The following is a 129932-nucleotide window of genomic DNA, read 5'->3' on the forward strand; positions in this document are numbered from 1 at the left end:
AAACATATTTCTGCCTGCATGCATTGTAATACAATTGTATCTTTGCTGAAGTCCCTTGGTGTAAGCTGTAAATTTGATGTTATGTGTGCTACATAAACTGTATACTGAAAATGGATGAAATGTGAATCCAGTGCACAAATGCCTCCAAACTAAATTCTTTCTGACAGCCAGCAGCGGGCAACTCATTTGGTGGGAAAGAAGTCTGGTTGTATGGGGGTCCACAGGAAAATAGCTGTTTTCTGGATCCTCAGTTTTTTGACCCTCAATTAAAGCTCCTTAATGAAATATGAAATGTATCCTAATTAAGTCTAAATGTGGTTTAAACTCTTGAAACAGATAACAAGAATAAATTAAGAGCTACATATAATTATATAGTAATATGTAATAATAGTGTAATAAGCGTAAGATTAGCCCCAACCTCGACTCACTTTTTTAGATAGTTTCCTTCAAAATATCCCGAAGCTACCTTGTTTTTTCTCCCACATTTTAATTATGATTATGAACCGGTATGTAGTGAAAAATACACCAGGACTTTTTGTTTTAAAACACAACGCTACGAATAAAAGGATTCGTGTTTGGATGCAGTCACGCGGCGTTAAACCCGCACAGTGGACCCTTAAAGGAACCCTTTATTTCCCGTGTGTGCTATAGACAGCCGTGAGCGCGCATCTTAACGGTGAGTGGAGCCCCCATTCTCAAATGAGGGCTGCGCACTCCCGCCGTAAGAGGAGTGAACGCGCTCGAGGGGCTGCGGTCCCATTGACTGTTTCGTCTCCCTGACAGCAGCATCAGCGGCGGCGCTGGAAAACAAGAAGTCGCCGCCTCGCCCCGCAGCCAAACAGCCGGCCCCGGCTCACCGAGCGAAGACCTGAGCCGCCTTTGGGGGACCCCCACCCCCCCGCTCCCCCCTCCTCCTCCACCTCCTCCTCCTCTCTGCCCGGCCTGAAGGAAGGAAAAGAGGTCCTCCTCCCGCGAGTCATCATCCCGAGCGAGCGAGCGAGCGACCGCCGGAGACATGGGCTCCCCGTGAAACGGAGGCGGTGGAGGGGAGAGGCGGGCGGGCGGGCGGTGGGAGGGGGGAGAAGACAGCGGAGCAGCAAGAGGGAGAAGGAGCGCCTAAAACCGGGAACCAAAGCGCCACATCCACCGCTACCACCACCACCACCTCTACTACTACTACTACTACTACCGCAGCTAGCGCCGAGCCCGCTGCCGCCGCCGCCCTGGGTGCCCCCCGCCACCGTCATGGGAACACCGCATCAGATGCTCCAACCGCCGCTTTGTCCGTGGGCCATGTCGTGATCCGTGGGCTCCGCCAGCGGGTTTTCTATCCGTGATCCCGACAGAGGCTAGGAGGGAAGAGGAGGAGGAAGAGGAGGAGGTGGGAGAGAGGGAAGAGGAAGGGGGCAAGGTGGTGGTGGTGGTGGCGGCGGCGGCGGGGAAGATGTTTGCCTCGGTGGGCCCTCGGGGCGGCCCGCGCCCACCCGTCGCCCCGGCCATCCCGGAGCCGGACCTCAGTCACCTGACGGAGGACGAGAGGAAGATCATCATGGCTGTGCTGGCTCGGCAGCGGGAGGAAGAGGCGAAAGAGGAGGCCATGTTAAAGTAAGAGAGGGAAAGCAAAAAGATAGTGAGTGTGTGTGTGTGTGTGTGTGTGTGTGTGTGTGAGAGAGAGAGAGAGAGAGAGAGAGAGAGAGAGAGGAAGACTAGACCTGGGCAGTTTCCATTCTGAAGTCCATGAAAGTCTGCTCTGTATGGACACAATGTGACAGCTGCAGGACCCGTGCTGCAGGACTCCACTGTATGTGATCATGTATGCATGTGTGTATGTGTGTGTGTACATCCTGCAGGTCCCTCCACACACTCACTCACAGGCTCTGTGCCGGAGGAACCTCATAGGCTTTAGTCCATGCATGTCCAGTTCACAGATTTGGAACGCTCCTGTGGGCAGGCCCGTTGGATGTGAGGGCTCAGGTGTAACTTGTTAGGGGAGGGAAGAAGAAGAAGGGAAGGGGTGTGTCACCCAGCAGCAGCAGCAGCATCCTCCCAGATGAATCATACACATTTCTCTTCTGCACTTCTTTCCTTGAGATTGTCATCGTCACCCAACGCCACTGCCCGAGTCAGGTGGAAAGTATTTGTACTTCCCCTGAAATATTTCAGCAGGAAATTGCAGGAGGCTCAGTGAAGCCTGGCGCTGAGAATAGTAAAGCCCTCCCTGTTGGCTTTTATCTGTGCAGCATCCATCTCAACAGCTGCTGTTCTCAGCTCTGGGGTGCGGTTGAGCCTTTCCCAGCCTTATGCACTGTATGTAGGCCAGTGCTCTTGCAGCAGACATCACACAGGCTGTTAAAGAAACAGTGGGCCTCTAGCAGGGAAGGAAAAGGTGCCTGTGTCATGTTATTTTGAATCAAGAGTGACTTACATCGCTGTGTGTATCCTACCTCTTCTCTCCCACATTAAATGGAGAAAAGTCTGCTCCAGTTTGTTGCAGCAATCGGCGCAGGAACGAACCTATATGTTCACCCCCCCTCCACCATCCCCCACACTCCTTACCCCCCACCCCCAGGACCAGAAAATGCATCAAGTTTAAGCGACGCCTTTTCTCATGTTTTCTGCACGTTATGCACGGGAGCCGCACGCATGCATGTACAAAGAAAGGCAGAACGACCCACCTAAGAGAGGCGCTCCTCAAGCTTTACGTCCCTGTTCTATTTTAAGCCCTCTGTGCAGAACGATGGCCCAGCACTGGAACGGAAGATCGATTCATTGCTTCTAAAGAAGGAAATGTCCAGTATATAGCTGCGGCCCTAAGTGGTTATGCATCATTTTCAGTGATGTATTAAAGAGCTGTGGATTCACTCATGTCATAGTGAGGAAGCTGCGGATAAGGCTGTCAGCACACACATGTCCAAGCCTATATAGGCTTCAGCACTGTTTCCTCTCACCAGTGTTTGGATTGAGTTAGCAAAGCAGTGTGTATGTGTGTGTGTGTGTGTGTGTGTTTGTGTGTGTATGTTCGTACGAATGGGTCTGCACTGAAAAGCTGCACTGGTTGGTTGACTAATACATGTGTGCTAAGTGTACCAGGAGTAGGGAAGTGTGGGCTGTAATGAACAGAGGCAGAGAATACGCTCCACTTACGAGCTGTTTAAGATATACTCACATCAGTTTACTTTCTATTAATGCGCATATGTTCACAGTGCATGCGTGCAAACCTCACTTTAAAGCCACAGCAATAATGGGCATGATTTGTATTCTGCTTTCAATGATCTGAGGTAGAAAAATGGAAATCGAAAGCAATAATAATTTCAATAATCGATGAGTGGTGTCTCTGGCCACACTCTGGTTTAAATTCAATATAAAGGCATGTCATAATAGTACAAATGTGTGCATTTTATCCAGTGTTAAGCAGAAACTCCATGGCCATTACCCATTAAAACGGGGTTGCTGCTGGTGACCCGTCTAGGTGTAGAGTTATTGTTGGCTTCAAAGCCACATGCTGAATTGTACAAAGTCTCATACTTCCATTTTGGTATTACAGTTTTTCTTCTAGAAGCTTTTTCATTTCACTGTTCCATCCATCCATTTTCTCAAACATTGTCCAATTCAGAGTTGCCAGTTCTAGCTGTGATTGGGCAAGACCTGGGGTACACTCCTGACAAGTCACCAGACTATGGGAGGACTTTGGCTGCTCCAAACAGAAAAAAACATCAACTTAACTCAAATCCTAGAACCATTGCCTGATGGGTGTACAATGTTGAAGTACTGTATGATAAAGGTTCCTCAAATTGATAACTTATTTTTCTATTTTTATAGAGGGTTCCATGTGTTACTTGTCTCACCTTGAAGACAAAACACAGAGGAAATACCAGAAGCTCAAATAGATAAAGAATCTTTTGTACTATACATATGTGATATGTGCTCAAATTTGACTGCTGACCTGGTTAGAGTTAGTTAGACAAGCACCTCTTATGGAATTTCTGCTTGTCTGGCATATGTACGCCTTTAACAGAGGAACCGTGCATATATGAGAGTTTATTTGAACTGTAACACCTTCTAGAAACACATCTTCTAGCTTCTGAAGATGTGCTTGTTTAGCCTGTGCCTAAGATACAGCTTAGTAGTTCTAACCGTCATGTAGGCTATGAGGATGCTGAACTTTGCCTTTTGTATGATTGACAAATAAGTTGTAGTTTCATATAATATTGAATCTATTACTGTACCAAATATTAGGCTGTGATTTTACGCTAACACAGTGGAATCTTTAACATGAAATATTCAGCCTTGATGCTTGCTATGATGAATTACACAACCCAAGGATGTTTCGCTATGAGTTTTGTACCACGTACAAAGTAAAACAGTACTTTTTTTTACCCCCTTTTTTGAAAGAATTGTCATATTATACATCGGGGTAACCCAAGGTTCTCGAAGCTACCTTTACTGTCAGTGTATAAGCACTTAAACTGTCAGTAGAAGAGATATCTCGATTCCTGATGTGCCAAAAATGTCTCATAATGAACGAGCAGGGTACCCACGGTATTGACAATAAAAAGAAACGTCTTCTGTTTTAGACAGCGTGGGTGTTGGCGGGGAATTCTCTCTTGAGTTCCCTCTGTGATCAGACTGATCAGAGCCTGCTGTTCATGTTTATGGATGAGATGGTTTTGAATCACACTGTGGATGTGTCAGTGGACATACTGAAAGCATGTCAGTGTTGTCTAAGGCCCGTCATCGATGCCTAGCGGTATCCCGATTGTTCCCAAGATAAAAAGTGTTGATTCGAACCTGTTTCAAGCAGATTTCTGCTAAAACTGAACAAGTAAAATTGAAAAAATAAAATTGAATAAGGGACAGCACGGTGGCACGGTGGTTAGCACTGTTGCCGCACAGCAAGAAGGTCCTGAGTTCAGTTCCGCCATCAGGCCGGGGTCTTTCTGTGTGGAGTTTGCATGTTCTCCCCATGTTTGCGTGGGTTCCCTCCAGGTACTCCAGCTTCCTCCCACAGTCCAAAGACATGCAGTTTGTGGGGATAGGTTAATTGGTTAATCCAAATTGCCCATAGGTGTGAGTGTGAACGCGAATGGTTTTCTGCGACAGACTGGCGACCTGTCCAGGGTATACCCCGCCTCTCGTCCTATGACAGCTGGGATAGGCTCCAGAAAAGGATAAGTGGAAGCGGATGGATGAAAATTGAATAAGGACTGAGAAAACAATGCCAGGACACAAAGTTTTATGTAGATAACAAGATAATTATTGACATTACAAGCTAGCATGTAATGTACCAAAATGAACCAATATGTAACTGAATTCTGGACTAATTGTTATGCTTAGATGTTTCAGCTTATAGGAGAGAAACATTAAGACAGGTCTGCCCTGCTTTGTCAGACAGTAGGATTCAGGGCAGATGCCTTGTAGAAGTTATAAAGGGATAGACGTGAACTTAACCCTAGCCTTTACCCCAAGGCTGTCACTGGTGACTTGTTCAATGTTAGAAGGACGAAGCACATAAATCAAACAAAATCATAGCAAAACGCTGGACTAACTGCACTTTTCTAACTTTGTGTTTTTCAGAGAAGAAAAGCCTATCCAAGCCAGAACAGTGAACCTGGTTGGACAGAAGAAACCCCCGCAGCAAAACGACGTCCGGTGAGTGCCAACAGCTACTCTTTAACCACCAGGTCAATACCACCCCATCGATGCGGAACTGGCCCTAAGTTGCTAAAAATGCGAGCTAATATTTGCTTTTGCGTCACTTTAGCATCAAGTCGCCTTTCTGGCCTCAATCTCCAATCGAGACGGTGTTTCTCATGTTTGTTGTGAAATTCAGTTTTACACCTCAGATGAATCAGCGGTATTAAAGATAAACACGCACGATGGTGATTATTTTTTGCAAGTGTGACTCAAGCCATTATTATGCAATTTGCATAATACCTTAAGTGGAACAGAAATACACGGCACGTCATTTAGACGTTTAGATTTATTTTCTATGTTTATTAAACTTTTATTTTAGCATTCTGTGTCTCTAAGACACACACAAACAGACCAATTGCTGTCTGTCATCTGTCAGGCGGCAACCTACAGAGCTTCCGCTGTAAAGAAGGACATGGTTGGTCTGATGAGTCCAGTCCAGAGCCTGAGTCATTAGAGACTAGCTGATGTTATCTTCCTCCTCCGTAGAGTGGCTGGTTAAAGGCTGGATTCAGATGCTCTGTGTGTCTCACAATTTGCTCGTCTCTTCTGCCAAAACTGCTCGTCTGGAGGAATGACTTCTATCATGCGGTTGTGTGACTTTCGCGTCATCTTCCTCTCACATGTTCGAACAGATTTATGCAACATGAGGCATCATTTTCCTTTAGAAAAAACCCACCTAAGATCCTTAAATCCAAGTTTCAAAAGCAAATGGGATTTATGTTTCGTTTTCTTGCCTTCTAAAATCAGATGCAATGTAACAATTTTTTTGATTTTGATGCAGATTTCTGAATTTATACAATCTTTGGCATTTCAAACTTAATGATGGCAGAAAAAAACTTCCGGTTTCATTAGAAAAACCTGAAGATTGTCAGGGAGAGTATAGTGATTTGATTTCGTCCATATCTTAAATGCTTAGTAATCCTCTTGTTGTTTTAGCTGATATAATCTCTGCTGTCTAGTAACCTGTTCAGTCTTTTTTATGGACTTGTCAGCTAGCTGTGATCCCTGTACTCTTCTGTTGAGCTGTGACGTTGAGGTCACAAAGCGCTGGGGGTTATGGGAAATGATGCCTCCTAAAGACTGCTAAAAAGCTGAATTAGCAGCAATGTCTCACCTGAAAGGCTTTATCGTTTCCTTTAGAATGAATGGAAATGTCAGTGGAGTATCTAAACTAGGTTTTGTTCTAGTCATATTTACTCACTAGCTTTGTTGGTGGAAGCTGGTGCTGTACACAAACTTTTAGGATGGATGCATGCTTCTGAAGACACATAAAACAGTTTTAGGTAGAGATGAAGAATGAAAAGAAGAAACTGTTATGCTCACCTACTATGTAACATAGAGAAGGTAAGCACTGTCCCTTAGCTAGCATAATGCAGCTTTCTACCTGGAAAACATTCTCCCTATATACAGTCAAGCTAACTGGCTGTTAGCTGTTTGGTGGCTGCTTGCTAAGTGAAAATGAGGTCTCTTCCAGTTAGTTATTTTTTTCTTTTAACTCTGTTTTATATTTCATTCACTGTAAAAGAGGATACAGCAATCTAATAATACCTTCTTCTATAATAATCAGTCTCTCTTCTCTGTCAAAGGTTAGCATGATCATATATTGCACTAAAACTAAACTTCAAACCAAAGATCTTTATCACACTTGCACTTTAATTTAGTATTCATAATTATTATAGTAATATATTATTAGTATTCAATCACTTGTAACTACGAATCACTATATTTTTGTTAGCTTAGATTTATAGTTTGGCTCATACTAGATTTATTGGGCTGATGTCTAGACCCATTTTTTGGGAATTAAGATTTCTGATTAAGATACATATCTATAGAGATCAGCCTGTATTCTTTACATAATACACCATATGGACAACAGCTTGGGAAACCTACACATTAGTCCTGCAGGAGCCATGGAAACCCATGCCACGAGGCTTCTGGTGCACAGTTTTTATGCTAACCTTAACACAGGAGGTTTGTACCTGTGCAGGTATAGGAGCTGATCGCTGGTTTCCTTTATGCACTGTGGGCCTTAGCACTCAGTGACCCCGCTCTGTGATGTTACGTGAGTTCATGGCTGAGTGGTTGTGGTTCTAAAATGTTTTCACTTTGTAAAAATACCACTTACATCAAGGAAACATCATGGGATCATGGACTCTCTATTATGGGGAAAGAAATTTCACAAACTGACTTGTTGCAGGAATGGTATTCTATTACAGTACCATGCTCGAATTCAGTTTTTTAGATGTTGTCCAATACTTTTGTCTATCTTTTACGTATGCAGTTTCAGCATAGTGTACATATAAAAGAAAAAAACACTTGAACTAGACTGAAAGAATCCAGTGTCATGTTACTGTGTGGGACATTTTGCTGACATGGTTTGGGTCCATTTGTCCCCTTAGAGGAGGGATGTCAAACTCATTTTACATTGTGGGCCACGTACAGCCCACTTTGATCTCTAGTGGGCTGGATCAGTGAAACTCCCCCTTTCGATAAGTGTAAAGAAGTATAACTACACACTTAATCATAATGTATACTTTATTGATCCCCGTTGGGAAATTCCTCTCTGCATTTAGCCCGAGGAGCAGTGTGTACGGATGGTACCTTGCTTAGCTGTAATCAAACCCCCGACCTTTCGATCATGGGGCCACCACTATACCACTATACCTACTGAGCTATCCCTGACCCGATACCTGAGACATCTTAATATTATTATACAGAAAAAGTTCTAGTAGTGCATTGGCCAGAATAACCTATTATTATTATTAAATAGAAACATTTTGTTAATTCACTAAAAATTCATTTTTTCTATGTGGCCCCATTGTAAAAAACTGAAATTTCTATAGTAGATAGTGAAAAACAGGAACTTTCCTGTCATTTCAGTGTTAAGCTATTACTTATTTACTTTTGTGTCATACAAATGGTCATGGGGAAGGTCTTTATTAGTAGCAAAAGCTGTTCCACCTTTAAAAATACAGTTAAAAGTCCAAAACGTATGCCCTCTTTCAAAATCTAATCTAGTGGGCCAGATTTGGGGTCTTTGCCGGGCTGATTTTGGCCCCCGGGCCCTATGTTTGATACCCCAGCTTTAGGGGAAAAAGCCACTGCAAATCAAAATAAAGTTTTTTGGGGTGATCACCGTTATCCTATGACAATAAGACATTTTTATCCCAATGGAGTGGTCTCCTAGAATAACACTACACCCATTTTTTAGGTATATGGGTCACTGAATGGTTTGATTAGTGTCAAAATCATCAGATCTCAATCCAGTGTATAATGATTGGAGATTTTAGATAGACATGTCAAAAGATATGTAAGCTGTCTTCCTGTTCTATAGATATATAACCAGAATACAATTTGAGCCCATTAAGACAGTTGAGTCGAGTCTCCTTGAGTCACACTCATTGGCCAAGGCTCATTCAGACTCGATTCAATATACTGTAAGTTTACTCACCCAGCGTTATCTCAGGATGGTGGTGGATTAGATGAGACCTCTTACTCATAGCATTCCCACAGTATTTTGATTTATTTAATAAAATATCAATATTTGGTGTCCCTGTATTGCTGCAGAAATTATTGTGAGATATACAGTACCGATTGTTTCTTCCACCCCTTGTGTCAGGTTTTAATTAACGGACTCAGGCGCAGACCGGGACTCTTTACAGGGTTTACAAATTTATTTACACAACGACACCAGGTGATGCTATTTACAACGTGCTGGAGGGAGGGGAGGGGGGTCCAGGGTTCCGGGGTATGTGAGGGGAAAGACGGGAAGCTGACGCCCTCCAAAGGCTCTCTGTCTCTTCACTCCCCACACTGGGTAAACACAATCCACTCACTCGTCCACGGGATGACAGGCAGGCAGGGAAAGGTCCGGGAAAGATCTGTACACAGAAATTTCAGTTAGAGGCGAACAGACGGAACGATCTCACAGATTCAGATTCACAAACTACTGAGCGACTGACGCTGATAGCTCAACGATCCAGCGACGAGTGACACAGTGCTGCTGTCTTAAATCGGCCTTGTGATCATCCCGATAGGCAGCAGGTGCGTGGGCCAGGGGCGGGAGCCCAAAATGAGCACCGCCCCGGCAGGTGAGAGAGAGAGAGAGAGAGAGAGAGAGAAAACACATGTTGCCTAATACAGGATCAGCTGGTGAGGCACAGGGACCATGACACCTTGTCAGTACTTTTCAATAGAAATGATATATTGTCAGGCTGAGCTTTCATCTATAGGGTGAAGGTCCTTTTGTTCAGTATATCATTAAATGTTTTCATGGCATACCTACAAACAGTGCTTATCAGTAAAGTTACTTCTTCCTGCCGTCTTTATTCCAACTTTGGAATAAAGTACTGCAAATTATTTTGTCGTAGTATTTTGTTGGTTTCTTAAGGAAGTGAAAGTCAAAACTCAACATTAACCAGTAGAATAATGTTCAGCTTTTCAATAGGCATCCTTTAGTTAAAACAGTACAAAGTTATGAAAAACTGAACACAATCTATTATTAAAAAAGTCAATTATGAGTTTGATCCAGGATTGTATGAAGGAACGTCTGTTTTCTGAGCTTGTGCAGTCGTTTGTTGGCGAATATGATAATAAGGCAATCCAAGTACGCCAGAACCTTGAACCTTGATCATAATACTCGTATCAATCAATTATCTAGGAAACTCCAATGGTTCTGTATTGACTAACGTTGCAAAAATGAAACTTTCATGTGTAGATTTATTGTGTGAAATATACTTTGGGCTTTAGCGTTGCCAGCAAAGCCTATTTACTTCTACATACTTGTAAATTGAACACTCCAGTTCATTAGCAAGCTTTCCAGCAAACATCCTACTGAGAGTGCAGGTGGTTAGAGGTTAGCTTTCTCCGAAATAACCCTTCCCATCTCATCTCCAATTAGTGGGAATTGGATGCTTGATGGGTTGGTCAGAAACAATTCTTTATAATGGAACTGCTCAGTGATCATCTTTCCACCGCTGCGTGTGTGTCTGTGTGTGTGTGTTTTAAAGTCTGCTTATTTGATCAATAGTCGTTAATACAGACCTGAATTGCCAGTGCTGCTTTAAAAACACTCTTTGATGTCATACAAGGACCCCCGTCTTCGTTGGCTTATTTGTGGACTGAAAACCGGGTTTCCATGCATTCCTGTTTGCAGTGACGTCTGCAGCCAGAAATTGTTTGTTTTTTTGCCACACAATGATCAAAGGATAAAGCTTGTTTATGTGCTATTTGCACTGTATGTGTGTTGGAGTGTGTGTGAGTGTGTCGCTGGATCAGAAAGTGAGGTGGGATTACAGAGTAAGTCAGCTGGAGCACATCTGCTTTTCTGAGGAATCCCACAATATGACCCTCATTTTTAACATTATACAATCTGCGCTTATCTGGTTAGTGTTCCCAACGCAATTCCTGTGAACACCAGACGTTACAGTCACTTTTCCTTCAGCCTTTCATGGGGCACTGAACTGGGATAGAGACAATATCATGTCTGTAAAGCAACCACTGGAATAACTGCTGAGCTACTATAAGCATACATGTAATTTCTGAGATTTGGTTAAATTTAAATAAAAATGCATTGGGCAGACACCACCTAGCAGCGTCTGGGCTACAAAAATGAACAAAATGTGAAAATGTCAAAAACTTCACTTCCTAGATTGGCCACTTGAGGCACCTTAGAGTTAAAATACCAACAAAAACAACAATTACGTTACACCCTGGTATGAGTAAATGATACTTTCATCTTTCATAACAACTTTAGGTTGTTGGATTATTTTTTAACCCGTCCACCTGGATAGTGGTAAGACTTAAACTCAGAGCTGTGCTTTCATTTACAGGTGTGGTGATGGAGCTGTGGCCAATCACTGTATGTCTCAGCTTTTAATCTTTACTGTGATCGATAATCTCTCCTTAGCTGTAACTGGCTTGTGATAGGATAAAGTTTTTAATTCCTATCCAAACACTAGGCTGCACTTGGGTTGAATTTATAGTAGTAGTATAGCTTAACATTACTTAAAAATTATCTTTTCCAAAACAGATCAATAGTTTTGCATTTTCCTCTTTGCTAACATAGTGTCAGTAATATTTAGCTGTAGCTAAATAGCTACAGCAAGAGAAATTAAAAGAGTGCGTCTAGCACAGTCAGTCTAAAGACCCTAGATAACATGGTACCTGGTTTGAGATGAGATGAGATGGGATAGCCTTTATTTGTCAGTTGCAGGTCTTTTGCCCACAACCGAGATGACAGACCTTACCGACCGTACATACAATACACAAACATCACATTGGGGAGACAGGTCAGGCTAGGTAGCGAGGACAAAAAACATTGAAATGTGTAACACAGAAGGATAATACAGGAATGCACAGATATCAACACACCATAGCACAATAAACACAGACAGCAACATGGGAAAGTGTTCCAGTGTGTACATCTGATCTGGGACCGCTGCAATCTTTTGACTGCACCTCCAACTGACCCGATGTCCACATCAGAGGGGAGGTAAGCGTTGGAGGTGGCGTTGGATCCGGGGTAGGGAGGGTGATGCGTCAGTGAGTGCTTATCAGTATCAGTATATGTTAGAGCTGGGCGATAGAACGATAACGATATGTATCGCGATATAACTTTTACTCGATAGAGAAATTAAACTATCGCGATAGACTTCGCCGCTCTTGTCCTCTTAAAAAAAAAAAAAAAAAAAAGGTCAGCCAATCCAAATTAAGTAGCGCAGAGCCGAACCAATCACAGCCGCAGCGTCACGTCGCGTGACTTGTTACGTACAGCACAAGTGCCAAGCCGCACGTGTGTTTGTTTGGGAAGCAGCCAGCCACCGTACCGCCCGGGTAATGGAGGAAATGAGTGTGCCGACTAGAAAAATCAACCGAGCGTGACCAAAGAGAAAACAGATGATGGTTCCAATGCCGGAGAGATTGTCGAACGGAAGAGCCATAGAAGTTCCGTAGTGTGAAGGTATTTCGGCTATTTCAAGTCTGACAAAAAACAGAGTAGCGTGCACTGTAAATTGTGCCGAAAGCAAGTCTGGAAATACAATAAACTGGTGCATGCGTCACACTGCGCCACGTTATTGTTTCGGTGAAATGAATTTCTACAATACTGTTAATTCTACTCTCTGCAGTGTTTAAATGCTTACATATACACACAGTTACTGTCCGTCCACACATACGACTCGGTTCTGCTTCTATGCCCCAGCTTTGTTTACTTTTTCCCACCGAGGCTTCTAGACTTCTGATTGGCCAACATTTCTGCACGGTTAGGAATCTAGCGCCACCTGCTGCTTTGGCATGTTCATAGCAGCGTTTTCCTTCATTTCTGCCTTTATGTGTGGACGGGATTATTTTTTAAAACGAAAACGGAAAATCTCCGTTTTCAAAGATACCCGTGTACGTGTGGACGTAGCCTCAGTCTCTGACTGGAAGCGCTAATTCGTCATTCGGCTTTTGTCAGACTAAAGTAACTGTTAAAACTGTTTGAAAAGCTCAGCTATACAACAAGGAGAGATTGAGAATTTCCTTTTAGTTCTCAGTTTATTTGATATTGACAAAAGTTAGTCAGTTTTGTCTGTTCTTCTGTAAAACAAACTAAGATTTATTTTTAGAATTAATATTTTGTTTCTAAGTGGAATTGACAATTTAGTCTGTTTCGTTTGTTCTATTTTGAAACTTAAACGCTTTAGCGGCTGCCTTTTGTGTAGTTTGCAATATTTGCCTTTATTTATCTGAAAAAGTCTCATGTTCCTTAAGTACATCTACCCTGTTGAACTTATTATGGGAAATAAATATTTAAATAAAAACAAGCTGCTGATTATTTCACATTTTACTTGTGAGCAACGACACATTTAAATCTTACAAATATAGTTATTTGGCTTATATTGTGATAGATATCGTTATCGCCTGAAATGAAAAAAACATATCATGATATGAAAAAATCTCATATCGCCCAGCTCTAGTATATGTATGTGTGTACGTGTCCATAGTTCAGCTGAGACAGTGTCCTTCGCCCCGCCAGGCTAAGTAAACAGTCTTCCAGCCAACCCAGGTGGCCTTGCATGGAATGGGAAGGAACAGACTCAACACAGTTGTTATCAGGGAGTTTTTGTTCGGCTCCGGCCTTGAGCCCACAGCTGGCGCCGAAGGGGTAGCTGGATTATGATGGTAATTTTTCTTTTGCGACAACTCATGAGAATTTCAAAGCTGTTCTTTAACACTCCGACACTGGTCAATCAAAAGTTTGTAACCTTTGAAGTCTTTTTAGCTTATTGTACCTTATCATAGTGGCTAATAAGCTGGTCACCTACTGACCAAGTTGAGCTAGCATTGTTAGCCAGAAAGATAAAATCTTATGAACAGCATCTATTGCCAATTAGCAGCATATAAGGTGTCTCAGCTGTGGAATCTTGTTGGCTGTTAGGTAAATATGTGTCTGGTGAAGTTGGCAGAAAATGATTGTTTAATTAATTAACATTATGGTATGGTGCTCCATTCTTTTGATCAACTCGATATGAGCTGATCAACTAGTTATTAAGTACACCTCAGTGTAATGTTTACTCACTGAGAATGGTAATTCTTAAGAATTTAGAGATTGTGATTCTCTTATCGATTCTCATTGGCTTATTTGCATTGCAAAGTGTGTGCATGTTGGAGGAATTCCCCCTTTTTGTTGTGATCAGAGTGGAGTGGATGTATTACACATATTACACAGAACACTTTCCTTAAAAGTAATTTAGTTTGTTACTCCCAGGAGACAGTAATTCATTACACTACTCAATACATTACTTTTGCATTTCTTTATAAAATGACCTGAAACACATTGTTTTATAATTAGCATTTAACAATTTAAGCCAACAGGCTAGAGGCCTACACTAACACAAATCCCTATCCTAATGAGGACATATGATCTTTCTGTTAGCATTTAGTTTTGAATACAAAGCAAAGATGGAAACCAGCACAAAGAGACTTTAAAGCCATCGCCACGGTGATTTACTATAGAAAAATGAGCAGGTAGAAATGGAGGCTACAGTCTGACTGCTCATCCATTTGTTACCTGTTGAAGTTCAGGGTCTGACTGCTGGGCTGGGGTCAGCATTCACTCAGCTTTAACATCACTCTGGGTTCCTGGCTAGTTTAGCCTTAGCATGCTGTCTGTGCAGGTGCCGAACTATAATCAGCTGATTGTAGCTCAAGTACAAGTGAAACCGATAAGCGGAATCGTTAGGCAAACAGACTACTGGGAAGTGTTTCTATACAAGAACCGCTTCTGGATTGACATCCCTATAACTCACAGAAATATTGTAAAAACCGTAGGGAGCAAACCTGGCTCGTGATTGTCAGTTTATGCCAAACGTTTGTCAGGTTGATTAGCTCAGTAGTCACAGCAATAGACTTCTGGTGAGCTGCTGGTTGAGCTGCTGGTAATCTGGAAGCTTTGTGAGAAAAAACATTTTATTCTAGACTTGAATACTGTCCACTTTTTCAGTTAATCTCATGGCTTCGTTTTCAATCTATAAAAAAAAAAACCCTTAAAAAATAAAACCAGGAGTTGTAGCGTTTTCTCTGTCTGTATGGGAACAAGTAACCCTTCATCTGTAGTTAATCACCATATGCAGGGCTTTCATCCAGTTATCTTACTATTGTCACAATGTACGTCAGTAAAGAACTTGTGTTATTTTCAATGAGTATGTTTTGTTTTATTAATATTTTATCATATTTTGCGCAGTGACCTGTGTTTATTAGAATACTAATTTGCCAAAATTAATTATCTTAATAATTACTCAGGCTTTTATGAAATTGAATTTCAACCTTTTTTTGTGTAAAGTTATTGAAATAATTACATGACATTTGGAAGTATAGCCTTCATAATATTGATTGATTATTGTCTCTGTTTAGGGTTGACACTTTTTTGGACTGTTCCCATAGTCCAAAAATCTTCATCGCTCCCCCAGAGCTAATGTCGAGGCAGCATGGATGTACTGCGGTGTAAGGATGTTTACACCTCACATCAACAAATGCAGTTGGCCAGGTGTCCCCTGATGGCAGGGTACCATGGCAATGGCCCAGCAGCCCCATAGTAACCTCGGTGAGCCCTGGGATTGGCGAGGAGTCACTTCCTTACTCCCTACAGGGATTGGCAGTTATCCTGGTCTTCCCGCAAGTCTCTGCTTCAGCGGGGATCTGGAAGGGACCTGACACACGCTCACATTTCTGTACGTGTGAGAGGTTTCCATGCGTACTGAATAAGACTCACAGTGAGCATCAGATACGTGAATGGTTTTGACTGGAGGTTGCTATACAGACATCAGCAGAAAGGATTGAAATGATATGATATGATTAGCGTGACTCAAACAAAGATGTTCAAGCGTGTAGCTTAGTGTTGCACTAAAGAACGTTTTTTGTCATGAACACAAATATGAACCCTTTTTCTAAAACATCACGCATGGACCATGCACATGTGCTTTTTGGAGGGTCCATTCGTGGTTTTCAAGGGGACTAAACTTCATTGTTTTTCAGTCAACTTATTTGCCCTTAAACCAGTCGCCACCTGTAAGACGTAAAAAAGCAGCAGAGAAATTTAGTGAAGAAACAGCTAGAAAAATCACAATGCAAAGGGAAGAGAAGCTTCTGGAGGCAGCAAAATAACTTGCGTTGTGCAAGGGTGCTGGGTCAAAATTTCTCTGAATTGTTACTGGAGGAATAAGGCTTGTACAGATCAGTTCTGAATCTGTTTGAGATTTAAATATACCCTACCCTTGGACGCCACAGCGACTCATCTGCCTCCACCTCACCGTATTCTCTGTGCGCCTCTGTCACGCCAACCCTCTGTATATCCTCCTTCACTACATCCATGATTCTCCTCTGTAGTCTTTTCATCCTGCCCAGCAGCTCCTTATTCAACATCCTTTTCTAATATATCCACTAGTTTCTGTTTTAGTGTGTTTGGTATTTAGTTTTACTTCGTGTCCCTCCCAGCTACATAATTCACCAAACTTAAAAGTCAAAACTCAAAAGGCTAGCTCAAAGACTCAAAGACAAATTTTCTCATTCCTTCCAGTTTTCAACCAGCCGCCCAGCCCCTCCCTCAAAAAAGTTTACGAATCAAAACCATCGCCCAAAAACCAAGATATAAAAGAACCTGCATCCTGTCACTTTTGTACACCACGACAAATATTTGCACACTGTTGTCCTTTTATATTTATATGTATATGCATATTTATACCTTTATCCCTATATTTGTCTATTTATCTTAATATTTATCTATCAATATCTCTTTTTCTACACTCATTTTATATAAGTGCTTGATGTTTGTTGTATATTTGCTGCTATGACAACTTAATTTCCCTCTGGGGTTAATAAAGTTTCTCTAATTCTGATACTGAAACTGCGGTTTCAGAGAATGATTGCACCCTCAGAAGCAGGGTTTCCAACTCTAAAGACAATCCAACAACCACCTTAATTGGGAAAGACCAAAATAGATTAAAAAAATAATAATTTAGGGTCAGGGGTAGGGTCACAGATGATGGTTTAGACCTTAGAAGATCTCAGAAGATCCAATTCCTAAGTATTACTTTATTATTCTACATGCAGCGATATGTACCGGTATTCTGAACATAAAATCAAAGTAGTAACTATAAACTGAAGGGCTGCAAAGTTTGCTGGTCACTTTATCTCACCCTCTGCTCTTTCTGTCAGGTAACTGGGCAAAATCTACCTTCCTGTTTTCTGCTACGTGTTGTGTTGGCAAATTTTATAGGACTTACTAAAACTGCGTTAGAAGCCATCTTTTTTTTCTTCTTCTTTGGGCTGCTACCTTCGCCACAGCCGCCTCTTTCCAGGCCTGGACCAATCAGGTATGGAATCACTGTGATCTCCATATCATACCGTTCACTGTAATACCGGTATAATGTTGGGCAACGATAAGAAAATGAAATATCGCGATAAAATTTGGGTAAAACACACATGCGCAGTGCCTTTGTTTTCATACACACATGGTGGAAAAAGCATGGCAGCGACGAAGAATGAGGGCGAAAGCGTATTGCTGAATGAAACGGATGAACCAGAATTGGTTTGTAAAAATGTGAAAACTTCAGTGTGGAACTGGTTTAGCTTTCGTCCGTCAGATACACAACAAAGCACTATTTTTGGTAGAGCATGCTAGCGGGCCGTCGTTATTACCGTGTTTTTTGGAAAATACACTTAAAATCAATCCTTTGACTTTTCTGAAAATCGACAGAGCCCCTTATAATCTCGTGTGCCTTATGTATGAGTTCTGGTTGTGTTTACTGACCTCGAAACGATTTTATGTACACGGCGCTCGAAAATCTGTCAAATGTTTTAGTACGACTTTGCTGAGCTACGACGCCGCACCGCTTGATGGATTGTCGGAGCATTACGGCTATCGTAGGCAGGAGCCTCGCGGAGTGATACGTACTGTGCTTCAACATAATATTACCGTATTGTGTGTGTATAACTTCTTTTAAGTTTTGTGGATATTATACATGGTTATGCTGAGGATATGTCGGCCAGTTTCCACTGGAAATGCCTTTTGGTTAAACTGTCAACAAGAAATTTTGCACTGTTACATTTTTATATAACTTTAATGCACATAAAAACAGCTGCTTGTTCAAGTGAAAATACATTGATGGGGTTTTTTTTTGCACTAATAAAGTTGTGGAGTTGTAAAGTAATTTGTCTAGTGTCAATTATATCATCGGTTATATCGTTATCGCAAATTTTCAAATATATATCGTGATAAATATTTTTGGTCACATCGCCCTGGTCTATCTCCATGTTTGGACTGCCAAACCTTTTACACAGGATGCCCTTCCTGGCACGACCCTCCAAATTTTTCAATGCTTGGGAGCAACACAACGATTACGCAGGCTCATGTATTGGCTTATGGGCAGCAGCCGCAGCATTGGACGAATATCTGAGAGCGACGATTTAAAAAAGAAAAAAACGTTTCTTGTCACGTCTTGGCTCAAAATCACACGAACAAATGTTGTACATACTGAATTCGGTGAACAGACAACTGAAGGCTGCACAAAACTGCTCTCCTTCCCCTTCACGCAGTAAAATATAAATCTGTCCAGCTGGACAAATCTCTGCTGCCGCTAACCTAAATTTTTTGTGCTTACAGTAAATTTGGTGCCTTCAAACACCAAATATCAACACATCAAACGTGATGGTTTAGTATTCTTTAAAAGAGCGGCTGGAGTCGCATCGCTCCTCAGACTGAACTCTGTACATGTGTGGGTACATGGTAATGTGTCAATATGCACTACGTGTGTGAATTTGATTGTTTGTGCGGGGAGTGTTTGGGTACTTGTGTGTGTCTGAGTGCAGTGTGTATGCATGTGTTTGTGCTGCCTGGCTGTGTATGGCATTGCCAGGCCATATGGAGCGCTGTCTGGGGAGCACACTACCCACTTAGCTCCACCGTTGGCTCTGGTGCTCTCTCCATCTGTCCTGCCTCGCTCTCCTTCGCTCTCTCCTTAAATTTATCTTTTGTTCTGTGTTTTATTTTTTTAATTTTCTCTTACAGCTTGGCTTCATTTCACTCACTCTCCTTCACTGTTCTACACTCGGTGCTTTATCTCATCTTAAAAATAATCCCCTCCCCCCAAAAAAGTCATCCCTTGGTATTTGTCTATTTATAAGTGTGTGTTTGTATGTTAGCGTGTGTGAGCCTGAGTAATTAAGTCTACATGACAGAGCCAGAGTTTCTTCTCACTCCTCTCCTCACATTTTTTCCTTTTTAGCCATTTTCTCGCTGCTTCTGTGCTTTTCGAGCAGCCCCCCGGAAGAGAACTGGGATGAGGCACAGACCTTGATTAACAACATCGAGAGAAAGCCCCTCACATTGTAATGGAGATTTATAGGGTGCTATAAATGCTTTAAAAGTAACGAAAGTAATGTTGGCAGAGAATTTCAAACATGTCCGAGTTTGTCACAAGTATGTCCATCTTTTCTGTACAGTTAATTTGCCCTTTGTCTTGTTTGATTGGAAACAAAGACTGCTCATAAAAAAAGACAAAACATTGCCTGACTGTTGTTGAATGCAGTTTAAAAGCAGGGTTTCTTACTTCTACTGAGATAAACCAAGGAGTGAAAGTAGTTTGAGTGCACAGGCATTCCCTGCAGCAGAGGCCTTCGTGAGCGAGAGCTGCTTGCTTCAGACGGTGACAAACCAGTGATGAAATTTGTCGGAAGAGTCAAGATACATTTTTATTTCCAGAGATGCGTTTCACGATTGCAAGATGAGCATCATTTCAACAGAATGAGGAAGGCACATTAGAGTGGTAAAGAAAAGGAGAGGCAAGAAGTGAGAAAGAGCGAGGATGAGGAGAGAGTGGGTGGAAAAGCAGTCAGAGAAGTATATGAGGAGAAGGAGCAGGAACGGGAGGTGAGAAAAGTAGAGGAAGAAATGACGAGAAAGAGAAAATCATTTAGCGAGCTGAGAAGCAGTGCATACTGTACCCTCATCATGATGCGTACTAAATTACCACTGTCAGTTTTGGAATAATCCCCCCTCCCTCCTCCCTTTGGCGGGGTTTCCCAAAACTATAATCTGTTCTTTTTCTATAAGATTTCAAACCTTCAAACCCAGCTTAAAAAAAAAAAAGTTATGATTTCCATCAGAAACTGTAGGGGCATAGGAGAGAGAGTGATATAAGGAAAGGATGGGAGCATAGATAGATGGAGGGAGTGGGGGAGGTGAGAGTACACCCAGGCAGCTCAGCATGGTGAGTTCTCTGACGGAAGAGAGGGAGGGGAAGGGATGGAGGAGGAACAGCAGAGCTTGGCACACAGAGAGAAAACTAGAGAGCAAGAGATTCTCCGTGTCCCTGCTGCCATATGGTGAGCAGCCATGCCACAGCACAGCACATACATGCTCTAATGGAGAGGCAGGCACAGAAGAAGGTTGGTGTTATTGAAAAAAAAGGATCTTTAACTATATAAAATGTTCCTTAGGGTATTCTAATAAGGGGAAAACCATGACACCAACCAGATCGCTGGCTAGCTGGTGGATATTAACAAGTTATTTAAAAAAACAGGTTTTAAGGGAAAATATTAATATAAGACTCTGGATGTCTTCAACTGTCCAACCAGTTCTAAGGAGCCAGACCCAGTCTGGGACCAGCTTGGGTAATTTTGTTTTACTGGGTCTGTGTGTCAATGTGTACACCACCCGTGTAAATCCCTTTAAGAATAAAATTGGAAAATCTGAATTTCACTCTAAGTTTGTCTCTGAACAATATAAAGAGATTTTCTTTGGCTTCTGCTTCTTCTTCCTCTCTAACTAATGGCTTGATAGTGGCTCGTGCTATAGCATTGTCTGGGTCCCTGGTGGACTAGATCTCACTCTCTCATTTTTTGAAAATTCATTTGTGCACACTGCGTTCAAGTAGTTTATTTTCCCCCAACAAGTCTGTTCCTATCTTTTATGAGCTCCACACCACACCCATGGCATAATGGAGAGCTGACGGTAATCCCTCCTCCTGCCGAAAACTGCCTATGATTTGATCTCTTCCAAGTGTGCATGTAGATTTACTTTCAGTTCTTTGTTCTATTCACCCACAAATAAATACAAGGCTGGACCAAGGCTAAAAATGCTAATAGTAGTGTCCCATGGCCCCAAGGCCCCACACATTTACCACGGTACAGTTTTTGGTGCCTCAAAGCAGCCCCTTCAATTTGACTAATTTTAAAGCCCTGTCTTCTACAAAGGTCAAAGTTGGGATAGCCTTTATTTTGCTTATGGGGCGCTCTAATGAAAATGCTTATTGAAGACGTGGGATTCACCAGACACATCGCGATGTTATCACAATACTTTACCCATAGTACCAGTACTTTAGTCAAGATATGTGTATATGTAACTATAACATTTGCACTCAAGAACCTTCCTGTTCTACAGAATACAACCGGCTGGCATCCAGCTGAGTAGAGTCCGCTCGAGTTGTGCTGCTGTCTGCATCATACTTTTGATAGCAATTATTTACAAACCTTCAAAAATGTTTCTGAGAGCGACTGCAGTCAGTACAAGTCAAACTGCAGCTGTTCGCCTCCTATCAGGTCAAACGAGCCTGATAGGAGGCGACATGTTTATAATTATCACAGTACTGTGCTGTATCTGTTTTTTTCCTCCACTCTTATAAATATCAGTGTAGGTGGTAGCCTGCAGGCCACCACCTTTGAGTCACAGATAAGACTGTGATACAAACCCAACAAATTAATGAATAATTGAAAGCCTAGCTGGTTTTGAACTTCTTTGAGCTTGCTTTGCTGGAGGGTTGAACACTTGAATTGTTTAGTATTGTTTACTATGTGACATTCAAGCTCAATGTGAATGAAGTGGTTGGTTTATATTTAATGTGCCAAATTCCTTGTAGGACATAGTTTTGCAACTGGGGAGCCGTCTGGAAACACCTATTCACTTTTTTAAAAATCGAAAAAATCCTTTGAGTTCAATGGTCACCTCGACCTGATTAACTGCCCAAACTTCCCTCAAAAACAAGTTCTTTAAAAGTGTTTTCCCTTGTTAATGTCCACAGATTTCCATTTGTTGTGTGTCTGTCTCTTCTAATGTCTCTGACTGTGCATACTAGAAGTTCTGGAATAACTTGTTAGTTTAGATGGCTAACTTTACCTGGATCCTACACGTCTTTTTTATATGTAGATTATAATACACCGTAGTTTTGACTCATTTTGTCATTTGTTTCTTACATGCATTTCATGATTGCCTAATAACTGCAGTGTGCGTGTGACTAGTTTCACAATTTGAAGCCTGCAAAGGTGATAAAGTATTTTCTGCAAAGAATAAGGTGTTAAAGGGAGAGGAGGAGGATTTTTTTCCTTTTGTCTACCAATAAATGCCTTTTGTGTATCCACATTACACACATACAGACACACACACAGGCACACACGGCTGCTGCAAACAGGAAACTCGTCTTTAATTTTGGCATGCACTTTACCTTCTATTCAATCTCACAAATAGCATGGAGGAGGAGGAAAGTTTTTTAATACTCATCTATTATAGGACACCAAATGAGTTTCAATCAGTCTTGTAGATGACTACAGTAAAAGTGTGTGTGTGTGTGTGTGTGTGTGTGTGTGTGTGTGTGTGTGTGTGTGTGTGTGTGTGTGTGTGTGTGGAATAGATTGAAGACAGCAGAGAGAGGGAAGGAAGGAAAAGAGGATGGTGACAGCGAGACAAGTTTGAGAATTGGAGAGAGTGAAACATCTCACAACAGAATGGAGTAACAAGAGTCTGAAGTCAGTTAAAAATGCTTTTCAAAAAGTGTTAGAAAGAAAATGAGACGAGGAAAAGTTGGAGCGGTTAATTTCTAAATGGCCATGAGGTGGTTTTCTCTGACACTGACTCATTGTTATTTGATTCATGTCTCCCTGCTTTTTTGAATATCGATCCCGGAACTGGAGGAGTGACTCATACGCTGCCGTAGAGGCCTGAGTCACTACAGGAAACGAGTTGAAGCTGGCACCCATTCCCAACCTGATGCCCTCCCAAACCCATCCCTCCTCCCCAACCCCCACTCTTTGTGAACGCCCAGGACGAGTGAATGCGGTGCCAGCGTTTGGCTTAGAAGTGGTAATGACGCTCAAGGACTGTAAGACTCAGCTGTTTTATCAGCCTTATTTTTGGACACATCGACTGTCATGTCAAGGCTGGGGTCTTTAACTTTTTTGGAGTTGTTTAAGTGTAACTTTAAGCTTTGAATGAGGTGCCAGGCTCTGAGAGAGACAAAGCCAGAACCATTTTTGGAAGCATTTTTGGGGAAATTGAAAGGCAGAGAGGACACACTGTAACAACTGTGGTTAAAATTTAAGAAAATCTTCATTAAAACTGCATCGTTGCTTAGTATGTTTTAACTTAGCCTGTACAGACTGGCATATTTCTGTGTAAAAGTTCAACAAAGCTGTGCAGCATTTCTGATTTCCCATTCTAAATTCTTATTTAAAAAAACATGAAACACATTAGTAATTAAAGTTCCTAAAACGGCTGGTTGCTTTAGATTCAACTGATATAAATCAAAAAGACAGTGTTGGTGAAGAATTGGTGCATTTGTTTGCTGGTAATAAGGTTATATGGGCAACTTCATCAGGTCCCAAAAAGCCTCTCGTTCACTCTCTGGCAATTAGCCTGAAGATTAATTGTTGTTTTTGCAGTGAACTCAAGAACCCTATGTGCAATTCTAGGAATAGATGTGATACACACCTAACATTGACCACAATAAAACTTGCATAGTTATGTTTAAGTAACGTTTGTGCCACTAAAAAAGCTCTGATCCATCAAAGCGTGAACAAGGGCCCTGTAGGGGAGGCCTGTGGTGTCTGCCACTTGCCCCTGTCCACTGACACTGTTAGTGGATCCTTTAGATCAGGGGTGTCAAACTCCAGTCCTCGAGGGCTGGAGTTCAGAAACTTTTAAATGTGCCCCTGCTGTAACACACCTGAATAAAATTTAGTAGGTCATTAGCAAGAGATGAACCTGACAAGATGCTGAGGTGGCAACCCCTAACCTCACGCTTGTACGTTGTTGAAGCATATGTGGATCAAGCTTCTTTGGAAACCATAAGTTGAAGTGCTCTAGGATAAGATACCCAAGAACATTTCAAAAGCAATTAAAGGCATGGAATAACACGTTGTGTGCTCCCAGCTTGTAGTAAAGAGCACTTTGAGTGCTCTGAGTAGAAAAGTGCTATATACATACCAGTTCATTTACACTGTAGGGAATGTAGCTGCCATCAGTGAGTGCTGTTGCCATGGCATGTGGTTTTGTTTAGGTCCAGGAAGCAAGATTTTTGCACCATATCATTGCATTATAATGAGATGATCAATGTTAACTGTGTCACTCATCAGTAACATTAAAATTGTATTCTTCAAATGATTATATGTTTATGCTAAAACCATGAATTGCTTGACGTACAGCTCAAATTTTATTGTATTTAGTTATAGTTGGTGTGTTCTGCTAACATAGCTGGTATTCCCATTAGGGCACCTTTAATGAAGCTAGCCTTAGCACCATATTAAACATCAAGTACAAACAAACACATTGACTTTGGATGAAAGTCTGCAATCTTCAAAATTCTGACACTGAACTCAATTACATGATGGGCTATATTCTTACTGTAAGTCTTCTTCTTGTTTGCAGAGACACAGCTCAACTAATCCATGATGACAAGGCAGGGAAAGTAAAACGAAATACAAAACACAAGAGACAAGAGACTATCAAAATAAAACAGGAAATCCAAAACATGAGAATTCTTAAATCAGAGATGACAACATGACAAAGGAAAAATGGAAGAGGAAGGATGAACTGAAATAAGAAATTGAATCTAAACTATAACCATTAACAAAACCTAGATAACTAAACTAGAATTAAGATGACCTGAGAATATAAACATAAAGAAACCAACCAGGAACTATCTGCTGAAAATAAGATTGCAAAACTCAAGATGTCCATCCGTCCATCCATCCATCCATTGGATTTCCTCCAGGTTCTTATTTGGTTTCATGTCACAGGGGCAGCAGTCTAAGCAGAGATAACCAGACCTCCCTCTTCTTAGCCACCTCCTTCAGCTCATTGGAGGTGTTTGGCGTGGCCCAAGCCAGCATTATATTAATATTTTAAAACATTGCAGCTGAAATAAAAGCATTGAGCACTGTGGGACATAATAAACTGTTAATATCTACAGGAGAATTTTAAATGCTGATTAAAAATTAAAATGGTGTTATAGCAAAACAGGTGGTTGAACTTCATACATTCATTTAACCCACTGTTTTTCTAGATGCTAATTTGAAAATGCTGGTGGAGCCTACATCTGTTCGATTTGGCTGTGGCAGAAGTTGACATCCCCTCTCCATCATCAAGGCTTTCTTTGCCTTGTATTGTATTATTAAAAGTTATTAAAAACTTCTCACTTTGCTCTAAGTTCTCTAAATCATGGTCAGTAAGAGTAAACATATATCTTATGACAATGAAAGACAGAAGTTAATTTACTAGCTAATGGTAGTAAAAGGTGGAGAAACTGATCTCAGAGCAGTGATAACAGAGCCAGCGGTACCTTCATAGCACAGTGGTTTCTAGCAATCTCCCATGAAAGAATATAGATTTGTCCACATTGTGCATGTGCATATAACCAGAAGAAAGTTGCTGGCCTCATAGTAGAGCTGGGCGATATGAGATTTTTTCATATCACGATATGTTTTTTTCATTTCAGGCGATAACGATATCTATCACGATATAAGCCAAATAACTATATATGTAAGATTTAAATGTGCCGTTGCTCACAAGTAAAATGTGAAATAATCAGCAGCTTGTTTTGATTGAAATATTTATTTCCCATAATAAGTTCAACAGGGGAGATGTACTTAAGGAACATGAGACTTTTTCAGATAAATAAAGGCAAATATTGCAAACTACACAAAAGGCAGCCGCTAAAGCGTTTAAGTCTCAAAATAGAACAAACAAAACAGACTAAATTGTCAATTCCACTTAGAAACAAAATATTAATTCTAAAAATAAATCTTAGTAAATTGACTAACTTTTGTCAATATCAAATAAACTGAGAACTAAAAGGAAATTCTCAATCTCTCCTTGTTGTATAGCTGAGCTTTTCAAACAGTTTTAACAGTTACTTTAGTCTGACAAAAGCCGAATGACGAATTAGCGCTTCCAGTCAGAGACTGAGCATGCACCGGTTTATTGTATTTCCAGACTTGCTTTCAGCACAATTTACAGTGCGCGCTACTCTGTTTGACTTGAAATAGCCGAAATACCTTCACACTACGGAACTTCTATGGCTCTTCTGTTCGACAATCTCTCCGGCGTTGGAACCATCATCTGTTTTATCTTCGGTAACCTTTGGTTATGCTCTTGGTTGATTTTTCTCTAGTCGGCACACTCATTTCCTCCAATACCCGGGCGGCACAGCGGCTGGCTGCTTCCCAAAACAAATACACATGTGCGGCTTGGCACTTGTGCTGTACGTAACAAGTCACGTGACGTGACGCTGCAGCTGTGATTGGTTCGGCTCTGCACTACTTAATTTGGATTGGCTGTTCTTTTTTTTTTTTTAAGAGGACAAGAGCGGTGAGGCCTATCGCAATAGTTTAATTTTTCTATTGAGAAAAAGTTATTTCGCAATACATATCGTTATCGTTCTATCGCCCAGCTCTACCTCATAGGTTGAGAAGCTCAGTCCATTGTTAGTGAGACACAAACATACCCATAAAACTGAGCGATGCTATGGGTTTCAGTAGAATCAAATATCGACATAACGATATATAAACGTCTATCGTTTCATTTTACGCTATTGTTTGTTTTGTGGTGTCGCAAAATAAACTGTTTACGGCAATATTTTTTCATCATTTTGATGGTCACTGAAGTGGCTATATTAATTTCTTAAAGTTCTCTCTTTCTCTTATATTTAATATAACCACACTACAGACGGACAAGCACCTGTTTTTATGCGTTGTCGTTAGCAACAATGACGGTAAAACCATCGCGTGTCCGCTTGTTTATTTTCCATATAAACCTTTCACAATAAAGGTCAAGATCCTGTTGAGACTTTTCAAAATAAACTGAATCACGTGAAAGAGTATGCATGCTGTAACACTAGGTGAGAAACTCCAAACTGTACTTTATTTTGACTCATTCCCACATATACCATCCTGCCTCTGTAAATGGGCGACTACTAAATGTGTATTTATCCACAGAAGAAAATAGTCCCACACCACGTCGTGCTGCATCTCCATCTGCTCATGTTGGAGATGTGTTTTACAGGAAAGATAAAACTCAGGCACAGGCTAAAATGCACTGGAGGTTTTCTGTATTACTTGGAAAAAGCCTTACATCATTTAAATATGAAACATTTCTGAAAATGTTCCTATTTAGCATTATGCTTTAAGAAAGAAAAAACACACACACACACACACACACACACACACACACACACACACACACACACACACACACACACACACACACACACTACCCTCAATCCTAACCCTAGAAAGGTCACTGGCAGATGTTAAGAGGTTAAACAAAATAATGCAGGTTTGGGATTGTTCTTCTTTGGGTACAAGTGAAACACCCCAAAACAGGATTTTTCCATCTCAGTACCTGACTAAATGAGGAGTCCTTTTTTTGTAGTCTGTATCTGGTATGTGTATGCGATCCAAATCATTTCAGATTCTCACGGACAAAACTTTGGTTTTCCTTCATGCAAAGAGTCAGAGAGCAGAGCTTGTTAGTACTGCTCAGCTTAATTATGAGACACTTTATGTTAATGCTGTTTTCTGCTTTGAATCATGGATCCTTTGTTTAAAATATTTATATATGCGCCCACCACACACACACACACACACACACACACACACACACACACACGGTTTATTGTTTTAGTTGTTCAGCAGTGAGCTCCATCGAATGTTGTGATGGGAAAGTGAGGCAAGTTTGTTAGAAGCATGTGTGTGTTTGCAGAAGAAAGTGAAGAAATTACTCTCACTTTGCTTTAACCTTGTGTCTCACTACATTTGAATATGGATATTTTTCTTAATGAGCTTGCCATCCGTGTTTCCGTCGCTCTGTACGTTTCCCTCTGATCTTTTCGTTCACTGCCTCTCTTTCCCTCCCTCCACTCTCTGTCCTCTCACTCTCTTGCTCTCATTAAATCTACTACCATCCATGTCTGCATTTTCCAGGGCTGTTATTTGACGGAGATGGGTTTTTTTCTCACCTGTGACAGAGGATTTAATAACTTGATTTTCTAGATTTGTAGCAAAAACACACAGAAACAAGAGCACATTACTGTTCCTGCTGCCTAGTTTCTGTTGATATTAGATGAGACATCAACCGTGTTATGTGTATTGACATTGCATAGTTTGACCACCAGAGGGCAGTCTACAGTTTTTACATAACACGTGACAGCTAGCTAATCTGAGTAGAGTCTGGCTCATGGTGACTGTGGATGAATTTGGATGAATTAAATGAATTAAAATCTTTTCCTTTTCTTGCTTGCGCAAAATTCCTCTAGTGGCTGTTTGGGGACTTTGGGGGAACTTTGAGAACCCTTGCTCTATGGGCTTACGCAAGCTGGGATGTCATGTGATCAAAATCCTTTGACCCATAACTGTAAATCACAGATAAAAAAAAACATTTCAGGTTGGCTGTGGCCTTTGTGTATATACTGTATGTTCCTACTCCACGTGTTTTCTCAATGTTCTCTGGGTGATCTTGTCGTCCCTTCCTGCTCCCATATCAGCTGGGCTGAGCTCCATCCCCCCTGTGATCCTCTTCAGCAGCCATTCCCAAAGCCAAGAGTCCCGCGGCCACCTAAAAAAACAGAAAATCCCATTCGGCCCAGCCAATCTGAAATCTTCACTTTACTCAAAGTATAAGAGAAAGTGATGAATTTTCTTGAAATTTTTATTTAAGAAATGCAAACAACACAGGCTGTTAACTATAAATTGCTACTCTGTTGCTACCACCTACCACTGGCACACAAACTTTAATACAAGAGCAGTAGATTTAGGTCAGAGTAATGAGTAACATTAGAAACTAACCACCTCCTATCACCAGTTTTCATCTATTTTTTATACAAATACATTTATATAAATATGTAACCTTACATACTTAATTTCAAAGTTACTGTAGCCCACCAACAGTTCCTTCACGGCCCACCAGGGGGCATCGACCCACACTTTGGAAATGACTACTTTCAGAATAGAAGGCAAATAGCAGCATGGATGTAGGCTTGGATTTAGCATTTGGGATGAAAAAAACAATTTAAATACTGTTTTATACATTCTGCTGAAGTTTTATGCACCAGTTTAGACCCAACCTGTTTTTCTCTCAAGGAAAACATAATGTTTGGTACCAGCTGACAATTCAACATGACACAGTGAGGCTCTCTGTATCTCTGTCTTTACAATAACTACTCTTATCTTTTCTAAATCAAATCTAGCTGGATGTGTAGCTGTGGATCATATATTTGGTAACTGAACGGAAAAAAAAAATCACATTTTGTAAATATATCCAACCGTACGACTGGCCCCAAATGGGTGAGTTCACAGTGGCTACTTCCATCTTTTAAATACAGCCTGTGAGATGGAAATAATAGAAAAATAACAGACAAAGGTAAAATGTGTCAAAATGTGTGGAAAGGTAGAAGTTAAATGTTTGGGGGCAAAAATGAAAGAACTCACTGAACCCCCAACAAAGAATGATCTTGAGGATGGAGGAAAATGAGATGTAATAAGGATGAGCAAATGCCCCGATCACCTTCTGTGCATTTAATACTCGGAATACTTACTTCCAGCCAACATGGATTTATTAGACCTAATACCAATAGAAGCTATTTTGGACTGCAGCCATGCGTCATCAACAGTAACACCTCTGAAATAACAAATAAGATGCTGATAATCGTCATAAAAAGCTAAACGTAAATCCCTCTCGTGCTGAACCTGAACAGCAACATCTTATTCAGTTCGGGTTGAAGGCTTCCCCACGGACAACTGGTGTCATATTGATCAGATCGACAATACGCATAACCAACCACGCAGGCTCCATAAATCAAGTCCGTACTGGATACTGGTCTAAATCTATTAGCAGCTGACAGGAGCCGTGGGTTAGGACGGGCTCAGTGAGAGCCACGGATCAGGAAGTAAATCCTGCAGCGCTGCAGCAGCAGGTGACCTCTCTGTGCCCTTTGGCTGTTACTCCCAGGAAGTGTGTGTGTGTGTGTGTGTTTGAGCAGGTGCTAACATTTACAGAGGTAAAGCTTGTATTTCACCTACTGGGCCCTGACATCTCTGAAGGCTGTATTTAGAGGCAACGGTTTGTCTTGTTGCACCCAAAGGAGCAATGGCCAAATCTCAAGCAAACAACTAGTTGGTGGACTTTGATTACTCGGGCCTCAGCTGCTGGAACTTGTAGTTTTTTTTACCGCCTGAGCCGATGGGGGAGCATCCTGCACCGCTGAGCCCCGGTCTGTAAGTAGTGCTGCAGAAAATCGTGTTCTGTTGCGTTTAGCAGCTACAGTCGATGTTGTTCCTAAAGCATCTGAGGTAACGTTGCGCCAGGATGGAGAAGTTATGTTGTGACTGTTCACATGGGAACAGTCACACAGTACAAGTATCTTGTCTTCTGTTATCTGCTGATACAGATATCAGATGGGAGCAGGCCTGTCTGACAGACAGTGCTGTAACAGGGTTGGTGCTGTTATACGTAACCAGAACTGCCCAAAGTGTGATGGAGAGATAAGAATACATTTAAACTGAGAGCAATAAATCTAAAAACAATAACGGAGCATTAATATCTGGAGTGTCCTGTGTGTGATCCATTCCTCCGCCACAACCTCATCTCTGTATGCACTTTTGCTACCAGGCTGCCACAAAGGCATGGATTTCTGTTCGATGATTGTGATAAGGAGCAGTTTGTCTTTATGACAGTGCGATTAAACAGTTGGTGTTTCTTATATACTCCACTTCCCTGCTTCTCTTTTGTCCCTCCATTCTTTCACTTTTTCACTTTTCACTTTTCATCTCTTCATTTCCTCTTCCATCTTCCTCTGCTTTGCCTCTTCTTCTTCTTCCCTTTCACTTTCTCCTCTTCGCATTTCTTTTCCCCACTTCTGTTCTTCAGTCTCTCTTAGTTCTCCTCCCCCCACCATTCCACCTTGTTTCCTTTCCTCATTTCCCCTCCCTTTCTCCTGTCTTTTTAATCTTCATGTCCCCTTTTCCTTCTTTTGATTTCTTCATAGATCCTCTCTGTCTCTGTGACTTGTTGGTTTGTTTTCCTCTCCTCCCCTTTTTTCTTTTCTTGCCACCTCTTCTTTCGTTTCATCCTCATCTCTCCTCCCCTCGCTTTCCGCCCTCACTTCACCTCTTTGTTTTTCCCTTTCTTTCTCCCTACTGTATGTCCTCTCCTGTCGTCTTTCTTCTCATCCATCCTCCTTCCTTTCTTCTAATTTTACTACAACTTAATTTTTTGGGTCTTTTCTCCTTTTTCCCGGTTATTCCCCTTTTCTTCTATTCTTCTAATTATCTACTTTCTCTTCCTGTAAGGTCTCTTCCCACCTCTTCTTTGACGACTTGCTCCTTTCCTCTTTCTTTTCCCTCTCTAACACATCATAAATATTAATGTCACACCATCCCTAAGCTCACTGCCGTATTATTTCATTACTAGCAAAAAGCTGCTCTATGAGCACTTTTTTGCCAGGCCTGTGGCATTTAAGGGACACAGCACATGCACCGATTTCTTTGGTCAATAATTTAAGATTCCAGTTGTAAAACCTTAAATTGTACCCTACTCAGTTCACATCTAAATTTATCTGCAGGCTGATCATTAAACCACAGATTGTTGCATTTATAGTAATTTGCTTATATTTTAAATAAATATCTCTGTATAAATCTCTATATCTCTATTTTGTTTTCATGTCATTTAGCAGTACTTGTCACAGGGTTCACTCAGTCCTGATGGTCATCAAAAAATGTCTTGAGCTTTACCTCAATGAACTATTAAGCTGCTCTATATGTCCGTGATATTAAAGGACTTTATGTCTCATTCTTCATTCCATATTTAGCAGTGAGTTGAAAGAAATTCCCTCGCAGATACACATGTATGTGAGACTTCAGTATGGTTTGTCCACCCGTCGCTTGGCAAATTCAGTATCATGAGACCAAGACGAGGAAATGCTCAACCTGCTTCCTGTGGTGAAACAGTGAATGGACTAACAGTCAACCCGCTTTCATCTGCAGGTCATCACATACTGACGTTTGGTCAGGAGCACATGTGTGGATGTGCGGATTCACATTATGACCCGCTGGATGTTTTCTTCTGAAACATGCAGGGCAGGCAGAATTTTATAGGAGTTCTTTAATGTCTGAAATGGAAGGCGTGAAGTTTTTGGCAAAAGATGGTGTTGTCATGATGAGTCTAACCATGATCGCCAAAGAAACCTTCTGCAGATAGACAACATGTGCCATATTTGAACCTAAACTTTTTCATTTTAGTTTTTTTATTTAACGTCAAGTCAAAACAGAAAAAACTGGTCCCAGTCTGCCTTGAGGTGACTGTTGTTGTGATTTGGCGCTATATAAATAAAATTGAATTGAATTGAATAGATAGCACTGAAACACCTGCCTTCTGCCTGCCTCCCAACGTGCACTTTTTAAAGGTTTTTGTTCATAAACACATTGGTACAGGGGGGTATTGTGTGTTAAAAGATGACGAGAAGGGGCTCTGGACCATGGTTGTCCTACTTTTGTCTCCTTGTCTGTAAGTTTGCATTTGTTGCTGTTTTTTATATCGCGTGCTCTTCCAGGCTTTTAAAATTAAATCACAGTGTCTTTATATTATGATTGTAATAATAATAATAATAATGGATTGGATTTATATAGCGCTTTTCAAGGCACCCAAAGCGCTTTTACAATGCCACTATTCATTCACTCTCGCATTCACACACTGGTGGAGGCAGCTACAGTTGTAGCCACAGCTGCCCTGGGGCAGACTGACAGAAGCGAGGCTGCCATATCGCGCCATCGGCCCCTCTGGCCAACACCAGTTGGCCCCTCTGGCCAACTGGTGTTGCGTGCTCTTCCAGGCTTTTAAAATTAAATCACAGTGTCTTTATATTATGATTGTAGTCATTTAACTCAATGTAGTTTTTAATTATGTGTAATTTGGCTGGTCTTCTTCAGCTCTAATAAATGCCTGTAGCCTAGTACATGTTATCCCATATGGAAAAGATGTATATAAGTCTTATAAAGTTTGTATCTGTCTTGTGTGAAACTTGTATGAAAAGCATACAAGAGTGAAAACAGATATAAGATCCCTAGAAAAATTATATAAATGAAACTTGTATGTTTTGGATACTTACTAAAACAATATACGAAAGTGGCCACTTTCATGAGTAAGTCATATAAGCCTTCGCTATATGAAGTAGGCCATCTTATGCAAGCCTTTTATAAGTTTTTACTATTTCTTTTCCATATGGGAATGCCGAGTAGTGTTTGGAAGTGAAACATAAAGAAGTACATCCTCTGTCCTCACCTTATTCATCAGCTCTTCTCCTCTTTGGTCTGTTTCCCCTCTATTTGCTCTCTCCTCAATCTCCACAGTGTGAAATCCAATTAATCAGCATACTGTAATGCCTTTGATAAAACCAATACTCTTCCCCTCTCTTTCTCATATCGATTCGAAGAGTTTCTTGTGTTGGCAAAGCAGCCTGAAACAAAAGCACACACACAAAAAGAGTTGACTGCACCAAAACACAGAGAGTGTGGAGAGTGGCTGATATCGACTGAACTTAATGCAACAACTGTCTCCTTCATACTGTGGTTTCAGTTCATTTCTCCTCCCCTTTCTTTATTATTTATCCAGTAAAACAATCATTCTTTTGTAATTTCTTATTGTATCTTTCTGTCCTTTAACTTTTTGCGTTTGCAGTGATCCACAGTGTGTGGAATTACTGTGGAAGGCTTAAACCTAGTGGATCAAAGCAGTAGTATTCTGTGGATTTATGATTTTTCCATAACATTTGTTTTTGTTTTTGTTTTGTTTTTTTTACAGATGCAGCAGGATCTTTATTTCATTCTGTTTTTTTGCCACATTAAACATTACAGCGATCAGACATAACATTATGACCACTGACATGGGAAGTGAATAACACTGATTATGTCTTCATCATGCCACCTGTTAGTGGGTGGGATATATCAGGGATCAAGTGAGTATTTTATCCTCAAAGTTGATGTTAGAAGCAGGGAAAATGGGAAAGTGTGAGATTTTGAGTGAGTTTAACAAGGTTCAAACTGTGATGGCCAGATGACTGGGCCAGCTTTGGGCATCTCCAAATCTCCAGCTCTTGTGGGATGTTCCCAGTCTGCAGTGGTCAGAACAGGGGTGAACCATTAACAGGGTCATGAAAGCCAAGGCTCACTGATGCACATGGGGAGTGAAGGCCGGCTGTGAGGTCCGCTCCAACAGACGAGCTACTGTAGCTCAAATTATAGAAAAAGTTACGGCTGGTTCTGGTAGAAAGGTGTCAGAATACACAGAACATCACAGTTTGTTGTGCATGGGGCAGCAGAGTTGCAGACCAGTCAGGGTGGCCATGCTGACCCCTGTCCAAAAGCAATAACAATGTGCACATGAGACCTGGACAACAGAGCAATGGAAGAAAGTGATCAATCATTTTTTTTTCTTCACATGGATGGCTGGGTGCATTTGTGTCCCTGACCTGGGGAACACCTGGCAGCAGGATGCTCTTCTGCATGAGGACTAAACCAGCAGAGGCAGTGTTATACTTTGAGTATTAGCCAGTTAGATTAACCAGCCTCAAGTGGTTGTTAGAGAAACTACAGTTTAAGGCAGTGGTGTTGCTGCAAAGCAGTTCTTTTTTACTTAGGTTTATAAAACAAATCTTCTTGGTTAAGTTTATGAAAAGCTAACGGTTTAGATTAAAATATGCATGCTGGACTCTTTCTTGGTTTTTAATGTGGGTAGAACCGCAAACTTGTACTTTACCTCCCAGTCCACAGAGTGGGATGAGTGCACATTTAATAAATTAACCTTCATAATGACGCTGTGGATGCTAGCATTAAAAAAAGTTATACTCTTGTTCTAATTAGTAAATTGTAGCATTGGTGACACATAAATCCACAGCTCAAACCATTGCTGTGTTTAGCATTACAGAGACGCGCATTGTTGCTGAGGATGGTGAAATAGAAAGTAAAACATGTCCTCACAAACTAAAACGGTAAAGAGCTCGATTACGACACAGTAAGGAGTAAAATACGCTTGGACTGAAGTGAAAAAAACACCAGTGAAATTCAAGAGAGCTTGGGTGACATTTGACACATCCTTTCCTTCAAGTGTATTAGCACATTTCGTTTTTGAAATGTATCCTGAGATGGTAACTTATAACGTGGCCTCCTTTCAAAAATGCAGAAGTCTTCATGCTTCTGTTTGATTTTATTTTTGCAGAGGTATCCAGCAGCAGTTATCCAGCTACAGAGAGACTGTGATCCGACAGGCCACGGCAGCGGCAGGCTCGGCCGTTCACCGCGACGACGCGCCGACCTGTGGCATCTGCCACAAGACCAAGTTCGCAGATGGCTGTGGGAACCCGTGCTCGTACTGCCAGACCAAGTTCTGCGCTCGCTGTGGGGGGCGTGTGTCCCTGCGATCCAACACGGTGAGGGAAGGCTACACTTTCTCAGCACAAAAACACATATTTTTATCCTTGTGAAGTAGCACACAGCAATATAGCAAATATTAAACCTGCCCTCACAAAAGTGTGATGCAGTATCCTCCACACGTTTCAGTGTGAAGGGCAAAAAGAATAGAGGACAAAAGATAATACTTTGATCGTTATTAAAGGTTGAATTGAAACTCATTCTCCTAAACAGCAATATGCATCAGTTCCCGGACAGAGCTGCAGCTGTCTGGAAGAAATACAGCACTGTCACATTTGAAGAGTTTGGATATTAAAAAGTATCACAAGTATAATATCGAGTGATGTACACGCTCTTTAATTTTTATATCTTCAATATGCATTCTTTTCTGTATTGTAAAAAAGAACATGATCACAATCCTACAACCCAAACTGCTTTATACGTTAGTAAAATGAACAGTATACAGATACAATAATACAGAATTAAATAGGTTAATGTAAAAAACACAGTAATGTATATTAGGGCTGCCACGATTAGTCGACTAGTCACGATTACGTCGACTATCAAAATCGTCGACGACTGATTTAATAGTCGACGCGTCGTTTGAAGCTTTGTAAGATCCCAAAAGACACAGGAATAATAGCAGGATTTAAGAGTGTAATAACGGACTGAAACAGAAGATGGCAGCACTGCATGTACAAGGATGCCAGCTGCCCTTAAACCCCGAAGAAGAAGAAGCTGTGTCCCAGAATTCATAGCGCCCGGCTCAGTTTCCAACAATGGCGGCAGCTAGTTAGTTTTAATATTACTCTTATTATTCTTTCTGGGTCACAAAATAAACGTTTAACATATTTTCAGGCGAGAATGTAGCTGTGTAAACCTCAAATATCTGCTGAGTTTATCAAGACACCACATATTTTCAAAAGCGCTCCGACGTTTTCGGAGACGTCTGTTACCCGCTAGCTCGATAGCTAACTGGGGGCAAGGCTAACTAGAGCCGTGAGAACACCGGACTCCCGGCCGTCACGTAGATAACTTTAAAATGTTATTGTTTGGCTTTTTTTTTAGTATTTTATTTGTTCCTGAGTAAATCGGTTTGGCTGAGATTAAAGTTATAGTTTTTACACAGCTGAATAAACGTCAAACAGACAGCTGATCATCAGAAGTGTGAGATGCTCCAGAATTTACTCCGGTGTCCTGTTATATTTTAGATAGCAAGGAGTTTATTAAACTTCACCGAAACAATCTGCAAGTTTAATTAAAATTTAATAAACTACCATCTTGTCTTTATTTTTAGTTAGCACCTTAAACACTTAAAGCTGTAAGCTAATGATAGTTAGATAAGAGCAGATGCTGCTGGTGCAACCTACAGCTTGTAGGTTTTACGTCCAATGGGTGATGATCTGATTAGTCGACTAATCGCAAAAATAATCGGTGACTAGTCGACTATCAGAATAATCGTTTGTGGCAGCCCTAATATATATATAAACACAGAAGTATTTTCCTTTTATTAAATTTGTGTACACTATACTGAACTAAGAGATATGCAGAGTTTTATTCCTAGGCGTCCACTGACCCACTTTCGAGCCTTTTTTTCAGACATGGCAACGTTAGAACAGGAATATTTCAAAGATAAAAGCCTGACATTTTCACTGATCTTTCTCAACATCAAAATGAACCACAATCTGTCATTTGGGACAGATTCCCCAAAAGTATTGGCTACTAATAATATGAAAAAATAAAACTCCAGCAGTCCTGCAAAATCCCATATTTGAGCACACCTTAATACGAATATTGAAAAAGACAGTCAGTGACCATTTCTGATTGGCATATAGTTTAATGTAAAATAAAGCACGCGCAATACTTTTTAACATAAATTTCTTAGTTGCAAAAATGACTCCAGCATGAATCGACTTGTTGTATTTGCTGGATTGAGCAAGTACGACAAGTTGTGCCACTAAAGCAAAAATCAGCATGTCGTCTTGTTCAGCAGGAACAAAATACCGGAGATTCCAGATGGCGCTCTAATCACAAGTCAGAAAATAAGTTATTTAAATATGTGCATACATTTCATTAAAGACCTGGGTCACTAAAATCTCAAATCATCACATTTTTACAATAGTTTCTGCTCAGCCATCTCTGATTTGCATTAAAACTGAACGACCCAAAGTTTGGACATGTATAATGATTGCTAGGAAATTTGAGACGGTTGAGCAGCAGGAATGTTTGATTTTAGATGGACTGATGCTGTTTGTGCCCAACCTACGCATGTTCGCTTTCCTGCTGAGTTTATGCTGTTATCCTCAAGATTCAAGTCTTATTTGATGCAATATGTTTTTTTTTTCTAAATTATGGTAACGTTGTAAACACGAATAAGTAATTGAAATTAAATCTACACTCAGTATACTTCCTACAAGCAGCTGGTGATAAAAGCACGCACTGAACATCACATCAGGCCTCAGGTGTTGGAACTCAGATGGAGCTGATGAGCCGTGGGTCGTACTGTATGTGCTCTCGAAATGTACTGTATCTGAGCTCTGTGTGTGTTACCATGTATGTGTGTGTGTGAGAGACCTGGTAAAGGTTAATTGGGCATTAGACTGAGCAGTGGATGGGAGAGGGGGGTGTCTCTCACTCTGTCTCGCTCTGCCAGGGGTCCGGAGGTGCCCTATACACACACAGTGGGGTGTATGTGCGTGTGTGGTGATGCTGGGAGGCAAGTCTTCCTCTGAAATAAGTGACATCCCGTCTTACCCCCCAATCCCCACATCCCCTCCCCTGAATTGTCGCTGTGGCATTTAATGACCTCACACACGCAAACACACAAATGCTCAAAAGTACATCCTAATTAGTTAGTGGCTAACGTGGGGAGAGTTCAGCAGGGGGGTGGGGGGTGGGGCGTTACATTTAGTGGAAACTTTTTGAAAGGTACATTGACAGGTACGCACACATACACACAAGCAGACTCACAACACTGTTTATTAATGTTTGTTTGACTTTCTGTTTAATTATACTTTGTTAACTTTGCTCAGTGTGAACAGAAAACATGCGTTACGACTCAGGGAAGACATGAAATTACTCAAGAATACCGGCTTGAGTTTTACCACCACTGGACATTTACTCAAATAACTAAAGGAATACAATCATTTATACAGAAGCAAATCTTTTTCAGTTTCCTTAACGAGACAGTCAAACAGAAAAATTAGTAATATTCAGTTGTTCAGTGCCCATTAAGATACAAATCTGTGTCTTTCTAAATCTACATCTTTTGGAGACACAGAATTGATGATTATTTTTCATTCAGTGATTGCCAAAACTTTGGAGAACAATTAAAAAATACACATTTTGACAGCACACAGCTCAAGTTCACCAAAGATAGTCATCACCGAAACCTAGGACAGGGTTTTAAAATAAAGTTCTGCTTTAACTGTTATAGTTTCTGTTGCAGAATCGGAGCCTTGTGTCTTTTATCATGTCTCTTTCTCTAGAGCCAGATTCATTAGCGGATTAGCTTAGGTTTGTTTAAAGGTTGTAGATTGATCACACTTAGCCTAACGCTAATTTAAGTATATGCCTACCTCTAAAACTCAATATTAAACTAAGTGTTGGTTTAATCTGTACACAAACAGCACAGTTTTGATTTTAGATGGAGTCAGCTGTGACCAGAGATTGCTACTACTTGTTGCTAATGTTTGTGGACAGTCTGTAGTCTGTTAATCACTTGGGTTGCCTCAGTGGCTTAAAGATTCATTTTAGGTTGAGAAGAAGCTGTTACATTACTATATTGTTATTGTTACTATCTAGTGAACTCGAAATGAGCTGGTAGGTAGGCCTTTGGACAGAGTAAAGAGCTTTCCTATGGCAAGCTAAGCTGTCTGCTTTAGCTCTATATGCTTTTAAACAATGAAATAGATTATGTTCATATTTGTGAACTGAGGATAGAGCGGATAGATTTTTGTATTCTTCTTTCAGCTTGAAGTTGGTTTATAGTTTTGCTTTAACCTCATTTTCATAAATCAGAAACATTCCGTTTTAATTTAGGGAGGCTATAACCATGCACGAATCTTTTCATGTGCTGTTGTAGGCCAGCAACTGTTAGGTATTTGTGTTTGTGGTGGATGTAAATGAGGAATTTTAAAGGGCAATGCATTTTCATTCATCTTCAGTGATGGGAATATTATTGGAAACTGAAATATCTGCGTATGACAGTGTTTGTGACTTGCAGGCTTGCACAGTAGGATCATTGCCATGCTTTCAGATACCATTTTTTTGTTCACATTCTTTCTGTCTTTCTTTTCATTATACATGGATGGCTGACTGGGCTGCAGGAGGACAAAGTGGTGAGTGATGCATCTTTTCTTCTCTCTTTTCTGGAGCACATAACTCTGACCAAAACCTTTAAGAAAATACATGTACATAAAACAGACCCTGTCTTCTGTCTTCACGCGTCTATTAGTTCTATTGTGAAAATATTACCTTATAAATACAGCACAATTACAATTTAATTTATGGCATGATAACGAGACTAAAACAAAACACTCATCTGCTTTGATGATATTCTTGCAGTCAGATGCACGCTGCCACCTCAGAGGTAGATGATGCACACAGACCAATACACTGTATGGACAACTTTAGATTTGCAAATGAAAACATGTGGGAGGAAGTGGCAGCAGTCCTAGGCAAACATAGGGAGATTACAAGGCCCAGAAAAGAAACATACTCATCATCTTGACATTTAAGATGTGTAATATTGTCAGTGTGGGACAGAGCTTAGTTATTATACATCTTTTTAGAAAGGGATTTAGTAGTTAACTGGAAGCATCTTCACAAGTAGTTAACAAAATCCTAATTCTTGCAAGAAATGGATATTGTGTTTACGTATTAATAGCTGGTGTGTCTGTTGTTGTTTACCTATCCTTGGTCATCTCTCATTTGTTGATTGTGACATGTTTGCTTTGTAGCTAGCTTATGGTGTCTTTTTAAAGCAGGATTTGTCTTTTTTGGGAACACCTGTCAACATATTCAGCATATATTCACTAGCTATCTAGCTATAGTACTGATTTACAATAATTTCAGAAAGCAAAAACTGTATCTGATTTATGTTTGTCTGTTAACCCTTTGGTGTTGTCTCCTAAGCTGTCGGGCAACCACGTTTCTAAATCTAGCTTTAATTGCCCAGTTTTTGCAAATGTTGACCTGTTGGACACTAAAACTGACCCAAAGAACCCACAACTAACTTTTGTACATGCAAGCATATCAAAACGTGCAGCCTAGCTTAATTAACACCTTACTGGCTGTCATATGTGGCTTGTATGTTGGGATTACTGACCCACGAGTGTTTCGGTGCATTGGTCCCTACTGTAAACTTCCTCATTGTCATTAAGCCTGGTTGTTCAACATGATACTGCATGACAGGCGTACCTGGCAGAGATGCCTTTAACATCTTCCCCTACTTGTGTAGTTGTGTGTGGGTTTAGAATTTTTCTTGGCCTTGGCTGACTGTCCTTAGGGCAGCTGCCAAACCAGCACTTTGATCTTTATTGGCTGGGCTGGATTGCCACGAGTGTCCATCAGTGCTTTGGTGTGCTGTACATAGTGGTCCCACTCCCTGCTAAAGCTTGGTACGCGAGGCACTGGCTCTAAAGAGGAAAGTTTTGGCTGAATGGAGGCCTTATGTAGCCGGATACTAGACCAGGTTTGAATTACTCTTGACATGGATTCATTTAATTACTTTAATTTTGGCTGGCACAGTGAACCAAAAGTTACTCCCTGCTTTGTCCACTCCACTCAAATATAACACTCAAAGTTAAATTGAAGCACTGGCAAGTATAATTCTTGCTGTGAGTGATATAATGATATGTATTATGTAGTATACTATAAATGTTTTTAATAGTGTTTCTAAACAGGGTCATGTTTGGTCTATGAAGTCGCACACACTTGAATTTATTTCAGTTCACAGAAAACAATGACTGGTTAGCAATTCAAGATAATGACAAAAAATCTGAAAAAACTATAAGAGAGCAAAGGTGACAATTGGCAGTGCATATTATTATATAATGCATTTTGTACCGTTGTCATTGTTATTATTAATCTTTCATGCCATGGATGTAATACAGTTTTATATGAAATGCCCCCCCAGCAGGAGTGGCAGGCTCGTGAGGGCTCATGACGGCCGCTCTCAGGGGCAGAAGCAGTATTAGTTGTTGGCAAATCACATGATGAAGTGCTAGTTGTTGTCATGATGGTTTCCTGAAGATGTAGGTGGCAGAATGTTTCCTTGTCCTTACCCTTGTGGAATTTTGGTCAAACAGAAAATTGTTCATTCGATACCTTGGCTGATTGGGACCCACACCCATTTTCGCACCTTGGCTTGTGTGATTAGGCAGAGGATCAATAGGGGGTACATGACCCTCTTGGGGGACACTCCCATAGGGCTTAAAAATCTGGGACTCTCCACGATTTGACCTTAGAACTCAAGAAGCTGAAGAAGCTTCTCAGGTGAGAGGTGAAACGTCTTCAAGAAACTTAAAGAAGTCCAGACACTTTTCTTTCCAAGCTCCTTAGACTACAATGATCTGGATGACTGATGACCTTCCCAGTCCATCAGTTTAGTCAATCAGAACTACGCTATAGGGTGTAGTTTAGAATGAACTAGATCTTTCATGTTAGTTGAATTTTGCAGTTTCTTTGGACCAGGACGTGTCCTCACAATGACCTCACCAGCCCAGTGCAGTTCGTGGGAACACAAAGACCTCAATTACAGTTTAAGTGTCTGTGATTCCACGCATAAACCTCGTCTTCACACGGTGAGCATGAGGATCCATTTGGACATCTGCATGCTTGCCAATTTTTTGTGATTGTGCAAACTGAGCTGTAGAGATTTTACAATGCACCAACTGCGCATGCACCCCAGGCAGTGGACAAGTCAACAAGTATAACAGGCATGAATGCAAGTCTGCCATCTTAGATTTTAACTGGCATACATTTAAAAAGTTTTAATGTGTTTTTTTTTAAATACTTTCTCACTTTTTTAGTTTCTATAATTTATTTTTTTCACCATTATTTGGTATTCAGGTCTAGTAACAGGGTTTTCGTTAGTAAACACAACTCATTGTATTTCTGCATAGATTTTATCAGCCTTTCTAAAACAGTTTGACATTTTTCCATTGTTTAACTACAGCATTTGCTTATTTGCTGTTAAAATCATACCCAATTGATTTTGCAATCATTAAGCTAGCTAGCATACAACAATCTTTAACTTTTATGTTTTGCGCTCCTTCAAATTTGGAATTGCTAGGATGTTGAATATGGAGCTGTCAGGCAGAAGGAAAAGAGGAAGAACACAGAGACGTTCATGGGTGTAGTGAAGGAGGACGTTAGCGTGACAGAAGAAGATGCTAGGTATATGGTGTGATGAAGGCGCAGCCAACGGAAGGACATTTAAAATATAGAATATAATTTTTGTTTCCATAACCACTCAGCAATATGACCAGAATCTAATATTCTGACATAAGACATTTATCGTCTCAACAACGATATACATCACAAAATTTTACATTTTCTGAAAATTCTCTGAATCTCGGGCAACTTGATTTGCGTGAAGTCTTTTTTTTTTTTTAGCTGGTCGTGTACCTGAAGTCAAGTGTTTTGACCGATGCATGAAACTATACATTTTTAGACATTTTCTTTGTGGGTATTTATTACATGGTGTGCTCCGGGGAAAAGCCCGCTCTAATGTTTGAATCTAGGGTCTATTTTTTAGCACCTCTTTTTTGCTTCTCATCCGTGCACACTCTGCTTACTCTTTCACGTGATTCAGTTTATTTTGAAAACTCTCAACAGGATCTTCAGCTTTATTGTGAAAGGTTTATGTGTAAATAAGCGGACAGTGGAGCACGCAATGGTTTTACCTTCGTTGTTGCTAATGACAACGCATAAAAACAGGCACTTGTCCTTCCGTAGTGTGGCTATATTAAAAATAAGAGAAAGAGAGAACTTTAAGAAATTAACACTACAGTGACCATCAAATTGATAAAAAATATTTCCGTAAACAGTTTATTTTGCGACACCACGGAACAAATGATAGCGTAAAATGAAATGATAGACGTTTTCATATCGTCATCCGATATATATCGTTATATTGAACAGCCCTATCACTCAGGATGTTTTTGTATCATTTTTTCTTTACAACTCTTAATTCTCCTCTCGTAACAGCTTTAACACCACTTTGCCATTTTTGTATTACATTGGCTACAATCATGTTTGAACTGGCAGCGCTTACCGCACAAAGTTGTTGGTGTTTCATAACAGCAACCAAAAATACTAATGCTTTTAAAAATGAACACTTTCAATAAGTCATTGTTAAAAAAAAGAACACTTTTTTCATTAAACAGTCCAAAGTAATATAAAGCAGGAAACTGAAAAAAACACTAATAGTCACTATATTTTTCCCTGTCATTCTCACATGTGTCTGCTTAATTCGTTGTGTTATGAAGTGTGGTAGATGGATGGATACAACGATAAATAAAGTTTTAATAGGCACAGGGATGTGAAGCGTGTGGTGCACGCAGGCTAGCGTGTTGTGCTAATGATATTCAGTGCTCATTATCTGCAGTGATACCTGTGCTCTAGTGGAGAGATGAGTGCGTGTTGTTGTACTGAAGCCAAGTGTTTCTCACAGAGAGGGCCATTTTTGAAGTCTTGATTCTTCCTCTCATGGGGAACTACAGAAGAGCTGTTTGTGTTACTTCACTGTCACACATGCACAAATACACAAACACCTCTTTTCCCTCTCTTCGCTTTCATTGTAATGTCCAGGGCTGTATTTCTGTTGGGGGGGTGGGTTTTATGTGACTGTAACTCAGCTCGGTGCTGGTAGATTGCTGTTTTTAGACCAGTTCTCATTCAGAATTACTGGCAGGGATGTTTACAGACTATAGATGCTGTTAATTTTTAGAAATACAAAACTTTCAGAACTCTAAAGGCAAATCGAGAGAATGCAGACATTACATCTTCCTTTTTCCTAATAATACATTTAGGAGTTAAATTATTATGAATTATTATGAAGTTAATGACCATTAACATTAATTGTTTCTGATTGCTTAAGGTTAGGGTCAGCTGCTTTAGTATTACTGAAATATACAACAGGTGCAACAATGAGACAACCCCCAATCTCCCTCCTCGTCATTTCTGACTGTTTTTCATTAGTTTTGTATTTGGCTAGGGATCATGATACCTGGACCTACAGAGGCTGAAGAGGTAGTTCAGCTCCTCCAGGATGGCATATCAATACGTACCATTGCCATAAGGTTTGCTGTGTCTCACAGCACAGTCTCAAGAATGTGGTGAAGATTCTACTCTCGGAGAGCTGGACAGGGCTGCGGAAACCCATCATCAGGACCGGTATCTGCTCCTTTATGCAAGGAGGAACAGAATGCACACTGCCAGCGCTACAACATGACCTCCAGCAGGCCTCCACCTGCGCCCTGTGGGTCTGGAGAACTCATGGAGAATGTTATACTGTCTATAACTTCAGTATGGTCACTTTGGTAGTGGGTCAGTGATGTTCTGGGCAGTCATATCTATTAAGGTATCGGGATGAAATCTTTGGACGCTATTGCAGTGGGACTTGGTTCCTCCTGGCACACAACAATGCCTGAACTCATGTGGCAAGAGTATGCAGGGAGTTCCTGGAGGATCAAGGAACTGTAGAACCAGTAGAACACCTCGGTGAAATCATGTTTTATTCCATCCAGCCACCAGGTTTTACCTCAGACTGTCCAGGATCTCAGTATTCCCCTGGTCCAGATCTGGGAGGAGATTTTCCTGGACAGATCCACGGTCCATACAAACTACGGAGAACCTGCTGTGTGAATTTTTCTCATGTTGATTTACAGGGTGTCTTTGAATTCAGCCCTCTGTAGGTTGATCACTTTCATTTCCATCAAACCAAGTGGCATCCTTTCATTCCTAACACATGACCCAGACCTTGTTGGTATAGATATCCAGCATGTTTTCTTTTTGTTTCCATTTAGATCTGATGTGCTTTTTAAAGTGTTGCTTTAATCTTTTTCAGCAGTGTATTTCCCCTCCCTTCAAGCCTCCTCCAATGCCTTATCTTTAAGACTGATAGCATGTACATTCATCACCTCAGTTTATCTTGCCCTCATGATAATGTAACACTTATCTTTTCCTGAGGGTGGTGTTTATGAGCTCACAGACACGCTTGTGTCATGCTTGTGTTGATTTAATTGAAGCATCACGGTGTTTGTGAAGTGGCCAGCATGTAGCTAACTCTACTTCTATTTGCTGGCCACTAGGGCAAAAAGTTAGTCTTATCCTATGAAATAAAATCAAATCCAAGATACTTCAAAATATAGTATGTGCCTCACACTTGTGCAAATGTATATCTATTGATCTAGGCTTGCAAGGAATTATGGCTCTGTGCTGCTTTGTGTCGGTGTGCAGTGCAGTAGAAAAAGCCGGAGCGATGTGTCATCCGCTGTAAACGCCACAGCGCCTCATGATTACTATTGATCGCCAGTCTTGCTAACTGCGTCCGTCTCCGCGTCCGTCTCTCATTGACTGGCCTTAAGGGGGCCATCTCTCTCCTGGTTGGTGTGGCACACACTCTTAAGAGCAAACACTCACACATACACAGACACCTTGTACTTGAGGAAGGCACATTATTCATAGAAATTAATGTAAAAAATTATTCATATAAAAATCATATATGGACAGTTCATGCTGCTTTTAGTGTCTGTATCTTTCGTCAGTTCAGTAAAGTTAGGGAATGAGTAATTACTTATTACTCATTCTTTTAACTTTCTCTCAAGTCTCAGTCATCACTGGTGAAAGCTGTAACCCTACCCTAACTATATTTTAAAGAAAAGCACAATTGATGCACTTCTGTTAGAATGATTGTTTTCAATGTTCCATGATTGCCAAGACTTGGTAAATCATTATTAAAATAACAAATATGACATAATGTGATTACCAAGAGCCAGAGTTTGGGGTTTAGGGTTGGCGTCAGTGGTGTCTTAGATCTTGGAGGATTAATTTGTTACCATCCATCAGATTTTACAGTAGGTGATTTATTTAGTTGTGGAACTAGGGTTTATTTAGTAGTTTTAGTCTCCTGCTAATCAAACACATTTTAAGAAACAGCAGTGGCAAGCAGTTGATATTTTTGTCTGAAGCATGTCTGAAGCATGTCTGAAGCATGCACGCTGGCCTAGAAGTTAGTCTTTCATAAGCTTTTCGTTTTGGTTATGGCAAGTAGGCATGAATCCTGTAGCTTGAGGCTAATCTTTTAACATCCATTTGAACCCTGCCCATTGAAGGTTAGGGGTAGCATTTGGGTTAGTGGTTACCCCTTTATGTAGAATTCTTAGTTTTGTGAAATAGCACACGATCTGATATCCCCATGTTAGTATCATTCCTGAATCATAATAATGTTGGTCCTTTATTTATGCAGGTAGTCCCATTGAGACCCAATGTCTCATTTGCAAAAATATAAAAGTATGGTAAGTGTGGCTCACTGGGTCCACTCACTGGGCTTAGTGCTCAAGGGGGAAAAAAAACAGTTTTTCAGCGTGGCTGTCCTGCTTTTGAAACATTTGTACCTCCCACCAGAGGGCACGAGGTCAAATAGGTGCTGTCCAGGGAGGGGTGAGTTGATTTTCATAGGTTCACAGCACAGATTTCATAGATTCTCAAGCGCAAGTCTTTAATGTGTTTTCAGTGAACAGGGCTGAATAGTACATCTCAAGATTTTTTTAAAGTCCTAGTTTATAATGTAGGTTTTTTGTCTTATTATTTATGATTTAAACTGTGGACGTCTTTTTCTCTCACTTTATTTCCTCCATCCGTCCACTTGTTCTTATCAGGGTCGCAGGGGGTTGGAGCCTATCCCAGCTATCATAAGGCAAGAGGCGGGGTACAGGTCGGCAGTCTGTCAGGGCTAACACAGAGAGACAGACAACCATTCACACTCAGGCTCTGGGTTTGAACTTGTTGCTTCACTATGTCCTTTCTGTGCCTGTGTGGGTTTTCTGTGACTGACTGCCTGTTCAGGGTGCACTGCGGTTCCTGCCAAATATCGGCTGAGAAAGGCTTCGACCCCAACGCAAATCTGTTTGGATAATGGGTTAAGAAAATGGCTACTCATTTTCTGATGTAAGCAAACCTTCTTTAACAGGTGTTGATTAGAGATTAGATTAGAAACGTACCTTTTTTATACAGTGGTAAGAAAGGTAAGCACAGCATCATCACTAAACTCACCTGCAGTACTACAACTCAGTGTGTGAGTGGAAACTGTGTTGGTGACTGGAGACAAAGTGTTCCAACGTGCAGTCAAACATTAACTGCCACAATAAGGCACGGTGTCCTTAATCATTTTCTCACTTTAGTGGAACCCCAATATTTCTAGGTTGGAGACAGAGACGAGGTGCAGGTAAAGCCGGCTCCTGTATCTAAACCTGTGCTGTACTAGTGCGTGCAGCCTCTCATGCTCTGTGCTTGCTTGTGAGACCACTGTTTCATGGGTTACAGTACAAACACAATATACTCGGGTGCCTGCAAGTGCATTTATTAGTGTGTGAGCTTTCCGTGTATGGAGATGTGTGTAATGTATGTCTGTATGTGTTGCTGCGGGTGCCGGGTTGTGCTGATATAGTGCCTCATTAGCTGCTGTGGACACTAATCTCCTTTGTGGCAGTCTTTCATCCTTACCGCAGGATTTATGGACGCCCTCGCGTGCTGCCAGTGCAATACGTCAAGCTGTCATTGGTTGATCTTACTTCCTGGTTACCTCCCCTCCTCCCCCTTCCCTCCCTGGATGTTAATGTGCTATTTGTTTCACCTGTTAAGCAGCAGGCATTGGAAGATGTTAGTAGAATAGTGGCTGGCAGGGGTAACATGACAGTGAGTCATGTTTTTAGTAAACTGGATGGAAATAAACTGGAGGATGACCAGAATATTACAGCTCCTGGTTCACTCAAATCTGACTTAAACTATGTTGACTGGCTCAGGTAGCCTCTCTTTCTTTTTTTACCAGGTCACCAGAGACCTGTTTACGGTTGGGTTTAAAAGTTTACATCTGCTCCTTATAGAATTTTCACTTATCATATCCAGATGGAATTTTAATAATTGAAGGTGAAATGTTTGTGAAAGAGTTGAAATGTTTCAAGTTTCTGATCATGTGGCAGGCTTGTAACATACCTAAGGCTACGTCCACACTAACGCATCGTTTTCTCTCCGTTTTGGCCTCCCGTCCACACTGAGACGGCGTTTTCCTCAAGTAAAAACGCAGCGTTTTGAAAACGCTCTCGAAAACGCATACATTTCAAAACAGAGCTGTCCAGCTGCAGTGTGGACACTCGAAAACGCAGACTTTCTAAAATGATGACGCGTTTCAGTCATGTGATGCAGTCATGTGACCAATTAAACAAAGATAGAGGACATTATACAGCAGTTCTTTTGATTGCTCTCAATTTTGACAGCCCTAAAAAAGATTAAGATCCGTTTGTACATGCTCCAGACAGCTTTTCTTCAAATACTTAATTCTCACAGGACTGGAACGTGAGCGGTTTTGGCCGTTTTAATGTGGATGCACATTCTGTGAAAACGACTGAAAACGCTAGTGTGGACGCAGAGCGATTTCAGACGAAAACGACGTTTTCAAATCTATCCGGGCTAGTGTGGACGTAGCCTAAATCTGTGCTGAAGAGGTCTGCCAGTGACCTGGGGGATGCTTCCTTTCTTCATGAAACAAACAATCAGCATTCCAACTTCAAGGTTCCATCACTGGATTATTCACTGTTATCCAAACGCATATATATAGACACACACATGTGTGCGAGTAAAGATGACAGGAGCAAACACATTGGCGCAGATGGCCACGCACAAACACGTTCAGATGCAGCAGGACGCAAAACAAACACACAGGAGTTTGGTGTCCTAGTTTCCATCTGTGGAGGGGCTGTTCTCCTGCTCTTGCTCATTCCTTCACTCACAAACTCATCTCAAGGGGGAAAGGGGGGGGGGGGGGGGGTGTGTTAGTGGTGGTCTCATTGTGGTCACATGACGTGTTGCTGCTGTTGTTGCAATTTGTGTGTGTGTGAAAAAGAGAAGACGTTTGGATCTGCATGTTTGCATCACTGCTCTTGTGAGGAGCCGGTTATATATATTTTCTTTGTGTGTGTAAGAGTCTCCCTGCCAACAGTTCCTCCTTCTTCTCTGATTGTTTCTCCATCAGAGTGTGATCTAATACAGGGATTACTCTGGGATTAAGTGACTCTCTCATAAAAGAACACCTCACCAGCTCCATATCTCCACAAGACTAGCCATTTGTTATGGAGTATCATCATGTGGAGAACATCTCATAGGAGTGAAAACCGCTCCAGACAGGAGTCAAGTGTTCGTAAGAGAGGAAGTACACCGGCAGAGAAGATGTCCAGCCTCAGAAACTAACCCAAAACATGTTTTTCTTAAAGCCAACCAGCAAATTTAACTCCATGGTTTAATTTTTCGCACACACATACACACACATACACACACATTTATCATTCATACAGTTTATGACAAAGTCTATTTTTGGAAAACTGGCCAGAAACACTGACTGTGTTAAGTTAGTAAGTTATTACTGCTCTGCCATTAAGAAACAGGGAGGTCTTACTTGAGTTACAGTTGTGTACGTGGTGCTTTGATACTTTGTTATGGTGTGGAAGAAAGTTTCAGTGGTAGTTCAGTGTTTTTCAGTGGGCGCTCTGCGACTGTGAAAGAGTCTGAGAGTAAGTAAGGAAAAAAGTAAAAAACAAGTGGTAAATAGGCTTACTTGTAAATTAGAAATAATGTCAAGCACAAGGATTGGGTGACCTGTTCTGTGATTATTTAACTATAGAAAGGTATATAAAAGAATATATATATATATATATCTCATTTCTACAATAAGTTGTTAGAACTAAGGAACCCTTTCAGATGAGAGGTGAAATGTCTTCAAGAACCTAAAAAAAGTGCACTTGCCTTCAACTCAACCACTTACAACTGCCGTGAGGTGGATGACTGTGAACCTACAAAGCTGTGTATACTCTCATACTATCTGTGTATCGAGGTGTCCATGGGTTCTTCCTGGAATGTTGATGGTGTTTTCCAGAGAACTGATTGGTCAACAGTCGGTGGTTTTGTACCTGTTGATTTCCTGGGATCTTGGCTTGAGTTTTTGCTGGAAATGAGAGGTGCTGCATGTTGTGCTGAACCCACAGAGAAGGGTTTGGTTCGTTCTCCCATAGCACAAATAAAACCACGCTCCTGATCTGCTCCAAATGACAGCTTGGAAAGTAAGTAAGGGGATGGTGAACACAGTGGAGAATTAAACTCTTTAGCGAAGAACCGTCTTATTTCTTTGTAGATTTTAGATACCAGGCAAGATCTAAAAATCCATTATGGCTCTTAATTTCATCAAGACCTGCTGGGTAGGACAAGGTTCCCTAAATTTTAGTCAGTGATGACATGTTATAACCTGATGAGTATTGAATACAGATTACAAGTCAGGCCACCATTGTCAGACTATAACACAGACAACATTATGCATTGCTTTTCACTCTGAATCCTCTTGGTAATCATAATGTGATTACCAAGAGCCAGAGTTTGGGGGTTAGGGTTGGGGTCAGGGGGTCATTCTGAATACTGTGCTCTGAAAACATGTCATTCCCACATAATGATGTAGATGTAGAAACATGCCAACTGTGGCTTGGTTTACAATGAAAATGATCTGTTTTGTTTGCAGCGTGGCTCTGTTTCACATGTTTTACTTTATAATGAAAATTGTGTTTGTGTCAGTCAACTGTCTTCTAAAGAGATAATTCAGTCAGTATTCAGTCAAAAGGGGAAAAGAATTGTAGTTATTATTTAAATATATAGTATCAGTAATAGCTGACATGGAACGCTATACTTTAGGAGGACTAAAGTATAGCGTTTTGCATACACATTTTGCATCTTGGTCATGTGAACATCTATTTCGATGTCAACATTCATTATCTCTGTTTTATATGGTTATATTGTTTCTGCGTTCCTTCTGGCAGTTCATTGTATCCTTTGAATTTGTACAACACTAATTAGCATATTTCTATTTGTACTTGAAATAATAAACAAAAAAACAAAACGTAGCAGCTATCCGGTTGTTCAGTGATGACGCGACAAATCCTACTTCCGGGTCTAAAGTAGTCTGCGTTTAATATGGCTTTTGTGTTGTTAACATGTTTAATGTTATGTATTTTCTTCTATTTGATCTCAAAAAGCTCCTAAAACAGTCAGCGATCACTGTTGACCTCCCTCGGCTTTTATTACCACTAATCATTTATTTAAGCTCAGTTTTTAAAACCTTAGGATGTAACTGCAGCCCAGCCCATGCAGCAGTATATGAATGACTAACCTCGTATTGTGGATGGATTATCTCAGTTGTTCTCCTGGCTGAAGTTTGGTCCTTTTACAGCATCCTGCCATGCGATTACATTTGTTCCTGACCACCGAGAACACTCACGTTAACTTTTATCGAGTGGAAAAAAAAGTTAGCTTGTTTATATTAAGCTAACATAGCTGTGTCGCTAGCGGTCACGTAGCACATCATTATATACCAGGTAGCTCAACTTCAGTAACCCTACAAACGTCACTGCTGTTTAGTTTTCTGTCTTCATTTATGCTGGAAGTGATAACAGAGCTGTACGTTTTAATTTGTTTCCAAAACCCCGCAGTCAGGACATGCTATATTGTATTTAGATAGAAGCTAGCGAGCTAACTCCCTGCTAACTTCTAACTCCGTTAAATGTCATAAATTCCGTTTTCATGGATGCCTGGATGTTAAACTCAATTGTTACACCTGGTAGAGCAGAACGCTGATCATTTTATTAAAGATGAAAGACTTTAGACAGTTTTTCAACTCTCAGTAATGCCACAGTGATCGTTTGATATATGGACCTGCAGCGGAGTTTAGACCCAGACACGGCTAGTGACGTCAGACTGAACAATCGGATACTGAATTCAAGGACGATGCCAGGCAGGTACGTCAGGATGGTTGTCGATATGAAACCCACGTGGGAGGAATGCTACGGTTTCCACGCTACAAACCTGCAGTATTCTGATGACGCCGACATGTAGCAGTGTGACTGATAAGGAATGAGCTCATTGTTTAGTGTCTGCTCAACTTTAGTTATTAGTAGAGGTAGCTGGTTAGCTAGCTGGTTAGCTATGTGTAGACATAGTTAACGAGGTAGCTGGTTAGTAGGGTTGCCAACTCCCTGAAAAATAAATAAGGGACACCCAGTTGTCTTCACCCTTCCCAGTGTGGTAGCTCTTTTTTTTGTGTGTGAAATTATTTTTTAACCATTTGACTTGAATTTGATTTAAGCAGATGCATATTCTTTGTGATATGACCATATAGGAAACAAATGATCATTTAGCCATTTATTTTTAGCTCAAAATGACAACATTAACACAGTAAAACAGGTCTCTTTCTTAAACAGAAGCCTGTCATGCTTAACTTTTGAGAATATAAGTAAATCTTTCTTTAAAAGAACTCTGTCCTGCTTAACTTAAAATTATATAAATTAATAGAAAGCAATAGAACGAAAAATATTCTTGTAACAGTGCACATTTAGTGCATTTAGTACAATTGGCTTCAGTTGAGGTATTATTTCAGCTTTTCTAATGCTAATCAGCTGCTCCTGTTTGTAAACCCACTTGTTCCCATGATTACGCATCTTAACTCATCATCATTATTAATCTATGTATTACTTTTATGTATTAGTCATCTATTTGTTATAATCATCTATCCTTGCAGTCGTTTATTACACAAAATAAATTATATTATCACACTTCTGGCCACATAGCACTGATATTCACTGCACATGCCCATATTAACCTTAACCAGAGGGTTTAAAAACAACAAACCAATGTTTACATACCATATCTGCTTCTGCCGTGGCCTGGTGGACAAGAAATTGGTTAAGGGTTCCCCGAGCTTTCACGCCCCTCATGTTCTTCATGTGCCCACCACTAGAAGCATGCCTATGGAAAAAGTGCGCCGGCACACAGTGCAGTGCGCTTTATAGGTGTTATCGTGCACTTTTCCAGCCAGGTGTTTTCCTTTTCCCATTCCTCCCCGTACTTTTGCAGCCTTTTTTCTTTTCTTTCTCTGAGCAACAAACATTGCTGCTCTGATGCTGGGCTCACACTGTGCGATTTTTGGCCCATTTTGAGAAGATTTTTGAGTCGTGCGACCGATTTGGTGATCGGCCCGATTTTGGCCTTCATCGTGCATCGTGTAGTATACGTGGGGTAACGAGAAGCGATTAACACCTCACGACCAGCTCCCGATCATCAATCGCTCGTGAGGGTGTCACCACAGGCGCTCACACTGCTCACGCGCAAACACGTAAACGTCGGTAAAAAAGAACGAGCAGCACGGCTGTGCAGCGTGTGATCTGGACACAAGCGATGGAGGCACAACTTGTAGAACTTTGGAAAGCTCATCCGAGCCTTTTCCATGTGGCATCACAAAATTATCACGACCACAACAACCGTGAAAATAGTTGGATCTACACTGCTGCTTAATCACAGCTGCCTGATCAATGTTTTTCATAAGCAATTTAGCAAAGTTGATGGTGGTGGCGTGTCTGTGTGAGTGAAAGACAGAGAGAGCGAGCGAGCGACAGATTTTCTGTTATAACCTTCATTTTATGGACGCACAGTGTGAGCACTCAGGTCGCATCAGAGCATCGGGCGGTATAGTGTGAGACCTGCATCGTGACCTACCAACTTCTAACCCCTGCGAGTCAATTGTGCAGTTTGAGCAGGAGCTGAATAACGTGACTGAAAAAATCACACAGTGTTTGCCCAGCTTTAGGTGTACTGTTGTCCGAGACTTGCACCGCAGTGACGGCGTTTGTTTCCCTGTTGGCCATGCTTCTTGTTGTGGTCATCTGTTGTCTTCCGGTATTTTCTCCGCAAGCGACCTTTCCTCGACCAATGAGATGAGCGGTAATCTGAATTGTCATACTCGAATTGTCATAAGTGTGCTGTCAGCTCATTGGTCACAAAGCAGGAGAGGGGCTGGGAATTATGTTTTCAAACAAAGTGTTAATTCCATTAAAAGTTATAGACTACTTTTGATTCTCACTGTATTACGGGACAAAGTGCGTCCCTTATTAGCTCAATACGGGACGTGTACTTTTGTTTCTAAATACGGGACGATTCCGTTTTTTAAGGGACGGTTGGCAACCCTACTGGTTAGCTAGCTGGTTAGCTATGTGTAAACATAGCTCCTTGCTATCTAAAGTATAACTGGACGCTGGCGTAAATTCTTGACTATCTCACACTTCTGTTTAATCAGTTTTCTGTTTGACGTTTATTCAGCTGTGTGAGGAACCCTCCCGAGGGATTAATAACGTTTTATTTAATCTAATCTAATCGAATAACTTTAATCTCAGCCAAACCGATTTACTCACGAAAAAATAATACACTGAAAAAAGCCAAACAATAACATGTTTAAGTTATTTCAGTGACTTATATATCATGTTTAGCTTGAGTAGCGAAAGACCGCTGGGGTTTGAAAACGATGTGCCGGGAGTTTGCTGTTCTCACCGGCTCAGATATTTGAAGTTTACACAGCTACATTCTCGCCTGAAAATATGTTAAAAGTTTATTTTGCAAACCAGAAAGAGTAATAAGAGTAATATTAAAACTAAGTAGCTGCATTAGCCATTGATGGAAACTGGAATTGGCTGGGCCAATCTGGGATATGGTTTTTCAATTTTGTTGTCCGTGTGGAAAATCGGGAGAAATTTGGGAGTGACTCCAGGAGATTTTCAAGAGGGGCACTGAAATTCGGGATTCGCCTGGAAAAATCGGGAGAATTGGCATGTGTGGTCTGTGGCAATGACTGTAAAGTACAGTACAGTCATTTTACAGTCATTGGTTCGTGGGCTTATGGTGACATTGTGTCAGTACTTAGCTTGTGGAAGGCTAGCTAGCTAGAAGGTGAACATTAAATTTCTTGCTAACAAGAAAATTCAACTATATATTAAACAGCTAAATGTTAGAGTAACCAGAAGTATTTGATCTGTAAAGCTTTATAAAGTGAGTTGTGTTTGCCACTCTTCATGATATATAAGGTCTTATTAGAGAAAAAAAATGTGAATGAAGAAGAGAAGCTATTTTTTGGGTTGAGGGGTCTCTTTTAGGGCTGCCACGATTAGTCGACTAGTCACGATTATGTCGACTATTAAAATCGTGGACGACTAATTTAATAGTCGACGCATCGTTTGAAGCTTTGTAAGATCACAAAGGACGCAGGAATGAGTAGTAGGATTTAAGAGTGTAATAACGGACTGAAACAGAAGATGGCAGCACTGCATGTACAAGGATGCCAGCTGCCGTTAAACCCCGAAGAAGAAGAAGCTGTGTCCCAGAATTCATAGCGCAGCCCAGCGCAGTTGTCAACAATGGTGGCAGCTAGTAGTTTTAACTTTACTCTTATTATTCTTTCTGGGTCACAAAATAAACGTTTAACATATTTTCAGGCGAGAATGTAGCTGTGTAAACCTCAAATATCTGCTCAGTTTATCAAGACACCGCATATTTTCAAAAGCGCTCCGACGTTTTCGGAGACGTCTGTTACCCACTAGCTCGTTAGCTAGGCGGGGGCTAGGCTAATTAAAGCTGTGAGAACACCGGACTCCCGGCAAATCGTTTTCAAACCCACCGCCGTCTTTCGCTAGTCAGGTTAAACATATATATAAGTCACTTAGATAACTTAAAAATGTTATTGTTTGGCTTTCTTTAGTATTTTATTTGTTCCTGAGTAAATCGGTTTGGCTGAGATTAAAGTTATAGTTTTTGCACAGCTAAAACTGTCAAGCAGACAGCTGATTATCAGAAGTGTGAGACGCTGGAGAATATACTCCGGTGTCCTGTTATATTTTAGAAAGCAAGGAGTTTATTAAACTTCACCGAAACAATCTGCAAATTTCATTAAAAATTAATAAACTACCATCTTGTCTTTATTTTTAGTTAGCACAAACACTTCAAGCTGTAAGCTAATGATAGTTATATAAGACCAGATGCTGCTGGTGCAATAAGCTGTACGCTGTACGTCCAATGGATGATGATCTGATTAGTCGACTAATCGCAAAAATAATCGGTGACTAGTCGACTATCAAAATAATCGTTTGTGGCAGCCCTAGTCTCTTTTGTAGCTCAGTCAAATCTACAGGACAAAAAACAAATACAAAAGCTACAAAAGATCTACAGTAAAGTACAGTATATATGACAGAAACTGAGTTTGTATAGTTTGGTATAATTTGAGCTTGAAAGTCAATATTTGCTATGGCTGCCTTTATTCTTTAACACAGCTTGAATAGTGTTCTTGTATTTTCTTTAAGTGGTCTTCAGGAATAGTTTCCAGGTTGCTTGGAGGATAGCAAAAGCACGTATTTGGACGTTTGCTGCCTTTTGTTCTGTCAAAATGATCCCACAGTGCTTCTTTAATGTTGAGGTCCAGGTTCTGGGGAGGCTAATAATTCAGGAGATATGGAAGTAGCCGTACACAGCTAGTTTGAGTCCAGCCATTCAAACCTTGTCTTTCTGTTTGCGTAGTTTGACTCTAGAGAAACAGGGTGCTGTGATGTCAGAGGATGATGCCTGGTGGCTTTCTGCTCCTCCCCCCTTCCCTTTGGAACTGCTTCCACCATCAAGTGCTTCGCTTCCATTTCAAGAAGTGTCAGTGTCGCTGCACCATCAGACTCCCAAGGACCAGGTCTGTCACCCCAACAGAGCTCAGAGTCCGCAGAGCTACTGCGTCAAAACCTTGGAGAGGATATAATGCATCTAGGGAGCTTGTTTATTTAGGATACAGGCATACTGCTGCTGCTGCTGCTGCCGAAGAAGATACAGAGCAAGAAGATATGTAACAATGCGGTACTGGCCTAGAAGATACATATCAAGGGATTCAGGCCAAGGAGATGCAAGTCAAGATACCTTCCTGTAACCACTGAGCCTACCAAGTGGTACTAGGCTGTTGGGAATATGCGGTGCAGCTACTGTAATCTACAAATTATGTGTTACGTCTAACTAGTCTCAAAGTGTTAATGCTAGCTTAATGGTAGCTTTTTTTAAATAAGCATTGTCATATGCAACACTAGGGTGGCACTGGGGGTGGCAAGAGATTATTTTAGGGGGCCACATGTAGATCCGCCTGATGTTTTGTTAGCAGTATTATGCAGTTGTTCCTGTCCTTGATGCAGTTTGCACTTCACCATCACACTCTTATGGTTTAGTGCAGACAAAATTTAAGTGTCCATATCTCCACACCCTTAAAAAACTGCAGAGTATGTCACAAGTTTCTTCTTCCCTGCACACAAACTGTAATCACCTAAAATATATAAGTAGGAAGAAAACGGCATGTGTGATGGTTTTTTTTTCCTATCTGCCAGTCATGCAGACCATTTAAGAACTTTCGTAACACTAGCTACAACAAAACTGAAACTGTGACGTGATTACTCAAGTGACAACAGTAATGCGTTATGTTGTTGTTTCATGCACTACACCTAAAATTGCCACTAACACATGCAAGCTTTTACCAAGAGGCTGCGCCGCTGAAATGTTTTTAACTGTTGGTATATGTTAAAAGCAGCATCTGAGCTGACAATTTGGCTGTATTTAAAAAAGGGATCGCTCAGAGAAAGAGTCTAAAATTGTTCAAGTGATCAGTTGTGGTACCTTTTATGTATCTTTGGAGGTTTCCCACAGATTTGGATTCTGTTCACGGTAGTAGGTGGGGGAGGACTTCAAAAGGACTTGAAAAGTGGAACACATACACTGAACAATACTGTTTTTTGAAGTACTTCGTGCCAGGTAACGTATCACAAACATGTCTCACCCCATAGATGGACTCTGACCACAACTGCTTGTTTTTGTTCGTGGCTGCAGGTCCTCATTACAATAGCCCTCTACCTTGCACCCTGTCATCAGCTGTAGTTGGTGGTGTTGGAGCCTGTTGTATCAAATGAAACACTGTAAAATCAAGACAAATGTAATCTGCATTCACAGCAAAATATGCGGCAGGCGTCTCTGTCAGAATGTTGTTAAATGTTGCATTATCCTTTTTGTCTAAAGGCCTTTACGTTCATCTTGAATAATGCTCATTTAGAAGTCTGTGTTAAACTTAAAGTTGGAACATGAAACCGGGATTCGGAAATTGATTTTCACCAGTGTTCTACTTTCTGTTCTACTTTCCTCTCTCTTCCTTGCCTCACTCTTCCATAGTTTTGTGTCATGTGACTAAAATGACAATTGTCCACATCTTGTCCATATTATTTATTTTCATGGGAAGCAAGTCAAAAGGTATTAATGGTGTTGTTCTGATCAAGCTTTCTTTGCATACTTTCTAAAGTGTAAAAAAAAGTTTCTCTGTGAATTGTGTATTGTAAGTATAAAGCACACCCTGTGAATGACTAAATCAGCAAAGGTAATTTGCAAAATGTGTCAGTGTCATCTTCAGCACCAAACACAGCTGATGAGAGAAATATCTCAACAGCGTTTTTGCTTCAAAAACAATTTCCCAATTAAAAGGCAAGTTGTTTTTAAAATTTGTAGTCTATGACAGAGGAAACAAAACTTGGGTTTGCACATAACCTATAGCAGAATAACTAAAGGATGGTTTGGTCTGATCCACTCCTAATTCTAAGATTTATCAGAAAGGAAAATTTTAAGCCTTAAAAGAAGCGTGGGTGGCTGTCTCCACAGAGGAGGAGCTGAAAGCTGGAAGCTTTGCATCCCATTCTACTTTTAGGAACCACAAGTAGGCCTGCTGATAGTTTTTTTTTTTTTTTACTACCTACTATAGAAATTTCAGTTTTTTTTACAATGGGACCGCAGATAAACAAAAAGTAAAGTGGTCTCAATGTGGCCAACAATGAAAAATAAGTTTGACATCCTTGCTAAAGGATTATCTAGGAGCTTTTAGAGCAACTTGATAAAAAGGAATTGCAAAAGTGTGGTTTAGAAATAACAAATGCTCACATTTGTTTTCCTGCTGCATCATTCTGGGACAGGATGTTTAGCAATACTGTGCAGAAGAAAAAAGACATCAGAAACATTTGTTAATGTGGACGCTGAAGGACAGATCCTGGTCAAAGGGGAGTCTAATGTTCTCACTGTGTTATTGGAGGCCAAGCAGACACTGTGTTTCTTAGAATCACTTATGTCTGATTTTAGAAGTACAACATTACATTCCAGATAATAAGTAAAAGTTTAATTGGTCCCATTTAAAGAGATGTTAGCACATTAGCTAGAGATGGACCGATCCGATATTACGTATCGGTATCGGTCCGATACTGACCTAAATTACTGGATCGGATATCGGAGAAAAATAAAAAATGTAATCCGATCCATTAAATATCACGAAAGCACCTCACAAAACTTGCAACACGCCGTAACTCACCTCAGAACGTATGCATCACGTGATAGAGCAGCTGTGGCATGCAGGACCTGTCGGTGGTCTGGATAGCATGTGGAGCTTCGCTAGCAACCTGGCATTTCATCTCCGACAAAGTTATCCCCGAGAGAAGTAAAGCAAGTGTGTAAGTCCATCTCTGAATGTTTGTAAAGCATTCCTGCGTTAAGCTTAACAAGCGACTGCCTCTCGCTCTCCTGCTGCTACTTCAATCGTGAAACTGCTAATGATCAGCTGATCGGCTTTTCTGTCGCGAGTCTGTCTCTCGTTTGTTTTTGGTCCACTTTGCGCCAGAAAGAGCAAACCAGCGGCTGAACAACAGCAGCACGTTTAAGCTTGATAAGCTGTTGTTAGAATTTATTTAATATTAATTTCTACACCAGGATCTTTTTCTACGTAGCTGACGGCTGGTAACTGTGCAGGGGCGGATCTAGCAAAGTTTAGCCAGGGGGGCTGATAGGGCATTAACTGGGAAAAGGGGGCACAAAAACATACTTTTCTTTCTTATTCTCATTTAAAATGTCTAGCTTTTAATAAATAATTATCTGACACCCAAAGTTTTAATTTGATGTAAAATGAATAGAAGTCAATTACTGTACATAGTGACTATTAAGTCTAATATATATACCCTAGTAAGCTATAGTACTTTTTCCTTTGGGAAGGTACCATCTGTGCAGTCTGCAATTTTGTTGAAGAAAGATGTTGAATCTATTTAATATTTCTTGAAAAATAATTGATTTCTGTGCATTTTTTTTCACACTGCATCAAATTAAGGTTGATTACGTCGATTAAGCATCATGAGGTGGAGTGTGAGGGGTGGTTCCCTATTTTTTATTTATTTATTTTTGTTGTTGCTGGGAGTTGAAACCCTATTAGTTAGGTTGCTTAATATTTACGCTAAGTACTCTTTAAAATACCAGAATAGGGAGGATGGTGTAGGTTTAAGTTTATTAGATTGATCAGTATTGCTGAACTATGAAATATTTTTTTTTGCATACAGGTATAACAGAATAGCTTTAGTGTAGTTGTTGTTTTAAACTTGAGTATGAACTTGCAGACTTGCAAAATGCAGCAAGATATTTTAAAAAACAGTTTTGTTGATTAAAAAACACTATATCGGATTCATATCGGTATCGGCAGATATCCAAATTTATGATATCGGTATCGGTATCGGACATAAAAAAGTGGTATCGTGCCATCTCTAACATTAGCATAAATGATAGCTTTGCTGGCAAATGTGACTCAAGTGTTTTGTGGGTTTTTTTCACAAATTTTTGAAGATTGAAATTAAATTTCTCTTTTCACCTTTTTAACATCAAAAGATTTTTTGACCAAGTGAAGAAATTAAATAAAGATGTTCCAGTAATATTTGTTAGGAAAGCACTGAACTTCCCTGTGTGACTGCGAGGCATGTCGGCCCACCTGTCAATGTACGGACGAATAGGCTAGCATTGCAGTGTTGATCTGGCAGCCATCCACCTTGGCGGTCTGGCTGCAGAAAAATCACAGATTGGTGAATGTTTTCACCGAAGCTATAATGTCCCACATGAGGCTGTGTTTTGCTTTCTTTGCTCTGTGTATATGTGTGTGTTTGTGTGCGCACACAGTCTCCCTCTCTCCCCGGTGGTGCTGGGGTGTTTGGCAGGATAAATATAGCTGCGTTGGTGTAAAGCTGTTTTCTCCTCGGCTTTTGTAGCTTTAATCAAAAGCAATCTGGAGGAGGGAGGAATGGAAGGGAAAGTGGTGGGGTAAGGGAGCGGGAGGGAGGGAGGAGGAAGAGGAGCGAGAGATGGTAAGAAGAAGAGTTGGGAAAGCGGGGTGATGCCAGAGTGTTTTATTTTAGCTCTCTTTAAAGAGTCATTGGGGAGTGCTCAGGAGTAATGAGAACCCTGGTGGCTGGAGGAGTGGGACCGGCTCTAACCTCCACTCACCCTCCTCCTCCTCCATCCACTCACTGTCTCTTTATTTCCCGCCCAGCCTCACTTCCTCTGTCATCTCCTTCTTCCTCATTCTGGCTCTCATATCACTTTGAGTAAGGCTACATTCACACTGCGAGCCGTCCTTGCTTCTCTCTGCCTTTCTATTCTGGGCTGTAGCCCACACCTCTTATCAATATGAGCTGATGGTGGTGGAGAATGTGCACAGAGAAACTGTTGTTTTTAAGAGCAGCCGCCATGTAGCACAGCAGAAGAACAGAGCCCTCTGTTAGTTTTGTTAGTGATCTTTTGAGTAAAGTTTACTGTAACAAGCTGCTGTGATGCCCTGGCGACCTGTCCAGTGACAGCTGGGATAAGCTCCAGCCCACCCCACCCGCAGCTCTTAACTGGATAAGCAGTTAAGAAAATGAATGGGTGGATGGATGTTACCAGCTGGTGCTGTGCTCAATTTTTGACAAATCTATTTAGGCTAAAGCTGAAGCTCCAAAGATATTACATTTGCCTTTTCTCAGCTTGCTTCTTTTTCATTTTATTTTTTAAGAAAAAAGAAATGATAGAAAAAGTATTCAGAAAATTCTGATCTCTCCACATTTAGCAGTGAAAGCAAGAAAGGTGACTAAATGGACTGGTTCTTATATAGCGCTTTTCTACTCTTCAGAGCACTCAAAGCGCTTTACACAACTTGTGCATTCACCCATTCACACCCATTCGCACAAGCAAATTTTTCCTAGGTGCTTTCTAACTGACATTCACACACATTCATACTCCGATGGATGCATCGGAGAGCAATTTCGGGTTAGTATCTTGCCCAAGGATATTTGGCATGCAGACTAGGGGAAGCCAGGAATCGAACCACCAACCTTCCGATCAGTAGATGACCTCCTCTACCACCTGAGCTACAGCCACAGCTACCCTACTGACACTTGGTATCAATAGGGTGATGAGTCAGATGTACAAAAATGTACAAAAACTTTTTCCAATTTTGATGCTGATACCAAAATACCATGCAGATACCAAGTGTCAGTCCTATAGCACTGTTAAGTAATTATGTGTTAAGCAACATCAGGCTTTAGTTACACTGTTATACTGTTTTTGCAACTTTCTAAGGTAAAATGAATATGTCCAGGTATAAATGTGTATCGCTCTGGTATTCATTTATAAAATAATCAATGCCAACTGGATCGAAATAAATCAAGTGTTAATCTTTTTCACCTAATTTATTTGAAAAGGTCTTAGTGTGAGAGACTTTACTGTTTACTGCTGTCATTTACAGACAGGGTGCTTTCCCTGTTCTCACTGTGTGAACACCTCCTCATCTGAGCTCGTGGAGTGGAGCTGACAAGAGTCACTGATGACACCTTATGTTACCATAATAACGCAAAATCTAAATCTAAGTATTAGACCAAAATGAAAGAGAAGCCAGCATGAAAAAGAATTGTGTACTCCTGAGCTTTTCACTTGACCACAAAAAACGACTGCAAGCTTTGCAAGCTCTGCAGATGTAGAAAGAAAAGCTACAGTAGCAGGTATGAAATACCTCCAAAGTGTTATGAGTGAAGACTGCTGGCGTGTTGGTATAGTAAACACAGAACAAAATAGAACTGAATTGAATACTTCAACACCATAGGTTGACTCATCTTCACAATCCCTCATCTAGCTTCTTTGGATCAATAGCTAAATATTGATTATCCTGGTCTGAAGTTTAGATTCTTTGAAGTCTTAGAAATATAGTCAAAAGAAGACGGTTGAAGATAGTGGATACATGGAAAGCTGAAGTTGGGGAGAGCAACAGAAAGGCCAAGTCCAGAACAGACACTGAATAGGTTTTCAAGTTTTTTGCTATATGCACAGTGGAAAACATGTTGCCCTGTCAGATCTTTTTTCTTTGCTGTCCACAACAAATGCAGAAAAACATATAAACATATAAAATAGCTACACAGAAGAAATGATCATTAAAGACAATTTAAAAAACAACTATAAACCCAGCATATATAGTCAAAAACATGATAAATAGGAAACGCTAGCATGGTGGTGGGTTGCATCCATCTTTAATATACAGTCTATAGAAGTGACTAGTCAGTCACTCAGTAGGCCTCAGTAGGCCTGTCCTAAAGCTTTTCAGCTTTAATGGGATCTCGGTGCACAAAATGAACATTATGTTGTCCTCAACAAGACTTTAAACTAGAGCAAGACCATAAGGTGTTTACTGAGGTTACAGTCCAAGGTAGCTGAAAGCTTCTAGTCATGCTTCTTTTTGAAACCAGAGTCGCCGCCTGATGGCCATTAGAAAGAAATGCAGGTTTAAGGCATTAGCTGCACAGCACAAGAGGACCGGAGAGGGGAAAAGTGTCATCTTATACTTGATGCCATTTCTTTAACGTAGTGATTACAGTCTGTTCATAGAATGAATGCAGTATCTAACAGCAGCTGAGTAGTGGAAACTGGCGTCAAAGGCTTCTTTGATGCTTTGTTTGGAGCCAAGTCTGAGTGTGCCACATACTGTACGTGGTACAAAGTCTGTTGGTCGCTTGAAACTGAATTAGCTGTCACTGTCAAAAAGGGTTAACATCAAGTAATCACTACATCCCGAAGTGGTTATGCAATTCACTCAGCTGTGTGGGTCTGATGCGTGTGTCACGTGTCTGCGTTTGGACTCACTCTTTGCCGTAGTGCATCAGCACAGCCAATGTATAGTCAGTGTGCATATGTGTGATGGGACAAATAGAAGGAAAGAAGACGGGAGATATCAGTTTGGCAGCGACTTGAGTGTCCTTTCATTATCCAGTTGGCTTTGTGTTCCTCATTTGGAGGCCAAGAGCGGCCCACAGTGGAAGCAAAGCTGCTCCCTGCTATAACTGCCTTGATGTTGATCTTAAAAAGCTTCCATAAAAACCTTTTTCTGGGCAGCAGAGCAGCTCTTTAGGAAGTGCATTGTTCCATTTCCTGTTTGACAGTCACAGCCGTGCCTCAGATTAGTGCTTGGCAAAATACTTGGCTGAGATGATTTCTACTAACTGCAGTAAAGAATATTTCCTTTCTCTTCGACACCTTATTGTGATACTAATGTGAAAAGCGTTCAGCTCCTCATCACTACTTCACTGTCGTGTTATGCAAGTATATGTCATATATTATCTGATCTGTTTGTGCAGAACCTCTGTGATGACAGCTTGTTGGCAGATTAGCTGATAAAGATGCATGTGTCGTATGGCTGTTATTGTAATCCCCACCCGTGCTCCTTCTATCTTAGGTGATCTGGGTGTGCAATAACTGCCGAAAGCAGCAGGAGATTCTGACCAAGCCAGGGGAGTGGTTCACCGGGCCCCCCGGGAAGCCCGCTGGCCTCGGTTCAGCCGTCAGCGAGCCATCAGTGTGCCAAGCTCCCGGGGATAAGAAGCTCAGATCTCGCTCCCAAGCACCACCGGGGTCCACCACTGCAATCTACGACCCCAACCGACTGAGCGCACCTGGGACCGCGCCTGGCACTGATGCTCGGTCGCTCAGTGAACCACCACGAGACACGTAAGGCGGAGCTATAAAGTAGAACCCGTGTTTCTGTGGAAAAATGCATATGCAGACATGGGCAAACAAAAGACATATTTTATTCTTTTACCTCATGGGTGCGACGAACATCACTGAAAAAGTGAGAAATGTTCAATGTTAAAATATAAAGGAGAGTAATTTGCTGACAAAGTTTTTTTTTTAATGCTGTTGTGGTCACAAGTTGTTTTTCCAAATGATTGATTTAATCTCTTTAAAAAATAAGAATTGGCTGCACAACTTTGCATTTATTTTGGATTTTCTCAAATGAACATGGGGTCAAAGTAGACTTACAGGTTTAATTATATGCATGTTGTCCCTCAACCACATACTTTTGCTAGCCATCAATAAGCTTCTGACTTAATTCTGCATATTTGACCACTCATCTTGGCAGAATTGATATTTTTTACTCAAATTGGTTGGTTTCCTGGGATGAACCCAGCTTTGAAATGTAGTCCACATTCAGATTGGGGTGGTGGGAATTCCACACGCTTAATATGACCCTGTTTAACCATTACAAAACCACTTGTGATGTGTGTTTGGGATCATTGTCCTGTTGGAACACCCAATTGTGTTTCAACCATCCAGCTGTTGATCTGTGGGGAAGTTGAAGAATTTGGAGGTAGTTCTTCTTCTTCATTATTCACTTTTACAGTGGACTACTATTGCTAGCCCAGAGCACAACACTACCATCACCATGCTTGGCTGCTGGTACAGTTTTTTTTAGCTCTGAAAGGCTCGCTTTTACTCCTCCAAACATACCTCTTGTCATTGTGGTTAGTTGCTTGAATTTGTCTGACCATAAAACCTTTCAGGCATTTGACTTGTTCATGTGGCAGCACACTTTCCATTTGTGTATTGGTCAGTCCAAATACTCCAAATACCAAAACAAATACTCGTCATGCTGGAAAGAGAAACTACCAGTTGTAATCAATAATTTTTTATGCATGAATCATGTAATTGAGACTGTGTGTATAATTTAGATCTTTTGTGGATTAGTGAAAATAATAATAATAATAATAATAATAATAATAATAATAATAATAATAATAATAATAATGTGCACCCAGTTCTTGTTTTATAAAGTAATTAAGGATGTATGCTGTACGATTTTTTTCTACCCCTGAAAAAGAACAATTAATTAAACATAATTAAAAGTCCAATATTCCCATTAAGTGTCCATGCCCATGATGAGTCTATGTGCACCTCTGGTCTCAATTTTATACATTTCCTCTGTTTGCAGCAACATGTGCATTTAATATCTGTGCAGGTACCCTGTGGATTTTATGGTAGCATGCAGATACAGAGATGAAGATCAATGTGTAAAATTGCTGCTACATTTACATAATGAGGTGACAAGAGCTCAATACTCAAAAAACTCCCACACAGAATGTGATCAATCCATCTAAGGCCTGAGTACTGTGAAGGCAACAGCATATGATTCACCCTTAATTTGTCACCCTCTGATACTGTGACTCAGTAATGGAGGGATCCACCTTAATTTGAAAAATGAGAAGGTGCTGCACGCGCTGGAGTTACTCTGGAGTGATGGTACTCTCTTTCAGATCATATCACTTCCAAAGACAATGACCACTAACATCGCTGCATTAGGTTGTTTTGAGGAATAATAAAAAAAGAAAAACAAACAAACATGTAAAGCAAGTAAAAATATACTGTTGGTGTTTATCCTTTCCCAATGTTTACTGACAATATTTTCTGGGACATCATCTCCCAAGCCAGAGCTGGTGCTGACAGAACAATAAAAACTACACTGTAAAAAGACAGATGTTGACATTGTTTACATGAACAGCAGTGGGTCCACTCAAATCCTCCTGTAACACCAGGAATATTTCTCATATTATTGCAATAAACAGCAAAAACATGTGCTTTTGTTTTCTTTAAAAATATAAAACCCAATTGATTTACAGCCTTTTTGGTTAAGAAGACATGTGATCAGATACCTGTACTGAAAAAAAATCAATTTAAAAATAACATGTTCATATAGCTACATGAAATTTAGCAGAGACATGTTAATGTTACATAATGTATTACTCCTTCATGGAGCTTTGCAGATCCTCAACTAGATCTTAGAGTTGTCACTAGGGGGCAGAGTGGAGTGGAGAAGACGGGAGTCATATTATGCAAAGAATCTTTGTAATGAGGTGAAGCCAGCTAGGATAGGCTCCAGCCACCCCACAACCCTGATAAGGATAAGTGGAGGAGAATGCATAGATGAGGTGAAGCCAAATGTTATTTATTATCTAAAGTGTCCATGACAGTCATTCTCTATATTTCTTATAACTTTCTCATTTGTTTTCTTCTTCTTCATGGTGAACTCTGCTGTTGATCCTTTTCCGTTCTCCACCAGTCAGTCTCTGACCTATTTATATTGTCATCACCATCACACCCCTGGCTTCCAAGAGCACTGCACATAAGCGCATGTCTGCAAACAGACATCATCACACAACCATAAATCCCACATCAGATGTGTGGAAAGGACAGCCAGCCAATGGTTATTCAATGTCCAAATGTTTGCTTTGTGTTTATTGCACTAATGGCATTTCAGCACTCACTTTATGTATAGCTGGAGAACTAGCAATACATACATACAATACATTTTTTAAAAGACAGAGCCAAAGATATCTTGATTTTTTACTCTATTAGTTCTGACCTCTGCTAGTTCCATAATTTGGGATTTGTGGGGTTCACTGATTAATACTGCTTTTCTTGAGATGCTCCTCTTCAAGAGCCACGTTTTTCAAAAGAACCACAATGTACTGGTAGCCATCAATTCCTGGATTCACCAGATAATTGAACTTCATAAACCTCCTCAAGAGCAAGTGAAATGTGTAAAATTGTTAAAAAGTGCCCATTTTATCTTGTGTTGTCTCAGCCAGCAGAAAGAAAGCAGTCCTAATGCTTGTGTTATTGAGCACCATCTCCCACATTCCTCATTTGCTTCCATTATACAATGATGGATTATGCCTCTTAGCATTGTTTCCTATGCCATTCATTGTAATGGAAGAATGAGGCTACTTAATAGTAGAACGAGTTTTCACTTGTGACATTCTGTTAGTGGACACTAATGTTAACAATGAAATGGTAACAGATGCAAATCACACCAGTGGCATTTGTCACACATGGCTTAAGTGGATACATTGTATAAGCAGAAGCTAAAAGCAGCCACATACATTAACCAAAGTCTTCCACCCTCCACGTGCTGTCACAGCTGTCTGTGATGCTCGGTTTGTGACTCACTTTCCGCCAAATGAATCATATAGCTACTCATTGAAGAGCCTTCTTACGCGCACATGTGATGATTTATTGTTAACTCAATGGGAACAGAAAACTTCGGAATTTCAGATTGTGTGACAAAACACCCTATCGCCGACTTGTTAAGTGATGATGTAATGCCCTGTGACACCCCGAGTGACAGATACTGATTTACAGGTTAATTATTATTGGCAGTGAAGGCTAAAACAATGAGATGATTCAGTTTGCATTAACCTGTGTAACATTGTCACTCACACGTTGCCGTTGTAAGCTTCCTGCTGAACAGTTCTCTAACCAAACCAGTATCTTGTCTGACATCACCCCTCATCTGTATACTTTCCCTCCTCAGGAGGAATGGACGGGGTGGAGGAGCTGGTCGGGGAGAGCGGCGGCAAGGCCAGCCCAGGCTGAAGACCCAAGTCTCCATGGACCGGGACCTCAGGGGGGAGTCTAGGGAACGCAGGGAAAGTCGGCGCCTGACAAAGGGACGTTCTCTGGAGCACGATCCTGTGGGAGGTGTTGGAGTAAGACGGACAGAAGAGGGGGATTACCATCACATGGACCACACCGGTGCGCCCCCTCGACAAGCAGGGCCCGTCCCTCCTGGAGGCAGGGGCCATCCTGTGCCCGGGCAGGGTCGAGGCACAGGCGTAGGGGGAGGTGAGGTCGGGGACGGTGCCCGACCTGGACAGAGGACAGCGGGTGGGGTAGGTGGGCTGCATGAACATGCTCTTTCACAGCAAGCCCCTCCCCCTGAACTCAGAGAACCTCCTGATTCAGGTCCTGGCTCAGCCCCGGGCCAGGGACCCTCAGTGAAACGGACCAAACGGGACAAAGCTGAGAGCATGCTGCGCAACGATTCGCTAAGCTCTGATCAATCGGAATCTCTGCGTCCGCCACCGCCGCGGCCCTACAAGTCAAAACGAGGGCAGGGGGCCGGAGGGAAGAGACAAACGAGCGTCAGTAGTTCAGAGGAGGAGGGCGGGACCACGCCTGAGTACAGCAGCTGTGAGGATGCCGAGATTGAAAGTGTCAGCGAGAGAGGTGAGAGAATATCCATCATTACCTTCTGTTCATGAAGAAACTGTGGCATATATTGATATCTGTCTGGTCATTTGTTTGTTTATCCGTCCATTCAATTCACGAGATATTTATTTTGACAGAAGATGAGGAAATGATCCACCCTACCCTTTGTTTATGGCATCTTAAGTCAGAGCGGTACATTAGCCTTGTTCTTCAAGCGACAACATTTTTGATTTAGATTTTAAAACCAAAATCTCTGTTTTAATGTGTTTTTTTGCTGTGAACTATCATCAACCAGGAAGACAATATAATATAAAGGATGGAAATTTATAGTCATGCAAAATAATAAAACATTTTAGTAAGTAAGATGTAAGTTAAGATCAAATAAATAAAATAAGATGATCATTCATTTTCAATTATTTAAAAAAATCCAGCTTTTTAAAAATTGCCTTTCACAATAAAAGTGTGTATTATAAGCCTGACGGACTGCCAACTTAAGGACCGGTGATTTTTTCCTTTAATACAAAAGCTTTGAGCTAGCGCATGTATTTTTTTAGCCTGCTGTTATTATTATGTTTTGCATATTTAAAATCAGCTGGAAAGTCCATAAAGACCTCTAAAGACTACCACATAAAGATTACAACTTATTCTTATTCCTATATTCTTTTACTTTCTTAGCTCACATTCATCCACTGATTTTGGATTACCATCGGTTAGAATATTTGGAATGAACATAAACCTTCATTTAGTGCTTTCTCTCTTGTAAAGAGTTTACTGCTGGACTGTAGCTATACTAAGTAACATGTGAAGCAATTACTTAAAAAAACAAACAAAAAAAAACTAGATCCCTATGGACAACCCAGAGTGGGATCCCTGGAGGACATTGTGTTAATGTTATATTATTTTTTATTATATTCCAGTCTCCAGGGCACCCACTAGACTGTGTGGGTCTTTAGCATTAGGCACATAAAAATCCCCACCTTACCAACAGAATTTATTTCACATCATGCATTTCATTGTATTGGTGCTGCACTTGCAGGGTGTATGTTTGAACGCTCCCATCTGACCACTATATTATGGGAAATGAATTTAAGAAGTGCAGACAGTTGTTCGGTTTCCATCTGTGATCCTCACTTGCACTGTGTCAGTCTGCGAGGCTACAAACGTTTCGCTTCTTTAACACCGTGTGCTCGCTGATCACAGGTGAGGCGACTCTGATGTAACCTCCTGATTTGGAGAAGCACTGCTCGTTTATCAGGTTTTTTTTATAATGCTTAGTGAAGCGCTAAAACCTCATGTGTTACACACCAAACGGCTTGAGAACAAGCTTTGCAAAGGCAACATTTGAGAGGCGTGGTCTGGCTGCGCCTGCAGAAACGTGGCACGTCCTGCGACATTCTCTAATGTTTTGTGTGCCGTGCATGCAGCAGGCTGTAGCCGGCAGTCCGGGTTGTCAAAATGAGCAGCTACCCAATAAACTGCCATGCACGTTAACAAGTGTGTGTATCTGAACGTTTTCCTGTGTGTCATATTGTATTGTTTTCAGCTTGGCCCTGAGGGAGGACAATCCCACACTGAGCACACATGTACGTGTGTGCGTGTAGTGTGTTTGTGATGGGGGCAGTTTGACCCCAGTTAATCCCAGGCTTGACCTTCTGTGGCTTTGCATAGCCAACTATGTCCCCAAGCCTGAGCACACACAACTGTTTACACTCTAACCTTGTCATGTCCAAGCTGGGTTATGTCACTTCACTACTAACCATTCCAAGGCATTTGGACTGGCTGCTATGTATCCGACTGTGTTAAAAATAATACAAGCCATAAATAAATATACACAGCTGGAAGGAAGTCATATTTTTCACTGTTTAGCAGCTTGTAACCAGTGCTACAAAAGCATTGCTTGAGTTAAATATGACCAGTCTCATATTTCAGAGCTGCTGTTTTTCTATCACTTCCTGGGAGTCCCATTCTTGCCACTTGTCCTGTGGGCTCTGTCATTTCAAAACGCATCAAGAAATTTGCGTAGAGAGCAAACTCCTCTCACAAACTTACCTGAATTTTAGTCCAGAGGATCGTAGCTGGTGATGAGAGTTGGGTCCTTAGGTAGTTAGTAGCTAGTCATAAATAGCAGTTAGATAGCAGTTTGACCCTTTGAGACATGTACTGTAACAGCAAGCTTAAGTAATGTCATTCAGCTAAGTGATAACGTAAGGATGCATGGATTTTCTAAAAAGGTTTTTGGGCCTTTAAAGATCACTCGTGACTCTTAGAGTTCACCTCTCTTTTCCTCATCTCATCTAATAATAATTAACAGAACCCAACAATCACACTGATTGTCTTCTCATGCTACATTAAATTTTATTTTCACTGGAAACCAACAAAAGTGTGGAGCATTCTGTGGAGCAAAGGGTAGAGCGCCAGCCTGGACCCACACCAGCCGCTGTGACATTCATCATGTGGAGGTTTAGGATGAGAGTGTGCTGTCAGGCCAGGTTTTAAACACATTGGTGTGGCAGCAATTCGCTGCTTCCTTTTTTAGCTCGAGACTGAGACCAGGTCAGCGCCAAGATGTGGTTGCTGGCAGCTAAGGAGCATCCAGGCATGTAAATCATTGTAAATTCGGGGCACAGTAGATCTGTGCAAGTATTGTCCTACATACAAACATGCGCTACCAACTCACACTCTCAATGGAAGAAAGGGAAACATGATACAAACACTTGAGAATTCTGTCAGGCAGTATTTAATCTATTGCATTTTAGATTAATTGGTTTTACTTGGATTTTATAGAGATGTAAATAAAGGCAGACTTATTGATTATAGTCGAGTTTGCCAGATAAAATAACTGATGCTGGCAGGTTTTATCAGCTACAGTTAAAAGCTAACTAATAGTTACTCTGTGTGCTGGTGTTCCACTAGTCTTGTTATAAACGTGAACCTTGTGAAAAGGTCCTTTATGTACTCAATGTCTGCATGTAGTGTCCTTGTACCAGGCACCAGACAGAAATAAACTAACAGCCCCTTTGCTGTAGAGCTAGCTAGCCCTGTGTAAGATGTAGGCTAAGATAAACAAGTAAAATCATGTTCTAGCATAACTTGTTTAGCATAGATACGTATTTGTGTTTTTGAAAATGTAATCTGTTTAAACAGTAGCCTTTTAGGGCTACAAAATTAAAAAGGAGTTTTGTCTCTTTGTCGTTAAAGTTAAATGGAGTTACTGAAGTGTAGAGCTAAAATTAGCTTCAGTTCCGACGCAGCCAGAAGTTAAAAAAAGAATTTTTAACCACATGATCACGGATTAGTTTAAATTACTACATATTGGTAAATGTAAGAGAATTTCTTTTATCTTTCTGTGTTTAATAACCTTTAACAGGTACTGATAAATGCACAACATTGGTACTTGTTTGATTTTTACTGACTTTTGAGTGATAGGGTAAGTACTGTCAAGTAGTTGGTACTTGACATAAACAGTCATAAACAATAGATGGTACTCATACAGTGTAGGGTATTTCCATGTTATGTATTCAGAATACGTTAGAGTAACGTATTCTGAGTACTTTGGATTACTTAATATATTATCATGCTTTTTACAACTACATGAATGTACTATTTCTGTGTGATTTATTACTATTAAGGTTACTCGCCATACCAATACCAACTAGATTTTTAAATCTTAATATAAAATGAGTAACAGTAGGGTGGACATTAGGTAAGGCTGCACTTTTTGCAGCGATCTCGTATAGAAAACTATTCCGCGTGTATATAAAACAGGTCCGCAGCTCTGAACAGTAGTAAAGGGACTTCTGAGTGATACATTGGATTCTGTGTCGGGCTCGTAGCCGAAAACTAGCTTTACTTTGTTGTCTGGGTCAACTTTGCTAGCGAGAGACAGAGAGAGGCTGCTCCAACTGAACTTATTGTTTCGAGTCCTCAAGTGGCCATCTGGGTCTCTCTTCAAAAGCAAGGCAATCTCTAATCCTTACTCCTTACAAATGTAAAAAAGTAATTATAACTTACTATTAGAGGGTGTATCTGTATCCCTGTGTTGGTGTTGTTCTTGTATTTTCGTAATAATGTTTGTCCATGATCAGCATTACAACTGACCAATCACGTTGTTGTGATGTTATAGCATCGCAATAAAAAAAGCCTGTGGTTATGTAAAACTTTCTTCTGGAATAAATGGTAAGCATTGCAAGTGTTTTCTTTATTAATTTATGCAACATAATAAATATGTTATTAAGTTAGGTTTGTTGTTTTAGGCAAATTTAGGCTACTCATGTTGGTTTGCTAGTGATAGTTAAAAAGAATTGGCTGACTCCTGCTAGCTGAATGCTCAGAAAATGTAATTGCTGAGTTGTAATACTGATCCTGGACCAATTAATGCTCTATTAGAGATAGTAAGCTAGCTAGCTGTGCATGGTAACACTTGCAGCTTCCAAATGCTTTTGCTCCTCTTTGTTTGGTTTTAAGAACACTGTAAAAACAAAATGCCAAAGTCTTGTTGAGCTGTGACCGGATAAATTCGGTTCCCGTGGTTTTGGTCAAACTGCAGGTTCTTCTTTATAGAGAATACATTTTATTTAGGCCATGTGGCCAAGGCTTTTCCTGCATAAGCAAAGAATTTTTAGCCACAGTCAAAGTAAAATCACCAGAAATGTCATAAAATTAACACACGGTAACTATTTGCCTGTTAATTTCATGGACAAACCTTATGTGTGGATTCACCCTCCACAAAGGCTCCTTGTAGGCCATGAAACATTGATGGGTTTCTGTAAATATTCTATTATTAGGATCGTAAAGGTTTATTTTTAAAGGGCTTATTTCACACTGTCTCTTTTAGGAAACGTGAAAAATATTATTTGTTGTTAAAGTCCCATTCCAAGTTGTGTTCAAAACCGTGTCCTGAGCCCGTAGTGGAGTTTTCTCTTTCTTTGTTGCCATTAAAAGTGCCGAAACACAAAAACAATACACACTCGCAGCCATGTGGCTCACCCACTGCATGAAACTATGTTCACGCTCAAATTATGAAACTAAGAACTGGGTTGAGCATTTGCTTTAAGATTACATAATATCACTATAAGTTGTCCCAAGCCATTAACCTCATAGCTTCCCCGGCTCCTAGGAATGCTCGGCTCTGTTTTACTCTGTGTCATAACAGTGTCGTCCAGGTCCTGCGCACAGTGCAGCACTGCCCTGCAGCCCGTGTGTACAGGCTTTGGATTTTGGTCTACGTCACGAGCTAGAGCTAAACACAGTCTTAGGAATAAATTAATAATTAATTAATAGAAAAGGAGATTGGGCATTTCAGGCAGTGGCACCGAGGTTGTGGAATTCTCTTCCACTGTCTTTATGTTGTATAGCCTCCATTAACTCCATCACAAAGCAGCTGAGCCCATGTTTATACAGACTATGTTTTATTCTGTGGCTTTAAATTGTTATGATATGTTATGCTTTTATTTCTTGTGTTTTATTGTGAAGCACTTTATGGCTTTTTATCTGTGAAAAGTGTCACGGTCTCGCTGGCAGACCGTGGGGATGTGGGGAAAGGAGGACCCAAAATGCAGGACTCTACAGTGCAACAGTGTTTATTTACAGTGGTGACAATCCGAACAACAATAAATCCCCCCGTGCGATCCCAACTCCCGTTCCGTGTCTTCTCCTTTATCCTGTGCTCCGTGCTCTGTCTCCGTTCCCTGTGTACTCTCCGTGTGCTGCCTCCTGGTCGCCACAATTCCTCCTGAGGAAACACGTATACCAAAGGCAGCCGTGAGTACAAAACCTAACAGTAGACTTGCACTAACCTTGCACAATACACTTAAGACTGACGGGAAGTCACTCAACGATCCAGCGTCGAGGAGCTCTCAGCCACACTGTTTTGAAGCTCCTCTGACGAGGCTTGATCGGCGCCAGGTGTGTGTGGATTCCTGGGTGGGACCGGTCAGCTGGCAGGGCCACACCCACCAGGCCTAAAAGTGCCTGCCACGACCGCACCCTCACATACACAAGCACACACCCCTAAACACCTGACAGTACACCAACACGGAAAAACAGGACAGCAGACACAACCATAATAACAACAACCACAATAATGATAATAATAATAATAATAATAATAACTACAATAGTAGTCCACACTGCTCACGGACCCCGAATCCCTGGAACTGGGTCCGTGACAAAAAGTGCTATAAAATTCCTTTTTAACCTACTCACTCGCTGATTTTTGGTTCAAAGTTACTTTTGTAATTATTATCCACAAAGTATAAGAAAAACCCAGCTGCCTTTCCTGATATTTATTTTTAGTCCTTTTCTTAAAGAGGTTTTGCCTTAGGAGGCTACCACTGTAAATCTGAATATGTAATTGACTTGCCTGCGTAAACAAAGGTGACGCTGACGTGCTACGTCTACTTGTGGTATAGATAAAAGTATGGCTGAGCCTAGTTTGATTTCAGCTGATATCTCTTCAACAAAATATATCGATTTTTTGGGGCATAAAGCTATGTCGGTTATTTTTCTAAAACCTGTTGATGCCTTAGATTTGTTTTGGAAGATTTATAAATTTATTTACAAAAAATGACCTTTAAAGTCTGTGTTTATTAATTTGAAATAACATTTTGCATTTCAGTTTTAAGTGATTCTGCAATTTACATTTTAAAGACACAAAGAAAACATTAATCATTAATTACTCATTTTAATAACTTTATTCTTACTTTTGTGCTCAGTTTCTTGCACTGTATACTTTTGAAAAGCACTTGAATGAATATTTAAATGGCTTTGATTTTAGCATTTATTTAGCTCACTTTTGTCAAGTTCCATAACGATATCTTTGCATTTAACCCTCAATGTCTCGTGTATCATGATTGATACATACAGGGTTTGAGAGTTTTTAAGACTACATCAGTTCACTTCAGTTTTTATTATACAGCACCAAATCATAGCAACATTTTCTAAGGCACAGACCTACAATCATATAAAGACAACAGAGGACAGACCAACAATTGTATGACCCCCTCTGAGCAAGCACTTTGGCGACAGTGGGAAGGAAAAACTCCCCTTTAACAGGAAGAAACCTCCAGCAGAACCAGGTGCACGCAAGGGTGGTTCATCTGCTGCGACCGGTTGGACTCCCCAGAAAAAAAAGTAAATTGCACGATACATTTTTAAGCAATAAATTGCAAAAAATTTTGGGTGTAGAAAAAGTGCAAAATATGTGCAAATAATATTTAATTTTTATAATTTTGTCAGAACGGTCAATAAATGCTCCATGTTAAAAGACAATAGAACTTTCTGGAAATTATTTTGTGATTTAGACTTTAACAATATTAACTTTTATGATGTATAGCAGCTTTAAAACTGATCGTTAGTATTATTATCACTTAATAAGTGAATCAATTTAGTGGTTATCAAAACATATTTATTAACACATATAATTTATTACCACATATCTATATTTGTTTCATTGGCTCAACCTATGCCCGATACCTAAATAATGTGAGAAAATATCTGTTATTGACACGCTTGTGCTTGTATTTGGCCTTACATTGTGGCATTACCCCTGGAGGAGATCAATAACACCTAATCTCTGAAGTGTCTTGGATGGATTTAAAGCGTTTTAAAAGGCTTAACCATCCGTTGGTGTCATCGCTGCCTCAGTGGAAAACTTTTTAGGCCACCTGCTGCCGTGGTGATACATTTCTAATTCCAGCCCAGGCTTGAATTTTCAATAAACTTAAGCCTCCCCATTGTAAACAAGTACCTCCTGAAGAGCCCCCAAATTTGGCTGAGCTGTGTGTGTGAGGACTCCTGGTATGTGCTGTGTATACAGGGTGTGTGTGTGTGTGTGTGTGTGTGTGTGTGTGTGTGTGTGTGTGTGTGTGTGTGTGTGTGTGTGTGTGTGCGTGCGCGAAGAAGAAGAAGGAGATATAAGGGAGGTCATTGTTTCCTCTGCGACTTCCACATCTATCCAGCTGATCTGATCTCTCTTCTCTTGCAGGCGACTGGGAATGCTACCCACATGACCCCACTGTGTGGCATGTAAGTCAGTGTTTTTCCTTCTGATTAATATTTTTTCATACATTAAAGCTAGTTTTGAGAATCAGCATGAAGTTGTTCAGGTGTTATTGTTGTATTTTAATTAAAGTCCCAAGTGTGTAAACATTTATGTGGATGTACTGGAGTACCAAATAGTGCCAAATGGAGTGTTTGTCTCTTTACAGTCTGATCCTCCTGTCTTACCACAAAGTTTGTTTTTTCAATTTTTCTGAAGAATCTATTAATGTAAAACACATGATGTCTTATGGTTATTGACTATGGTTACTTTACTGTTGTGAAGTACATGGATAGTATGTTTATGTTGTTAAAGACCGTGGTGGTGACCATTGACTTAAAAACCCTGGTTTAAAATCTGAGTCTAGAGAGGTCATGTTATATATGGTACATATCCATGCCAAAACAATGATGCTATAATTACAAAGGCAGATACTGACTTTGAATTATTTGAATTAATACACTCAGCTCAGCTGTCTGATCTGGGCTGTGTGGCAGCTAACTGAGAGTGATAAATAATTTATGAAGTTTTAAATAGTCCAATATGGGCTTACAGCTCTTGTTATGGTACCTAAAATTATTAAAACATTAAGTGTAGTATGATTTCTTCTTGTACCTGTGGGAGAGTTACACTCATTATCTTTATAGCTGCACTGCAATGAGTCAGTCCTGCTGTATCGAGGCTTCTTAGAGCAGAGCTAAATGCAGTCTGTGTACTGTGGCCAGTAGAAGTCCAGTCAGTAAGATAAAAATCCAAAAGAAATCCTGGTTTATCAGAGCTCGCATCTTTTACAGCTACAGTATAGACAGAAATTCAGCATGTTACAAAAATAAGGCAAAACGTATGCTTCCTGTTTTGGATTTTGGAGTGGCCTTCAAGCCTTGTCCATTAAACACTTATCAGTGTAGTACATGAATCCAGAATGAAAATTGGTAATCAAAGTTTTTAAAAATGAAAATAAAAAACTGATTTCAGTCTCACAGTTTTACAGTAAGTACTGAGTTGAAGCTAGGAGGTAATTATCTTGGTTAAGCTTACCATTCAGACCCTAGCTCTATGAGTAGTATCCACTTTTCTCTTAGAAACAACTTTTAGGAAACAAGACTTTTGTGCACTTAAAATTTGAATTGAAAAGCCAGATCTTATGTCTTTTAAAGCTACCTCTGTAATCAGTTAAAATTATTGATAGTTTTCAAAGTGTTTTGTCAAAGTATATATGAAGTAAATACCAGTGAGTGTGCATATTTGTGAATGTGTCTGAGTGTCACTTTGCTCATTTTTATTACCATTTCCTGTGTCCTGCTGCAGCATCCTGTAACCTGGCAGCCATCCAAGGAGGGAGACCATCTGATTGGACGGATCACCCTCAGCAAGAGAACTGCTGCCATGCCGAAAGAAGCTGGCGCTTTACTGGGGTTAAAGGTCAGAGGTCACACAGACATGCAAACAGTTTCTTAAATTATTTTTCTGTCTATTAATTCTAACTGAGCCATCCTGTGTTGTCCACTTGTCAGATATTTCTCACTAACTGTTGCTGTCTGCTTCTCTTCAGGTGGTGGGAGGCAGAGTAACAGAGTCAGGGAGATTAGGAGCCTTCATCACCAAGGTTAAGAAGGGAAGCCTAGCTGATGTGGTGGGACATCTGAGAGCAGGTATCCACTAAATTGGCACAGTAGCCTCTCACAAATGCTGGGAAGTAATAATCAGTCAAATGTAAGGTCTTTATAAACATCGAAATGTCCTAACTACGATTGTTTAATAAGCTTTGTCACATAGAGAGTCTTATTGTATGTCTTGCAATAGATGATATAAGAAAAATCTTTTTTTTACCTGATACCCTGACACGTATCTTGCCTAACAAAGTGAAAATGTAGTTGTTCTTATCATAACTGATGCGCTGTACGTTCTGACGACCTCGTCTATTCAGCTGCTGCATGCTGCAGGTTGTCTTTTCTTTTTCGCTAGTGTGTTTAGAAGAGCTAGTATCTTTTTGTTTTGTGTTGCAGGTGCTTGGTGTGGTGTAGTTGTGTCATCAGTGATTGGGAACACCTGGGCTTAGTGTTCCTGTGATCCTTAACTCCATATGCTGCAGACCTTTTTGCTTTTCTAGTGTAGTGGTTTACACAACAGGCAAAAGGTTCCTAGTTTGATTTAGTCACAAATCCCTTTGAGGGTTGTGTCAGGAAGGGCATCCAGTGTAAAAAAAAAAAAATCAAACATGCAAAGCTACCCATTGTGGCAACTCCTTGGGGGATCAGCCAAAATTAGCTGTTCTACCTAAATAATATTTCGCACACCACACTAGCACAAAATATGCTATCACTGACTCATTGATTGACATATACCATTTTTTTCCCCTTTGGTTACTTTATGTAGTTTTGCAAAAAGAACAATTCTATTCATTTACTTGACTAATGGTGTAACTTCCCATTAATTATCATGGGTTTTGAACCAGTCTTTACAAGTTGGGCCTTGGTCTTTGATAATTTCCCAATTAGCTGGCGTTTACGGGTTTGTCCTTCCACCTGATTGATTAAGGGTGAGAAAAATTTATGTTGTTTGGAACAGTCATGGTTTTGCCTGACCAAAGAAACATAAGTGTTGACATGTTGATGTGTAACAATTTAAATGGGAGTTTTTCTCCTGTAAGGCATAGCAGCACTGTTCCTTAGGTTGTGTTTCTTGCTAGGTTGTGTGTCAGGTTGAATGCAGTTTAACTTTTTGTCTTGGGTGCATTTCATGGGTGTGAGGTTGTTGCCAGATGCTAGTTATTTCCTTGTTCTATCCTTTTCAATTTGAAGACTAGGCCTGAGTTAGTTAGGTGTTGTTTATGCAGTTAGAAGGGATGCTCGCTAGTATTACCTAGCTTTCCTACCATTTCTGAGGCTGCCGCGACCAGTTTAGAAATGGTAGGAAAGAGAATAAGCAGCCCTACCTGCAGTTTCCATGTGATGTGTTAAATAATATCAGCCTTGGGCATGCATCTTCAGAGGTAAAACCTCGAAGGGAGTTGTGTGGCAGTGATTAGGAGCAAGTCACTTGGCTATGGAATATATTGGAATATATTAGAACTTACTGCTCATGGCAAGTAACTGGGAAGCCAAATGTAATCATTAAACCTCCTTGCATCAACGTCAACTCACTGAGTTAGTGAAAGCAGCTATTTTGGGATGGTTCCTATCGTGAGGAGTTCAGGAATGATAGGAAAGGTTATAAGCGGCACTACCTGGAGTTTTTGCTTGATTTGTTGAATAATATTTGTTGTGCAGCTTCAGAGATAAAATCTCTTTAAGAGTTTTTGAGTCTTGTTGTTTTGGAAGAACACTTCAAAAAGTTGTGTCAGGAAAAAGAGCATATGAAGGCATATTGTTAAGCTCTGAAGAAAAAAAACAAGTAAATGTGTCTGCTAGACTAGCTGTTTCTTTTGAGATACCTTGTGTTGAAACACATCAAGCTACACTCCACTTGTGTTCCTTATGTGAAGAACTTCCCTGTGATGGTGCTTATTTACCGTTTACACCGGATGGTTTTATTTTCATGACAGAATACCCAATATCCTTTTCAGAAGAACCTTTTGAGCATATGCTCCTTAACTTGTGGGTCCTTTGCTTCCTTCCAAGTTGGAGCTAAAATATATTTTTATTGTCATATGTCATATCACCCAGTTGCATATCCTTAACAACTGGTAACAACCAGGTCTGTAGTGAAAGCGACAATTTATTTCTATCTTTGAAATCCCTAAAGTGATGCAAAAATGATCAGGCTTCTAATTTTTACCTTCCAAGTTTGCCCAGTTGTTAAAACAAGTTCAGGTGCAGCACTTCCAGTCATCAGCCTATCAGCACAAAGTCAGGGCCCGTCCATCCATTCTCTTGTCCTTATCCTTGTTAGGGTCAGGGTCAGCCTATCACAGCTGTCTTAGGGCGAGAGGAAGGGTACACCCTGGACAGGTCAAAGTCAGGGTTGTTGGAGCATTTTCATCAGATGCTAAAGTCACTGTTCTTAGGCAGATTTTGGTAGAAGGGTTTTTCAATGCTTCATGTTGACAGCCAGAGAAGTTTCACAAGTGACAACTGGCTTTAGCCCCAGTGACATGGTGTTTGCCTGTTCTGTATACGGTGCTGAGGGTTTGTTGAGGGTTAAGGATGACAATGTTCCAAAAAACTAAACTGACTATGTGAATGACTTCCAGCATAGTTTATACATTCGAAGGTAGCTGGCAAAATAGAAGTTGGCTGCATCGCAAGGAATGATGAAGCTCATTTACGAAGCAGGCTGAGTGGTGCCAGTTCAGTCCTGATGATCAAGTGCTGCCTGTTGTTGGATGCTTCTTTCAGGCCAGGTCCTTCCACAGTGGTGAAGCAGATCTCACGAAAGAGTTGTTTAATTTCTACACCAGAGTTGCTTAAGAAAAGACAGCTCTGTCTGTTGAAACCACCCTTTTGTGGTTACCCAGTCACTAGTAGTAACAGAAAGGGAAAAAGTTGGTACTGGGAATTAGGCATGTGGTTGGTTTAAAGCACCAAAACTCTCATAAATGTGAATAATTTGTTAGTTCACCTAAAAGAGTTTCTGTGTGACGAGCTGGAAAAATTCCAAACGTTTATTTGCTGACACACGTTCACAAACTCACCAAATTCATTTGATGATTCATATGATTATTGATATTCCCCATTAAGCAGCACTTTTACTAGGTGTCAGCTGACAAGTGTAAGTACTTGGATGCAGAAGTCAGGTTCATACTTTAAAACAACATCATCGACCCATCATCTTCTAGCTGGCTAGCTTCTAGCTCCCTTGTTTTCTTGTCCCATTATGTGACAACACTCTCAGGTTTTGTTTAGACTCTTGGCAAGGTCAGTATCACTAAGCCTGTTGCATTTCCACTTCCATGATTGGATGACTGTATTGACCAAGTTTGATCTGCAAAGTTTATGAGTAAAGTTTATCTGTTCGAGTGATAATGGTCCTATTGATTAAAAATCTGGAATGCTACACTGTCTGTCTGGATGATGTGGTTGTATAGAATGACATTTGTGGCATTCATATGTTGTGTATTTGTTCCTTATTTAAATGTCTGTCTGCTAGGGCTGGGCGATATGACCCAAAATTCATATCTCGATATTTTTTAGCTGGATGGCGATATAAGATATATATCTCGATATATTTTTTTTAAAGCCATAAAGTAAGAACAAGAAGAGAGTTCTTAGTCACAGCTGTGTCCCAGATGTCACACAGGCACTTTTATTAACATAGAGCAGATGTACATCAAATTTACTCAAAAATAAATTATGAGCATTTATTAAATAATAATGCTCCATAAATAAAAGAAAACAATGTTGTTTTTGTGCATAACAAAAAGCTCACAATTGTGCAGTCAAAATGTAAACTAAAAGACGCTGAGCACAATAACAAAGACAGATTTCACAGCTGCTCTGTTCCCAACTTGTACTGCGTGACTGACAGCCTGGAGTTTGAAATCCGCTTCGCAACCACGTCTCTTAACAGGTGCCATTTATGGTCCTTATACACAGTAGGGTAATATTACGTTGACGCACAGTACGTATCACTCCGCGAGGCTCAGCCGTAATGCTCCGACAATCCATCAAGCGGTGCAGCTCCGTAGCTTAGCAAAGTCATATTAAAACATTTTTTGACAGATTGCTGAGCGCCGTGTTCCACATAAAATCGGTTCGCGGCCATCAAGCACAACCAGAATTCATACATAAGGCGCGCTGTCAACTTTTGAGAAAGTGAAAGGATTTTAGTCCGTGCAGCACCTCTAGGCTGCATGGCGTTAGCGTGGTTAGCTAGCTAACACATTGACGCCGTCCAGCCCCACGCACGGGGCGATGCGCAGTAACTCGTTAACGGAGATTTGCCGTGTCCATCTTGTCGCTTCCTGCAGGTGAAGCGATGGGGGAGGAGGGGGAGTTGTGTTCAGTGAAGGAGAGGCGAGGCCGAGTAACGTTGCGTAAAGACGAAAGTGGACGAAAGAGAGGCAAACTTGCGGCTCCACAAGTATAATTATACGTAACATAGACTATATCGATATAAAGGTGTTAAGATATTCATTGTGTGTACTCATGTTGTACAGTGTTTAACTGCATTATGGTTACTGTGGTTTAACAGAGACAGTGTTTTAGTGCTCACCACAAGGAGGCACTGTTTCATTGTACGTTCCTAAAACAGAAGAAGAAGAGAAATAGATACGGCACCTATGAGGAAAGTTTTTGCCGTGTGTTGAAGAGGAATAAAGTTCATAAAATATTAAGGACATTTTTGCCTCCGTCATCATTTCCCTTCGAGTTGATCGCTGTCGATGCTGCAATACTCAACAGGTTATGGGCCCAGGGCCGACTCGAAGAAGAGTTTTTTCTCATGAAGATCCGGAGCCACAACGGATAGCGGGCTAACGGCTAAATAGCAACATGGATCAACGAGGAGCAAGCAGGCTCCCTCGACTCATGTTTGACGGAGATGAGACCAGATATGAACTTTGGGAAACTAAGGTGCTAGGATATTTGCACTTGTTGGGATTAAAAGCCACTGTTCTGAAGGAACCGAACAGTGAGGCTGAAGTAGCAGCAGACGGTAAGAAGAACGCTGACGCTTACGCTGAGTTAATCCAATTTTTGGACGATAAAAGCCTCTCACTGATTATGAGAGATGCCCCTGATAATGGGAGAAGAGCATTAGAAATATTGAGGGACTACTACGCTGGAAAGGGGAAGCCCCGAATCATCAACCTGTACACCACGCTATCATCGCTTCAGAAAAAGAGGGAAGAGACTGTCACAGACTATGTCATCAGAGCAGAGGCCGCCATTACAGCACTGCGCAATGCGGGTGAGACTTTAGGTGATGGATTATTGATTGCTATGGTTTTAAAAGGTCTACCTGAAAGTTTTAAGCCATTTGCAATACACGTTACTCACGATAAAGACGATATGACATTTGCTGAGTTCAAAACAAAGCTACGGAGTTTCGAAGACACTGAAAAGTCAAGCGCATCCGAGTGTAGCGACAACGTAATGAAAACAGGAGGAAGAACCGGGCGTGAGCACACGAGATCCAGCGCACAATGCAGATACAAGAGCGATGTGGACATTGTGTGTTTCAAGTGTGGACTAAAAGGCCACCGAGCAAAAGTGTGCAGACGGAGGACGTGGTGCAGTCATTGCAAAAACAGCACACACAGTGATACCACATGTAGACATAAAGCCAAACAAGATGGCGCGCGGAAGGTCGCAGATGAGAGCGGCAACGGATCCAAAGCAGAAACGCCAGATTATGCCTTCAGGATTAAGGGCGTAGACATCAAAGTCCAGCAGTCAGCGTACAGCATTGAGGAGAAAGGCCTGTTGGTGGACACTGGGGCTACCTCACACATCATTAACAGCATCGCCAAGTTCAAGAGCTTCGACGACGCGTTCAGACCGGAGTCACACAGCGTAGAACTGGCAGACGGTACCCAGTGCAGAGGCGTCGCCCAACAGAGGGGGGACGCAGAGGTGTTCCTGATTGACAATACAGGCCAGCGACGCAAAGCAACGCTGAAAGATGCGCTGTTTATTCCATCATACCCCCAGAACATATTCTCTGTAAAGTCAGCCACTGCATTAGGAGCAACAGTCACCTTTAAACAAGGGCAGGACACGTTGACCCACAAAGACGGTACTAACTTTAACATTCATGTGTATGGCAAGTTGTACTATTTGCAGACTGAAGTTGAGGGTAATGATAAGTGTAACACCTGTCATGACATACAGGCATGGCATGAGATATTAGGTCATTGCAACTATGAAGATGTAGTAAGATTGCAAGGTGTGGTTAACGGTATGCAGATTAAGGGGAGAACCGATAGACCTGAAAAGGAATGTGAAGTGTGTATCCAGGGAAAGTTTGCACAAACCCGAAACAGAGATCCTGATACAAGAGCAAAGGCTCCTTTACAAATGGTACACACAGATTTAGCAGGTCCGATAGCCACTGAATCTATTGATGGGTACAAATATGTGCAGTCATTCACTGATGATTATTCAAACTCAGTGTTTGTATATTTCCTGAAGACGAAAACTGATACAGTGCAGGCAACAGAGAAATTTCTAGCGGATGTTGCACCATATGGCAACGTAAAATGCATTAGATCAGACAATGGGACAGAGTTCACATGCAGAGATTTCCAAACCCTGTTAAGGAAAAATGGCATTAAGCATGAGACATCAGCCCCGTACTCACCCCATCAGAACGGTACCGCCGAGAGGGGGTGGCGTACTCTTTTCGAGATGGGCAAGTGCATGCTAATTGAGAGTCAGCTACCGAAATGCCTATGGAACTATGCCATTCAAACTGCTGCTGTAACACGGAACAGATGCTTTAATAAGCGAACAGGGAAAACACCCTACCAAATGCTGACAGGTAAAAAGCCAGACTTGTCAAAAATACAGAAATTTGGGTCTGTGTGCTATGCATACAAACAGGACAAGGGGAAACTTGATTCAAAATGTGACCAAGGTTTCTTTGTAGGTTATGATAAGAACAGTCCCGCCTACTTAGTTTACCACCCTGAAACTGAGAAAGTTCAGAAACATAGACTTGTTAAGTTTGTGAGCAAAGTAAATGTAGAAAGACAAACACAGACAGATGAGGGAGAACTAAATGATGACTGTAGCAGAGTAAGACAGCCTATGGCTAACAGACCTTCAGAGAAAGGTGACAAGGACAATGAGGTTCCAGAACCTATTGTGACAGACACAAGTCCACAAAGTGGTATACCTGATGAGCGTGAACGAAAAGAGACAAGTGTGACAAGTGATGGATTTGTCAACAAAAGGTATCCTCTTAGGGAGAGAAGAAAACCGGGACATTTAAATGACTTTGTAGCTGCCAACAGTGGCTGCGATGAGATCCACACCACCATAGACTACTGCTACAGGGCAGTGTGTGGTGTCCCAAACACATTTAAGGAAGCCATAGAATCAGCTAACTCAAACAACTGGATCAAAGCCATGGATGAAGAAATCCACTCGTTACGGGAAAATGACACTTTCACCTTAACCACTTTGCCAAAAGGGAAGAAAACAGTGGGGGGAAAGTGGGTTTATTCCATTAAGAGTGACATTGAGGGAAACGACAGATACAAGGCAAGGTTCGTAGCCAAGGGTTACAGCCAACAGTCGGGGATAGATTATGGAGAGACATTCTCACCAACAGCCAACTTAACTAGCATAAGAGTTTTGCTACAGAAAGCAGCGCAGGAGAACCTGTTACTTCACCAAATGGATGTGAAGACAGCGTATTTACACGCTCCCATTGATTATGAAATCTACATTGATCAGCCAGAAGGTTATGAAGAGGGAGAAGGGCTAGTCTGTAGATTACAAAAATCCTTGTATGGGTTAAAACAATCTGGTCGTAACTGGAATAGGATTTTGCATGAATACCTAACAGCGAACAGTTTCAGGCAAAACCCAGCAGACCACTGTGTTTATACCAAAGAGACAAGAGATGGTAAGGTGATTATGATCATCTGGGTGGACGACCTGGTAATTGCTGCTGGCAATGAAAAGGTAATGAAGGATGCGAAAGAAATGCTTTCAGTAAAATTTAAGATGAAAGACTTGGGCAGACTTAAGCATTTTCTGGGTATTGATTTCACTCAGTCTGATGGATGTGTAACAATGTCACAAGAAACCTATGTCAACAAGATACTGATGAGGTTTAACATGCAGAACTGTAAACCCAGAGGAACTCCCTGTGATCAGAAGTTGTGTTACACAGAAGGTGCTACTAAGATAAGAGATGTGAGGATGTATAGAGAGGCTGTAGGCAGTCTTATATACCTTGCATCAGGTACCCGTCCTGACCTGAGTTTTGTGGTAAGCAAGTTATCGCAACATTTCCATGAGCCTACAGAAGAACAGTGGGGAACTGTGAAACATGTGTTGAGATATCTCAAAGGGTCCAAAGATAAGAAGTTGTGTTTTAGAAGAAACACAGATGAAAATTTGGGTCTAGTGGCCTACAGTGATGCTGACTGGGCAGGTGACACTGCCGACAGACGCAGCACTACTGGTTACTGTGTACGTCTATGTAACAACAGTTCTTTAGTTTCATGGAAGACCAAGAAACAGCCCACTGTGGCGCTCTCTACCTGTGAAGCAGAGTATATGGCTCTGGCTTCCACAATGCAAGAGTGTATATATTTAGAACAGCTTTTGAAAGGTATAGATGACTACAGCTACACTCAAACAATAGTGTACGAGGACAACCAGGGAACAATTGCCCTGGCTAAAAACCCTGTGAGCCGACAGAGGTGCAAACATGTGGACATTAAATATCATTTTGTAAGGTCCATTGTAAATGAAGAGAAAATGTGTCTGTTATATTGCACCACTGAAGAAATGGTGGCAGATGTTATGACCAAACCTGTTTCCAAGCTAAAACTTGCTAAGTTTGCTAACGTTATGTTTGGTGCTTAAAAGAAAAAAGAGAGAGAGAAAAAAAAAGGAAAAAAGGAAGTGTGGTAGAGATTGTACAACTGTTTATCGTTTATTGTACAATTTTTCTTGATTCCAGCAACCTGAGTACAAGAGGGGGTGTTAAGATATTCATTGTGTGTACTCATGTTGTACAGTGTTTAACTGCATTATGGTTACTGTGGTTTAACAGAGACAGTGTTTTAGTGCTCACCACAAGGAGGCACTGTTTCATTGTACGTTCCTAAAACAGAAGAAGAAGAGAAATAGATACGGCACCTATGAGGAAAGTTTTTGCCGTGTGTTGAAGAGGAATAAAGTTCATAAAATATTAAGGACATTTTTGCCTCCGTCATCATTTCCCTTCGAGTTGATCGCTGTCGATGCTGCAATACTCAACAAAAGGATATTGTCACATCTTATATCTCGTATAAAAATATATCGATATTTTTTTAAAAACTCGATATATCGCCCAGCTCTACAGTGTCTGCAGTCCGACTGAACACTGACTTGGCTAAATGTGAATTTGCTATCCATTAGTAATCTACAACGAGCATGTTGTTGGCCGGTGTCAGCTGTGGTCACAACGAGGGGTGCCAAGGGAAGGCGCTGGCCAGAGAACAAAAGAAAAAAAAAGAGCTGATGTCATTCTTAGGCATGGTCGGATATTACCATAGTTTCTGCTGGAACTTTTACTGGAAGATGTCACTTCCCTTACCAGTCTGAGGAAGGCACATGCTATATATTTGTGGTATACGATGCGTGGTCTCTGAACTTGTAGTTCTAGTGTATGCTAATCAAGAGATCTAAAAATGTGGAAGTGGCCATGGTCACACGTATTGACAGATGTTCTTATGTGGGATCATGCTGCTAAGGTTAAGGTAGTATGTAGGCTGTGGTGGTGCCAGTTGACGACACTGTCTCTTTTGGCTCGTGGGCTGGGAGGTTGTATTTGTCTTTGTGTTTTGTGTTGCAGGTGTCCAGTGGGGTGTGGTTGGGTGATGATGAATTGGGAACACCTAGGTCCAGTGTTCCCCTGTATAAACGCATGCTCCACTTGTTACCTCAGGGGGAAGAATAACTTTGCACCTAAGCTATTATTGCTGCAGACTTTTGTGCTCTTCTTTTCCCAAACAATGTTTCACTTACTACATTAGCACATGTTCAAACATGCCAATGATCCTGACTCATTTACTGACATATGTCATGTTTTTTTGTCCTTTGATAACTTTATTTAGTTTTGTTAATTTCAAATAAAAACTTTATTTGTTATAATCCTGTCAACAGCCATTACTTTGACATGGCTTTTGAGCTAGTTATGACAATGTGGACATCTGATTTCAGGTGACGAGGTTTTGCAGTGGAACGGGAAGCTGTTACCGGGAGCAACTATGAAGGAGGTTTACAACATCATCTTGGAGTCTCAAGCTGACCCTCAAGTGGAGTTGGTGGTATCCAGGCCTATTGGGTAAGTCAGGCATGAAACACGTCCAGTATACTGTCAGAGTCATATGTTTTTACCTGGTTTGTCAGTTACTAGTCTATTTGTAAATTGAAACCCTTATTTAATTAGGCAACATTTATTTGGACTCAGAGTTGACCTCAGACAAAGCAGGAGGTTATGATGCACAGCTGCATTCAACGTATTAAAAACAACTGGCCATTGCCTGCAGCTGCCAAGTTTTGGACTGGGAGATAGCCATGTCTCATATGTCCCCTTTAAAAAAGCACTTGCTTTTATTTGTCGGATGGTAAAAGCTGAATTATTATTGACCAAATAAAACTGTCTGTAAGCTCCATTAAAGACAGGAGAAGCTGAATGTGAAGTTTTTAGTCGATGGATTGCAAAGCTCAACAAGCACAGTCATGAACATACTTCTGAAGACAGTAGACGCCCTGAGTAAAATTTATTTTTAACTCTAAGTGTATCATTTCAAATCATTAGTATCAAAAGTCATCAGTAAACAAAAAAAAGTTCATTTTTCTCGAGATACTTTGAATTGGATGCTTTCAGGTACACTAACTTTGCCTTATATTTACCAGACTTGCTAACTCTTACATTGCTAACATTAGCAAAGCTTTGGAAAAATTTAATTCAAAGAGAGGGAGTTTGAGGTGTCACCCTCTCATTTTCTATTATTGTTCAAGAGCTGTCATTTCAAAAACGTCACACAAACCAGGGTGCAAGCTGGTTTCAGGTATTTTGAATACGTTTTGCTGTTGTGTGTAATAAGGTCAATCCAGTGGGTTATTTTAAAAGTAAAGTGCCCACTGGTGCAGCTCTCAAATTTTACTTTTCTGCTTATTGATGGAAAAAAAAGTTGAATATATGAATTTCTCTCCAAACACTCACGAAGGGTGTATAGAAAATATCAGTAAGTAATCTTTTTTTTTTTTTTTAGGACCTTTTAATTCTGCCACGCTTATGGAAACTATTTTGGTTTTGCTGGTGCCATTTTGCATCCCTAAAGGAACTAACTGTAATACTGTTAAGTGAGAAATCTAATTGATGTCACTATACGGTTTTATGAAAGTAGCTGCACTGTGTGCTAAATTAAACTACAAGTTTACCTGTTGGGATGCAAAATGGCCAGCGGAAAACATCCATCAATGTATCAGTGTTTTCGCAAGCTTTTAAGCTGTTTGTGCAGCATCTGGAATTCCTATTTTTTAAACTCCTGATTAAGTCTTACCCTCGAGTAAATTCATAGACTGTATATAAAAGATGGTCACAGCAAGCAAGTAAACTTGCATTTTTTTAAATGGCCACAAGAGGACGACTAGTGTCAGTTGTTATAGAATGCAACATGATTGGTTTTTTGTTCAATTTTGGTCCCACTAGGAGTCAAAAAAGGACGATAAGAATGGCATGTCAGATAAACAGCCTGTCTTGTGATTGACAAGTTAGAATGACTACGCAGCTGCAACTTCTGTTTTTAAAAACTGAAGATGGCAACATTAAACAATCCTCAGGACTTGGAAGAACAGGATTTTTCAAAGCACTGGCCAATCTGGTCTTTAAGTCTGACGTCATTAGCCGTGCCTGGGCCTAAACTCCGCTGCAGGTCCCTAAGTCACACGATCACTGCAGCGTCACTGAGGGTTAAAAACTGTCTAAACTCTTTCATCTGTAATAAAATGATCAGTGTGGCTGCTCTACCAGGTGTAACAATTAAGTTTACATTCAGGCATCCATGAAAACCGAATTTATGAAATTTAACAAAGTTTGTAGGGTTACTGAAGCTTGGCTAGCTGGTGTATAATGATGTGCTACGTGATCGCTAGCAACACAGCTATGTTAGCATAATTAAAACAGTGAAGCTGGAGGATGAACACTAAATATTTTTGCACTCGATAAAAGTTAACGTGAGGGTTCCCGATGGTTACGAACAAATACAATCGCATGCCAGGATCCACAACAAGAGGTTAGTCATTAATATACTGCTGCATGGGCTTAGCTATAGTTTTAAAAACTGAGCTTTAAAATGAATAGCAGTAATAAAAACCGAGAGAGGCCAACAGTGATCACTGACTGTTTTGGGAGGCTTGTTGAGATTAATACAACAAGATACAAAGCATTAAAACATGTTAAATACACAACAGCCTTATTAAACGCAGTAGTTTGGGCCTGGAAGCAGGATTCATCACGTCATCACTTAAAAACTGGATGGTGTGATGGCTACGTCTGTCTTTTATATACAGTCTATTAGTAAAATCCAGCACACAGTATCCCTGGTACCTTATTTCTGAATTACTGAAGTTGGGTTTCATAAAGCAAGCAATATTTTTTTTTCCATATACATGTTTCCTATTTTTGATTTTGGAATGTGTTTCAAGGCAACCTATGATCCATGAAACACTTATCAGTTTAATATTTGAATTTACAAGTAAAAATTTTACTAAATGAAGCAGTTTTCTTTCAACTTGAAGCAGAAATAAGAAAATTTCAGTCTGACAGTTATACATTAAGTAAAAAGTTGAAGGTAGGAGATGACTAGCCTAGCTATTTCCAGACTTTATGCTAGTTTATCTTAGTTAGCTTTAAGTCCAGACACTAGCTCTTTGAGTGGTATCCATATTTCTCTCAAAAAGAATGTTTTTTAGGGATTTGATTGTTGAATAATGGTTTGTTTGGTAAGTAAAACTCTAAAACACTGCCACTTCATGTGTAAAACCATCACATGCCTGATGTGAGTCCAAGATTAGCACACTTTAAATTTCAACTGAAAAAGAAAATTACACTGATAAGTGTTACACAGATTACCATTTCTTTTCCTTTACATTACATTGAGCTGGTGCAGTGGATTCTGGTGTTTCCCATGGGTTGTGGTGATGGATAAGAAAAGATGGCGGTGTGGATAGACGCTAATGAGCTAATGGTTTTCACCCATTATAATTTCCAGTTGTGATTGGTCGAACAGAACTGAGTGAGTCTGGGAAACACTGCAGTCACGGGAAGAGCTTTGCTCTACTCACATCTCCCTTTGCTTCTCCATTTTTTTAACCACATGATCCTTTAATCTCAACATCCAAATAACCTTTGTTTACAGTGCTGCTTTCTCCCTGCGTGGTAACTACTGTCTTAATATGCATGTACGCCTGTGTGTCACTTTTACATCTAACATTCTTAGTCTGACTTCAGTGCCAGTACAACTGTGACTCATGTGTTTTTGCGGTTTCTCTTTCAGTGATATCCCAAGAATCCCCGACACGTCCCACCCTCCATTAGAATCTAGTAGGTATCTCCTCTGACATGTTGAGACTGCTCTGTGCTTGTTTGTCACCTATGTATGTCGTATATCTGTATATCTAGCTGATTTCATTTGTATGATATGAATTATAGCAAAAAATACGTTTGTTGATGTACTATTATATACTTTATGTTATGGATGTCATATTATGTCATATAAACTTAAAGGAATAGTCCAAAATTTTGAAATATTTTCTTCCTTTCTAAGAATTAGGTCTTGTGTGAATGAGTCAAGAAAAACTGAAAGAACTACCTCAAAGGTTTTTAAAAAACACTATTCAACTGTTCACAAAAATGTAAAAAAATAAAATTTGTGGTTTTCATTAGTGGAAAAAATATTGAGTAAATTCACTTAATTAAAAATGTCATAAATGTCCTTTCAATAGCGTAATGGTTTACAAATTTACTTGGCAACCAAAAGGTCATTGGTTTGATTCTAGCAGATCCCTTTGGGGTTGTGTCACGAAGAGCATCCAGTGTAAAATTCTGCTAAATCAAAACATGCACAGCTTCCCACTGTGGTGACCCTTTGTGACAAATGGGCACCTGAAAGTAGCTTTTTATGCGTAAAAGTCGTCATAATAATACTGTGAACTTACAGTACTGTCAGACAAATGTACGGCACAGGTTAAAAAAATATTCCCTTCTGTATTTTAGTAGAGTTGTAAAGGTGAGGTATAAAGACTATTAGTTGCGTTGCCTTGCTGTTTGTACACTATGTGCTTTTTTTTTTCATCCTATTCTTTTCTAATTAATAGATAAATTATACTTTTTTAAATAGATGACATCCACTAGTGGCTCTGCCAGTTATGTCTGTTTTGGAGTTGTTTAAATTAAGAGCTCATTCATTGGTGAAATTTTCCTGCCTCGTTTCTTATGCTAAATTAAACGGATTTCTTCCTGGTATTTATATTCTCATCTAACTCCCAGCAAGAAAGATAAATATTGGCCCTTAAAATGTTGAGTGGTTTCTTTAAAACAGACACTCATCTTAAACATAGCCAGAGTATCAAATAATGATGTTAATTTATGTATAATTGATTGCAGAGCTCAGGATTCAGACTGCTTTACAGGTGGCTCTGTGTGACATCACTAAGAGCAGATAGTCCTAATATGATCATCTAAGCCAAACGGCTCTGGCTAAGACAAACGATGATGAAAGGGTGCCCAGAAAGCCCAATATGACATAAATGAGGATTTTTTTCAAATAATAAATCATGCAAAGGTATTCTAATAGACAGGGGTGTGCATAAGTGGTCTGCAGGTGCGCATTCGCTGTCAAAATAGATAAGAAGTTGCAACACGTGTTTGCGTACATATAAAAGGCAGTGTTTTTGTCCGCTAGAGTGGGATTTTCATGGCATATTCTGCACCACATCTCTGTGCCTTCATCATTTGTTTGAAGCCAGCTCACCTCCTGCAACCACTTTTCAGAGAATACGCGCTTCTTTTGCGGTTCGGACTCCTTCTGACATTTCTTTGGAGGTAGAGGAACACCAAAGTAATTGCTTAAAGGAGCTTCTTCGACATCTTTAAGAGTTCTAAACAAATGTCTGTTCTCCTCCAGAAAATCTTATGTATGCAAACGCACGTTGCAACTTCTTTTCTGGTGCGCGTCTTTTAGTTTGACAGCTAATGCGCACCTGTGGACCACTTATGTGCACCCCTGCTAATAGAGTCTAAGAATAAAAATCTCATGTTTGAAATGAGCATAATCAGTTCCCTTCAAACACGTGGAGATTGATGAGTACTAGAAGTTTTCTGTTCCCTTTCTGAACATGTGGCTGATAATGTCCTCTAATATTGCGTTGAGTGACTAATTAGACAACTCTTTTTTTTCCTGAAACTAACTGATGTCTGACATCTGTGATGAATGTTAGCGGGAGAAGATCAGTTTCCTGGTAGGCAGTTAGTTAGATGACTTTTGATCATGTAATTGAATATAAGGCTTTCGTGACCCAAGTCACACTGAAGCCTGCTGGACTCTAACTAGGACAGAAGCGTGGTGATTTGTCATCCTGACAGGTTAGCTGACTTATACTTTAAACTGTTTCTGTGTGAACTTTTCTGAGGAGTCTGGAGTTTCAGTAACGAATGCACCTTTGGTTTTGGAGCAGATTATGTTTTCAGTCTGACTCCCTTCTGAAAGACAGCTGGCATTTCCTGCTCGGGATTTCAAACATATTGCTTTCCCTGCCTTCATAGCAGGTTCCAGTTCTTTTGAGTCCCAGAAGATGGAGAGACCATCCTTAAATGTCCTGTCTCCCTCCAGTCCCGGGATGCTCCGAGATGCTCCGCAGTTAATGCCAGGGCGACTCTCAGTGAGTGTGGGCACTTGAACTGTGGAGGACCTTTCAAGTTTGCTAAATGTGAAGACATGGCATCGGATTTGTTTTTGTTTGCTTCTCATCCAGGTGAAGCTGTGGTACGATAAAGTGGGTCACCAGCTCATAGTGAACGTGCTGCAGGCTGTGGAGCTTTCTCTTCGGCCTGATGGGCGGCCCAGGAGCCCTTATGTCAAAATGTACTTCCTCCCTGACCGCAGGTATGCCAACCCTGACACAGGCACTCTGAACAGTCACAATGCCTAGCCCTCATTTGGCATGAAAATTATGGCCATTTACAAAAGAGCTGCAAAAAACCCTTGTGACACGAAGGCTAGGACACGATTCTTTTATGCAAACTGCACAAATCATGCACGTGACTTTTAATGTAAAACACTGGAGTTTGGCATTGAATATACTTATATAATACAATATGCACAAGTTTTTGATATTGAATGAGTATTGTTTCGTCCCTTAGACTTGGAAGAACAGTTTGTAAAAAGAACAAAAATTTCATGTTCTGATAGTATAGTCAGGGTTAGGGTGATCGCAGATGATGACTTTGACCTCACATGGATAAAATACATCTTCAGTAATCATGTTATACAACGCAATCGAAGAGGGTTTTTTTGGGAAAAGACACTCTACTGTGAGTTTAGCATCTCGTTTATATTTAAAGAAAGCAGTTCCAGTCAGCTGAATAAGGCACAAATGGGACTAGAATCAAAATCAACATTCAACTGACTTTAAAGACAAGAATCTGTTGTTTAACACAGCGACAAGAGCAAACGAAGGACAAAAACAGTGAAGAAGACCTGTGAGCCTAAGTGGAACCAGACATTCGTCTACAGTCACGTCCATCGCAGGGATTTCCGAAACCACATGTTGGAGCTGACCGTGTGGGACCAACCCAGGTCTCCAGAGGAGGACAGCATCTTTCTGGGAGAGGTAGCACACACATCCACATACACACATGCCGGGTATTCATATCTTGTGGAGACATCTACTTGACACAATGCTTTCCCTAGCCCCTAACCCTAACCATCAAAAATGAATGCCTAACCCTTAAACATTTAACTTCTTTACAAGCACATATTTACTGTGTGGTTGGTGACTTGAACAGGTCCTGGTGGAGCTAGAGACGGCCTTACTGGATGACAAGCCTCACTGGTATCCCCTCCAAACTCATGATGTCTCATCCATACCACTGCCCCAGCCCTCCCCATACCTGCCCCGACGACACATAGACGCCCCTGGCAAAAAATTGCAGCGTAAGTCTGTCAAGATCTCGTGTCGTGTGCAACATGACATGCATAAGCTCTTTCATATATTTCTGCTTGTAAGTGTAAGTGTCCTGTCCATAAGCAGTTTAGCATGCGTGTCTATGTAAATGTCTGCTTTCACTCCATTTCCCTAATACTGCATTTGATGTGTGCATCCATATATATGTGTGTGTGGTGTGTGTACACATCTGTGGGTATCTTTGTGTGTGTGTCTGTTACTGTTTAGGTTCTCAGCGTGTAACAGAGGCTGAATTTGATGAGGGTACAGCAGTAGTATCTAAAGGTGGGTTGGGACTGTTTCTTAGTTTTACATGCAGGTTTTCTGCAGCTTGCACTTCTGTTCTCTGTGTTATTTGTAACTATAGCTTTTAAAAAATGAGATCTGCTAAAGAGTGGTTGCATTTAGGCTTGGTTCGTAATCCAGAATTTAAGTTATTTGGTTAAAAATTGATAACTTGAGATTCTAAATGACCCCATAACTTCTTACATTGCACCAGATGTTGTTGTTGTTGTTGTTTTTTTTTTAATTATCCATTAATAGGGACAGATTGTGGTCATTTCACAATAAGTCCAGTATGGATAGTAGTACATAGTAGTTGTACTTTAGTAGTGTACAAAGATAACTGCATATTTGTGTACTTTACCAAATCTGCCAGATTTACAGTTTAAAATAATCTTCATTTATCTTATACTTGTATATGGTACCACCCTCATCCTTAAAACCAGCTTACTGGCTGCTAAACAGAAAAATCAGGTGATGAGGTGAGTGGGGCTTTTTTGTGGGGCCTGTGTGCTTGAAAGGACCATACTGGAGATAACTATGATTCCCCTGAGAGGTCAAATGCAAGTTAAGAAAAAACCAGCAGATTAGTTGAACACAGTGGAAATAGAAAAAGAAAATGCTGCAAAACTTGCAAAAAAAAAAAGAAAAAAGATGGATGTGTGTACTGTGACATCATCCACAGGTTTATGACATTCTGTTTTGAAGCCATGGGCTTAGCGTTTTTACCATCACCACACTGATTTCCAGAAAAAGTGTTGTGACAGGGAGGGGGTCTCAGTCATTGGCTAACAACAATCAGTCATTCACACGTCATTAGCCAATGACCACGCCCTGTATATTGTTCTATTGTGAAACAAAGTGAACAAGAGTTACAAAATATATTATATTTTTTATTTATGACTAAAAATTATTTACTGAGCACATAAACTCATCAGGAAAGTGTTTAGTTAGAAGGTTGTTTTCCCACAACCTTCTGTAGGAATAAAGTGTTTTTACAACCACAGTTGGCCTTGGTGTATTGGCCTTCAGAAAGCAGGCAAAGGCACCTATTGCCTTTTTTATTCCAACCCGGAGGCTACATCCATTTTAAACTTGCAAGTAATGTAATTTAATAGGCTATTAGCAAGATTTTTAAAAATTATAAGTATTTTAACATAAAATAAGGTAACATGCTACTGGCATATAAGGAAATTGCATGTGGAATAAAGCTAAACTTGCAGACATTAACATAATTATAGAGAGGAATGCTGTAAGGTAAGGCCATTAGCATGGTTTTAAATCAGGTTACACATGAGGTGGAAGGCCACTAGCATGACTTCTTATATCTTTTATATAGTGTTTGTATCTAACAGGTTACTGACATGAAGTCAATCATCCATGTTGTGAGGGCTATGAGCATGAGTTTAAACTACATAAGTGGAAGCAGGGTCAGTAGCATGAATTCTTGTGTCTTTTATACCCTCTCTGGGTATAAAAATGTAACTTAAACTAGCTAGGCCTGCAGTGTTTCGCTAAAACACAGATGTGTATGTTAAATTATGTTGTTGTTTTTATTTGATCTATATCAGTGTATATAGTGAGAATGCAAAAACTTCTGTACATAAACACCAAATGAATAAAAATTACATATATTTCTTTCTTCTTGTTCATTGCAAGCTACATATTCATGTAATAAGACAAATCAATTAAAGGCAGTGTTAGCATCACTGTTTGATTAACAGGTATTTACAGACATGCATGACAATACATTCCAGTGACCAAATGCCACAGAAATAAAAGGTTTTTAGCTAAATTTAATAACAGTAAACCTCATGTATACAGATTTATTTCAAACCCTACGCGGTTTATTTAATAAGTTTCATCCAGACTGATTAATGCATCGAGAAAGAGTTAAGGAACAGACCTACACGATGATCACTCTGGTGAGAATGTGTTGTGAGGGTAGCAGACATTGGCTTAGTTATAAACAAATGCTGTAAGGTAGCAGAAAATGAACATGAATTTAATTATCATATATGAAGTAGTATCATGAATTCCTCTGTATTTTTAGTGCTAAAGTGTAGAAGGCTAATAGCATGTTGTAAGGGTAATAGACATTAGTGTAGTTCAGAACGTAGCAGGTGACTAGAATGAAATTAAATGTACATGGTATAAAACAGCAGACTGTTAACAAGATTTAGTCACAGATGTTATGATTTAATATGATTTTTTTTCTTTTTAAGTGGAAACAGTTCAGAAGTTGTCTTGCAGGCAAATGATAAATGTAATTCGGCCTGACTGTAGCTAATGTATGGCTTTGGTATAAATTTTTGACATGCAGATATGGTGGTGGATAAGAAACAATGCAGATTAAAAAAAGATACTGTAGAAAAATGCATTTCACTCTAATTCATCCTGGCTATACTGGCTATGTTCCACTACTGATCTTGACTAGCAGCCATATTTTAAAGCCATTAGCACATTTTTGCAACTTCAAGGCCCACGCATCTTCCCATGTATGCATAATGACAGTTATTGTATATCATTAATGTTTGCCAGGATCATATGGAAAACCTTAGCGTTAACAAACCCATTTTAGTAATATTATTCACTCAAGAAGAGACTGTATATGGATTATATAGTACTACTTAATACCGTTCCTTTCTTATGAATTTTAGAGACTGAAGGTTTTGTCACTATTAAAGTATACACTCTGAATTGCACTTACTTTGCTATGATCTTGTTTATGTACGTGTGCATATGTGCTGCCATTTCTCCATAGCAGCAGATGGACGTGGCAGGGAGAGGCAGCGGGAGCCCACATCTACCCTGGAGGTCCCTGAGCAGCAGAGGACCCCCACCCATCACATACGTTCTCGTTCCGTCTCCCCTCATCGAGAGGAGCAGGGGCGCATCCGGTCGCGGCCACCCAATGTCCCCCCCCAGAGGTGAGGGTTGAGTAAGGCAGGATTTTACTCCCCATTATTTGTCCAAATGGTTATATTTTAGCCATAAATTGTCTTGAACGCACTGCCCTGGACCGATTGCTGAGTCCTGTGAAAGAGCTCTGTCGATTCACGTCTGACGATGATTACTTAAAAAGACCGATATCGGCCTGGGGAGACGATAGTGAATGCATGGAAGAGGCAAAACCAAGATTCAGGAAAAACAGACAGGACATGAGTGTTTCTGGAAGCCAGCAAACTGAGTCCATCTACTAATGAAATGTCTGTCTGGCTCAGAACATGCAGTGCTGCCAGCTCTGCTTTTAGTGACTGAGCTAAATGAAACCGAGCAGCAGTGTGCCGCAATACCACCTGACCACTAACCTCACAAGTCAGTCTCTCATTTATCCGTCCATCCATTTATTTATTTATTTACATTTCCTTCAGGAGCCTGGATGATGAGCTTTCTCACGGTCACCGTTCTCGTTCTCCGTCCCGCTACTACGATGCTGGTAGAGGTCGCCATCAAGGGGAAGGGTATCTGGACGACAGGTGCGTGCCTGTGTTTGGTCACCACTTGTAGTGTAAATGTCATCAGAGTTGCTTTATGTTGTACAAGGCCCTAGTTTTTTGTGCAAATCCGCATCCGCTGAAAAAGTGTGTACAGAGTGTGAGTGCCTGTGTTGCCAAGTCTAACTTTGTTTACTGGTCTCTTAGATTTAAATAGTTGCTGCTTTTTGTCTGTTTTTGTTTTGTTTCTTGAAAAGCGTTTGATGCCGTAGCTATCTGTTGAGTTTCATGTTGCACGAGGTGACCTCAGACCTCAGTGTTTAGGTTGAAAGCTCTCGGTTGCAAAACTGAATTTCTGAATCTGTGTGACTGTGTGGAACCAGCCAAAGCTCTCTTTCCTATTCACTCTCTTCTCCCCTCTGCTCTTCTGGGTTTTTTTTAACTGTTGTTGATTTCCTCATATGTCATCCATCCCCATGGTTACCACAGTGAGGTCTTCACGATCCACCAATCAATGCGAGGCAAAAGTGCTGAGTGCCTGCACACCAGGTAAACTGGCCAATCGTGACATGTTTACATGTTGGTTGTAGATGAGGTGTGTTTTTGTCAGATTGTCTCTAATTGCAGTCTGTCGCTCAAGACTGTTATTTAAGAGTGAAACGAATATGCCTCTGAAATCGAGGTAAAAAAAATCCTGTGTAATGTAAAATGTATACAGAAAAGAAATGTGAACAAGTCCCATGCAAACTTTGACTTCCCAGCATTATAAAAGAGAACCGAGTTATATCAGACCTTACACACAGACACATTAGTTGGTTTTAGTCCGTTCATTAAATGAAATAACTGTAAGAAAAACAGAATGTGTCATGTCTAAATAACGAGACAAAAAGGAGGCCAGTGAGCTGAAATCCTGTGGTAATCTAGCTGTACTGCTGCCTCAGATCCACAAGAGGACACTACAGGACCATGCATGGTTTCAGACTTTGCTGCTTTTCAAGAATCAGTCCAACAGTACAGCTTGCAGGGGCTAGACCACAGGTGTCGACCTCCAGGCCTCAAGGGCCGGTGTCCTGCAGGTTTTAGATGTGTCCTTGATCCAACACAGCTGATTTAAATGGCTAAATTACCTCCTCAACATTTCTCAAAGTTCTCCAGAAGCCTGGTCATGAACTAATCATTTGATTCAGGTGTGTTGACCCAGGCTGATATCTAAAACCTTCAGGACACCGGCCCTCGAGGCCTGGAGTTCGACACCCCTAGGCTAGACTTAAAACTACACGTTGCTTAGTGTACACCTGCTTTCATACGTCCAAATGATGAATATGCACCAATTCTGTCTCTGACTGAAACAATTTAGGGCACTTTTTGCATGATGCTCCAATATCTTTATTTAGTCTGAAGGCTTTTGGGTCATTCCATGGAAACTGTACTGGTCCTCCTGTTTCTGGACAAAAACCAAACTATAAATTTTGTGTTTCATAGCATATTTTAAAACCTGCAATAATGCACGATTTGAAAGCTCGGGAACTCGTCAAATATCTTTTTTTTTTTATTAATACGCTCATTTGTCAGTTAGTTAGCTTGGCCCAGTCACAGGAATACAGCCAACACTATAGCCTGAGATGAGGTAAAATCTAATTGGATAGAAAAATTCAAAATGATGTGTCAGAATTTCTCTATGTGGTCAACGTTAACACCAGTATGCACACATATACACATATACAGTGCTGTTTGTAAGCCTATGTAAAACTGCATGGCTCTAAATGAATAATATTATTTCATCCAAAAATACTTCTTTTTCACACTTGATTGCTACATTTCCCATTAAGAGAGAAGTGTTGGTCCTACATAAACAAAATACCAAAAAGTTATTACGTATATTACATGAGACACAGGAGACATTTTGGTTTAGTGTGTTTGGTCACTGGAAACTATATTTTTGGGGGTTTTGTTTTTCCCTTTAAATGTTAGGAACCCAAACGTGACAGTTTTCATGTAATGACTCTTACTGATTATTATTTATATTTTTAAGTTCACGTGTAATGTAGTGACTCTTACATTGCCATTTGAGCACACAGCCAAAGAGGTAAGTTACACTATATATACCTTTGTTAGAGGTATATAAAACCCCTATACAACCGTAGCTGTGTTAGTATCTAACCTAGGACACTTTTTGTACTTTTTATACACACAAGTGTATAAGTGTACAAGTGTTTGAGGAAAGGAGGGTGTAAAGTGCTATGTTTGTCTGTAGAGAAGAGATCTGGCTGCTGCTGACTGTACGCTCTTAATGCAGAGATAATGTGCTTACTTATGCTTTAACACCCTAAAATCTTAGCCAGTGATTTTTGCAATGACCACAATATCTAGAAACATGTTGATAAATAAATCTAAATAATTAACAAATCAAAAATCAATGAGATCACTGGATAAGATGCCACTTCCTTCCCCCTTTGTATCTTTCGGTTGTCCATGCACTCCTATATACTTTTTTTCTGCTCTTCCTCCTTTTCCTTCCGGCTTCCTTTCCTGCTTGTGTCTGCTGCATGCATGCTAACATCAGGAGACCTACTAGGCACAATAACACACTGCCACCTAAGATGCCACTTTTGTTCAGCAGTTTCCGCAAACAGGCAAATAGGTAAGTCTTCAGTTCAATCGGTTCAAATGGAGAAAGTGTCCAAATCTGAAGGGACTTTCCCTGTGTCGACATTTTACCAAGGTAGATCACAGACTGTATGTAAAAGATTGACCTGCTCAGAGTTGTCACCTGTTGTTGGTGAATCCTCAAGATGAACATTTTGCTTTTTGTTTTTTAAATAAATAAAGTTATCCCTCTAAAGGGGACCATGATAAAAAAAATGCCCATTAAATATTAATTGCATTATATAGTACTTCAGATGTTTAATTGAGCCCATAAGGTTTTCAGAAAGATCTTTTCTTGAATGTGTTTGCTCTTTTCCCCATGTTTGTTTTCAAATGGACATCAGGTGTCTCCCCCTGCTGGCCATTTTAAAGAATGCAGTATCTCTTATCAGCACACAATACCAAAGGGGCAACAGCACAGGGAACAATTTGCTCGTCACCTGCTGCTTTGTTGCAGACATTTAATCGCATTTAATCGAGGACAATTCAGGCTTTAGTTGCCTTAGTAACGCTATATTGTATTTAATATGCAGTCACATTCCAGCCAACAGCATCCTTCTATGGTATTTCATACAATCACTTGCCTTGAAGTTGAGAAAGTTTACATTTGGACCCGCCCACTTCTCGTTACCAGCGGTTACTTTGACTCATCGCTTCAAGTTACTGAATCCCGACGACTTTTTTGTTCTCTGATTGCCTCATCAGTCCTTGTTGCTTCCTGCATGGATGTCTTCTTCAGGAGCATCCACATAAGTTATTACATGAGTACATTCTATTATTCATCTTTTTGTTTTTATAGATTCATTTGGCTCATTTTCTGAAATTGATTCACTATCAACAGCTTTTATTTTAAATGACCTCTTGCAGAACTCACACTTTAGCAATCACTGATCTAATGCAGTTTTTGAATAACTGGATAAACAACGAGAAGAGCTTCAGTATAATGTTATGTAGCATAACATTCACTGTCATTAAGGCGTTAATAAAAGTTTCTATCATTTTACTGTTTATTAACAGCAGTTATTAAAGGGTTTCTGCAGAACCTTGTGTGAACTTGATTACAAAAAATGGCGCCTACTTTTTGTCTGCTGTCATACCTTGAGCGCTCCTAGCCAAGAGCGACAGAGAACAAGTATGACTGTAAGACTTTGAAAAAAGACAACAAAAGAATTGAGTCAGATGACATTTTCATTGTCAGAAAAGTTCTTTGAGGTGCTATTAGATGTTGCTCTTGCTCTTCGCGCTCCATTTGAAGCATACTGAAGCCATCAGACAATTTGTAGTACCAGTGTCAACTTATATTGGACTGGTTAACGGTTCAGTCCTTCCATCACAGCAGGGGCTTCTGGTTAGTTTCCAACCTGTTTTCTTTCATTTCTTTAGTTTAGTCCACTTTTTGAAATTTCCATTTCATCAGTAGCTCCACGCTGCTTGCATATTAAATAAGTAACTCTGTAGTGAGACTGAAAATGGTCATGGCGACATGCCGCTCCACCACACATCTGTGGTCTATTGGTGAGGTGACACATCGGTAAGGCACACACACACACACATTGATGATGGTTTATGGTTAACATGGATGTTTAAGTGTTCCGCGTTGGGAAAAATGCAGAGATCAATCAGTCTAGTTTTGGCAGTAACAGCTAGAAGACACATTTTCCTCCATACTCCATCTCCATGTCAACCATTGCAATGTACAGACACTGCCATCCTGACACCAGCTGGGTCAGTCATGGTTTAATTTCTTAGAACAGCATTATTAGGGAAATCTAACCAGACTTTCTTTTAAAAGACTTTTTCTGTTTGTCCATTGTTTTTCTCTTTGTGTCTGTTTTTGTCCTCCCACCCTGTCTCCTCTCCATCTCCTCCTCCTCTTCCTCCATTGGATGGCATGTTGTGCTGTGGTGCCTCTAGTGATCTGCAGCCTTCTCTGGACAGGGTTAGGAGCGCTAGTGCCAACTGTCTGGCTCCAAACAATCATGCCCCCTCACCAGAGACTGAAAGGTACCAGCCTCTGTACCCAACCCCCTTCCTGTAGTCCTCCTGCACTTCAGCTTTCCCTGGTCTTTGTAGTTCCTTCACCTCTGAATGATCCTACACTAGCCTGATATCATCCTCACCCCACCTACACCACTATTGTGCACCACTCTACTATTCCAGCAAATCCCCTTTGTTACCTCTGTCCTCAAGGTTGTTCATGATGATGTTGTGATTTTTGCAAAGTCTCATTGGCAAGCAGCATTCTGAGTATTCGGGTCAGTTTAAAGACAACTTCATAACCAGCTATCAGACAAAGGAATCAGTTTACCTTACTTGTACCTTACAGTTTTTGATTTGTCACTTCCTTGAAACTATTCCCAACATTAGACGGTCGAAAGGATGTACTACGAAGCAAGATCAGTTGGTTAGCAAAAGTAAGGCTAAATGATGCAGTTTTACTAATTCTAAGAGACACAATAAGTAAACCTCTTGAGCCTATAGACTGCAAATAAATGATGGATGTAGTCACTGTGATGTCACCTGTTGGTTAGTGAAATCCCTTTGTAAAACCTCAGGTGAAGCATTAATCAAAGGTAGACCCACCCTGCAAGCAAAGATTAAAAAAGCCTGGGTCTTCTGAACTTGCTTCGCAGTAGACCGTCTTTTTTAGTTACTTTTGTCTTTTCAATGCTTAATACAAAAGTCCTGTTGGCATTTGTCCATTTACTTCAGAGTCACTGTGTCGTTCATGTTGTTCCTTCTGGTTGTAAAGTGATAACATAACTGCACTGTAAACGGTGGGATTCACGTTTTAATGCAGAAAAGAAATGCCCAAACAATTGATCTTTGCTGTCCATGAAAATGAGAAGAAAAGCTAAAGCTAAAAGAAAAATATAGACTTGCGTTTAAGTGGCCACGAACAAACTTGCCATATTCAGTTTATAAGGTGATAGCGTGCTAATATTGTGTTTACAGCCTGTTCTGTTACTCCCAGGTAGTCAAAATGTACCCATAGCAATGGCAAGCAAAATCAACTTTTTACTGTGCGCTTTCCTGACACTGGAAAAGCGAATCTCTTGAATTTTTAATGACTTGCTGATTTGGTCCTATGGGTGATGTATTTTGTATGTGTACGCATAGAAAATCTTTGTCCCATTCCCTGCCCCGAAGACGTCCGGCAAGTCCAAGGATTCTTATTCAACATGCTTCCCCTGAAGATGACAGGTACCCTTTTGTGGACCATTCTCACCCAATTGCTTCTTGTTGGAGCTTGACTTGTGCCTTAAAATCTCACGCCATTATGACCCAAACACTAAAGTTTGCCAAGTTACTTTCTTTTTCTTTTCCTTTCTTTCTTTCTTTTTTTCTTTTCTTTTTTTTACAGTAGTTTTAGTAAGAAACACATTTTTGTCAAACCCAGTGGAAATATTCTTGGCTTAGTTGGGTCCTATTGGGTTGAGGCAAATGCCAAGCTCTTTTTGCCAGATTGTTATATTTCTATGAATGACTAGTAGTGATTTTACAATTTAACCTTTTCAACTTTCTAATTCGTCAGCTCTCCGCAAGTTTGGCAAGTGACTTTATCTTGTATCATATAAAACAAGTGTAATTAAACAAATTTTAGTACAAAATATAGCACAAACTAGCCTAAACTCAGTACATGGGGTAATAACTACCCTGACTTTGTCCTAATGATGCAATAAATAACAAATGCCAACTGATTAGTGAGCTTTAGAGGTTTGGGTGAATAAGGTTTAGATCCTTAGTAAAGGGGAAGTCTGGACATGACTTTATCTACTTCCAAAATCAAAAAGAGGAAAAAGTCTAAAGATTTGGCAACACTTGTAGCATGTAGTACAACTTCATTGCTAGACCAATAGGTTTTGGCTTTCAAATTTCATGAGGTCATCATAAATCAATTACAAAAGATATTTTAGGAAACATTTATGAAAATATATGACCAGCAGTAATACTTTGGTTGGACTTTGCCAGACTAGCTTTTTTGTTAATCTAAGACTGCATGCTAGGCTACGCTAACACCTTCTAGTTGTAGTTGCACATCAAGCAGACAAGAATATATACAAGAAATATAGGTTTATTGCTATTGACTTACCTTTTACTTTGACTGCATTTTTATTTGAACAAATACAAGATAAAATCACAATCTATTATCACTTTTGGCAATTTAGCCTTCTGCTGCAAACTTTAGTAATAGATGAGCTGATCTCAGTGAGAGTGAATACGATCTACAAAGTAGAACTTGTCCCAATGAAAAAAAAGTCCTCTAGGCATATACAAGTTTGATTTTTTTTCTTTAACTTTGTCGCTCACATTGTGTAAAGGGTTATTTGTGTGGCTTTTAGTGTGTGGGTTGTGTTCTTCTGGCTTGCCCTTTAATGCAAAGAGTGGTAGCAGCAGTTTTTGGTCGTGATTGTTGTTGCTGTATCTTTGTTTAGTTGACTTTCTGTTCTTTGTGATTTTTAGTATCAGGTTTGTGCTTGTTTGAAGTTAAGGTAGTTTGTACTGGCTCTGGTGTGAAATCCTGCCCTTTTGCATTTGCTTCCCACAGTCTCTCCGAGTTACATTTTTGTTTTAGGAATTTGCATCCGCAGCTTATGTGTGCTTTCCTTCTCCTCTTAGTCTTGAGAAGTCTTTTTTTGAAGGCGTATTGCTCATTAGTGGTATAAAATTCATGCAATCCACAATTCATATCATAAGTGTGATCGTGTATGTGTGTGTGTGTCTCTGTGGGTGTGTTTGTGTTTGTGCGTGGGGTGGTGCATGGATCATCCTTGTCATCTTCATGTCCGTGAATGGAGAATATGGATGCTACTTCCGTCTCAAGAGAGTTTAATTCACCTCAGTACAAAGAAGAGGTACACACACATTTATGAACACACACACACACACACACACACTTACAGATGAAGCATGACTGTATAACACCCCTTATTCCTATCATCATCATACCATCCATCACAGGATTCCTCCTATTTCCTGTTTTACAGATCATAAACTTATAAGGCCGCTGACGGCTCCAGACAGAGTCAGGCCCTTCTAAATTGAAATGATTTATCCACCATCACGCTCTCTTCCATCCCCTCATTCACCCATCCATCCATCTTTTTTTGTTCTGTGGTGTATTGTCCTTTTTACTCATCCACCATTCTCCAGGAAGCCTCGGACCCTGGAAACACCTGAAAGCCACACTCTTGGCAGGAAGCTCTTTGACAGTGGCAGGTAAGGCGTGTGCGGCACGCTCAGCGTATTTCAGGTGGCTTGTTTACACACAAAGCTTCTTAGATGCATTCACCAGCTGGGAAGAAGCTGTGTTTTAGTACTTGGTAGCAGATAGTAGTTATAAATAGGTCCAAGTATTTTTTGAGGCCCTTAATGCTTAGCCACAGTTAGGCACAACCACTGTGAAAGTTAGCATGGATTTCTAAAATTTCGAAGTCACAATGCTAGCACCTTGGCTGCTACTGTGTTTTGCTGCTAGAGCCAGAAGGTGGCACATTTGCATCATATATATCTGCTAATTAGAGCTAAGTAAGCAGACTAATAAATTAGCATTAATGGACTGTACCAGACAGCAGGTGATCTTATTTGTCATATAATTATATATAATATATATAAAAATATCCCAAAAAGCACCAATAGGACAAACAAGATGAAGAGAACCAGGTCACTGACACAAATGACACTAGTCCGATTGAGTAAAGTTGCCTGTATCAGCATTTTAATATATGAGAGTCTGTGGAGATTGTAGGACATGCAAGGAACCATTGCAGGAACAGCAGTTTTGACACTTTGATTTTCAGTTTAAGGGGTTGCCACGGTCTAATTTCAAGCACAAGCTAATTAGTGAGTTTAATTTCAGTTATCACTTAGGGTCCTTTTTCATTGGCTGTTTCTGTGTTGTCGTGGTCAGAAAGAGCCTGTAAGTGCACATTGATTTCAGTGGAGATGAATGTATCTGCTGATCTGCAGTGACAGTGTAGTACATCATCGTGCAATAAATGATCGAGATATGGAACATAGTGTCAGTACGTGTTTCCCAAGGGCTCCATGTGGTCCTTGTAAGCATGAAAGATATTCTGATACAAATGTTATGTGTCACACCAGGAATTTATGTTGCTGGTTTTACCACATATCTTTTGTAGGGCTTTATTTTTTAGACAGTGCTATAAAAGTGTTAGATTCTTCCACTGCATGTATACTATAGAGATGCCCCTTTGTTTAGGATACTAAAGACTTTTAGTTAAGTAGTAGGAAAAGTCACTTTTTTATATAATGAATAATTGCTACTATTAGCATCTCCAAAGTGAAAGTGCTAAAATGCTTATAAAAAAGGAAATTAGGTTCTGTGTTTAATATTTTCTTAAACATTGGAGCTGCTGATAATGACATGATAATGTGTAAAAATGCCAGTTATTAACACTGAGTAGAGTACCCAGGGGTCAGGGCTTCATTGTTCACATGGAAATATGCAGTGAATCAAAGCCTTAATTGCGCAGCCAGCTAAACATATTTAAAAAATAATGCAAACACTTTTTCATTATAAGAACATCTGCGTTAAACATTGCCCTCTGTAATGTTTATATAGACACCAATCAGCCACAACATTAAAACCACCCTGTAAAATTTTATGACACCTTGGGAGAGATCTGTAGGGACATGGAGTCTGCATGCCTCGACAGTTGTTCTGTTGCACTGGGATGCTGGCATCACATCCTTTGGTTTGCTTCTTTATTACTTCCTGTTGATGCTTTGCCAGATTTGTCAGAGGTCTCTTCCTGTTAAAAGGGAGTTCTTTCTTCTCACAATCACCAAGTGCTTTCTCATAGAGGGTTGTCACCTTACAATATAAACGTATTGTAAACTGTAACAACTGAAATCAGTGTGTTACTTGTTTTGCCTGGTTTTAATGTTGGGACTGAATCTGGTAAAGGACTGAAACTGCTGTGTCTTCCATCCAGATCCATTACTATATTTGGGTCCAGCTGGTCCAGTGTGCAGTCTACTACCATAAACACAAGCTGACATATGCTGGTTAGCGCTATCTGAGGGACATGCAATCACTTGCGACTTCAGGCTGTGAACACAGAAGCATAAAACTATTAATAGTCCTCATTGTGTTTGGAGGCATGGTTAAAAGTGTAGTGATGCTTTAGTGCAAAACTTTTTCATGCTTTTCTTATGAAGTTTGTATTGTTAAAATGTTAATTAAATTTAAACTAATGTTACTCATAAACGACTCTGTTTAGGTTTGCCTTCATTTAACATCGTTTCTTGTATATTTTATGGATTCTTCCTTTCCCCCCATTTTTCCCATTCCTCAACCTCATTTCTGTCCCTGCATGCTGCTGCTTACACACTGTATTGCTGGGCTCTGGGTTTTTATGGCACTCGTGTCGATGTACACCAGAAACAAGTCCACCTCCATTTAAATGGGCTCCAGGGGAAAGAAAGCCCCACTGTGTCCCCTTGGTAAATGGATTCATCTTAAATCAGCCTTCCTCTAACTCATTTAACCAGAGGCAGAGTCTTGTTTGCTCACTGTAGAGACTCGTGGAGAGGAAAGACACAGGGCTGCTGCTGCTTCTGTCAGCATTTGTATGTGTGTTTGGTGAAATGTCTTTGCTGCATCTCATCAGATGCTGCTGCTGTTTGTGTAGTTGTTGTATATGTGTTGTGTGGACTCTGCAGTCATTGTTTGTATGTGTAATTTCTGAGTGGATGTGGAAATTTTTGGTAAGTGTTCATATCTCAACATTTTAATACTCAGACAATGAATAAGCTTCATTTAACAGTAATTTTATCAATGACCAGGAATATATCTGCTCACGGGTGAGCTAAGGGTGCCTCTGATTTACAAACCCAGTAGAGGTGTGTATTGTATTGATACCAACGCTGGTATTGGTATCAGAATGATACTTTGTTTCTAACCTCTAAATTCAGCACATAGCCCAATAAATTGTGTTAAATGTGTTCAATCATTCCATTTACATTCCAGGTCTCCTAAAATCCAAGTTACAAAACTTAAAAACTTGAAGGTTTCAAGAAGACTTGACACTAGGATGAAACCACAGACTGATCAAGAAAATGTTTAGATTGAGTGAAAGGGAGGCCAATTGTCAAAACAGCCTTTTACTCAGCCAGACTTTTTCGCAATCAGAGACGTCGCCCCCTGCTGGCCATTAGAAATAATGCTGGTTTATAGGCACTCATACATTTGTTTCACTTCTCAGATCCAAAAGCTACAAACCACTTCTTTGCAGTCTATATTCAAATAAAATGACAAAATGTCATGAATAACCCTTGTTATTAGTAGTGCAGTGGAAAGGAGCCCCAAATTTCAAGATTTCTAGTAGGAGAGGGAATATGTGTTATGTGAGAATGGATGGATGTGTACAGTCGTGGTGGGATTTGTGCCTGAAGGCTTTCACTTTCTCAGTGTGTTGTTTCACTGTTTAAATCTTGATTTGCTTCTCTTACTGGCAACAGAGTCCCTCACTGTGAACCCCAAACAAGCCTCACTTTGCTTCACTCTGTGAATATGATGTTTGATCGAAATGTTGCTGCTGCTGTTGTCTTGTTTCCAACGTCGATGTTCCTCCTATAGCTTCTGTCGTCATGTCTTTGTTTTGCAACCTTATGTTAAGTGATACTCGCCTAACGTCAAGAAATGTGAAATTGCAGCAGGTTCATCCAATGTCGAGTACTTGTCAACATTTTGTTCACTGTGTGAATGGGATGACGTGAAGACGTCAAATTCCACCAGCGAATGGCACTCTCGACTGCAAATGTGATGACTTTAATATCGTTTTCCCTTCTTCCCATCTTCACACTTTTCATCCTTCCTTTATATTCACATTTCTTCTCTCCACCATGTCTCCCCTTCCCCTCTCCCTTCTGTTTTCTGCTTTCCGTCATGTTGTTTTGTGTTAGGGGACACCTCCAAAGTGGTGGGTCTCTTTCCTCCTCGGTGACGTCCTCATCAACTCGCAGAGTGAGGCAACTCCCACAGCTTCCCCCCAAGAGCAGCACTGTAGAACAAGGTACAAAGAAAGGTTGACCCATATAGGGTCATCTTTGTGCAGTGTCCGATTAAGTTCTAGTTTTTCAAGTTTCTTTCCTTCACCGTGCAGCCCTGGTAGCAGAGGAGCGTGTCCGTCAGCTCCAGATGAGGGTTCATTCCAATCGGGTCTCAGCTCCAGCCACCTCCAGCCAAAAGGACCTTGACCGAGCGCTCAAGAATAAACGAGAGGTAGCCTGACCGTTCGCTTTAAAACAAGCTTGTCTGGAGAGTGGAGGAGGACAATACAGGTTCCAGCCAGACAGAAAGAATGAACCATAATGCTGCTCAAGTGCATCGCAGCGAATTGCATTGACTGTCTGAGAAAGTAATAAATTACAGTACAGTAATGGTGAAGACCACTCCATAAAATGAATCATTTCCAAATGGGCAGCCACTCAAGAACTGAGTTAACGCTTGGAATCTTGAAATGTATAATCCATACCGTCTGCTTTCTCTATTTTTTTTCCCTTAGAGAAAATAGTTTAATATTGATATTGTGATGTTTAAAAATATGTACATGCCAGTAGTTTAACTTCTTCTTTTTGTCTGTGTGATGCATTACAGATGGCTAATCAGAAAATAAAGCATGTTTTAATATAGCAGACAGAACAAACACAACATTTAGGTGGAAGGTGATTAGAGCTTGGATGCATCTAAGCATCTAAAAACATTAGCAGCAGCTGGAGTTCCCAGTGTACAGTAGTCTCGTCCCACCTAACAACTCAGATTGCTGGTTGCCCTGTAATTTGTCATCCTCCTATATGGCAATGCATGAGTGTCTGTCACTGTACTGAACTCAGGCTTGCATGGACTTTAAAAAGATTTAAAAGAGGGGCATGGCTAAGGTGATGTCACCCACTGATCCCAAGTAGCACATCTGACTGGCAAACCAAGGGAGACATATGGTAGCACACAGTAGGTTTGTGCTGCTTTGTCACCCCTTTTCACTCTAATGCGTACTATGATTTACGAAACAACCAGCTTAAAACTAATGATTGAGACCATAAACATGTCAGGAAGTTTCCTGAGGCCATGAAAAATGGAGTGAAATGTGTTCTTTCCCTTTAGCGGTCCACACAAGAAGACTTCTTTATGGAAACCTCAGAGTTGCCCTCTGCTGGTCATTAGAAAGATTGCAGTTCTTCCTCTTCACCCTCACTTTTCAGACCAAAAGATGCATCATGATGCACAGTCTATATGGAGAACACCTGGTTCAAGTTTTAGATTTTTAATAGCTTGTACACCAAATGTAATGTTGTAAAATCCCTTTCTGTAACTAACAGCAATTTTCTATCAATCAGCGTGTTGTGCTATCAGCAAATGGACCAATCAGGATGCAGCAGCAGAGCGCTAGCATTTTATATTCAATTCAATTCAGTTTTATTTATACAGCGCCAAATCACAACAACAGTCGCCTCAAGGCGCTTTATACTGTAAGGTAGAGAATTACTTGCTTCATTTTCACAGCAGTTTTCTAAAATATCTGTTTGATGATGTGTGGTTCATGCAGCTCTATAAGGACCAGAGGAGGAGTAGTGAAAATGTTTCCCATAAGTCCTCAGACAGTGATGTCAGCGACGTCTCAGCCATCTCTCGAACCAGCAGTGCCTCTCGCATCAGTAGCACCAGCTACATGTCCATCCAGTCAGAGAGACCCCGGGGACGCTTCAGGTACACACACACACACACACGCACACACACACACACACACACGCGCACACACACGCACACACACACGCACGCACACACACACGCACACGCACACACACACGCACTCACACACACACACGCACACACACACACGCACACACACACACGCACACACACGCACTCACACACGCGCGCGCACACACACACACACACACACACACACTGTCATTTAAACGTTTTGAAATAGGGTATCACAACATGTGTTATCATTTATAATGTCACCATCAGCCGAGCCATGCGCGCATCGGGTCGCCACATGATGAAGAGCACCAGCATCAGTGGTGAGATCTACGGCATGGAGCACGCTGACGGCAGCCAGTCAGACACGGCACTCGGGAGCCTGGGTAGCGGGATCAAGAAGCGGCGCTCAAGCCTGAGCCAGCGTGTTGTCGCCATCCTGCCGTCCAGAAGGAGTCGAAGTACCTCGCAGCTTAGCCAGACAGGTCAGACAACAGACTGACCAAGTGTCCGAGAAAAACGACGTGCAAAGATTTGTCCAGAAGGAAAAACTTTTGAATGTTGTTTTTTTTCTGTCTTTCTGTGTTGTGAGTCTGTTAACTTTCAAAAATGACCAAAATACATCTCCACATTAAAAAAATGAACTGAAAAATGTTAAATAACAGTTTTCACATAAAAATTCAATTTTACTCAAGAACTCATCAAGAAAAGTTAACTTACTAATAGGATTTTTTCACGACTACCCTTTTGCAGAATTTTGCTAAATATTTCACCCCCAGACGACAGCGGGGTACTGGTGGGTGTACTGGTGGGTGTACTGGTGGGTGTACTGGAAGGTTTTTTTGGTTTTCTTAATTTTTTGCCGTGCCCCAGCTTTCCTCGAGAGGCTTTGCCTTTCCCCAGGCACTACTGTAAATAACAGATTCTTAATAATGGACTTACAATGAATTGCTGCACCATCTTGTGGTGCACATTGCACAAAAGTATGGCTTAGCCCTAATTTAATTTTTAGTTGATATCGCTTCAATACACAATTCAAGGACACATTTATAACATTTTAAACTGAACTTGATTCCTTAATCTGATGCTTCTTTATCTACACAAAGCAAGCTGGATTTCATAAGTGGTACTTTGATTTTATAAAGGACACATACATACATACATACATAAATACAGTGTGGTCACTAAATCCTGAAGAATAAGTTTTAAAAAATGTACAAGTTTACCAGTGTAACCAGTGTGCTGATGTTGCTGTTGTTTACTGGCTTTGTTGTTGTTATGTGTGTTATTTCAGAGGCGGCGGGTAAGGCGGCGGACAGACAGAAAGGTAAAGCAAAAGGCAGGAAGTCAGAGACTGTAGGATACAACAAGGAGGAAGGTTAACTGTGTAATAATAGTAATTGATTAGTCATTGCCTCACGCAGAATAGTAAATACAGGATCATTAACAGAGCGTGACCCCACATTGTACACCAGGAGGAGCATTAGTCCTTAAGTACTTTGTATAGCAGCAGTTCGATGTAACATCACACTCACGTCCCACTTTCACAGACGCAGGCAGAATAGGGCAAAGTCAGGCACAGAAAGCATAAGAAGTGGTTCAGTTAGGAATGATGAATGTTCCCAGCACTCCGTACACCGTTCCTGAACTGTTTCCGGCACGCTTCCTTACTCCACCCTCTTGTTTAACCATTATGCTTAAAGGCTGGTTCGGTCGTGGAAGAAGCCTGACTCAGTGAATTCAGAGTGTTCTCATGAGCTGAGAATACAATATTTGTCTTTGAATTTTACATTTAAAATTAAAGTGGGTCTGAAAGAACTTTGTGTTTATGATAAAAACAAATGAACAAACAGCAGGCTTTTGAAAATGACTGAACTCTTCCTTTTTGATGCACACACTGTGTTATTTCCTCAACCCTCTGAGTTTTGCCTTTCCATCCCTGCTAAACATTTGAGGTGTGAGTGGACTGACTTTTGATTTTTAGTCAGATTTTCCTGCAGTGACCTCATCACCTAAGTACCATTAAAATTTTTTTACAATTCCCAAATAAAAGCATCTAAAGATTTGCATAGATTTGTCTGTCGTACAATAGTGTATTACTGAAATGCTGGTGATGTCACCGTGGGATGTTATTTTGCATGGGAAGGCCTGAAGAGATATATCTTAGGCTGTAGTTATCATGTTGAATTTTTGCAACAAAAAAAGAGAAATCCATCAGAGATGCCTGATAACTGATTAGGACCTAGGGTTGAATGACACATGCAAAGACCAGTGGCTAAAGCCCGTTTTCCTGTGTTTGCAACAGAAGCGTCAGCAGGTAAGAAGGTGGGTAAGGCCGGCAGCAGCAGCATCCAGAGGAGTGTGGAGACGGGCATGGCGGTGGAGTATCCACGAGGAGGGTCAGCCATGAACCGACAGGCGAGCAGAGAGTCGACCGACGGCAGCATGAACAGCTACAGCTCTGAGGGGAAGTACGTACATGCTGACAATATTGCCAAAACACAGGACAACACACAGAGGGCACTGTCAGTGTTCCTCTGATGTATTTATGTTCCCTATCAAACCTCTAAGAGCTCAATTTTTGGGGTCTTTTTTTCATTTTAACTCCAACTCCAACAAACATACTAGCTCTCTGAATAATGATTAAATTGATTGTTAACCCTCTTAGGTCTGAGTTGTCATCAGTGACTACTCTGCGACTATTACTTACTTTTAGCACTCTTAGCAATCAGAATAGATCATTTTTGTTTTGTTTTGTTGGCTGCAGGGAACAGAAAGTTATCTTTCTAAACAACAAACATCAAATGCTGTTAAGAATTTTTGGAAAAAGTTTTTACTGATTCTCTAAAAACTAGATGGAGTCAAAAACTGAGGACAGGTTTCATTTGTGTTTGTGTATGTCAGTTTGATCTTCTCAGGGATGCGTTTGGGTGCTGACAGTCAGTTCAGCGACTTCTTGGATGGATTAGGCCCCGGTCAGCTAGTGGGCAGACAAACGCTGGCGACACCAGCTATGGGTGAGTCACAGCTTCATCAGCTCTGCTCAATTGAGAAAGAGAGATTTTGTGTGTTGCACATTATTCTCTGAAATGGTCTGTTTTTAAAAACAGGTGATGTTCAGATTGGTTTGATGGACAAGAAAGGCCAGCTGGAGGTGGAGGTGATCAGGGCACGAGGCCTTACCCCCAAACCAGGCTCTAAATCCCTCCCAGGTAACACACGTTCATACAAAACTAATTCCTTGTAGCACTTACAGTTAAATTAAGGTGGATGCAACCTAAAGCAACCTCCATACTGTCCCCGTTTTTTCCCATAAAACTTATTTTTACCCTCTCCTGACCACTCTCTCAGCTCCCTATGTAAAAGTGTACCTGCTGGATAATGGAACATGTAAAGCCAAAAAGAAAACTAAGATTGCACGAAAGACCCTGGAGCCGCTCTACCAGCAGCACCTGCTCTTCGATGAGAGTCCCCAGGGCAAGGTGCTTCAGGTAATGATCACATTTTTTCATGATCACTTTTTTTATGGGAAAACTCGTTGAAAGAAGAAGCTCTAGTTAAAAATGTATTAATAGTGAAAGGTCAGAGTGTTATTGGGGACATTACAGTGAAACTGCCATAGACTGTATATCTTGGAACAATAGACTTATGGTACTTTCCAATAGTCCATAGCCTTTACAGAGTATCCAGAGAGCATTCACAGTGCTTAACGTGTTCCACATTTATGTTCTTGTACACGTCACATATATAACATTATTCTAAAATGGATTAAATTCATTTTTCACCTCAGATTCATGCCCATAATTACAAAGTAAAATAAGGTTTATTCCAGCTTTACTGAAAACAAAAAACAAAATATAACATGTACATTCACAAGCTTTTCCGAGACGCTTTCCTGTTTCCAGTGATCACCTGTCAGCAGTTTGATTGATTGCAGTCCATTACCGACGATATGTGACAAATCGTCTGTATGTTACGCGTTCGGAAACATGAGAACCGTTTGCAATGAATCTACACTTGTACATTTATTTTATTTTGTCATGAATCGCTTTGGAAAACACTGTCTCATACGATTATTACGTCATTCCATTGGAGTCCATTCACAATCCGGTGCGTATCATAGGGACGTGGAAGGTTACCTTTCACGTGGGAAGGCTTGGGACGTGGTAAATCGGAAATGTGGTAAATTGGGGTGGTAAATTCAGCCTCGGTTGACAGTGCATGTGAGTACAAACCAAGCCATGAAGTCCAAGAGATTGTCTGTAGGCTTCAGAGACACTGAGATTGTATCAAGGCACAGATCAGGGTACAGGCACGAGAAGAACGTTTGCATCATTGAATGGCGCAGTGAGCACAGTGGACAACCTTTTTTTCTGGAATTACAAGTTTTTGTTTAACCCCAAAAACGAGTGTGTTGAGAAAGTGCGTTGTTTTTACTGTTTATTTTATTGTTTTGACTTAATTAGTAGGATTAGAACGGAACACGTTAACACTATGATACGGGCCACAACTAAGGGTATAAGTCCCCTGTAATTAAAGGAATTTCAGTGTATTTTATTAGAAATTAGAATGTGATTTGATTTGCTTACAAATACTTAGTTGCAATCAGGTTTTTACAGGAAACAAAGAAATAATTAACTGTAAGTAAAATGAAATGGTAAGTAAGTCATTTGAAGTGATGCATAAAGCATTTTAAAATCTTTTATTATGAGCATTTTGTTTTCCTTTGCGCGTTGAACCTGGAAATCTGTAAGGTTATGTGTTGTGGTGATTGTACCTTTGTCTTTTCAGTCAATCCTAAATCAATTCATCTGCCGTTCTTTCCTCCAGGTGATAGTGTGGGGTGACTATGGACGATTGGACCACAAATGTTTCATGGGTGTAGCACAGATACTGTTGGAGGAGCTGGACCTCTCTAGTACGGTGATCGGCTGGTACAAACTTTTTCCACCATCCTCCCTGGTGGACCCTACATTAGCTCCGCTCACACGGCTGGCGTCTCAGACGTCACTGGACAGCTCAGGACCGCCGCCGGGCGTTCGGTCCTAGTGACCGGACGGTGACCGCCTACCCCTCAACACCCCTTAAGTGACAAAATAGAATAATGGACCACAGCTACTGGACCACTACTGAGCAGAGGGGTGACAACACGCCCCGAGGATGTCGACGAGAAGCCCTCTTTCAAATGATGAAAAGCCAGACGGAGAGACAGGGAATGCGAGTGAGAAAGAGAGGGAGAGATAGAACTAGCCAATCAAAGCTTAGCTGGAGTCTGACAATCACGTCTCACACCTTCCCTCTCCCTCCTCCTTACACCTTTTTGTGTTCAAAGTTTTGCTTTCTTTGTTTTCTCCTCTGACCTGCAGCAGTGGAGGCTTCTGTCCAACATTGTTTTCTTTTTTCCGTATTTCCTTGTGCAGCCACTATCAGAGCACCCAAACAAAGTGGGGTTCTCCGCCTAGTAACCCTCCAGCCAATCAGAGTAGAGCTTACAGCCAGGCCACAGGGAAAAGTGTGGAAGTAGCAAATAGTTGCGGCTTCACAGGTTTGGCTGTTGTCTCTTCAGGTTTTACCGTGGCGATAGTGATGAGCTCAAGGGGACAGAGGGTTGGTCCCGTTTAACCGTGATGGAAAGGGAGCCTGCACATGCACTCGCACATTCTTAGCCTTGACAGGAAAAGCTGGACTCGTTCATTCGAATCGAGGCCAAACCTTTTCCGTGTGGAAAGAAAACATAGACCAAATTGCGGATTAGAATTTCACTTTTGATTTTGGATCTTTTGTTTTTTCCTGCCTTTGTTTTTGCCCACTGTCCAGAATGGTGCCACATGGTGCAGACTCCCTCTGTGTATGTCTATGTTTGGTTTATGAGCGATGGCATGCCAAAGGCCAATGACAAAGGCCAGGCCACATTTCTTTGAATACCCTCCGCCCGACCGCCACCGCCCGTCTCCTCCCCTCCCCAAACCCCTCGAACTCCCCCTGTGGGAGGGAGCAGCATGACTCGGGGACGCCCCCTCCCCGGCCCCCAAGCTGCATGCACGTTTCTTTCTTTCGTTCCGTTTCGTTTTTTCGGTTCGTTTCTCTACTTTTTTGTAAAATCGAAAGACGAGACAAATTAAGGAACAATTCTCAAAAAAACAAAAACAGAAAAAAAGACTAGACTATGTGTGTTAGTTCCACATACTTTTAGGCCAGCTTGTATGTTGCATGTTCTTGTACAGTTTGCTCGTACTGAATATGAATACAAACCGAGAAAAGCCAAGCCATCCCCGCCCCCTAACAAGAGCGGATCTAATGGGGGGGAGGGTGACAATCCCACCCAGGCCTCGCCTACCACTCTGGGTCTAAATATCCGTATTAGGAAGTCTCCAAAAGAAAAAAAGAAATTGTCTGAATTATTTTTTTCTTTGAACCCTTTGAACAACAGTGCTGTTCTGTAGTACTGAGCATACTCGAACCCCTGGCGTATCCGAGGATGTAGGTGTCTAAACTGTAGTTTATGACGGTCGGGGCTAGAGACAGAGATAGAGAATGTGTGTATAACAGCTAAATGTATATGAAGTATCATTATGAGTTTGATATAAATTATAAAGATATAGATATATGAATATAAAAAAAGAGTGTATCTGACTGTACACCCGTCACCAATACACGCAGACATGCACACTTTGTACATACAAATTAGGCTTGAACTTAAGTTATGAACGAACAAACGCATCGCTGACACACAAACATTCCTGGTCTTGTTGAGGGGAATACGCGCCCAGTGCTTGAGCTGCTGAGTGGCTACGAGACACAAGTGGGCGCCAATAGGCCTTTATTTTGATTTTGTCCCAGTTGCAGAAAAACAAGCAGAACCAATTGGAGCAAAGTTTACTTTCTCTTCCTGAAAACCATGTTTTTCTCCCCCCGTTTATTGGTTTGGACTGGACTTCTAAAGCCAACAAGAAACCTGGTTTTGCAGACATATTTTGCAGATGTTTTTTTGTTGAAGCACTTGGCGGTACGGCCGACTGCCCCTTTCCTTTGTCAGTATTACTCCAGGAATACTGATTGTTTACAGCCCATGGCTCCCCACTCCCAAACCACGATACTAGACGAAAGATGAAGTATTCACTGCAACAGTTCTTGTTTGTATAACAGATGTGGCTCTACTGATGTGTATGTTTTATATTCAAGAGTTCATTTTTATTATTTACAAATAAAAGACTGTGTGGAAGAAGAGCGTGGCCTTTTTGAACCCAGTGCTCCCAGGTTATTGTGTACCTGATGACTAAAGGCACATGTCATATGCTGAATGTGATTTTTTTTTTTTTATATAGGTTTCTTCACAATTTCAGAAGCACAAACTTGGTGAATGGTGGTAATGAGCAACATGATGGTACACTTGTGTCTTAACTGTCTCACTTTTAGATCCAGCCCCAAGTGGCTATAAATATGCTTCAATAAGGAGGTCATTTGGAATTATTGAGCATAATTTTTCGAGTTGCAGAAATGAATTAAGCTTTTGGGAGATTAGTCTCTGATGACCCATCACTGCAGAATGCAATGCCAGTGGTAACTGGAATCAGGACAGGACCCCCTGGAGTCCAGTTATTGGTGGTGATGAAGATGAAGATGGAGGGTTGGATGGAGCTCTGAGTGACCAGGGCAAGGCGAAAACTGAGAAGGAGGTGAGTTGCACAAAATGACAGAGGAGCACTGAGATAGAAAGTATGCAGAGTGCGGGTTGATTGGCATCTAAGGCAGGCAAGAAGATGGCTGGACCTGACCAATGATGTCAGCATTAAGTTGACAGTGCGACAAAGTGGAAGTGATGCAAAGAACAGCGGCCTGGCCCTAATTGCCACCCCCATTGTTAAATGATGAATTAATTGTCATTAACCACATTTTTTTGAAAGCTGAGTTCACTTTCACTAGCCACACGCCAGAAAGAAAGCTGCCTGATAAAGTGAAGCCGTCTAGAAGATCTCAAAAGCAATGCACCATGTCACAATCTAAAGAAAAGTCATTGACAGCTCTCAGTCCGGAAGGGGTTTCAAAGGCATTTCTAAGGTTTTGAGACTCTAGTGAAACAGTGTGAGCCATTACCCACAAATGGAGAAAACCTGGAAGAGTGGTGAGTCTTTGCTGGAGTGGCCAACCGAGGAGGTCACAAAGGAACCCAGAACAACATCCAAAGAACTTCAGGCCTCACTTTTCTCAGCTATGGTCAGTGTCAGCGCAAAAATGGAAGAGTTCATGGCTCGTCACATTTTACAAAAAAACTTTTTTTTTGCGCCTTTGCGCAATTTAGAATCAGCAGTTAACCTAACCCCACTAGGTGCATGTCTTTGGACTGTGGTAGGAAGCTGGAGTACCTGGAGAGAACCCACGGAAACACAAGGAGAACATGCACGATCCACACAGAAAGAACCCGGTGTGAACAGTAACAGTGCCAAAAGTCTAGTTTATTTAACAAAAATTTATTTTGACTTCTAGTTCTAGTTTTTAGTTTAGTGTTAGTTAAGTATAAAAACCTTGTTACACACTAAACTGTGAGCTGATATGAAGGAGGTGCATGTACGAGATCAGAGGATGGAAAGTTCTCTGACGCATTTATGATTGATTGATAGCAAACAATACATCCAGCCTCCTGAGCAAATACCGTCTTTACACTCAGCCTGTGTCATGATTTCATTTTCATTTCTCATGGGTTTTGTTTTCACTGGCCACAAAACAAATAGTCTGGCTTTTTTTTTAATTTCACAATTGAACTCATAAAGTTACTAAACTACTTGACACACATACAGTCCGGTGTACGTTAGTGAAAGAAGCGCTTGAGCCCTAGGTGCAACATTCGTAGCTCTTTAGTGCCATCTAGTGGTGACTTGAAACGAATCAATTTGCAAATCTGGCAGAAACATTGGATCTCATCATTTTCCCTCTGTCAGGCGTGGTTTACACTAAGACAGGTGATGCACTGTGCTGACAAATATTTCAGAGACGAATATAAATGAAAACAGTTTGAAAATTATGCCATGCCTGTAAAGTACACACAGTATGCGTTCAGCTTGTATACATATACTGTACATTTTGATAGTTTCTTTTGCAAAGTATGTTTTTCTGTTCTTTTACATAAAAATGCTACTTTGTGAATCCCGATCCCAAAGCTCCCATAAAATTCATTCAAAAATACTAAATGCCTCATATAGTGACATACTCACACGAACAAGTGACAAATTAAAGGAAAAAACGCCTCAAGCTCTCATTAAGGTTTTTTTGTTTTGTTTTGTTTTTTTTGATCACCAAAACGTGTAAGTGGAACAGCTACAATGTGAAAACGGACTCACCAAGTTTGTGGAAGTCCACCGGAGGGACGGAACACCATTCATCAGAAGACAGATTTTCATCCTGGATGAGAGCACTCCCATCAGGACAGAAATGATGAAAGTGATGGCTCCAAACAAATTTGTACACATTTGCAGTGATGATTCACCTCTGGGGGGCAGGTGGAGCCAAAAAGCATTAAAAAGCAAAACATTTTTGCTTGTGAGTTTTATTTTTGCGCCACTGTTCTGAGCCTTTGATCGGAGGAATACAGACTTACTGAGTTTCAATCCCTGTTGTGCTGTTATATGACATATATGCTTAGCATGTGTCAAACTCAGTGCAATAAACAAACAAAAAGAGGCAAAAATAAAAACGGCAAGAGAAACAAGATTTCATTACATTTTATTCTGTTAAAATGACCGAGTGTTGCATCTGTGGTGTTATGGCACAAACTGGTCTCATATACAGATTGCAGATGAGAAAAGTCCATTTAGCTTCCTAAAACACAAGTCTACAGTTTGCACTGCAGTGAGACAAAAAACTAAAATTCTTCCATTCCTGGTGGGCTCCTGGTTCCACAAATAAAAACAAAAAAGTTTGTGGCTCTCAGTAATAAAATAAATAACAATGTAGACAAGAAGCCAAAGATAAGGAGTGAAATTTCATGTCTTTATCACAAGTCCCAGTCAGATCACCTGTCCGGCAATCTTTTAAATGACGCCGCCAATCAGCAGCCACGTGTAAATTTAACATATTAAGATTTGGTCGGTCTGATCCAATAGTGCCCCCCCTGTTTTTTCTTTATTATTAATAATATAATTGTGGTTTCTCTATGCTTTTATTGAACACGTCGTGACTTTATTTTGGAAAGTGCTCGGCCTTGATAAGCACGAGCCACACACCGTAATAACCAGGACACTGGGTTGCTTCCATCTGCTGCTCTAACCTGAGTGAGTGTGGTCACCTCCTCTTCTGCTGGACGCAGTTCCGCTGTGAGGGGGAGGAGGAGGGCCTGTGGAATGTTACAATATAACGTATAATTGAGCACTTTTGATAATGATATGTTGTCAGCCGTGGCGCGTCGTCCTCTGAGACGCAGTCTGCGAACACACAAGTTATTTTCTTTTTTTTGTGTTCGCAGTCAGCTGATTGGGGAAGTGTGACGGCCGCTGGTTAACAGGCACACTGAAACAGAAGGGTGTCATGTCACATTAGATTTGTCATGCAGCCTCACTCCACCAGCCCCAGCCTCACACACACACACACACACACACACACACACACACACACACACACACACACACACACTGCTCCCCTCGGTGGTAATGGTTTGAAACCCACCCACCCCTCGTGGAGGACTGTGTGTCAGCGCTCCAGAGCTCATTAGAAAGTCGGTGCCGTGAGATCAGTCCTTACGCACTGCTCCCCGCTCCTTCAGCCGGGCCGCACCGCCGCTGTGGGTACAGCTCTGGCCTCCTCTGCCTCACACCCCTTCTTTCTGTGCGGCTTTTGCAAAATATTGATATTCATTTAAAAAAAATAAAGAGGAAAAAAGCAGGATTTATCGTTGCAAGCTCTCCGATGAGCGGCCCAATTTATGGCGTATGCTATCATTTAGCCTCTGATCACGATTTCTTAGTAATGATAATAATAATAATAATAATAATAATAATAATAATAATAATAATAATAATAATAATAATAATATACAAGACTTAAAATGTATATAAAAGATTTGAAAATATTTTATTATAATAATAAAATATTTTTACAGATTTTTCAGAGCACAATTTGACAGCTCACTGCACAGATACCTTTACTTGAAATATTCATTTATAAAACCTTCAAAACAATTAAAATTAGGCGCTTTAAAAAATCTAATAAGAATAATATGATCATAAACGGCTCATTTAACCGTTAAGCTGTGTTTTCAGTGAAGATGAGCAGATAGCAGAAAGGTGAGCTTGTTTGTGGTTTTGTTTCCAGATTTCTGAGCTCTGAGGTTTTATTTGTTATTATTATTATTATTTTATTGTTATTATTTTTTTTCTTTAAAAAAATTCCTGAAAAACAAACTAAACAAAAACGACATTTGAGATTCTTTGTTCTTGCTTGAACAGCAGCTCTCACGCTGCTGCTTCTCTTCTTAAGTTTCTAATCTTTGAATGATTTCATTGATTTGAGGCATCAGTGAATTTATATTTATATTACGTTAAAAAAAAACAAACCCAAAAAACATGAATAAAACTGTTTTTATCAGAAAGTAAAATCACCTAATTATTTGTCCAAAACGTATTTTCCTACTATTAATATGATAAAAAACAAAAACAAATAAAGCAAATACTATTTGTATTTATTTATTTTCATTTGAAATAAATCTCCATTATATTTCTATCCTGAGTCTCCGGGCCCTCTGCGCTTTGTAAAGCGGGGGTCCCTTATATATTCTCACTCGCTCTCATACTGATCGCAATTGGACACAAGGGGGCGCTCGAGTCCTTGTTTGGACACAATAAAGAAGGCGAGCGACCGCAACTGGAAGCTTGTTGATTTAAATGGCGGTCTTTATGCTGTTATGTCACAGCGATCATGGAGTTTGTGGTTTTATTCACCCCGACATAAAACACATCAGCCAGGCTTCGTTCACTTCAAGCGCATGCGCTGCCGGGCTCAATCTGATCAGGAAAAGGTGAGTGTCAGAGACTGACGAAGCTAGTCGCTGTTTGAACCCTAATCAGCACCGTCCACTCATACACCATCCAAACACACACCATGCACCCATACAGCTCTTCATTTAAAGCAGCTTTGAAGTTTGTTGGAGTTTAGTTTTGCATGTTTCCTCCAGTGTGAGTCAGTCAGTGAGCTGTTTCCAATAATACTTGGTCCTAAATTACTTTCCAAATGATTTTGGATTATTTGTCAGCTTTCTGCAGTCGAGTCTTAAAATGGTGCTAGTCTGACATTACTGACATCCCTCCCTGCATCTGCAGGCCCGGAGACAGACGAATACTCGGCTGTCCCGAGTGCCCAGTTCCCCTCCTGTCGTTCATCCCCAAAGGAACCAATTTAGGGAAAAATTAACAACAATTTAGGCTTAGCCACCATCAACGCCCCTGTGTATGCTAAGGATGGGTGAATGGAGGTGGATGGATGGTTTGTGGTCCTTTGAGGCGTTCCCAGTTGACCTTATCGGTCGGCAAAACTCACACTAAATGTCTGCTTCCGGTGTGAGCCACACATTAATAACAGACTCCTAAACATTGACCGGAAGTTTAAAATCTCTCATCTCTCCTTAATTTGACTGAGAACCTTCACCGTCTCATCACACACACGAAAAGGAGATTGGGAGGACGAAAGCATCTAAAGTTGTGTGTGTGTGTGTGTGTGTGTGTGTGTGTGTGTGTGTGTGTGTGTGGGGGGGGGGGGGGGGGGGGGGGGGTGATAATTTGCTCTATAGCCGTGTAATCCCGCCCGATTTCATCTAATACCAGCGCTCCGACGCAACGGCGTGCGCGCACATCTCCAGATGTGATAATGGGCGCGTTGTGGAAAGAAAAAAATCCAACCCGCTCGCCTTATTGTAAAGCTTTGTGGGATCAAAAAATAAGGTGTGTGTGTGTGTGCATGCTCTCTATACGTGGGGATGTGCGGGGACTGGAGCCTGAAATTCCTCCGCAAAGAAAGAAAGAAGGACAGGAAGAAAAAAAGAATTACAGGATCTGGAGCTTTTTATCTGTGTTTTTTTCTTATGGTTTGTTGTCGTGTTTGGTGTGTGGTTTCAGGAACGAACAGAACGAATAAGAGAAGCAGGTTTGCAGGTACTAACCGAGTTAACAATTAATGGAAATTAATGGAAAGGTTTGACTTCTCTAAATAATTCCGCACTTGTGTGTAAATTCAGGAAACAGCCGAGCGCGAATTGTTCGGGTGTGTGTGCTCGTGTTACTGGCAGGATGGAGATCGGATCCTTTCATTTACACAAGCGGGAGCGTTTTAGGCCGCATACGCGTGTGGAACGTGTCCGGTGGAACCTTGTAAGTGTGTGTGAGGCCGGTTTACATCGCACGTTCTTACGCACAGGATTCTGGATAATTAAGATTGTTTTTTAAAAAAGCATCAAAGCAGGAGAGAGGAGGAGAGAAACGGATAAAAAGGAGCGTGGAAAAGGACGGAGGGGGTGTGTGTGGAGCTGATTTATCTCCGGAGCCCCCCCACATTCACCCTCACGCACCCCACCCCACCCCCGGTCATTTCCATATATTGAAATGCGCCCCCAGTACCTCAATTTTCCCGGAGCTGTCGTGCGTGCAAAGGAAGGCGCGCATGCCACCGCCGATCTGACGCCCTGTACCCCCTCCCCCCGTCAAAGTGCTCCAGTGTCCGGTCACCCGGTGTGTGTGAGAGAGTGCGTACTGAGGTGTGCTCGGAGAATAAAAGTGCTGAGCGCGAAACTGTGAAGTTAAAAAAGGCGGCGTGTGGCCTACATACGGAGCAGCTAACATCCTGCTGTCTGCTCTTTATCTGACACCCCCCCCCCCCCACACACACACACACACACATACACTTACTTTAAACACAGAGATGTAATAAAAGATTAAATATGGACCTCAGTGAGCCACACACACACACACACACACACACACACACACACACACACACACACACTCTTGCTGCAGCATTAAACGTGCAGCCTGACTGATTTATGACGGAATCAGGCGACGCGCCGAACATTTACATATCCCCCCCCCCCCCCCGGCTCACTCCCCGAGTCCGAGCACCGCTGCGGGCTTTGATCAATGTCCCACCGTGACTTAGAGTGTATGTACGGGAGCAGAGGAGGAGGAAGAGGAAGAGACATTCTTTGTTGCCGACAGATGGAAATGGGTGTAGACAGAGGTCAAGGTTGGCGTTCTCGGATCTGCGCGCGGGGGTAATGAACAACACAAAAACAAAACCTTCTTAAATAAGTGCGGGTGACAGAGGACGCTGATGGTCCGGGCCTGTTTACAACCACGTTTAACGTCACATTCGTGCCCCACTGTGCGCGCAAACCTGAAGCGAAGAGTTTATCACACGGAGCCAATTTTCACCCCCCCCCCCCCCCTCCCGCCCCAAAACAAAGAAACAAAACAAAAAGACGCTGATCAGGAAGTTAGAACAACCTGTCCACAGTGATCAGTCACGTGACAGATTCCCAGCTTGCTCCTGGATGTTTTCTCTCTCTCCGCTCCTCTCTCTCACTCAGGTGCACCTCCGCGTGTCACCTTCTACAGTTACAGGATCAGGTTTAGTGGAAGCGGTGGCCGCCTGTCGCCAGCACGAGCAACAGGCCACCCAGGATACCAGATGCCCCGGACCGAGAGCGAAACAACCCCACTTCACCCCAACTCCACCCAGCCCGGTTTATCCCAGTTTGAAACGGACCAAGTCATTTATCAAATGAGAGGCACCTTTAACCCGTGTTTAACGCTTTCAGAGAGGAAACATTCAGCACGGAGTTTGTTTGTTTTTTAACGCAGCTTTTGAATGATCAATGCACACCTCAGGGGGGAAAAGAGTACATTTCTAACAACAAATCGCTACAAACGTCTCCCTAACTGCACAAACTAAACCCGGGAATCCACAATGAACGTCCACGTAACGCCTAAGAAAACAAAACAAAACGCGCTCCGTGAAGACAGAAGAATGAAAGGTTTATGCCTCTCTCCGTCGTCACTGAATTCCTTTGCTTTTCACTGCCTGCCTACAATAGATAAATAACTAAATGTCACTTACTGTGATATTTTAATCCACGCAAACGTACATACACACACGGGTTACAGTTAAAATCTGACACGCTGGATTAAATAATCCACAAATCTCTTATTTACACTCACACAGAATAGCTCGTAACACGGATTATTATTATGATTATTTTATAATTATTATTATTGTACTTTTAAACAATAACGCAGATGTTGTAGTTTACTGCTGCTCTCCTGTTTCGTATCAAACTCTGAGCAGTAAATCAAACCCGTCTGCTCCGCTCAGCTTTAAATCTGCCTCAACTTCACCACACGCTCGCAAACGGGATAATCACCCTATGTGGGATAATCGTCGTGCACGCGCCCCCGGCACAAACACACACACACACACACACACACACACACACACACACACACACACACACACACACACACACACACACTCTCTCGCCTCGCTACCGGTCGGTCTAATAAGCCACGCAGCGAGTTGCAACCTGCAGAAATTTTTCACTCACTGGTCACGCTGAACCTCCGCCTCCTCTTCTTCTTTTTCTCCCCCCCCCCACCCCCCTCTTCCTCCTCCTCCTCCTTTCTGCCTTGCCTCCCTCCACCTCCACCACCCCCTCGGTATTAAGTGCGCGTCCTCTGCGGTCAGTGCGCGTATCTCCGGGTCTCCAGAAGCAGCCGCCGGATCCTCCTCTCTCCTCCCGCTCAGCAGCCGCTGGTGCT

The 129932-nt window shown here is 40.9% G+C and overlaps 1 protein-coding gene across 15 annotated transcripts; it reads left to right on the forward strand.

Annotated features, from left to right (window-relative positions):
• The first annotated feature begins 1082 nt into the window (after window positions 1-1082).
• rims1a (regulating synaptic membrane exocytosis 1a) lies at window positions 1083-121369 on the forward strand. 15 transcript variants are annotated; one of them, XM_085297648.1, is made up of 35 exons: window positions 1083-1605; window positions 5575-5649; window positions 35705-35915; window positions 40224-40235; window positions 65588-65859; window positions 69500-70194; window positions 78161-78201; window positions 79523-79636; window positions 79767-79866; window positions 90040-90163; window positions 91053-91070; window positions 93384-93430; window positions 95651-95766; window positions 95860-95990; window positions 96546-96717; window positions 96893-97040; window positions 97279-97335; window positions 100097-100262; window positions 100707-100811; window positions 101259-101318; window positions 103333-103410; window positions 105330-105419; window positions 106536-106619; window positions 108215-108271; window positions 108570-108635; window positions 112347-112456; window positions 112547-112665; window positions 113987-114147; window positions 114415-114629; window positions 115439-115471; window positions 116450-116615; window positions 117049-117161; window positions 117255-117356; window positions 117496-117635; window positions 118975-121369. In XM_085297648.1, exons 1-35 carry the CDS (start codon window positions 1445-1447, stop codon window positions 119191-119193), a joined length of 4578 nt encoding a protein of 1525 aa, XP_085153774.1. In that variant the 5' UTR covers window positions 1083-1444; the 3' UTR covers window positions 119194-121369. The 15 variants fall into 15 exon arrangements, with proteins under 15 accessions (XP_085153774.1, XP_085153779.1, XP_085153781.1 ...); XM_085297653.1 differs by lacking the exon at window positions 108215-108271; XM_085297655.1 differs by lacking the exon at window positions 103333-103410.
• The last annotated feature ends 8563 nt before the right edge of the window (window positions 121370-129932 follow it).

Source organism: Mchenga conophoros, linkage group LG13, assembly GCF_057382185.1.
Source record: "Mchenga conophoros isolate Kocher_MC1m ecotype Shallow Benthic linkage group LG13, M_conophoros_male_GT1.1, whole genome shotgun sequence".
In the NCBI taxonomy this organism is placed as follows: Eukaryota; Metazoa; Chordata; class Actinopteri; order Cichliformes; family Cichlidae; genus Mchenga; species Mchenga conophoros.

Coding starts and splice junctions, on each gene's coding strand:
- rims1a (XM_085297648.1), top strand. CDS start 1,445: ATGTTTGCCTCGGTGGGCCCTCGGGGCGGCCCGCGCCCACCCGTCGCC. Junction 70,195..78,160: donor TGAAAGTGTCAGCGAGAGAG/GTGAGAGAATAT, acceptor CTTCTCTTGCAG/GCGACTGGGAATGCTACCCA. Junction 100,263..100,706: donor CCCAATGTCCCCCCCCAGAG/GTGAGGGTTGAG, acceptor CATTTCCTTCAG/GAGCCTGGATGATGAGCTTT.